The sequence below is a fragment of the Tetranychus urticae genome, chromosome 3 (genome assembly GCF_039701765.1).
Source record: "Tetranychus urticae isolate SD_2017Ah chromosome 3, NJAU_TeUrti_SD_1.0, whole genome shotgun sequence".
NCBI lineage: Eukaryota > Metazoa > Arthropoda > Arachnida > Trombidiformes > Tetranychidae > Tetranychus > Tetranychus urticae.
The window spans coordinates 2,635,111-2,757,006 of NC_142960.1; the positions used below are offsets into that span (position 1 = coordinate 2,635,111).

General features: G+C 31.8%; 12 protein-coding genes and 5 long non-coding RNA genes across 20 annotated transcripts; 10 read left to right on the plus strand and 7 right to left on the minus strand.

Annotated features, from left to right (window-relative positions):
* Window positions 1–18,744: 18,744 nt before the first annotated feature.
* beta-PheRS (phenylalanine--tRNA ligase beta subunit) lies at window positions 18,745–22,111 on the minus strand. Its single transcript, XM_015933496.3, has 12 exons — window positions 21,928–22,111; window positions 21,618–21,845; window positions 21,347–21,462; window positions 21,133–21,283; window positions 20,824–21,065; window positions 20,699–20,753; window positions 20,561–20,622; window positions 20,197–20,485; window positions 20,028–20,120; window positions 19,809–19,926; window positions 19,491–19,652; window positions 18,745–19,393 (listed from the first exon to the last, which is right to left on the minus strand). The coding sequence occupies exons 1-12, from the start codon at window positions 22,039–22,041 to the stop codon at window positions 19,236–19,238; spliced, it is 1,788 nt and encodes a 595-aa protein (XP_015788982.1). The 5' UTR covers window positions 22,042–22,111; the 3' UTR covers window positions 18,745–19,235.
* A 647-nt stretch (window positions 22,112–22,758) lies between these two features.
* LOC107365925 (uncharacterized) lies at window positions 22,759–24,802 on the minus strand. The gene is made up of 4 exons (XR_001569514.3): window positions 24,605–24,802; window positions 24,402–24,515; window positions 23,585–23,850; window positions 22,759–23,522 (listed from the first exon to the last, which is right to left on the minus strand). It is a non-coding gene; the product is annotated as an uncharacterized LOC107365925 (long non-coding RNA).
* Window positions 24,803–24,910: 108 nt separating this feature from the next.
* LOC107365894 (neural cell adhesion molecule 2-like) lies at window positions 24,911–53,911 on the plus strand. The gene is made up of 14 exons (XM_015933467.3): window positions 24,911–25,588; window positions 27,164–27,499; window positions 29,598–29,711; window positions 33,970–34,176; window positions 34,662–34,806; window positions 40,843–40,994; window positions 42,888–43,055; window positions 46,586–46,714; window positions 46,848–47,138; window positions 47,612–47,899; window positions 48,532–48,676; window positions 52,080–52,165; window positions 52,646–52,926; window positions 53,650–53,911. Exons 1-14 carry the CDS (start codon window positions 25,492–25,494, stop codon window positions 53,677–53,679), a joined length of 2,469 nt encoding a protein of 822 aa, XP_015788953.1. The 5' UTR covers window positions 24,911–25,491; the 3' UTR covers window positions 53,680–53,911.
* Window positions 53,912–53,954: 43 nt separating this feature from the next.
* Window positions 53,955–57,266, minus strand: LOC107365893 (cohesin subunit SA-1). Its single transcript, XM_015933465.3, has 4 exons — window positions 55,034–57,266; window positions 54,751–54,913; window positions 54,549–54,685; window positions 53,955–54,473 (listed from the first exon to the last, which is right to left on the minus strand). Exons 1-4 carry the CDS (start codon window positions 57,143–57,145, stop codon window positions 54,225–54,227), a joined length of 2,661 nt encoding a protein of 886 aa, XP_015788951.2. The 5' UTR covers window positions 57,146–57,266; the 3' UTR covers window positions 53,955–54,224.
* Window positions 57,267–57,667: 401 nt separating this feature from the next.
* Window positions 57,668–59,029, plus strand: eIF3h (eukaryotic translation initiation factor 3 subunit h). Its single transcript, XM_015933468.3, has 3 exons — window positions 57,668–57,733; window positions 57,827–57,895; window positions 57,973–59,029. The coding sequence occupies exon 3, from the start codon at window positions 57,982–57,984 to the stop codon at window positions 58,969–58,971; it is 990 nt and encodes a 329-aa protein (XP_015788954.1). The 5' UTR covers window positions 57,668–57,733; window positions 57,827–57,895; window positions 57,973–57,981; the 3' UTR covers window positions 58,972–59,029.
* A 254-nt stretch (window positions 59,030–59,283) lies between these two features.
* On the minus strand, window positions 59,284–62,224 carry Rtel1 (Regulator of telomere elongation helicase 1). The gene is made up of 2 exons (XM_025161636.2): window positions 61,971–62,224; window positions 59,284–61,678 (listed from the first exon to the last, which is right to left on the minus strand). Exons 1-2 carry the CDS (start codon window positions 62,070–62,072, stop codon window positions 59,393–59,395), a joined length of 2,388 nt encoding a protein of 795 aa, XP_025017404.2. The 5' UTR covers window positions 62,073–62,224; the 3' UTR covers window positions 59,284–59,392.
* A 370-nt stretch (window positions 62,225–62,594) lies between these two features.
* LOC107365728 (uncharacterized) lies at window positions 62,595–70,691 on the minus strand. Its single transcript, XM_025161581.2, has 5 exons — window positions 67,673–70,691; window positions 66,520–66,618; window positions 63,649–65,476; window positions 63,290–63,573; window positions 62,595–62,969 (listed from the first exon to the last, which is right to left on the minus strand). The coding sequence occupies exons 1-5, from the start codon at window positions 70,424–70,426 to the stop codon at window positions 62,928–62,930; spliced, it is 5,007 nt and encodes a 1,668-aa protein (XP_025017349.2). The 5' UTR covers window positions 70,427–70,691; the 3' UTR covers window positions 62,595–62,927.
* LOC112539235 (uncharacterized) lies at window positions 70,120–74,094 on the plus strand. Its single transcript, XR_003082903.2, has 5 exons — window positions 70,120–70,260; window positions 70,547–70,599; window positions 70,687–70,862; window positions 71,320–71,734; window positions 72,551–74,094. It is a non-coding gene; the product is annotated as an uncharacterized LOC112539235 (long non-coding RNA).
* A 5,080-nt stretch (window positions 74,095–79,174) lies between these two features.
* Window positions 79,175–81,141, minus strand: LOC107366006 (arf-GAP with dual PH domain-containing protein 1). The gene is made up of 6 exons (XM_015933585.3): window positions 80,999–81,141; window positions 80,634–80,859; window positions 80,382–80,571; window positions 80,000–80,161; window positions 79,701–79,919; window positions 79,175–79,636 (listed from the first exon to the last, which is right to left on the minus strand). The coding sequence occupies exons 1-6, from the start codon at window positions 81,078–81,080 to the stop codon at window positions 79,280–79,282; spliced, it is 1,236 nt and encodes a 411-aa protein (XP_015789071.1). The 5' UTR covers window positions 81,081–81,141; the 3' UTR covers window positions 79,175–79,279.
* LOC107366008 (uncharacterized) lies at window positions 81,096–83,273 on the plus strand. Of its 2 annotated transcripts, none has more exons than XR_016199951.1 (5): window positions 81,096–81,233; window positions 81,812–81,931; window positions 82,192–82,564; window positions 82,665–82,792; window positions 82,914–83,273. It is a non-coding gene; the product is annotated as an uncharacterized LOC107366008 (long non-coding RNA). The 2 variants fall into 2 exon arrangements; XR_016199950.1 differs by having other exon boundaries at window positions 82,192–82,550; window positions 82,615–82,771.
* A 2,161-nt stretch (window positions 83,274–85,434) lies between these two features.
* On the minus strand, window positions 85,435–86,986 carry LOC112539244 (uncharacterized). The gene is made up of 2 exons (XR_003082918.2): window positions 86,813–86,986; window positions 85,435–86,742 (listed from the first exon to the last, which is right to left on the minus strand). It is a non-coding gene; the product is annotated as an uncharacterized LOC112539244 (long non-coding RNA).
* A 97-nt stretch (window positions 86,987–87,083) lies between these two features.
* Window positions 87,084–87,937, plus strand: LOC149093165 (uncharacterized). The gene is made up of 2 exons (XR_016199747.1): window positions 87,084–87,212; window positions 87,342–87,937. It is a non-coding gene; the product is annotated as an uncharacterized LOC149093165 (long non-coding RNA).
* Window positions 87,938–88,353: 416 nt separating this feature from the next.
* On the plus strand, window positions 88,354–90,343 carry LOC107365748 (uncharacterized). The gene is made up of 3 exons (XM_015933303.3): window positions 88,354–88,967; window positions 89,024–89,176; window positions 89,362–90,343. Exons 1-3 carry the CDS (start codon window positions 88,490–88,492, stop codon window positions 89,499–89,501), a joined length of 771 nt encoding a protein of 256 aa, XP_015788789.1. The 5' UTR covers window positions 88,354–88,489; the 3' UTR covers window positions 89,502–90,343.
* Window positions 90,344–93,831: 3,488 nt separating this feature from the next.
* LOC107365780 (transmembrane protease serine 6-like) lies at window positions 93,832–94,952 on the plus strand. The gene is made up of 4 exons (XM_015933350.3): window positions 93,832–93,961; window positions 94,024–94,105; window positions 94,180–94,511; window positions 94,583–94,952. Exons 1-4 carry the CDS (start codon window positions 93,901–93,903, stop codon window positions 94,831–94,833), a joined length of 726 nt encoding a protein of 241 aa, XP_015788836.1. The 5' UTR covers window positions 93,832–93,900; the 3' UTR covers window positions 94,834–94,952.
* Window positions 94,953–95,500: 548 nt separating this feature from the next.
* Window positions 95,501–120,799, plus strand: LOC107365729 (uncharacterized). Of its 3 annotated transcripts, none has more exons than XM_015933601.3 (3): window positions 95,501–96,310; window positions 96,367–96,519; window positions 96,722–97,698. In XM_015933601.3, the coding sequence occupies exons 1-3, from the start codon at window positions 95,923–95,925 to the stop codon at window positions 97,678–97,680; spliced, it is 1,500 nt and encodes a 499-aa protein (XP_015789087.1). In that variant the 5' UTR covers window positions 95,501–95,922; the 3' UTR covers window positions 97,681–97,698. The 3 variants fall into 3 exon arrangements, with proteins under 3 accessions (XP_015789087.1, XP_089125158.1, XP_015788770.1); XM_089269032.1 differs by lacking the exon at window positions 96,722–97,698 and adding an exon at window positions 119,807–120,794 and having other exon boundaries at window positions 95,805–96,310; XM_015933284.3 differs by lacking the exons at window positions 95,501–96,310; window positions 96,367–96,519; window positions 96,722–97,698 and adding exons at window positions 119,084–119,534; window positions 119,591–119,743; window positions 119,807–120,799.
* Window positions 99,202–109,961, plus strand: LOC107366012 (uncharacterized). Its single transcript, XM_015933590.3, has 16 exons — window positions 99,202–99,357; window positions 99,434–99,513; window positions 99,572–99,722; window positions 99,901–100,037; window positions 100,096–100,189; window positions 100,261–100,418; window positions 100,706–100,840; window positions 100,898–101,143; window positions 101,878–101,988; window positions 102,206–102,277; window positions 102,351–102,510; window positions 102,593–102,772; window positions 102,837–102,957; window positions 103,028–103,242; window positions 108,734–109,249; window positions 109,316–109,961. Exons 1-16 carry the CDS (start codon window positions 99,273–99,275, stop codon window positions 109,813–109,815), a joined length of 2,961 nt encoding a protein of 986 aa, XP_015789076.1. The 5' UTR covers window positions 99,202–99,272; the 3' UTR covers window positions 109,816–109,961.
* On the plus strand, window positions 110,996–118,280 carry LOC107365947 (uncharacterized). Its single transcript, XM_025161579.2, has 16 exons — window positions 110,996–111,080; window positions 111,156–111,235; window positions 111,294–111,444; window positions 111,575–111,729; window positions 111,788–111,881; window positions 111,958–112,115; window positions 112,417–112,551; window positions 112,612–112,857; window positions 114,724–114,834; window positions 115,325–115,396; window positions 115,469–115,628; window positions 115,719–115,895; window positions 115,954–116,074; window positions 116,142–116,356; window positions 116,684–117,199; window positions 117,272–118,280. The coding sequence occupies exons 1-16, from the start codon at window positions 110,996–110,998 to the stop codon at window positions 117,769–117,771; spliced, it is 2,976 nt and encodes a 991-aa protein (XP_025017347.1). The 3' UTR covers window positions 117,772–118,280.
* Window positions 120,800–121,896: the final 1,097 nt, after the last annotated feature.

The following is a 121,896-nucleotide window of genomic DNA, read 5'->3' on the forward strand; positions in this document are numbered from 1 at the left end:
TGTAACACCTCCGGTTGGAAAGGGTCAAAGAATTCCTTCGAAAGATGATGCTTTTTTGAAACACCAATCAAAAATTAGCTTTACTATAACCAAAATTCCGTCTAATGAACCTTGTCTACTGAAAGCACAAATAACCCGTGTAAGGCGTCAAGATATATAAAATGTTTTGAAAACATACACAAAAAACTCGAAATGAAAACTATTCACTTAAATTATGCACCAAATTCAGGAAAATTAAAGAAGTACAAGAAATATATGAAGTGTATAAGAAATATTAGGATAGGAAAAAAATAATAAATACTGTTAAAAATCATAACCTTTATAAAACAAATTTATGTATCTTCAATAACAAATGTCCACGAGTGAAACAAATCACTGATTGGATCTGAATTATAAATTCAAAAGGCTCAATATGAGCAAATGTAAATATCATTCATGTTTGATGAAAAAATCTTATCAGACATTGAATTTAAAGTTAATTCAATTGATTCAATAGAGAAAAAATAATAAAATTAATTTTTACATTAAACAAAATTGTTTCTATTCATAAAGTCAATATGCTGACTCCAAGCATTGAGGACTGGTCATGCCCTGGAGCTCTTCAAACTCTTAAAAAATTCATGAGAATGAAGTTTTTGTAAAACAGATTTGATTCTTTCTCCGGGTTCGATTTAAAAGAAGTAAAGTTTATACAGCGGTATATGATGGCTTTTATCTATCGGATGATAAAGCTTTTTTCGTTTGCTTCTGCTGTGGCTTACACATACCAACAACCCCAGCAGATTTAAACAATGTTGACCTCCATTGCACTTTCAGTTTAAACTGCGCTTATCTAAAAAATGAAGAATTAGGACTTAAATTTGGTATGATGTCGCTTCTCGGTTCGCCTATTTTCGTGTACCAACAACCCCAGCAGATTTAAACAATGTTGACCTCCATTGCACTTTCAGTTTAAACTGCGCTTATCTAAAAAATGAAGAATTAGGACTTAAATTTATTATGATGTCTCGATTCGCCTATTTTCGTGTACCAAGAAGGATAGAGTGCAACTACCAGCAAACTTTAATTAAAATCTTTCGATTGAAGCGACAAATTACCAATACAATAGAGAAAAGTGTCACATCCAAATAAATAATTAATCCCTATAGACGTGTACCAACTATTTCAAATGAGAGAAAATAGAACTTTCTCTTTCCAGCATTCAAAATACACGATTTTGGAAGCAAATACATTTGTAGAATCCGGATTCTTTTACTGTGGATTTGGTTACATTTTTCAGTGTGCTTTCTGTGTATTATCTTTTGATACAAAGTTAAGATCAAATCCATCACTTATTCATAAACATCTTTATCCTGGTTGTCCATTTTCAACAGCGAGCAAGTATGAAAACGACAGGAACAATTGTGTTGTGGGTTTAGTTGAGCCGCGGATACTCTCCATGTAACCATTTGGTGACATGCGTTGCATGCAATGAAAGGTTAAAACAGAAAAACATGTTATTATGTCCTGTTTTTCGCTCAGCAATTGTAATGAGGATTGTTTGTATCACACCTTGGTATTTCTCTTTCATTTAGCTATCTCTTAAATTATTCAACTACTTACTTATCATTTATTTAATTTCTTCTTTATTCTAAATCTTTTTAACTTTATGCATGTTTAATGTTTTTTTTCTTTTCTTCTTTTTCAATCTTAATAGTAACAATGAGCAGGTATAATCTAAGAAGTCGAAGGCCGAAACAATTCACTAGAAGACGTGTTCCTTATTCAAAGGAACTCATATGGATGATGGAACATACACCATCCATCTGGATTGTTGTATGGTCAATCTAGAAGAACGTTCATCTCATGGTTGCAAAAGCTGCGCGAGTATCATCTCTTGGCGAATGGGCTTGCAGATTTGATAGTGGAGGTGAAAAACACACATAAGAACGATGAAAGAAAATACATTCATTAATTTACAAGAGTATTGGTCGTTGAGAATGATCTTTCTCGAATTTTATTTGTACTCTAAAGATTACAATTAATGAGAAGATTTATGTATTATTTTCTTTTCTCTTCTTTTACATCCTTTGATTCATAAATTATTATTCATTATCTAATTTTTTATATATTTCATTCGGTCGAAATGCGGTATGTATAAATAAGAATGATTTTATTATTCAATAAGCTTGCAAACAATGCAACAGACGAGCTTCCGCATTCCGAATGTGTTTATTTTAATTTTTGTAACTCTAACACTATGATATGATGTTCACATCAATGATAGATGGTTGAAGCGTTATGAATCCAAGTCAAGCTAAAATTTGAGACCAGCAAATTTTGGCATTGATGATTATTGTGCATTTAAAATACTGCAGCATCTGGACTTTGGATATTCCTCTTATCAATGAGAGTGAATAGTAGTAGTAATAAAGATACACAAGATACCCCACTTTTACTAGCCTCCAATCGATTTGTCATACATTAATCAATAGATTAAAAGCGTGATCGAGGATGAGTTAAGAACATGTCCCAAGGTATCAGACACTAATTCGGAGCGAACTGGTCGATCTTTAATTGGAACTAAATTAAACATACTGTAAAATCACTCTGATTTTCCATCCACTGTTGTTGAGTGGTGATATATCTGGTGACATTTTAGTGGTGAATCCTGAAGACTGTTTCACAATTCTAATACATATGTGTTTCTGATATCATCTAATTATTAGGTAAACCCAAAAGTTTCCGACCCTTTTACTGTAATTTTGTAACTTCCATAACAATTTTTGGTTACATATTTTTCAAACAATATAATTACCATCTGAATCAATAACCTTTTGCCATCTTTCGGGCAATTTTTCGAGACATTTACGATAGAATGTCAGTGGCTTTGAAACGATGAAATTATCGAGGTCATTTTTGAGTGCATCAAAACTATAGAATTTTTTTCCTAACTAATAACTATAGAAAATAATTATCCATTGAATGGAAAATATGGTAATCAGATGGGGCAAGATCTGGAGAGTAAGGAGGGTGCGGTAGTACATCCCATTGTAGGTCCATTAATTTTTTTGACCATTTTCGCGACATGTGGACGAGCGATGTCGTGTAGATATACGATCTTTTTTCTATTGATCAAACTTGGCCTCAAATCAAGAAGATTATTATGCACTTGTTGCAGTTGTCTACAGTACAGCTCAGCATTGACCGTTTGGCCTGGTTTCAGTAGTTCTTGATGGATTACACTGAAGCCAAACCACCAAATACAGAGAAGCGCCTTATTGCCATGGATCGATGGCTTCGGGACGGTAAAATCAGCTATTCTTTTATCAAACCATACCGTTTTTCGAGTCAAATTATCATATTGTATCCCCTTCTCATCACTGGTTACCAAAAACGATAGCAAATTTCCGATTTTGCAGCGCGTTAACAGTGAAAGTGCAATCAAAACTCTAACTTGTTTTTGATTATCAGTCAAATTATGAGTGATCCATTGAGGTATGCTTTAGCGACTTACCGATCGCATGGAGATGCCAACGAATGGTCTACTTTCCACATACAAACATCAGAGCAAGATCTTGACAAGTTAGACTCGGATTTTCATCGACCACTTTCTTAAGATCACTTTCTGAAATTTCCGATGGTTTTCCTGAGCGAGGTGCATCTTCAAGGCTTTTTTCGCCTGACTTGAACTTTCCGAACCAAAATTTCACTGTAGTCAGGCTCACTGTATTCTCGTCTAAAGATTGGTGCACTTTTTGATGACATTCACTCACCTTTGTTCCTAAATTGAACTCTTAAAGCAAGATTCCTCGAATAGCTCTATTTGGAACAGATATTGTTGCACAAATCAATCACAAACCGTGAATAATTTTGTAACATTGATTGGTACATTAGATTCCACATGAAATTAGCGATAAAATGATATACGATATCATTGATGTGCATTGCTAATTAACTTTAAATCATTAGTAATAAGACGCGCGTGAGAAATGGTCGGAAACTTTTGGGTTTACCTAATAAATAAAACCGACTTCTTTTTTGGCTTTCGATTCAAATATTACAGCATTTCTCGGTGAATTTCGTCGAGTTTTCACTACCTTTAGTCAAATTTTCATTAGATTTAGTCAACCCGGTAGAGGGCGAGTCCACTCTTGTTGGACTTACAATTTAAAAGCTTCTTTTTGAATTAGCAAAATTTTTTTCAATTTACACACAATTTAGAAGACAATTTCAATTACGAAAAAAATTATAAATAAATTTAACATGAGAAATCGAAAAGCAAAATTTGAACTTGCAATAATTTTTTAGGTAGAAAAGACATCTTAAATACGAAAATGAATTGAAACTGATTTTGCTAATTCAAAAATAAGCTTTTAAATTGTAAGTCCAACAAGAGAAAGGGTTTTGACTAATCCTTTTGCAAACTTGACTAAATCTTATGACAACTGACTAAAGCTAATGACAAAAAATCTTGAGTGGACTCGCCCTCTACCGGGTTGACTAAATCTAATGAAAATTTGACTAAAGGTAGTGAAAACTCGACGAAATGCACCGAGAAATGCTGTATTTTATAATATTTCAAATATTCATCTGTATCATCATCATGTGTGATAATCACATGAAATTCAATAAAATAAAACTTGCTTCACTTTTCTATCCGATCAGCCTAATAAGTGAAAAGAAAACCTCCGATTCTTCAACAATTTAATCGATATTATAATTCATCTATTCTAATATGATGTGTAATAATTCAGAAAATAATTCATTTCAAATTAGATATCAAGTAGTGCCACTATTTATCAGTCACTAAGAACTTTAAAAATTTGTTGTATTGGCTAGTAACCGATAGAATCTCGATTCAAGCAAATTTGATCTTTCACTCAATTTTACTGTGGTTTATTAACTATATAAAGTGTCTCTGCGTATTTAAAACATAAAGATTGACGTTTAACGCAATAAATAATTGAAATATCCCTCGAGCTTTCCCGTAGCAGGGCTTCCGCTAGGAATATTAGCCAAACAAAGAAAATGACTATTTTATGTAACGAGAGTTAGAAAATCCCCTCCCTCGCGCAATCACTGCCTAAAGATTTCTTAACCAAACCTGCCTTTAACTGCCTCAAATAGGTAGAAAAGGTTGTGTTATCTAAAAATTTCACACTACTTATAAGCAAAAATTGTTTCAGTGTGCTTTTTCGAATGTCTAATGATTATCTTGAGTGTTTTATGCAACGGGCATTTTCATTTCGACAAAATGAACCTTCATCTTCTTTTTAAAGACAGTCTCTTTAGTAAAAACCCTTCATTCTTCAGAAGTAATGCTATGCAAACTGTATAGAATGAGGGAAACATTATCGATTGAAGTGATTAAACCTTTTCTCGTTGGGATCAATATTGTTTCGAGTTGGAACAAAGAACAAGTCAGATAATTGTTAGTTATAACAATTGATTACTATTTTAGGATAGTTAAAGAGAGAGTAAGAAAAAAAGATATCTGTTTCAGTGTTAGGCAAAAGTTTACAATCAATTTAAATGATTCTATTTTGCATTAACAGTCGAAAATTTCATGACATCAATTAACTAGTAAAAGAAGTTGCTCGATTGATGCAATTGAATAGAATTCGATAATTTTCCTTAACATTCTAAATGTCTGGACGATCCAAATAAATGTCTTCAATAGATTTGAGGTTTAATCAAATTGCAAGCCAAGACTTCGAACTTTTTGACCGCAAAAAAGCAAATTTCCGACTAAATAACTGCAAGTATGCAGAACAATTTATCAGCAAAGCATGAAAAGTGAGTAAAATTTTCAAAATCAAATCATGAAAATAGTGTTAAAAAATGAACTTACAATTCATTTCATGCTTCAACTTTTTTCTTTCACATTTCATCTTCTCTTTTTTACTTGCAATCCAATGTGCAACTTTGTGCTCAATGAAAATTGAATAAAACAACATTTATCCGATTCAGCAAAAGTCTGATTTAATATTATTATTGTCAATCATTAAAAGGTTCATCATGAGCTTACATAAATCTTGTCCAACTTTGACTGGATGATGATATCAACATAAAATTAACTCAATTTCACTGTAATGAAGCAAAAATAATAGAATCATAATCATGTTCTTCTTTTCTTCTTTTTTCTCCCTTCAGTATCAAAGGTTTATGTGCTCAATGAAATGATTATAACCAATTTGAAATCACTGGTTACAACCAAAGAGTAATAATCATCAGAAGCAAATAATGAGATAAAGCAATTATTTAAACTTGTTTTCAGCTCTTTAATTGAGTTGATATGTTTTGCATTTTTACTTTTCTCTTTAACCAACTTCTTGTACTTTTTTGTTCACCAGTCAAAATACAAATTGTTATCTGCACATTTACACAGACACAGACAATGTTTAACGGATTCTCTTGGTAATACACGCTTCTTGTTGTTGATGATAATGATAATGATGATGATTTGGCAAACAAAAAGTGTTATCCTTTACCTTTTACCTCATTCTTAGTACCTTTAATCTCAGGTTTTCTGGTGCAAAAAGCAAGATGAAAAGAGGTGCAAAAGGAAAGAGAAAAAAAAAGTTTTCTCTCTTCACTTTATCAAATAATAATTGCAGGTGAACCTAATGAATTAACAGGAAAGTAAATAATAATACAACAATAAACATTATTCACAGTTTATTCACATTAATCTTTCATTATGCATTCAGCCTTGTACATTTGATTGGTTCACCTTTAAACTCTTGATGTACATTTTTTATATTCATTCAATATTCGGGTTAAACTTGAAGTTGCTCAATTGAAATTTAATTTGATTGTCAATCTCAAGGTGAAACTGGACAGAATAAGTTTCAAGGCTTGAGGCTATTGACCATATTTTTTTACATAAACAAAGATTGAATTTGTAATGATTCATAATGTTTGATTTTTCATGATGCAAGTCTTGGTGAAAGGTTGCATGTTGAGCCAAAGTGCAAATTTCAATTATCCAAAGAAAAGTTGAACAGCACAATTGAATGAGACAAATAAAATTCAAGCATTTTGTTCAACATTTCAATACATAAACATTTTTGTTTCTTTCTCTCTGTATAAATTTTCATATTCTTGTTGCTGTGCAAAGGTAAAATGTTTATCTTATTTGTTATAAATTATGAACATTTTTTCTGCTCTCTTCGTCAAATCCAATAATATTGTCAAACATGTGATAAACTTTTTCACTCAATGATAATATTTACTTTACATTTTGTTATTCACATCAAAAAGGCCACATAACAAGGTAAAAATGGCATTTCTTCAGACGTACTTTTTTTCTATTCCCTGTTCCAATATCAACAAATTTTTGATGAATCGAATCTGAATTTTTGAGTGAAAAGTTGGAAAAAATCATGCCTGAATTTATTCTCATCTTAAATGCTAAACAAACTCCCAGCTGCACTCCCTGTTTTATCCATAAAATTCGTTACATTTTCTAAACTTTAGTTTTCCCTTCCCAACCAACTTCAATTATCTCACGACTTCTTTTTTTAATTTTATAAAATTTTGAAATAGCACCGAAAAAAATTATTAATCTGAATTACAAAAACCAATAATAAAACTTACTTAATATTTCAATCATTATTCTCCACACTCAATCCACATAAACATCCTGCTTCAGTCCCAACTTCACTCCCTGTTTCAACATGAAACTCGTTGCAGTTTTGATTTTCACTAATAACTTAGTCCCATCTGACACTAACTCAGTATACCGTACATTCAACTTCCAGGTCAGCACTACCTTACTCCTAACTCACTCCAATCAGACTCCCTGAATCATGTTTTCTGATGCTCTTCAAGAAATTTTTCTTATGTTTTTCTTAATTCTGTAGTATTTTGAAACGAAATAAAACCTGTCAAGGATATCATGACAAAGGCTGAAAATAAAGTGAAAAGAAAGAAGAAAAATATGTTTTTTTGAATCAATCAAGTTACTGCCCATGATGTTTGTAGAGTTGGAAAAGAAGATGAAAGGATATTCTTGTTTCATTCTTGCTGTTGCTGACAAGAGATCACTTACTACAAAATGGTGGGAAATATATTTAAATAAACATTCTTGATGGATCAATCCCTGTTTAGTCAAAATATAACCTTTGACCTGATTTTTGAATAGCAAAAAGTAAATCAAAATAATTTTCTAATTGACCTTGAAAAAAGTTGAGATTCTCGACAGATAAAGACAATTGAAACAGATTTATCTCTTTTCTTTTTCCATGTGAATAACATTTTACTCCCTGCATTATAAATAAATAACTAAATACAAGTTGTTTTTTGTATTTTGTTTTGCTTTGTTATTCAAAAAAAGGCCTTACATTGTATAACATTTATTGTTGTGTTTTCTTTCTTTTCTCATCCAATTGTGTTGGATTGTGAATAAATATCAAACCATTAGTTACAAATGAAACATATTTTTCGCTCTAACAAATACAGAATGCTGATTGAAGATGAAGTTGAGATAAAAAAATCCTCTTTCCATGAAAATTTCTATCATTCTCTCCCTTTCCATCGGCAATTCCCTGTTCATCATCTTATCTGTTTAGATTCATTTTTCTTCCCATTTCATCAGACAAAAAGGCTACCTTTTTCAACTGACCAAAATGATGATAAAAAAAGAGAGGAACCAAAAGTTGACCATTCCACAGGGAATTGGAATAAAATTGTTTTTCCTTTTCAACTTTTGTTCCATCATTCTTTAACCATTCTCAAGGATTCAAGGAATAAACAGTGGGAAAAAAATATCAAAACTAAGGTGGTGACCAAATATCAAAATTGAACAAAAAGCCAGATAAAATTGTCTCTACCCTGAACAAAATGGAATAGGATAACAGGGAAGGAAAGAAAAGGTTTGCAAGAGAAAAGAGTTTCTTTGGCTAAAAACTTTTCTAATTTTTTTTTCAAAAATTCTTTCCTTCTCCCTGACTTTTACTTGAAATGTTATATTTCTCAATGGTATTCTCAACTAATATATTATATCGCATTCACCTTGGTTGAAATAAATCAATACTAGGTTAACAATATGATGAAATGTGTTGGCTAGAGAGAAAAAAGAAGAAGCGAATAAAGTGAAGAATCATTTTTTCCTCTCTTACGAACTTCTCCTTCAACATCTATTATCTTTTCCTTCTTTTCGACTCCTTTATCTTCTTCATCCGTCTCATCATTTTCATCATCATCCAATAAAACTCAGCTTTGGTAACTCTTGTTGTTTCTCACACAGATTTATCTGACTTGAAAAAAGAGATTCTATTCAGCTTTTTTGCTCCATGTTCAGGGAGAGAAGAGAAGAAAAAAAATTTTTCCCTTTATCTTACAAGTTTTTATGGTTTCCACAAAAATAAGGTTAATATTAGTATTCAGGTAAAGATCAGGTTTACCAATATTATATCAACCATTCAAAGTTATAAAATGGCAAACAGGAGAAGAAAAAGTTGATTCAAATTCTGATTGATATTTTTCTTCTCCTTTTTTTTGGGTTTTTCATGTTTTCCTTTCGCAGTGACTTGACACAAAATTTGATTCTTGCCGATAACTTTGCTTTTGCACTTTTCGATTCGCTTATTAAATTATTATTTAAACATGGAATGGTGCAAAAGAGTCTGATCCATTACGTGGCCTTTTCCTTGCCTTACATTATTTTAAACATGAAATGTATTTCAAGATAAATTACGAGACACTTAGCTGAATATCAATCATGGCAAGGTGTTTAGTTGAGAAAAAAGAAGAGGCGCAACAAAAATGGGAAAAAAGGAGAAAATTCTTGCTCATTTAAGATTCGTTTTGATAAATTATATTGGGTTTAGTTTTGATATTAAATTGCATGTTTTGTGGTTTCTTGTTGTTCCCTCTTCCTTCTTGTGCTTCATCTCGAGTTGTGCTTTGGGCTTGAATCGATAAAGTTGCCAAGTTGTGTGATAAGTTGACTCGAACTATCAGTTTACTCTTTTTTTTAGCCTACAGTGATTCTCATTTTGAATTTTGTTCTGACTTTTTTGTTCTCTCTTTCTCTCTCTTTCATTGATAATCTTGTTGAGGGAAACTTTTGGTTGAGAAGTTTTGTTCAGGTGAAAATTTTCTTTTCGTTGATCAATTGACCTTAATTTTTGGTTTACCTTTTACCTTGATTTGAGACAAAATAACCACTAATGTTTATGGCAACTGAGAAGGAAAAGAGTGACCATTTATATCGTTGATTAGTAAGCTTTAAGTAAAGTTGAGTGAATTTAGTTTGATGTGTTTTTGGGTTAAGATTTTTTTTTCTTCTTTTGGCTTTTCTTTTTCATTTTTGTTTTCTTACTTTTTCCTTTTTCTCATGTTTTTCCCATTTTTAAAAGGTTACCTTTTTACTCTTTCGGTCTTTTCCTTTCCTCCCTTGCTTCTGGTCCTTCTGTAATCATGGTTAAAGTCCGTAAGCTCAAGTATGATTACCAAGGATAAAATATGATGACCAAGTAAATACATTTATGGCAAATGGATGATAACATTGAGTTTATTTTACTGTAATGTTTAGCCAGTTGGAACTTTGGGCTTCACAATGTATTATAATAACTTGGAAACTGTGAATATCTTTTTTTTCGTTGCTTTCTCTTCTCATGGTAAAAAAAGGAGGGAAAAGTGAAACAGAATGATAATGTTAATGTTGTTGATGTTATTGTTGTTGTTGATGTTTATGTTGATGCTGATGATGATGATGATGATGGGAATGGTGAAAGAGCATAAGATATGAAAGACGTTCAAAGATGCGAATTGAAGATGAAAGTATTATAAATGATGGACATGATAAGAATTCGAAGAAAAGAAGAAAAATGTACAATCAAGAGAAAGGGGAAAATGATTTAGGGTAACAGATGGATTTTGGCTCTACTTTTTTCTCTCTTTCTTTCTCTCTCTTTCGCTTTTTTCTCAGGGAATAAGGAAAGGACAAGAAATAACGATATTGTTTGATTGATGTAAAATGATTGGCTTTCATTCTTGGCTTACAATTGATTTTTATTCATGTCAATAAATATAGGAAGAGAAAAAGAATGAAGCAAGAAAAAAGTTCAATATCAATGAGTAAAGAAGCAACCTCAATAAATGGGATGATATCAAGATGGATGTTAAATGATGTTGTAATGGTAATAGTGGGAAGCGTCATGAAACATTAAAGTCATTGGAATGATGATAATTTTTTGAGCCATCATTAAATAGCGAGCTTTAACGAGATGATCCATTCAACGTGACTTGAGGCCATTCCTTGGAAAGTATAACTTTTTCTTGATTATCTTCATCATCTTAAAAGGTATGTTTATTGTTGCTCAGCATTTAATCAACTCTGAACTTTTTTTTCCATTTGCAGAACAAAAAAAATGTTTTTAATTGAATTAAATTACATACAAAGCATGTTCTTATAAGCAATTAAATTACTTTGTTTGTTGCATTTTAATTAATGCTGGCTGATGGCTCAGTTGGTTAGAGCTGTAAACAATCTTGCAAAAGCGTGGCAGGTTCAAAACCAGTCAGTGGATGTTATTGACCGAGTCAATTAGGTTAGGTTGGGTTAGGTTAGGATTAGTTATTTGATTGGTAACAGGTGAAAGGTTCACTTTGAGTAAGGAAATGATTGTGTTATATTGGATACAAAAGTGTCGTTTGGTTGGGAATTAATTTGATATATGTGTAAGCATTCATCTGAATGAAGAGAGGAGAAAAAAATGTTAGTCAAGTGAAATCAATGACGAGCCAATGAAGCATCATTCATTCAAGTTGAATAAATGTTGATGACAATGATATTTAGAGATTCTTTGTTCCACTTGATGTGATTCAGTGGGTTTACAAGGAAAAAGTAAAAGCTAAAAGAAGAGAAAGTAAAAAAACAAGGTTACGATTCGTAGATCATTTATCCGAATCTACTGGTTTTCCCGAGTACAAAACTGATTTCGAGCTTTCATTTTCAATCAAATTGACCATCTTTTAGCTTCACTGGCAATTCCAATTGATTGAGATGAAACAACGCCAAAGATTAAGCAGTAATAGAAAAAAAGACTAAAGTCTTCTCCACCTTCCACCCCCTCACAGGATGCCACTAAACAAATAGCAATTTTCGTCCTCATCATTATCATCATAATCTGAACATTTTGTAAATACAAACATACCATCAACCAGGGAAAAGATGTAACCCTACCAAAGCAATCAAATGAAATATTTATCATTTAATAAATTGAGTTGCTTTGATGAAATCAAATAGACAATTGTTAGTAAGTTGAGTAAAAAAAGTGAATGAACGAAAAAAAAGAGAAATCGAGAGAAAAAACTTTCTTTTCCATCTTTCATTTAACCCAAACCAAGTCTAAATTAATTCACATTAATCTACTTTAACTTCCTAACAGTGTTGAACAAAACTGCTCATCTACCTAGAGACTTGAAGTTTCACTTAACTATTGAATGGCAAAAAAAAGGTAACAAAAAAGAGCATAAAACGAATGGAAAAATTTCAAGTAAAGAAAAAAAAGTCAACAGATTAAATAATATAATTAACAATATCGTGTGTATATTGGGTTACATGGTGATTGAATAATAGCAATTAATATTCAGAATATAATTAACACACAGAGAAAGGGCTGTAAAATGATTAGAACTGCGATTAAATTAAGATTATCACGAGAATGGAAAAAGTTGAATGGCTTTTAAACAAAAAAAAGGTATAATAGTTGAGAATAAATTATAATTATTATTGTCGTTGAAATTGCATTATTTGATAACATTGATTTTATTACACTCCAAGTGTATTCAAATTACCATTATTATAATCATTATCAGCATTATCATCATTAACATGAGAGAAGCAGAGAAAAGAGCAAAAATTCATTCCTTTACAGCAACAGTAAATTAAAGGTGGAAATTCATCTTTTTTTTCTTCTTCTTCTAACATTTTTCTTCTCAGGCATTATCATTATTTCAATTCATGATACAAAATATAATCTTTCCACCTTTTTTTATAAGAAACATTGAAAGTTGAACATGGAACACTGAATGCAACTTTTTGTTCTGTTGGTGAAAAAATGTTGATACGCCCAAGTTGAATGCGATTTTGAATAAATGCAATATTTATTGGAGTAAAAGAAGATGTAATTACATTTTTTTTTCTTCTTCTTCTTTACTCGAAATTTACTCACAGTTTTGGAATCGATATTTAAAGATGTTGATGAAAATTGAGAAGGAAATCATGATGGATAACAGGGAATTGGATAACGTGCAGTTTGACAAATGGCATGGAATGGAAAAATACATTTATCTGTAAAAAAATTTTCGATTCGCTCTTTCATCTTCTTCTGTGTTCAATTTTCACTTTACCTTGCTTGATGGATTCCAACGATTCTCATCCTTTTCATTATCATCTTATTACCTGCATGAGGTTTTTCCACTCGATCCATTGTGAATATTCATGATGTTCAAGTTATTAATGATTGGAATTTTTTCCTCTTCTTCTTCACCAACAAATTGTTAAATAATAGACGAGAGAAAAGAAAAATTGCCGATAAAATTCATTTGTCACGTTACAACAACTTGGACTAATTTGCATTTTCCATGAAAAATGAAACTTATCGCTTGACGCGCAATCAATAATCATTTCAACAGTTTCAGTTCTTAAGACACTTTTTGTTGGAAATTTCAATTTCTTGTAAGCTCTTGAAAAGTTTTTGTTCAAACCTCAAAAGATTTAAAGTTGAAAATATAAATTGATGAAGATTTGAGACTTTGGTCAGTTCGTTTTAAATCCAGTTTCCAACCAGAAAATGGACAGTTTAATTTTTACCTTTTATTCCCTTTTTTTGCTGGTTCAAACTCTTTCATTCTCGTTTCGTTGCTATTTTTACATCACTTTTGAAAATCCTTTTCAACATTTGATCAGATTAGTTTGAATCAATTTTTTCATTCTTGCTTTAATAGAAGCACTTTGAACCCTTTTATATGCAACTAATTTAGGGTAACAAGTGAAAAGTCTTTATTTTTGCTTTTCTCTTCTTCTATCATGTTATTCTTTGTGTATAATTCATTTTCTCTTGAACCTTTCCCATGACCTTAAGACAATTATTTGCTCATTGGTGGGGAATAGTAAAAGGTTGAGAAAGACAGAGAAAGATGATGATGATGATGATGATGTGAAAGTAAGAATCAAATATAAGAATGAAAAGATAACGATATCAACTGATGTTATCATTAACATTAGGACCTCATATCAAAGGCTAAATACAAAGACTTTTTTTTTCTCTTCTTTTCTCTTTTCTCTTTTCCCTTTGTTATATAACTCTTATCACTTTTGGCCCTAATTATTTGGAGCAATGCTTCTAAGTAACAATTGCTTTATTGCATTCCCAAAGCATCTTTGGAGGCAACATTCAGTGATAAACTCAGCATTGTCTTGTATTTACTTTCACTTACTTTTCCTTTTCTTGGATTCTTCTTGTTTATCTCTCTTCATGAGCTACTATTGATTTTGTCAACCCTATGCAAGCCCAATGTTAAGGTCATTTATTAAGACAAATGTGACAATCCAGAGTAGAGAAGGAAAAAGATGCAGAAAAAAAGGAGAAACAAAGGTTTTCTTGAGATTTAAATGTTTAACGAGTTTCATATGGAAATGGATAGCAAAATTGAATGCTGGCAAATGATTGATTCAGGCAGGAGAATGAAGAGATTGGTTGATTGAAAAGAGACGAAACTTAAACTTTAATCACCAATTTTTCAAGTTTACGACCAGACTCTTGAGTATCAGAATCATGACATTTCATTTTATGAAATTCTGCCTTTGAGATACTGGACTTGGTAAATGTTTTCCAAGGCTTGGATATAACTATCAGAACTGTGCTTCTTTATCCATCTTCTAGTAATCGACGAAAACTCGTATGCCATTGCTTTCTGTAACACGTAAAGTCTGTCGTCATGACATATCTTCATTTGAAGAATACATTTCACGTTCTGAAGCCATTTCCATCCATCCATACCTTGATTGAAGGTCGGTAATTTAATTTGAGTTGCAAGTTGATGGCCTTTTAAGGTGATCCAAAGGTTGACCAAGATGTTGCATCAAAACTCTTTGATGGATTACAAGGATTGGAAAAGATGATCAAAAGAAAAGATTAAAATTTCTTTTTCAACGATATTTTCATTCTTGCTAACTGATTGTTACGTGTGCCTTTGATTGGATTTGAATGGAGGGTTAAAGTTTGTTCAGAAATGAGAAGCAAGTGGAAAATGTATAATTTTGTGTTGTTTTGTTGAGAAGGAAATAAGACGAATGACCATCAATCATCACACTTATTTTGGTTTTGTAATATTATTGAATGAACATTACATGATAATGATGATGATGAAAAGAAGAAGAAAGGAAAGTAGAGAGAAAAGGAAAAGGAAAGAGAAACTCTTTTTTCTTGTTCTTCCTTTTCTTGCAACTCTTTTCTGCCTTCCCTGAAGAGAAATGCTAGAAACATTATTACTATTAATATTTGTATTTGACCAGTCAAAAGCAATTTACCAGATAATTTGATATAACCCAAAGTGAGATATTAAAAGCTATTCCAAGATGAATAATTTCTTCTTCTTCTTCTTCTTCTTACAATGAAATTTATAATAATGATGATGATAATGATGATAACAATAATAACATTGATAATCAGCACAAATAGCCGTAAGGAGAGTCACTTGTAACTAATCATTTCATCTTTTGTTTCAAAACAACTTGGATAACTTCAATTGAATGGTCCAAACAGATTTAATCCATCAATGTCCCAATTTCGAGTTTCGATTTTGTTCGTTTTTCTTTTTCCAAAATTGCAAATTCCTCGACATTCATCATTAATCTGAGTTTTCTATTTTCTCGATTCTAATGGTTTTCCAATCTTTTAAAGTTTATAAAAGTTCAGTTGCATCAGAATTTTCATCAATTTTCCAACTTCTTACATTTATCAAGCTTCATTGAAATTTGCATTTTCCATTGTCATTTCGAATTGAATTTTGAAGAAAATCTTCTGTAAATTTCAAGAATTTCGAACTTTTCATTTTCTAAAATTTCTTTTTTTCTTTTCAAAATTTCCAAGAATTCTATGCTTTTTCAGCCCTCATAAATCAATTACACAAATCACAATTTAGATTTTCACTTATAAGAGTTCTTTTCGTTTCCAGAAAACATTCATTTTTGAATTTTACATCGACTTTGCTGTTCTACTTTCCATCGGAGTTTATCTTTTCAAAAATTTCGAATTTCATTTCGAATAATTTTTCTGAAATTTTTTTCTCTTTTCTAATTTTCTCAGAATTACATGTTTTACTTAAATTTATAAATCAATTGCAATTACTCGAGACTTCTTTAGATTTGTGCATTGCTTTAGATCTTCGATTTTTTAGAAAACATTGAATTCTTAAATTTCGTCGAATTTGATTTTCTTGTTTTTTTATCTTTTCATTCAAAATTTACTGCAACTTCTGCAAGTTTGTTTCCTCTCAGAACTCATGATTGACCAAAGAGTTTCCAACTTTATTTGATGTTCGGATTCTGCACTATTTACACTTTTTTGCATGATTAATGTTGACCTGACAAGAATAGTTATCATTCATAAAGTAGATTCATCATCTGGTAATGCATGATAATCATCACATTTTTTTGAATAATTGATGATAATCATTATTGATTGTTCATTTTCATCCTCAACAATCATCACAAAAACTAAATATACTTTAAATGTAACGTTAAGTTGTAACATTTTCCTCGTCCAATTCCTTTCCTTTAATCAATAATTTACTCCAATGATAACTTGAGCAACTTCGTAATGACCGTTTTACAGCATGATTACATTACAAGACATTATTCAAGTGATGATTACATTTGTATTGTTAGTACAAAAAAATGCTTTGTTTTGGATCCAAAATTTAATTCATTTTCCCTGTTTACTTTGTTGATTCATTTCTCCTGAGAATCACACGCTTCCATTTACAATGAACCAGAATTGTATCAAAAGAAACTACAAAAAATGGTTAATCAATGAAATGATTGAGAAACGGCTCAATGTCGACTGTAAACGTCAACGGAGTTAATCTTGTAAATAACGTCAAGTTTTATTTAATGGTTAATAGCTTAATACAAAATACAGAATTTTTCAATTTTTTTGTCAAAATTTTTTTTCCTTTTTTTTCATTTCGTTTTTTCGTTTTTTTATTTATCTCTCAACTTTTTGTTTTACCTTTGCTTCTGAATTGAAAGGTTCAACTATTCATTGTATCTTCTGTAACAAGCATAACCAGTGAATCCTAGACAGGCAATAATTGCAAGCAAAGCAACTGTTATTAACAAAATAATTAGAGTTAAATTGATTGACTCTAGTTTACAGTATTCTTGCTTGCGATAATCTCGACATGAGTATTCCTTAAGCGGTAAAACAAGCTCTGTATACCTTTTAGCTTCTTTTTCCCAGCGAGGTTTACAGTCTCGCTTCTCGTTCCGTAACAGCCTTTCAACACAATTTCGCACCTCCAACTTTGAACAACAAGATGCCTTTTCATGGGACACTGAGACACTTGAGTTAAGCCAACGTCGGTATGCTTTAACGTAACAACCACATGCTTGTACATCCAAACTTTGGGCACATTTTAACCGTGAATTGCGAGTTATATTGGGACAATGAGGCACATCTCTATGTCCATTGGTTGAACCTAGGTTAAGATAATCACTAGCACGAAATCCGTTGTTGTTTCCGTTGTTTACTATTATTGAACTGGTTATTGCACTTGGTAGAAAGGTTAACAATCCAAAGATGAGCAAGTTACAAGCCATTTTGGTATAAAGTCTGTGTGTGGATGTGTTTATATGTTCAGAGTTTGTGGTCACTACTTTCATTTACTATGGTATTTGATTGGATTTATTGTACTGGACAGGATTGCACTCGGTTGGGTCGCAAAAATTCAATGGATCCATTTTTCAGGTTTCGGTAACAGCAACATAAACAACTCAACTTCAACTTTAACTTCAACATTAAACTGTCTAACAAATTGTCTTTACACTCATTTTCACTCAACTGAGATCATTTAGTTTCATGTGAAAGCTAAACGTTTAATGAAATCTCTTCGTTTAACCATCATGTAAAAACTAAGAAAAAGCAACACTTTTTGCTCAACTCTTATCATCACTGCGCGGTAACCAAAAGGTTGAGTAACCAACTCTTTTGAAAATTGATTGTCCATGAGCACCATCTATTAATGGAAGAAAGTGTTTTCCAGGTTTCATTTTTTCTCATCTTCTTCATCTTCTTCGTCTTCTTCTGTTTCTTCTTGCTCTTCATTTCTGAATCTAAAATGTTCCATGTTTTGTGTAGGAAAATATAACCGAAAGTTAATCTTCATGTGATTGAGTAACAAATTGAAAGTGATTTAATGGTTGCTTAAATTTATTGGAAAATTTGTTTGAAAATTTGTGCCAAAATATATTATCAAATTCTTGCTTCTATTCATTATGTTTTGCTTATGAGATCCATTAAAAGGTATTATTTTTAGCTTATTATTTTAGATGACAAAATGATCACTTTTTTTCACGATAAAGTGTACATCCATTTTTAAGGTTGCTTTATGTGATTGCTTTTTGGATTTAATGAAATCGCTTATACGTTTAGCTTTTCCTCTTGTCTCTGTGTTGAAGATATTGTCATTTATATTGATGAACAAAACTAATTTAAAGCAATAATATCAACTGTTCATCATCGAATGTGACAAGATTAAACTGGAAACTTTAATGGGCCTTGAATTAAGTTTTTCTTTTCTTACTCTTCTTTTCTCTTCTCTCAATCTCTCTTCAAGTTTATTAATGATTTGAAAAGTTATGAACCAATCTTATATATAAGGCATACAAGAAACCTTATACAGAGATATAAATAAATGTTTAAATTTATAATAATGGTTTATGTCTTTCCATTTTGTGTCCATTTAATGGAGAGCTGGACATGGATTTTTTTGGTGATCTAGAGATAAACTTTATTGTTGTTTATCTTGTTTTTAACTTCACAATTTTAATGCTTATTGTTATTGTTGCTGGAAACGTTCAATAAATAACAATCCACTTAATTTGGACAAGATTCGTCTTCTTCTTCTTCTTTCCATCCTTATTCCTTTTCCCACAGAAAATAAAAACAAAAGTACAGTTCTTGTGCAAGTTGACTTCGAGAAATGAAGTTGAATTGATTGGATTTTGGCGACTATTTTCATCTTTTCAAAAAGGTTTCCACATTAATTTCCAATGCTGCGCATGGTTGAACTAATTCGAAATTTGTAATAACTTGAGGATGTAATACACCCATGATTCCAATTGAGTTACCATTGTAGATGATGGAGGCACATCGACCAGGTAAAAATCGTTCATCTAAAGAAAAAGTAGAATTAATAAGAAAAGGTTGGTATTAATAATTGGAGGATGATCAAAGTTTAAACGGGCTTCTTCCTTTAGCTTGAGAACTTACCATTTGTTGATTCAATGAAATATCCTTTATTTGTACCTTCAGAATTATATTTTACTTCCATTACTTGCATGATTCGATCAAGCAATCCATGTATAACCTCAAATCCTGGAAATTTGTTATAATGAAGAGCTGCCAACATTCGTTGATTTCGTGAGCCAACATCTTAATACAGGTAAAAATAAGGGAAGAGGGTGAAATGGATAAATTGAAGAAAGACAAATTATATCATTAATTAAGAATTAAGGAGAAACATTTTGATGGAGAAAACAAGAGTAAATAGGAAAAAGTAGAAGATAGGTTTTCAGTTAATCTCTTTACCTTTAGTTGAATCTTTCAGGACAACATCGGAAATTTCAAAAAGCTTGAGAGGTAAAGGCATTTTCTTATTTGATTCAACGGTTTTCAGTAATCCTGGAATTAAAGATGTCCTAGCAACCTAAAGACAAATCAAAGTGAAATGCTGAACCAATTAGCAGCATAGATACAGGATAATGCACACAAGTATTCAGTTTAAATGGAATAAGAAAATAATCAAACCTGAAATTCAATAGTTTTGGGATTTGCAATGTGCACAGCTCTGGAAATTTCATTTTCAAGTCTCATTTTGTTAGCGATATCATCCTTTGAGCACTGTTGAATGGAAAATTTTCATTTTCAGATTTTACTTGGCATTCTTCATTTATGCAGTCAATATTGAATATCTTACCAAAGAGAATGTCAAAGCTTCAGTGTATCCACATCTTGATAATTCATATCTAAGTTGGTTAGATAATTTGTTGAGTGAAAACTGAGACCCAATAGTAACTACTTTTGGTAGCGTCTTGACAATATTGTTATATCCATAAGAGATAGCAACATCTTCAATGATATCACAAGCATGAAGGATGTCTTGACGAGTAGGTGGTATTTCAATGTTGATTAGGGAACCATCATCATCAGACGAACATTTAAGTTGCATTCTGTCCAATAATTTGCAAATCTCTTCCTTTGATAGCCTACATGGTAATGAAAAATAGATTTAATAGGCAAGTCAACCATTTCAGATAATTTACAAGAAAAGTTATCCTTACTTGGCTCCTAACATTCGACTAGCACGGTCATAGGGTAGTTTTTCGGACCGAGTGTTTAATTTCTGTAGATAGAAAATATTGTTAATGATTTACATTGAATCCGAAAGCCTTTTAAAAGCAAACGCAAATTTGACTTACTGGATAGGTTTTGGTCTCATTAGAAGCTTCATAAATAGTTTGTATTTTTTCAGCTCTGAAAATGGGGAAAAATAACACATTAAATACGTTGAGGTTAAAAAGGAGTTTGACTATAATTTCCTTACTGAAATTTTGGTGAGCAGTGTTCACTGAACATACAAATAATGGTGTCCAATACGATTGAAGCTTTGTTTTCATCCGTTGCGGTACATTCGATGAATATATTTTTGGTTGTCAATTTGATTTTACTGTGGTCACCATTAATTATTGGAGGCAATGAAAGTAGGGTTCCATTGGCGTCGTAAATTACTGGATATTTTGGTTCATCCCGAATGATTGAAAGATATGGTTTAAGATGGCTATTACCCTGAATAAAATGTAAAACAGAGATTAAATTTTTGAACGCTTCAGTAAATCTAGATATAAAAACATACGGAGTAATGTTCCATCAGCTCAGCAGCTGTAAACTCTTTAGTTTCATTGAGTGGAACAAATTTTATATCGTTAGGGGTTCTTGCATCATACAGAAATGGTCCTTTAATAGTATCCAAATCATGAGTTCCAATAGCTACCAAGGTTCGCTTTCTGTGAAAGGAAAATGATATGATGAGTGGGATAAAAGGAAAACATTTCGAATGAAAGACTTACCTACATAGATTTTGGTGTAACTTATCTTGCAAATCGATGAAGCTATCATAAAGGTCTTGGTTAAATGTTATGTTCCGTAAAATTGCACAAACAACATATGGTCGGACAGATTGAGTCTAATCAGAAGACAGAATTGAAAAAGGATACTAAAGTGTTATTGAGAAAGTCAACAATTTGTAATAAAACAGTCAAATTTAATTGCAAGTTGTTTTATAAACAAAAGGATTCGGATTGGTAATTGTACCTACAAACCCAAAATTAAATTGCTTACATTTTGAGTGACCAAAATCTTGTTTGTTGAATAATCAACAGGATCCACGGCAATAAATTTAGGTATGTCAACTTTCCCTTGAAATATCATCAATGCTCTAACCAAACCAGTTGTGCACAGCAAGTCATACCTATTAGCCGGTATATCAATCTTGTAAATAACATCAGTTGAACCTTCAGTAGTTTTTTTGTCTCCTTTTTCTTTTACTATTTGTTCCCTTTCAGAAGTCTGGAAAAATATCCAAATCAAGATGAGATAAATTAATACAATTCCTATTCAATATTCATATTAAAACAATAGTTGAACTCACCACTTCATCCAATTCGAGGCCATATTCAAAACATAGATCTTCAAACTCTTCTTGGCTGTACACCTTACCAAGTTCATTGTGTAAGTGATCCCGTTTAATATTTATGGTTGGCATGTTTGAATTTCAATTTGATTTAAATTAATAAAACAACAAGTTTAAATTGAATTCAGCTGCTAGTCAATTTTAGCCACATGTAAACATTGGATTTGGTGAAATCCGGTTTATGCAATATACAGCCATCTTTTGTACCAAAATACAACTATTTTTAACATTGAGTGTTTCCAATTCAAAGTGAATTAATTTATTAATTTCTCCTGATTTTCAGATAAACAAAGTACATTAGAAATGGATAAATTAGAATCAAAATCCAAATTGTTGAAGCAGAAACTGGAAACAACAGCAAAAAAAGCGGTCGAAAGAAAAAGAAACATCAAAGATTTGGAAAAATGTATAACATTGTTGGAAGCAGAAAGTAAAAGATTTGAAAATGATACTGTAAGGTTTCAACAAATATTCATACGTCGATGTCTTAGCATGTCGGTTCTGATTATAATTATATCCTTGGTTTCAGTATTGCTCATCCTATTTTAGGACAAACACAAGAATGCGTTTACTGTAATATTTGTTTAAAATGTTTTTAAAATGATGTACCAAGCTATGTTGAGTTGTAAAACCGACAGATGGCAGAAGATAATCGATCAAATAACTTTATTTTCAATATTTTTAATTTTATTTCAACCTTAACTTTATTTTACTCGTCCAAAGCCGTGTATTTTTGGCTTTAATTTAGGTCAATAATGGAATTATCGACATTAAATTGATGATCTCATATGTAGATAAATGTCATTTAATAATAGCTTTGATTGGTTGTTTTCATGCAGAGGTAAACTTTCAAATAAATTAGCTAATTTGTTTAATATCACTAGCAAGTTGGATTGTCGCGGGTCAGTGTATGTTTGTATGCGAATCACTCTAATTTACTAAATCGTTTTATCCTCGATATCTTTGCAAATCACTATTTTGCATGACCAGAAGTAAATGTTTGGGCGAGTGAAAAGAGACTTGCCCTTTCAATTGCAATAAAAAGGAGAATGATTCGAAAAAATTGGTCAATTGATGATCAACAAGTAGAGGACAGATCAAGTCGATGCATAACGAATTTTAAATCGCAGTGTTATATTAATATTATGAAAACAACTTTGATTCATTTGATGTTGTACAGTGAAACCGTAAATTAATCAAAACTTGTTATTTCAATTAAATTGCATTTAAGTTGATCCTTCTTTCTTGTTGGTGCTAATTAGTTGAAATGCTGAAAACAGCAAGTACAGCTTCAATTAGTTTACTGATGATATTTTTCATAGTGAGCCAAGTTGATTGCCATGATACAAAGAGTCGAAATCAACGGAATACACCCAACGATTACATGATAACACTTCGAGGTAGTTGCCAACAATATGGTCATGCTTGTCTTGGTGGTCATGGAAAACGATTTTCCAGTCCAATAGTCAATTCATTGGGTTTGTCATCATTGGAAACATTGAAACCCAGGGAAGAGAAGAATTGGCCAGCTGCATCACGATCGAGTTACAGTTCTGAAAGAGATTATTATTCACCATTATTTTCTGGATTGCAAATAAGCCGATCAAGATCATACCAAAATCCGACTTCTTCAGATGGTGGAAATAAAATACAGCCAGCAGTTCCTGCTCCAATGTCCTTTTAATTCAAAAGTTGTTACAAATCCCACCAATTCAAGTAACTAATCAGGTCAGGAGCCACAAACAAAATGGTCTATAGTCAGAAAGATTACTTGATATAGCGTCCAATTGATGTCACTGTCTACTTGATTCCTTGATGGTAACTCGATTGCTTTTTCCATCGATTTACGTTCCTCCACAACTCTTCTTATAAGAAACCATTCTAAAAAATAAACTCATCATTAGTGAATTTTGGATAAATTATTGATACTGTTAATGTTTGGCAAGAAAATAAAGCATAATGTTAATGTTGATCAGCGAAACTGTTTTTCATGAGCTTAATTTGTTATTCTTTAATTTAATGTTCAACTATTTATTAAATTAAAGTCAACATATTATTTTACATTTTAGTCTTCATCTTTTTTCCACCTTAAATTCTTGAATTTATGACAACCAAAAGAGAGTATAAAATGAGAAACAAAATGTTTAACAAAATTAAAAAAATAGTTTGTTATATTTAATGGATTCTCAGTCCTTTCAGTTATTTTCAGTGACTTATCAATCATAAATGAATTATCATTTGGGTAATGACTGGGTACATTACGAAGTTCAATATCGTTCAACAGTAAAAGAAAATTACAAGAGAGAAAAATTATTTCTCCGTTAATTGTTTCTAAAAGCAAAACTATCATACTTCCTATTTACTTAACTAATGACAACAAAGTATCATTTAGCCAAGAAGAAAAAAATGTAAAGGTAAACTCATCAACTTACCTCAACGTTAGGATTATAAAATCTACGGACCTTTAGCACACCTCCAAAGGAAACTGAATATCCATTTACAATCAAAAGTATCATTTACACATGGACTGAAGTATCAGTGAACATCTAAAAAAGAACAAGAAAATATAATAAATAATTAAACAGATGAAGACAAAAAAAAGAAGCAACAATACAAATCAAGATGAAAGACTTACCTTTAGCCAAATTTTTCCAACCAACAGATCAAATTAGCCACCGAGTTTTACCTTACCAGGATGATGCCAATCCACTTCCGTCGAATATTCAAAACCAAAAATACAAATCAATAGCATTAGTATTACAAAATATTAATAAAGATTAAACAGAAATTAAAATCAACAGAATTGCCAAAAAAAGCTATTCGCAGCAATTTAATTGTGTAACAGACAGATGGCGGTATAGTAAATCGGCGCTTGTTCAGTTGTTTTTTTTCTCTCTCTCTTCTCTCTTTCAATGTTAACCAGTGAAAGTATTAAATGTTTGTTGAATGAATTTGCTAATAACTTCGTGCATCTTTTTTTATACTAACCTCGATTGTGATTAAATTGCTGTTGATATTTCAATTAACTGTTTCCCAGTTAATCTATTTAACTACTTTATTATACTAAATTTAACGATCAACTTTAGTGATTCAATTTTGTTTCAATTTGAATGATTAAAGCCAACATTTTGGACACTTTATTTTCCTCTTTTACATTTTCGCTTTTATGATTATCCAACATAATGGACTAAAAATAGCCAATTAACTAACAAACCATCAACAGCTTTATACCTTTTGACCACCTTTACCATCTTTAATTGAAACAATTGTCAAAATTGGAATAATTTGCTTCTTCCAATGTAAAGTCCATTTTGTTGTCACTTCTTGATGAATTGTTATTCCATGGACTTAATGTGTATTTTTAATCACCACTTGGATTGTTATCATCACTATTGTGATCCCTTTTCACCAACTCAATTTACCATTTGTGCCAACCTTGTCTCGACAATTTTGTCTCAAAATTAATGCTAACTGTTACAAACTTGTAACCATTTTTCACTATTTTTTTGGTGCTCACGTGAAATGAAATTACAACTAATTGTTTGTGTAACTAATCTTTTCTATTTAATACAACCCTCAATTGCTAATAAACAATCGACTAAATCATCTCATCATCCAGGTAAAGTATCAATTCACTACTAAACTACTAACCAACAACTTAACAATATCAACACCTAATTGTGATCAAAACAGTGACATTCATCAGCCATTTCAATCGTCTAACAAGGTCTATTCTGACATACATTTCCTTATAATCTGTGAAAATCATCGCTAAAATAAATCAAAAAAGATTACAATCTATCACAATTAGCTTATTGTAAATCTTTTATTTTATAGCTTTTATTTTTTAAAGGTAAAATGTTTCTTGAAGGAAAAAGTTTTCACTGAAACTTGATAATTTGGATACAATTAGAAACAATTGACATTAAAACTCAACAATCGGCCTAAAAAATCTCTGAACAGTTGAATGAAAGTTGTATAAATTTCTAGTTGAAATGAAATCCAGATTGTTACCTCTTGTGATAGGAAGGTAAAATTGCGTGACTAACAGTGATTTAGGGTAAAAAAAGTTTAATCATTTGCAAAAGTATATCATGAAATGGGTAACATCCTCTTTGAAAATAGACATTAAAACCCAAACAACAACAATAATGATTAAACTGACCAAAACAAAACAAAAGGAATTTTGTGTCTTTTTAATCAATCAACATAAAAAACTATAATTTACTTCACCTTAATTTCCAATGAATTATTTCCATTACTGAACACAATAGATTTAATGGTTTCCTTTCCTTATGAAACAATCATTAAATTAATAACAAGAAAAAATACTTTTATTGTTTCCATTTGGAGAGAAAATTAAAGAATGTTAATTTGTCATTTGCAAATTAACATGTCTTGACCATTGAGCCTGGCCATTCCAACTAATCTGCAAATCTCTTTAACCTCATCTTTCATCATTTCCATCATCTCTCATTATCTTCCAAGGTGTGGCCAGGTTTCAATTTCATGTAAACTTGATATTTTCACTTTGACTGTTTCCACTGATTATCTGATTATCATCTCAATGTCACCGTAAATTGAATCATATGAATTACCTGCTCATCATAATCTTTCAATTCCCAGTTACCTCAGTTATTGATTTAAATTTATATTATTATTCAAATTAAACTGTTAATGAAAACACACAAGAAGCAGGAAAAAAAGTTTACCCTTCACCAGGTTAACCATCAATTATAAGCCAACCCAGAACCGCAATTAAAAGCATTAACAAGTGTTTAATGATTAATTGAAATTGATTGTTAAAGATTCAAATTGGATAATCTTATAAATCTTGATTATTGTCAAAATGGAAAGTCAAAGTTGATCAAAAATTTACCTTGCAGCCATTTCCAATCACTAAGTCTAATTCACTCATCATCTTCATTATAATCATTACTATTTTTACCATCTTAATGTAAATGTCTCATTGCCTAAAGTGAATTACAATTTACTTCAATTTTATTCCTTTGCTCTTCTAAGGTTAATTACTTCATTTGTTGATCATCATTAAGAATGAAATTAATGATTAATTTGATTGTACAATGAAACAAGAAATAATTGGTTACCAAGTTTACCTTTAACATTGAAAATGTTACTTCAATTTTTTAAACTTTTTTCTTCTTCTTTGCTTTTTCCTTGTTTAACCTTTTAGATGAATATTTTCATAAAGCTCTAGTTGGAAGTCGAACTCGATTAAATTGTAAAATAAGTGTTTCCACAAATGATTCAGTTCAACTGATTCTTTGGTGGCGACGTCGAGATGCAACCGGTCCACCATTTTATAAGATTGATGCTCGCAATCGTTCACTTTCCTCAGCCTCACACATCATTGACAACACCAACTATACTGGTCGAGTTGAATTTGACCTTAACCGATCACAGTTGATTATAAATCATGTTCGTGAAGAAGATGATGGCGACTATACTTGTCGAGTTGACTACAAGGCTCAACGAACACGTTACACTTATAACCATTTATACGTTCAAGGTAAGTCTTGATTTAGTGTCACTCGGGTAAAATTTTTTTACAATGAAAATGATGAGTAAACATTTAATTTCATTTTGAAACTGAAAAGCTCGAGACTTTGACTTTGGTTGAAATGATATGCAAATAAATTATCATTTCCAGCTCATTATTATCACTACTTTCAACTCCCAGTCCACACCTAACTAATAACAGCACAATTTGGATAACATTTTACCATTTAACTTACATTGAGTTGCTCTAATTTTCCAACAGAAATTAATTCTTGTTTGGTTAAACTCACATTCCAAATGAATTTTCTTGAACAACATTTCCCATAACAATCATCATTATAACAGAGTAAATGTGATTAAAGCTTCTTCCACCTTCTAATGTAACAAACTAAAGAATCATTTCGATTCATCTTTCGATTGATATTTCAATTCCAAGCATTAACTGAGAAAATTTCAAAAGGTAAAAAATTTCAACGAAAAAAGTTATCTTTTGTTGAACCAAAACTGATAATGAAAATTGAAAGATTTACAAAGAATCGAATTTGCAATAAAGAATTTTATTCAATCAGAATTTCCAATTTTCTGTAGATTTTTGCGCAAATGAGTTATTAATTTGTGAATAATTTGCTGCTAATTTCAAGTAAATTGCAAGAATCAAAATTGAATAATCACTGAATCCATGTTCATCATTTTGATTAGACTTTTACTTTCCTTACTAAACAACTTAACTTTCATTATGATGTTAACAACGTACAAGTTACTTTCAGATGAATTAATCTATCCATGGATTCTTATTCAGTTTCACCTCTCGATTCATGTTCAAATAACTGTTCAACAATAATCTCATCTATTTGCAAGCTTTTTTTCTCTCTTCATCTTTTTTCTTTCTCTTTTTTTCTTCTCCTTGTTTACCTAATATTTAAGATTTCCATTGATTTGATTGACGAGAGAGGAAAAAAAAGATTTCCCTAATATCATCATCACATTGGTTCACAAATTATATTTAGATTGGAAAGGAAAACAAAAAGCTCGACAAAGAAGAAAAAAAAAGTGTTATAAAACTCATGAATAGCATTGAGTAATTCAATGTGAATCAATCTGTGAATGGATTCAGTTTTCCTCTGAAAAGCTTGTCCAATATCACCAATGATTACCTTTTCATCTCTGCTAATTTACGAGCATTAACGATAAATCTTTTCAACTCAATCTTTCCAACAAAATGGAAAAAAAAACTTTCCTCAGATTTATCATGTAAATTTGGGTTGATGTCAACCTTGTTTCAATCCAGTTATTGTCATTTATAAATAATAATAATTACAGTCACGATAATAAGGAGTAAAAATAATGAAATAATACAAACTGACAAGCTAAACAAGTAATCTAAAAACAGTCAACATTAACATTCCAAGTTACTAAGCTACCAAGTTGACTATTTTCACCCTTTATCATATTTTCCATCATGATTAAAGAACCAACAGTTTGGACCAGTTTTCATGATCAACTATCAGAGTATCAGATAATCACAATTGCATGAAATCACGTTCAACGTTTATTATCATTTTCATCCTGGTCAATATCAAGTTCAACATTGAGAGGGAACAAAAGTTGAAATAAAAGTAAAAGAGGAAAAGTCCCAGAAAAAAATTCATGTAACTCTAATAATCTGGATTTATGAACACTCATGTTGTTGCCAATAAAATAGTTATGTTGCTGATGAATAAGGCTAATTGTAATGAGTTTTCACTATTGACTTATTTTACTGGTTTACCATTTGTACGTTTCACTTGTTTCCCAATCAAATTATTAGCTCTTTCATTTTTTATTAATATTGATATTATTTTTCATACTAATGAGTCAAAAGTCCAAGGTAAAAGAGAGGGAAAATGTTGAATCGCAATTTGATTCAATTTTTAATTTTCTATCTTTTACTTAATCATTTTTACTCTTTCGATGCATTAATTAATCCAATCAATCAAGTTGAAAGCGACAAGAATAATCAATATCAAGTGATTTATTGAACAGGCAAAGTCAAACAGCAAAGAATGAAAATCTCGAGTTTTAATATTAATCGACTTTATTCAATTGAACTATTTACTTTTTCTTTTCAGTGCCACCCAAAAAGTTGATGATCGAAGAAACGCATTCGGGTAAACTGTTGAATCGTCATGTTGGACCTTTCAATGAAAACTCGACTCTTCCCTTGTCTTGTAAAGCATTCAAAGGTGAGTCTTTTTGTTTCAAAATTTCAGGTTTAATGCGAAAATTTTGAGATTAAGTTTCCTTTTCGTTTGATTTGAATCATAATAAAATCTAATGTTTGGGAGAAAAATGTTGTTGGTGTTAGCATTCTTGAAATATTGAGGTTCGAAGTTTTAAGTCGAATGGTCAAAATCAAGAGAACTGTCGATAACTTGGAAAAAGTGTTCGAGCAACAATTTAAACCAAATATTTTTATCTGCGAAAAATGAGTTTCAGATCTCTAACTACTACGGTCACTCGAAGCGCCAGGTTTCAGCGAAAAGTCGAAGTGATCTTCTGAATTGAAAAAAAATAATCTCACAAAATAAGTGCATTTTCTGGTTGAAAATTATATCAGAAAAATTTGATGAGAAAATCTGGTCGCACAAGTGCACAAAAAGCGATCGAAGTTTCAACTTTGATTCGATTTTTTCGAAAACTGTTGATCAGAGAAATTTCTGTAGCACGAATGGACGCAGTTTTTATGTACCTACAATCCGACGAATTCTTAACTTGAAAGGAAAATTTACTTGTTCTTTTTCTTGATAAAAAGTGTAAATCATGAATGAAATTTAATTTCTGTTTCACTTGAGCAGGATAGAACTTTTAGATTGGAGAGAAAATTTCGTCATCCAAATGAAGCAAGTTGAAATACTGCTGAGCTGGGAGTGAAAATGCTCCCAGTGAGGTTATCATTCCATTCATTTTAGTCAACTTGTCTATTGTAAGGTTATTTGTCCTTTTTGTGCTGTTATCTTTTAAACAAAAAGGTTACTCCAAGTTTATTCTCAGTTGATTGGGAATGATAAAATTGGATAATCTTGTTGCTCACTTGATCATCATCTCATTGGAAAGCAGGTTCAGTAAATTAAAACGGTGACCACAGTTGATAACAATTAGAGCAACTTTCCCATTAACAGTGAATATGATTATTTCCCTAGAGTATTTACTTCGGGAAAAAACACCAATTAGCAGCTATTGTGTCAAATCCAATTTGCTTAACATTATTCAGTGATCAACATTCAATTCAATTTGGATTCAATTTTCTCACCATTTATTATCATTTTCCTTATTCCATTCATTCCTTTCATTGCTTTTCCAAGAAGAAGAAAAAAAACCCAAAACTCTATTAAAAGATGTGCTTCTTAACCCAATATTGAGACTTAATTTAATCACAGATTGATAATAATGTGTTTATTGTGTTATTATAATTATCATTTTTCTTTCATCGCTATTGATTCATTATTTCATCGTAATTACAATAATGCATAATTTACCTTTTCCCACATCCAATCGATCAACGGATCGAGTAAACAGATTATCAGAATGAATAGAATGAACAGAAAATTTCAAGTTTATCCAAAATGTGATGTTTAAATTACTTCCTCTGAAAATGCATTAAACATCAATTATCGCATTTCCGAGAGGCTTTTGTTTGCAACATCAATCATGAAAAGTCTTGAAACTGATTTGGTGAAATCTCTTGAAAAATCAAATCCAAAGCTCAAATAATGAAATTCTTATTCTCAATGTAAAAGAGAGAAAAATTTGCTCATCAAATGCAAGTCAAGAATGCAAAGTTGAATGTTTATTGTCATGCACATTCTCATGTACATCATCATGTTCAGTTGAAGATTGACCCAAAGTGCCAAAAGATTGTAAAGAAAAAGACTTTAACTTTTCCTTCCATTTGTGACCAGAAAATATGAATTTTCATTCCTTTCACTTTCAATATCTTTCCATGAGTTTCAAACATTATTACATTGCAGACACTTTTCCTTACCCTTCAATCTTGTTCCTTAAATGAAATTTTCCTCCCAATACACCTTAACCAGAACTGATAGCGAAAAATGTGATAAAAGAATAACCAATCACATTTTATGCCTGAAATTCAATCAGATAACCATATATTTTGTATCTTCCATTTTTTCTCTCCTCGTTTCACCATTTCAACCATTAACAGGGAATGAAAAATGATAATGAAATATTATTTTTCAACCGTTTCTTTCCTTTTCACTTTCATTTAATCAAACTTTTCATCGACTTTCTCCTTTGCTTTCATTTAATGAAAAAGAAACGTGAAAATTGTTCAATCATTGGACATTATTGTTCGTCATTCCCTGTTTCAGTTTACATGATTGCGGCATCATGCAATTACGATTATTGAAAATAATCAAAGTTTAGTGATTTGTTCATTTCTGTTTAACATTCAATTGTTGACTCTAATTGATACCAATCAATTTATATTGAAAATATAAGTTAGTTATTTTTACATAAATAAAAGTAAACCTCTTAAATGTCAAAATCAATTATTCGTCAAGTCAAAATATATCTTATCAAATAATCAAATTATCCAATTTATTTCTTATTATTTGTATTGTAATTTTGTTTTTTCTTGTTCTTTCTGCCTTTTTCTCCGTGGAATCTTTAGTTTCATGAGTTAAACCAATAATACAATTCAAAATGAAAATATCCTTTTCAGGATTATTGGTTTTCCTCATCAACAGCAAAAAATGAAACTCAACTTTGAGTAAATACAGAAAAGTGTAGCGAAAATGAAACGAATTGCAATTTAAAAGTTGATGTCGCCCAATAGACGAAACAAACTCAATCAATGTTCATGAAAATTCAATTGTGAACATAAAAAGGTTAATGAAGACAAACTCGATGAATCGGCATTTTTGTCAAAACTTTATTCTTGCATTTTCACATGAAATAGACTCGGAACAGTTGATAAAAATACTCATTGAATGAGCTAAAAATACAGTTTTGTAAGAAAAGATGAAACAAGATAATATCTAATAGAACTATCGGTTGTCCAGGAAATAATGAGGCTAGACGCCCCTGTATAATTAAGCGATTTGACGCTAACTGATATCAATATATATATTAGTTAAACTAATAATAGATCACTTTTAGTTTTATTATTGGCGCTAGTTACTTTAGAATTATCATGCAAAATAGTGATTACCGTGTTTTAGTTCGACATCTTTTTTCCGAAGGAAAATCTGACCATGAAATTTTCGAGTCTCTGAGGTCAAAATATGGTGAAAGTTCACCAGGTTACTCAACAATACAAACATGGATTAGACATATCAAATATTTTGGTGGTTTAGCTGAAAAAAGCCCTCCTCCCGGAAGACCAAGACAAGTGACGGCCGATGAAAATGTCCAACTGATACAAAAGGCCATTAATGAAAATAGAAAATTTACAGTTCGTGAATTATCTACAATGTTCAATATTAGTAAATCTTCAATCCAGAATATTTTATCTGTTCATCTTGGCCTTAAAAGAATCGATGCCCGCTGGGTCCCTAAAATTCTTAGTGAATACGATAAAAAGCGTAGGATTGAAAGCGCAACTGAATTCTTGCACAGATATGGAAAAAATTGGACGCATTATCGAAAGAGAATTATTACTGTCGATGAAACATGGATGAAATTTAAGCCTGATAGTGGACGTTACGCAAGTTCTGAGTGGTTGAAACCTGGGTCAAGTCGGCCTCAAAGAGTCAGCAATAAATTCATTGGACAAAAAGTTATGCTAACCGTTTTTTGGGACTCAAATGGAATATTATTGACCGATTATCTCAAAACTGGTGAAAAATTTAATTCTGAACATTATTTATCATTACTTGACCAATTAAGTGAAGTTCTAAAAGATCAAAGGCCAACAAATTCTAATCGAAAATTCCTTTTCTTACAAGATAATGCCCGTGTACACACCACGCAGCGCGTCAGAGAAAAAATCGATGAAATCGGTCTTGTATCGATAAATCACCCACCTTATAGCCCAGACATAAGTCCTTGTGACTATTTTCTATTCAGAAATCTGAAATTTGCCATGAGAAAATGTTCATGGGAGACGTTAGACGAGCTTAAATTAGCTATTGACGAATTTTTCTCATCTAAAGATGTGACCTGGTTTCAAAAGGGCATCGATGATTTAGTCCCTAGAATGCATAAAATTATTGATGCAGAGGGCGATTACTTTGATGAAAATTAAATTTCAAACCTTAAAACAATTCAGTTTCGTTCAGCCTCATTATTTCCTGGACAACCGATATTATTAGGATGAAAATGTCCGACAATTTACTTTCATGGTTCAGTTACTATTTTCTTGAATAATACTTTTCTTTATTGACTCAACTTCTTTGACGATATCTTCTGAGAATTGAAATTTAATCTCAAAATTTTTGACCGACAATTATAATCGTTAACATCTTGTGGTCACTCTTTTAGGTCAACCTAAACCTTATTTAGAATGGTATATTGATGATGTTCCTATTAAATCAAGTGATTCTCAATATGATCCAATGAAAGAGGAAACTTACACTCGGCTTGAACTCAATTTGGAACGGAAATACGATAAAAGTCAAATAAAATGTGTTGCCAATTTAAAAGACTTTCTCTCTGTTCTGGTAACCGAGATTACAATTCATCTTAATCGTAAGTAATTTTCAATATTTTCATCAACACTCGAAACTAGATTTGTTCATCTTTTAGTGAAAACTTTATTTTCAAAGTTATCAAGTGAAAGTAGCAAAAAGAGTCAATTTGAGAAGAAAAGTTTTTCCTTATTTGGATGAAATTTTTGTTGGAGAATGAGTTTTAAAAGGTAAAATGAAATGAGTTGAATAAACATTGAATCTTTAACGAAAATCTCATTTACCATTACATAATAACCGTATTCATTGAGATTATTCAACTCATGATTTAAAAATTTACTCCATTGAATAACAATGAACTTTACCTATTTTGCATTTCTCTTCCTTCTCTTGTTTTTGTACAACTTTTTTCTTCTGTTTCAATTCCTTTTTGTTTCAACTCCTTTTTTCACCTCTACTGTTTGCCCACTTGTACCCTTTTCTGTAAACTTTACCTCTTCACCGTCATGATATATTATGTTTACTTATTCAAATTTATTGAAACAGTTACACCTTTAAATACAACAATTCAATTCATCAAGTCAAATGTTGTTGCTGGAAACATTGAGATGATTTCATGTCATTCCTATGGTTCAAAACCTCCGGCCAATATAACTTGGTTCATTGGAGACTATGAGCTCAACAACAGTCGGTAAGTTTCAACCTTTCCACATTAAATTGCAGCTAATTGACGAATAAATTGTTTTAATTGTTTCAAATGAATGATTCTCAGTTTACTGAAAATGCTAAAGTAAACCATGAAACCAACACTTATTGATTTTTGTATAAAATTATCAAGCATTGCATTCAAAATGGTTAAAACTTACATTTCATCTTTTCTCAAGTCAAATGTGAGATTGTCAATGTTTAAGATTTGCTATTTTCATTCCACCATTGATTCCAAGTTTGATAAACATTACATTTCATGATTAACTCTACAAGTTGATGAACTACAAAAAATCTTTTTATGAGAATCTGAAACTCTTTATCAGTTTGAACTTTGACTGAATCATTGAATAGATGAAACTTGGTAGCAGTTGATGAGATCAACTTTCCAAGTAAACAAATCTTTTATGAAATTCAACCTTCAATGCACTTGACATTTCAGGTTGAACAATTTTCAACTCAATGAGAAAAGAAGCAAAAAAGTTACAGAATTTACCTTTTTTCATCTTACAAGACAAGAACTGAATCGATTAAGCAGTTAAATGTATTCATGGAGAGTCCATTTAATTGTCCACTTAAACCATCAATATTCATCAATCGATCGCAATGGCAAAAAAAAAGGAATCTGAATATTTTAATAACCATATTAGCATGACAAGAATGTAATCATTTCAATTTGCCTTTCCAATATTTACTCGATAATTGAATGTACAGTTGTACCTATTTGGCACCATAGTCACTTCATTAACTGTTGTTCCCTTTTGCAGTAAAAGTAATTATCACAGTAAACTTTGCTAACCAATCGATTGCAAGCTAATTAATTGATATTCATTCAATTGACTATTTTTCCACTCTTCTTCTCACATTTCTCTTGCAACAATTTATTAGCTTTTTTCCAGGTAATTATTATTCCATACCAATCAATCCCAATCCCAGGATATAATGGAAAATCTTTTATTAATATCGTCCCATTCCGAGTTGACAATATTCCCATCAAGTTTACATTCAGTGATGAATATCCCTTTTCCTAGAAACTTTCCGTTTGTATTTGCTTTCAGCTACAAATATCAATATTTCACCATCAATATATTCATTTTTTGGAAACCATTTTTTGGCAGAAAATAATTTCGAGCAAACGACTCATTAATTTTTCAAATGAATGACAAATATTTACCCTTTTAATTTCCACCTAAAATTGAATTCATTTTCTAATTCGTTTTCAATGTTTCTAAAAAGTAAATATAATATTCGAGAAGGAAAAACTTTCCAATGTTGGCCAAGTAATGCATCGAAGATACAAGTATTGATAAGTCTGTTTCTTTCCCTTGGAGTTAACATTACAATTGAGTTGAGTGACAGTCCAAATGGTCCGAGGAAAAATCATTCATTTCGACTCATTTGTTTGATCCTTGTGTACATTGGAGTGATGTTAAGAGTAACATTGAATCATAACCAATCGATGGTAACAATTGAGCTTGCAATTGAAATTCTTTTCTGAATGTTCATTGATTCCATTCGACTAATGAAGATGATGTCGAAGAGAATGAAAAAGGTGAAACCAAAAATCAATGCACCTTTCATTATTATCATTATCATTTTACGATTTTCCTTTTTTTCGCTTAATGGGGTTCCATGAAAAATGAGGCTCCTTGTTATGGTGGTTTTTTTAATGAGAACCCATTATCGCCTTGGAATACAAAAATATTATTATCATGACCAATCAAGGGAATGATAATAATAATTTTTAAACCTTTTTTTTCTTGTTTCCTTTTTTTTCTCTCTTCATCAATTTTCACTTCTTCACCTTATCATGTTTAATAGGAATAAAAATGAATCATTGAACAACATGAAAAATGTTGACAAGCCAAAGGATTCTCTTGATGATGATGTTGCTGATAATGATGATGATCATGTTGAGGATAATACCATGATTTCCTAATATAAATTGATAATGTTGCCCTGTTGCCCTCCAAACGGTGAAACGTATTTTAATGAATGATAATAAAACTTTTAAACATTTACTTTTCCATTATCAAACTTTTCTCTCAACCAAAATAGAGAATCAAATAAGCCAAATGAAAATGTTCAGCAATAGATTCAGTAAAATGTTTCTTTACAGAATGCTAAATGAACACGGTGAATATTAATATTGAGAATAACTTTTCTCTTCCAAGATATTTAATATCAAGATAAACATGAAATATTTAGTTATTATTAATATCATTAGTTTCTCCTTATCTAACAATTTGTGTCTCAACCAAATGAAAAATTTATATCTTTAACAATATTCATGGTTTTGATTGAGGTTTAACTTTCAAAGAATTCATTTTTGGACATTTTCTTCTTTTCCTCGAAATAATCTCAATTCTTGCCTAAATCCAATACTTGACAAAGTAAGGAATCATGGTTATAGAGAAATTAGTCTTTTTGTTTCATTTCTTTTCCACCCATTCAATGAATATCATTCCACTCAACTGGGAGTTTCTTTTTCATATTAATATGATTGCAACAAGTTTCGCCTTGTTTTTCATTAGAATATCTTATTAAGAGAAATCTGATTCGTTCGAAAATAGACTCTACTCAAGAATTTTGCATGTTTCGTTGGAGATAAGAATTAACCTGAATTCTATGATAATTAATATTTCTTTTTCCTCTTTTCTCGTATTTCATTTCTTAGCAAAAAACCAAGCTCAAGGGTAAAAGCAAAAAACGAGTCTCATTTGAAATGTAAATAACGATTTACCTTTTTTTTCTCGTTCGTTCAAAATTACCATCATAATTAGATTGTTATTTTGGGAAACTTTAGTTTTTAGACGTTCAATGATCATCTTTATGTGGTCAATTGGTCAAATGGTAAATGTTTATTTTGATAATTCTCATTATTGTTATAAGCGATATATTTTGATCAATACAAATCATTAATTTGAATTAGTTGAGTGATTAACTTTGTGCTTCATGATGCTTCCAGAGAGAGAGAGAGAAAGAGAGAGAGAGAGAGTAAAAAAAGATGAAAACAAATGTTCCACAAGATAAATGATTACATCAATTTAATAAGTAAAGTTGCAATCAAAATTGAATCACAAATTGACTTCTCTTTTTTATTGAGGCAATAAATAGTTGTGCGATTAAATGGAATGGACAGTCGAAAGTGCATTTAATTTCGTTGCCAATCATTTCAATATTTTCTTATTCCATTCAAAATTTATTCGTTTCACCATGATTACCATTTCAATAATACATGTAATCAAGAGAAAATCCAAGATAAAAGTCTCTTATTTAATTATAAAAGTCGAGCTTTTGGTTTATTTTCAGCTTCTTTTTGACTGATTGACTTTCAATTGAATTTTCTATTTTTTTTTGGTTTCTCCTCTTTACCTCTTTACTCCTTGTAATACAATGTCTTACCTGTCAGCAGATTTCTGCTCAATAAAAGTGCTTATTCAAGGTAATAATGTAAGCAAAAAAAGGAAAAAGAAAAGTTGGAAAAAACAAAGAGTTTCATTCCATTCTCAACTAATATTTTCAGTCAACTTGGAGTTTTCACTCCCAGTTATCACAAACTTTTCTCCTCCCATTCGATGCTTATAACATTCCCTACACATTCCCTCCTCCCAGCCAATCCTGCCAACATTATCAGCATCTTGCTCATCACAACAGAATTATCTTTCAACATTTCTTTGTTTTTTCCCTCTCGTTCTTTACACCATAAGGCCAATTTTATCCTTTCATGGTTGTTGATCATTTTATGATATCATAATTCAGTAAACAGTTAACATGAATTACAATCTGAACAGTTCTGAACATGAAAGTTAAAATTCTCATCCAGTTGCTCATTTTACATCCTACGTGATCCTTTGCCTTACCTTAAATGATCTTTCAATGAGATTTTCAACTTCTCATGAAGATCATGTTCATCATCATCTTTTCTTTTACATTCTATTCCAATTCTTTTGCATTCATCTCATTCTCATATTTTACCTTCCAAATTTTCTCATCTAATCCTGTTCGACAAATCTTTACTCTTAACTCACAACCAAAACACAAAATTCTGAAACAATTTCATCACATTTCTCATGTTTTTTTCAAAACTCTTTGCATTTCCTTTCAATATTAATGCCTTTAGTTGCAATCACAAATGATAATATTATTCAACATTCAACTTCTTTCGTCAAATTTATTCCAATAAGATTCATCTCACTGAGAGAAATGGAAAGTCAAACAATTATTACTGAACATTACTGAAAAATTCTGAGAGTTGCCAAGGTTATTCACTTGATATTACCTTTTAACAGCTTCATTTTGTCCTCTTCTTCGTCTGTTATCACAACAAAGTAAGAAAAAATTGGTGAAAAAGGAATGAAAAAAGTTCCTTTTATAAATATTCACTGTTATGAGTTTATATGTTCATTTGAAAGATCAATTTTTCATTTGAAACTTTATTCTATTTTTTTGTTCTCAATGTAGTTTTACAATGTTTTTTCAAGAGCAACATTGAGCTATAAGATGAAAGAATGAAAATTGTTTCTTTTTTTTGTTGACAAAATTTTCTTCTTCCTTTTCAGCTCAATTTTATGTTGAATAAAAGGCGAAATTGAGAAGCTGAAATGCGATAATGGAAACCATTGATTGTATCATTTACTGGTTTCCATATAAGCCAACAACAATGGTTGTAATACTGGCTCATTTTGATTCCCTGTTTATTTGAAAATTTTGTTTACAATGCGAAAGAAAAGAAAAGATACAAAATTTGATATCGACTATTAATATTGTTGTTACATGAATGTTTGGGTAATGATGATGATGATAATTTTGGTGCATGAAAATGTTCTCATTTTGTGACATTCATCTATTCAACTATAAATTAGCCTTAATTGTCTTCTCTGTTCATTGCTCATTCATCTTCAACCCATTATTTGCGTTGAGAATTTAATTTACGAATTTACAGAACAAGTGTCAAACAAGTTGCTGGAAATGTTTTATTTGCTCACTTCTCATCGCTTTTGTTTTATAACATTGTTAATGCAAATCATTCACAACTTGTTAAGCATTTCATCTTCATCATTATTAGCCTTTTCCAGGAATCCTTTTGTTCAACAAAAACATTCCTCAATATCGTTCAAGTTGGCGTTTAGTGTCTCTTCAATGCTCAATCATTACTTGCATTTGCATTATAATCGTCTAAATGTACTTCTAGATAAAAATAAGAAACAAACTTTCTTTTCTCTCGAAAAACTTCAATTGCTTTAAAGAAACATAAGCTTCGATAATTTTGTTGATCTTAAGTTTGAAAAACGTTTTGATTCGAGCGGACTAGATGAGAATTTTAAGAGAAAAATTAGTCTCAAACTCAATGATTGTTTCAAGTTATCCAATTTACACTTCGATGTTTAGCTCGAGATGGAAAAGAAATCAATCCTTATTAGAAGCAAATGTTTCGAGGAAACTTGTGTTTTACAATTGAATAGTTTAAAACAATTTAAGCTCATATTTTATGTTCAATTTTTGTCTTTGCGATTAGCTTTTACTCTGCAACACTTTTCTCAAAGTTTTTTATCCTCCATGACAAGACTATCGATTTGAGGGTAAAAACAAAGTCAAAAAAGTATCATTTACTTCACCTTCTTTGCACTCCTTTTCGTTCATGATAAAGCCCTGAAATGTTTCAGTTTCTCTGGTTCACTAAACTGATAATCAATCTCCATTTGAAACAATGAAGATGAAACAAAACATAAATAACTAAATACTTAAAAGTAACCCAAGAAGAAAAGGTGAAATTCGTTGGTAAACAAAGACAAAAAGAAACAAAATTTCGTTCCATTTAAGGGACAAAAGTGAAGCTAACTATCGCAACACAACAAGTTTATCACTTCATCATTGAACTACATTTCATCTTTTCTGTCAAAAGTACAAAACGTTGAGAAGCCGCAAAAGCTTCTTAAAGTAAACCATAAACTTGTCAACTGCAATTAGCTGTTTAATAAATGAAACTATTGAATAACTAATGATTCCAATTCATTTACAGATTAACAATCGATGAAACGAACTTATTTAGCACCAGTTTACTCAAATTCACTCCTAGTGTTAATCACAATGGTAAACATTTAATCTGTAAAGCAATTAACCCACATTTTCCTGATTACTCAAAGACGGATCAGATTCTTCTCAATGTTCATCGTGAGTATTTCATTGTTAACAGTTTCTAGTTTTGACCATTCCTTTTGTTCTAAATGCGCTAAAAATACATCGCTACTAGCAACTACAAATGAGAAACTTTCCACCATTCATTCATGACATTCAAGGCTGATTGATCTGATGAAAAGCAAAATGAATCATTCATTAGAAAATGAATTTATCACAGACGAAAGCAATAAACAAGAAGAAAAAACAATCGACAAACTTTTATATTTGTTTAGCTTTTATTTTGCTTCATCCACTTTCATTCCAATTCGATATTTTTTCTTGTTCTCGACCGATGCTTCACAACATTGGCATGATATACATTTTACCATGAAAACTACTGACAACTGAAACTTTACTCAACCAGAAAAAATTGTTTACTTTGATTTTTGGCTGGAAAAGGTTGGTTTTGCGAGCAACTAAATTGTCGCAATTAAGAGAGATTAAGCTGAATCCAAGCTATTGTTAAAAATCGCTTCTGTAAAATCTTCTTCCTATTCAATCGTTTCTTTACCTTTCAAAAATCAAAGGAAACATGTTTCTTCACGAAAAAAGGGAAAACTTGAAACTTTTATTTTCTTTTCATCAAGATAAATGGTTAATTTTGCTCCAACTTTAAACCCTTCAATAATTGACCCTCACAGAGCATCCAAGTAAAAGTCAAAAGCTATTTAATTGATACCTAAACTCGATATTTGGTTGATTATTAAAAACTTCATTCGAAACTTCACATTCTTTGAACCATCTTCCTTCCTTTTCGTCCTCATCATGTTCACTTTAATTCCATTCTGATCCCTTAATTATCTCTATTCCTGCAACAACCATTATGTATACCCGAACGAAATCTTAAATTTCTCTTTGCAATACTTTTCATAACTTAAATTTTCAACTCATTCAACTTGTTGCAACTTCGATGTTTGTTTCATCGATCAGTCTCAACTCAATTTATGCGTCTTCAAGCTGGTTGATCGATGCTGGCTTCAAGTTGATGAGACAAAAGAAGAGAAGCTTCGAACTGCAAGATTTTTTCTCTTCTTTTTCCCATTCTATTCATATTCTGATGGGTTTCAGTTAATTTCAAATTTAGATAATAATGATATTTCCATGCACCATTGAGATTACCTTTCAAATCAAATGTCACCATCAGATTATCATTGACACAACAATAATAATCAACTTTTTGACTTTTGTTTTTGTCCTTTTCTTCCCTTCCCTTCAAAATCAAACCTTTTGCTTCCTTTCATTCCATCATTTTCCTCCATGATACAGATGAACCTCGTGATTGCATTTTCCCAAAGTTCATTCTCTAGCTTTTCTCTTTTCCCCTCAAATTTTCAAATTTTCTCGCCATTTAAACACATCTTCATGCTCTTCATGATTCATTATTGATGACATGAAATGTTCATAAACACTCTACTTTTTATTCAACCTCAAAATCAAAAATGTAGTTATTCAACCAAACAAACTAATAATACATTTACTCCAAGAATCATATTAAGCCTTTTCCGTTGCTTTTGACGCAAAATTTTAATAAATTACTGTCAAACCTCCAATAATGTCACTTCGTGGGATTAGCGTTTTGGCTATTTTTACATAATTTCTAGGTGGAATAACCTTTTTACGAATTTTATTTAACAAAAAAAATTAATTTTTAATTTAATTTTGAGATTTTTGATGTTTAATTGGGCAATTCGTATAATATACCCAATTAAAACCATTATTGAAGTCCTGCAAAATTTATTTAATTAAAAAACTGAATTAAATTAAATTGTTTAATTTCGTTACCATGACTCTGTGACATTTTGAGAGTGTGACATTATCGGAGGTTTGACAGTACATCTTTTCTTTTTCTCTTCGTTTTTCCATGTTTTTTTCTCGTTGACACACCAGATAAGCCCAATGTTCACCTCATCATTTCTGGTCCAGATAATGAGAAAAATTACTTCATGGAAGGTGATTCTGTTCGAATGAATTGTAACACAAGTTTTTCCAATCCTGATGTAACATCATATCAATGGTATCATGAAACTTCAAGAATATATTCCGAGCCTCTCAAAGGTAACTTCCAACTCTTTTTCACCCTCAATACTCTTTCAGACAAACAAGAAAAAGAAAAGGAAAAGGAAATGAAAAGCTTGGAAAGTAAATTTCGAAATTAATTATCGTCAAAATGAAAAGTGCCTTAAGTAATGATGAACTCGAGAAAACTTTTCAAATGAAACATTCTGTAAATAAAACCAAGTTATTAGCTAAACAACTGGGTTGCTTGACACTCATCAACTTGCAATCGTAAAGGTTCAATCAATGAAACTGAGAAATGAATAAAAAAAGAAGAGAGAAAAAGTATCAATAGAAAAAGGAAGGAAAATGGTAAAGAGAAGAAGAAAAAGAGACTTGAAATAGCGAAGAAAAGTCGAGTTTTTCCAATGTCAACATTTCCTCATGTCTTTTGTTGAATAGCAAAATGGAAAGTAAAATTTTCTCCTTTTCTCCAAATTGATGATTCTACTCTTTTCTCTCTCCCTGAAAATTTTCATCATCAGAGTCTTCCTTTTCCTCTTTCCAACAACAATCATCTATCAGAATCAAACTCACTTTTCATTTCAATTTTTCTCCAACTTTTCAAATTCACCTTTACTTATCGTAACTTTACACTTTTGCCTCTAAAATTGTGCTCGTCTTGATCATTGTCATCCATTTTGTCCTTTTTCATCTTTTCCTTCTTCTCTCCATTAAATTTACTTTAGCAACATTTCCTTTCAACATTCATCTTTCCTCTGTTAAATATCAGATAACTTTTCACTCCCAGTCACTCCATGTGAACCTTAATCCCTTTAATCATTCACAGAACCCTTTCATTCTCAATATCACATTAGATGTTACATGATATAATAAAAAGTCTATCATGTTTATCATTATTATTATCATTTCTGTTAACCTTATTATTATGAATCGTGTTTTCGATGAACATTTCTTAAAAATATACAATCGAGAGAAAAGTTATTTTTCTAGAGAAGAGAAGAAAAAAACAATTTGTTTTTCGTCTCTTGTCTTTTCACCCTTTTCTGCTGTTCAGCTTGCCATATAATTCAAAAGTGACTCCCAGCAAAAAGGCCATTTAATTGAAATTAATGGCAATTGCAACGATTCCGTTTGTGGCTTATACGTTAGCTACTTTATCTCAGGTTTACAGGTTCAATCTTTCATTTTCAGTTCTTCATTGAACCTTAAAATTCTCATGATATTTTTCATTCCATTTTACCTTTCTTTTCTCTCTTTTTGCCACTTTTTCATTTCCATTCAATCGTACAATCTTTCAACTCAAAAACAAGAAGCAAACTCAACGATAAGTTATCATTTTATATTAAATAATAGTACAATGAGAAACAACGTAAAACTCATTTGTGACAGGAATACGTAACGATGTGTATTTAAGAAAATTTGGAAACTTTTCTCTTTCTCTTCTTTTACTTTAAAGTTTATCATCATTTTTCATCTTCTTATCATTCGCCTTTCGGTTGAATGAGAAAAACAGAAGAAACAAATGAAAGGTTAAATCATGAAGGAAACAGTTGATGTTGAACATTCATCAATATAAATTAACCATTTGAAATGACTTAATCAGAAAAGGTTAAAACTTGCATTTTTCATTTCATTTCAACTTTTGTCTTCAAACCAAATGATTACTCAGCCATTTTATTAATAACATGCTATTGATAAATGCCAAGCCATTCATCACAGTCTTCAGGGCGACAAAGAGAATGATATTCAGCTAATTTTCTGTAAAATTCAAAATTGAACGAACTTTGAAAATACGAGAAATCTTGAAACCTCTTCAGAGCATTTTAACACTTTTAGTAAACATTTTATCGTCATTACTCTTACAATTAGCTAATTTTCATTTAATATCAATGTTAACGATCGAGTTTCTTTCTTCATTTTTCATGTCGAGAGTTTTTCTGATAACATCAAATCTTGAAAATTGTTCTCATCATTACATGAACTTTCAACGATTATGATTTATTTGCTCATTCTTTCCTCTTCTTCCATCATCATCATCATCAGTTTTATTTACTTTTGTTTCTACTATTTTCGTAGCTTCTTTTTTTGACTTTTCAATTCTCAACTTTGAGATTACTTTTACTTCCAATTACCTGAGCAATAACTGAAGTAAATGATGAAGGTAGGAAAACAAGAAGAAAAAACAGTAAATCAATCGATAAATTGAACAGAAATCATAAGAAAGTTAATCAAATTGCAACAATAAATAGATTCTTTTGATTTGAAAAATTGTTGAAACTAATTAATGAAAATTGTTGGTCAAATTGTCGTCGCAATGGTTCAACTTTAAAACTTGAAAATGTCCAAATGCAAAATGAACAAATGGAGTAAATGGAGTAAATCGAGATTAGATGAAAAAAAGTTTGATTGAGACAAAGTGAAGGGAGAAACGAAGCGCAAGATGAAGAGAAATGAAAAAAATGAGTCTAAATGTTTCGATTGAAAATGACTTTTGGTTAATGATGAAGATTCAAATGATTGATGATCAAGTGATCATGATTGAAAGTTGGGTCACAAACAGTTTATGAAAAAAGTAAAAAGAGAACGAAGAAGAAGACAAAAAAAAATGTTTTTACTCAACAATCTTCATTGCCTGGTTTTAATATCAATGTTTACTTTTTCCCTGTTATTTGGTTCAACTTTATTCCAACTCGGGCTTGATCGATTCAACAAAGAATCTGTCCAATCATATTACTTAACCATACCATACTTATTATACTTACATGACCAAATATTTATTTATCATCATTTTTCTTGGTCTTTACTTCTTTCTCGCCTTTTTCACCTTGAATTGTTGAGAATATACAAGATGAACCTTTCGATAATCAAAAAGAAGAAGATGAAAAAATGTACATTTTCTTGTTTTCTTTTCGCCATTTTGTCAAACTTTTTCTTCTCCGTTTGTTCAATCTTTTTTTCTTCGTCTTTTTCGCCATCATTATTATCATCATCATTACCATCTTTTTTCATGTTGGACTCCAAGGAAAAGTTTAATAAACTTAATGCATCCCCGTTGTATCCAACAGAATCGCTTTCGTTTGCTTCTCTTGTCTAACTTTACCTTTTTCATCAACTATTCCTGCTTAGATATTCACATGAATCTGTAAACATCACACAATAGATTACCTATCAAGGTTGATGGAGTCTCTTCATAATATCAAATATTCATTCAAATAGCAACTTTGCAAAGAAAAGATTAAAATTGTTCAGCAAAATAGAAAACTTTTTACACCAATTTTGTCCACAATATTTTCCAAGTAATTCAAAAGTTACTTTGCTTGATTAGTTTCAGTTTGACAAAAACTCGAAAAAATTTATTCGGTCAAACAATTTGACTCTCAATCAGATTATCACAATGTTCAAGTTGGCAACATTTTATCCACTAAAGGCAAATTCAATCATTAATGGGCTTAATGTTATTGATAGTTTCGTCCATTTTCAAATGTTGAATTTTCGTTGAAGAAAATCGTTCCTACGAAATATTGAGAAACGAAATTTAAATGTTTTTTGTCTTGTTCTGTTCTCAGGAATCAATGTTGATGGTGAAATATTGTTACTCCATTCGGTTGGTAGAGAGCATATTGGTCGATATGTTTGTATTGTTAGTAATAATATTGGAGAAAGTAAATCAAATTTTGTTTCGCTTAATATTTTATGTAAGTACAACACATTGGAGAAACCATCAAAAACGATTTAAATTGTTTCATATGAATAATGCATTTGAATAATTGTACAATAATTTGCTTTTTGCTTCACTTGATCGGTTTGGTTCATTGGATTGTTCATCAGATGCTCCTCAATGTAGCAGTCAACAGAAAATTATCTATGCTTTTAGACCCAATGTTCCAATTCAGATAAAATGTCAAATTGATGCGAATCCACCTGAAGTGACCTTTTCATGGACTGAAAGTCAGAGTAACTCTTTACCGTCCGATATAGATTTTAATATATCGTCAAGTGGCCTTTCAAGTATTCTAACTTTTACTCCAATAACAACCAATGAAACTATATTTGCCTGTTCCGCCGTCAATTCAGTGGGTAAATCAAAAGATTCCTGTTTTATTACACTCAAGCCTGCAGGTGAGTAAACCCACAATTTAATTTAAATCTCAATCAACAGTAAAAACAGAAAATAATTTGAGCAAAGTTGGCCTCATTGAAATTATTGCTCATTGCTTCAATAGTTTCTTTCGTTTAATATCTGAACTCAGAGTTTTGAAACTGATTATTGTGCTTACTCTTAATTCATGGTTTTCTAGGTTTTATAACATTCAATGTTTCGATGTTCTTAATGAACTATTTCAATTCAAAACTAACAAATGCTAAGAATAATGAGATTTAAAAGATTGCAAAGTAACAATTTATTTGCACATTTTATTAATACATTAGAAAGTTTATTGAAAACAGTTTTTTAACTGATTTTGATAGAAAGTTTCGTTTTTGCGTTCATTTTGGATGTTGATTGAGAAAATGAAAAGTTTCGATTTTGAGTTTTCTGTCGATTGAGATTTGAAGAGTTCTTTTTGTTAACCATTGTACTGCTTATTATCCAGGACCTCCTGAAGCTCCTAGAAACTGTAACATTAGTCCACCTCCAAGCACAACGGACCTGTTGACTTGTATACCTGGATCAGATGGTGGAGTTGATCAAAACTTTGTCGTTCAAATTCATCCCTCTGACAACCTCGATCTTTTGATTGGTGAAAAGATTGCCAATGCAAATCCAGTTTTCCATCTTAAAGGCTTACAATCCAATCGAAGTTATCATATTGAAATTTATGCTGAAAATGAGCTGGGAAGAAGTCAATCTCTAATTATACCATTTACTACTCATGTTACAGGTTTGTTTTACTTTTCATTATTTGCATCTCCTACCCTCTACTCAATAACTTGATACCATTGAATCACCTTTCACTATTTAGCATTGAATACAATAACTTATCCACAAACCAAAACTCATCCCAACGGCTTCTTAAAACTCGTTTCATCTGCATTTCAACTTAAACTAGGAAGACACAGACGAAGTTAAATCACAGGCTAAACATTGATCATTTAAAGAGCCAATTGATCAACTTTGATTTACATTCAGTCAAACTTTCTATTCATGGATAATATTATTCATAGACAAGTCAGAATGTCTCTATTGAGCTTCAAGATGGAAAAGTGTTAAGATGAATGTGCATCACTTGATCCATAAAATGAGTTATAAATGTATCAACACCTGAAAAGTGATGAAAAAGAAGTTTTTTAGGCAAATTTTCCATTTTTTATTTCATGATAAATTGTCGCAATATCATTATCAATATTGAAATAATATAATCAACTTGCTTATGCATGCGTAATCCTATTAATGAGTTGATCTAAAGTGATTACAAATTGCTTTTGGGACAAAAAAGTGAATTTATTGAGAAAGTTTTTCGAGTGAAGAGAAAAAAATTCATTTTGCTTTTTAACTTCTTTTTTTACTCCACAGAATCAACTTCAATTATTCCCAGCAGTTCATCCAAAGTTAACCTCATGTCAATGGTTATTTATCCAGCAACAATAATTGTTGCCATCTTCATTACAATAGCACTTTTCATGATCAAAATTCACTTGAAAAGTAAAAGTTATAAACCGTAAGTTGAGAAACTTTTCATTTCTTTTCGTCATTTCCAACCTTCTTTACTATTGATCTTCCATCAAACTTAATCTCTCTCTCTCTCTCTGATTAAGAACACGAATTTCACTCTGAACCTTGAAATGGTCACCCTTTCCACACAACTCATTAGGGTTACCTTATTATCAGGTTAATCGTGTAAAAATGTTCAGATTAAGTTGAAGACTTTTCTTCGTCTTTTCCTTCTTCTTCTTCTTCTTCTTCTCTGTTGATTGGTAATTAAAAGTGATCAACACTGAGTCAATGATTAAGTGGGTGCAACTCAAGTAAAAGTTTCACTTGAATGTTTCATTGAATCAGTTGAACCATCAATTGATTGGGAAGCAAATAAAGACTTGCATGAAATAATATCTTGATAATAAAACGAATGAAGAGATTCATTTTAAGCTTTTAACATTTATCAATGAAACCAGATTCAACTGAATGTTTAAACAATCTCAATTGAGTTGAAAATATTTTTCCATTTTCAACATGCTATTGATTCGAATTTTTTTTCTTCTCCTTTCCTTTCCATTGAACTTTTCTTCAACTTAATCGATTCCAATTTTCTTGATTATCATTAACTTTTGCTTATTTAAAAGTTGGCAAAAAACTTTTACCAAAGTAAATCAAAAACCGATTAAATTGAGTCTCAATTTTTTCGCCTCCAACATTTGGATCAAGAAAAGTTTCACCAAAAAGAAGAAGAAAAATGTTTCCTTCATCATTATTTTTTGACCGGAACTGGTGACTATTGAAACGCAATTCCGCCAATAATGATGGATATTTGAAGCAATATCGGAACATTGAGTTGCTATTGAAATTGATATCTTTTGCTTATTTTCAATTCTCTTTTGTTTTCTGTCAATTGATTCATCTTTCATGATGAAAATGAAACCACAAATGAAAGGAGAAAAAACTTTTGTCTGCATTTAGTAGTTCAATATTACTTGTGAATCTGATTGAATCAATAAGATGATAATTTGTTGATGTATTTCAAACATGAAAGGATGTGAAGGAAGAATGAAACTATCCCTTCATTGATTGGAATCAACATGATGATAATTCATGTTATAGTTTATTCTCGTTGCGTTCCTTTCTTTTCTCAGTCAAACTCTTTCATCTGACAATAACAGGTCATCATGGTAGGAATTTATACAAATATTGTCAAAATTGTTAACAAAAAGAAAAGAAGAAAAACTTTTCTCTTCCTTCTAATGTAATGCGTTAATAAAGACAATGAAAATTGATATCGATTTTCATATCATGAATACCTTTTAAGGGTCAAAGTAAAGGTTAAAGAATCTGTCAAATGCATGGAAATGTTTCAATTAGCAGAAATGATTTGCATCCAAGTTTGAGATAATCCGTGAAATAGGAAAACATTTTTGTTTCATTCAACATTCATTCTGACCATTTCAGTGATAAGCTTGTTATCAAGTATCCAAATGAAAGCAAGAATAAAATGTCGGATAAAAAGTTAATCTCTGGAATCATCTAATCAAGTGCCATTTAATGCCACTTTAAGCGTATATAAATTAAAGCTTGTCTGATGATGACAAATCTGTAATTAATATTATAACATTATAATTGTCAATTGCAAATGGCAACTCTTATTGCTTTTTTGTAACTATTCATTACCACTTGATTTAAGCTTTGATTTTTAATTTTCACATCCAAGAATGAGACTCAGTTTTTTCCTGGAAAATTATATGGTTAGCAAGACATTCTGCAAAGAATTTTCAGTATCTTGAATCTGAGTTAGTCGCACCCAGTCGAGTGATACATGAACGCCGTTCAAATTTGCGCTGAAAATTACATTTATATGCAGCTTTGTACTTAAATGCTGAAATCAATCGATGTTATTCACCTTTCAATCATTCATCAAAATACTTTGGTTATTTTGTTTGCCTTTGTTTGAAACTGTATAATGAGTTTTTTGTCGGGAATATTGAATTAAATGATTAAATAATGTATTTAGATGGAGATTTAGCTAAATGATTATTGTCATTATGAATGATTATTGTAATACAGCAATGAGGTTGACAGTTTTTTCACTTTACCTGACTGGACAATTTAAAGGTAAAAAAGCTAGAGAAAGAAAAAGAACATAAAAAGCAATCTGAAAATTCCTTTGGGAAGTTTTGTTGATTGAATTGTTGAACAGTAGAAATGTATGCATTTATGGAAATCTGAGTACTTGAAGTTACATGAGGAAGACTGGCAAAAAAAAGAGAAGAGAGAGGAAAAGAAAGGAAATTTTTCGACTTTCATTTATGGAATTCATTTCAATATATAATTCAAGTCCATTATGGTTAACCTGTTCTTTCACCCAATTTCAATTTAACCTCACTTTTTTCAGTTTCCTCTTTCATTCTCAATCGCACATTTACTCTTTAACATGGTCATAATATTTAAACTCAACTCTTTTGTCCAACAACATTCAGTAGACGATTCGATAATATCTTCATTCTAATGATTTATCTGACTGTAAAGACTGCAAGAGCCATGAAAAGGTCAAAACTGTAATCAAACGAATCAACATTTTCCTCTTTTCACGATTATCATTTTCATAACTTAACCATTGATGGAAACATTTGACGAAAAAAATTTCTCCTTTTTATCAACAATTCACGTTTTGATGAGTGCAAAGTTTTGGCAGGAAAAAAGTTCATGTTAATGAAGAAGGAAAAAAGGATGAAATTATCGAGTATTAACACTCGGTGAAACTGAGAAGATATTTATTTATTTATTTTTACGATCATTTAAAATGTTGAATGTGAAAATTGTGTGAATCAGCGAATAACGCAAAACAAAATCTCATAACCATTTATAAACTGAAAGGCAGCAAACGTATAAATACATTTTATTGCGTTCATCTGCGTCTTTGAATATCCAAATTGAGGAGGAAAAGTGAAGAAGAAAAGAAGAAGATAAAGAATTGTAACACCGGTTATTATATCGAATTGAAAGTCTTTTAAGATAACCTGGTAATTGATGGTTAAGAAAGTTATCCTCATCGATTTATCCATTTATCACTCCCAATCATTCCCTTTCCTTCCCAGTTTTCCTGTTCCCTTTCATCCAACAGTTTATCTTTTGCATTGGAATAAATTTTCTGTTCCACTTTACCTTGAATAATTTTTTCTTCTTCTCTCGCCTTTCTTTTCCTCATTTCGTTGTTTATTGCTATTAGCTGTAGTTTCCCAATGTTAACCTTTGCCACATTTTATTGGCATTATGTTCACTTCGAGAGAAGTAAAAAAATCTTTTGCATTCTCCAACGTTTCCAACTTTCGTTCAAAGTAAACATTTATTTTTCATTCCTTTTCAATATTTCATCATTTGTCTTGTTCAATGTTTCTTCCCTGTATTCACATTAGATCTGAAGATGGTTCAAGTGAACGAGTTATCAATGGTAAAGCTAACGGTTTGGCCAATTTTGTGGAAAAAAATGTTCAAAAAGAAGGTAAATATTTTCTTCTTCCTCTTTACTCTGAACAGCTTTTCTTTTTGTTTTCTGTTTAATCATTCATTGAGCATTTCAAATTCATCTCAATCTTGATGAGTAACAATTCAAAATTTCATGGATTCATTGAACAATCAAATTGTTTGCTGTAAACAACAGTTTACCCTGAAATTTGCAAAGAAAAAACTTGGAGATCAAAAAAAAGTTTTCCATGTTGAGGGAAATGATGGAAAAAGTTCATTCAATTTATGAATTGTTCAAAAGTAAAAAGTATTCATAAGCAAGAGTAAAAACAAAATAATGTCTTTTCCATGAAAATTCAATAAGCTACACGAATAGTGAAATGATATTTTTGCCTAATCTAATTAGCTTTTGAATTCTGTTGAACAAATAAAAATGTAAATTTAAATAATTGAAAAGCAAACAAAATGGAAACCAAGAAAAGCCATTTTAACCCTTGACTTTGACCTTTTCTTGTAGCCTCTTTGAGATCGTTGGTTGAACACGGAAACACCAATAAACTCACCAATGGATCAACCTTGGTTGTTGGTGTTGACTCGCAGGGAAACGTTGTTACCCGTGAGATTGGGGACACTGTAGTGGTCACTGTTGGATCCGAGGTAAACTCGCATGATGAAGGGTCAACCTTGATTGGTTCATCAACCTACTTGATTAGTGATAAAAATGCTCGTAACATGGAAGTTTCAACGCAAGTTTCGTACTCGCCGTCAGCCACCAAGTTGTCCTCAATGGTTCAAGATGTAAGCAACTCATTGCAAACAGTGTTGCCTTAAAATACTGTAAACTCAACTAACTTTCAACTTGAATCTACTAATCACGTTAAAGCAAAAAAACATGAAAAAGTAACACCAACAACAACAATTTATGAAACCATGTTAATGATAACTGTCTATCTGATGTGATATCAAAAAGCCATGAAACTGGGGTTAACTTGAAACAAGCTTACATCAAATAATCCAACAATACTCTCAATATTACATGATTCAGTTTCAAGATTGTTTCATTTGGTTGTTTCTCAACAAGAGAAAACAAAAAATAACTTTTTACTCCAACTTGCACGTAATATTATTATTACCTTTATATGCATTCACATTGTTGTTCAAACTCTTGGTTTTACTTTGTTTTGTTTTCTTTCTTTTTACCTGTCAAATTGTTTTACCTTTTTTGTTCCTCTTTTCACCTTGATTCTGCTTCTCTTGAAACTCATATTCAACTTTTCCTCTTCAAACAAGAATCAACATTTCAGGTGAAAATAATTCATCCTTTCCCATCCTTAATCCAATGATGGGTTGAACAAAAATCTGTCATTTTTTGATTCAACTCATTTTTTCTTTGTTTTGTCTGGATATTGAATCTTTATTTGTCACATATTTTTTTTAATTTTGATTTTCGATTAATTCTTACTTTTATTTTTGCTTTTTTTGTGTTGCGATTTGTCTCGTTTTGCATTCAATGACATTTAGATTTCAAATTTTTATTCAACTCCGGTTTGACAGTCATCGAAGGCATATTTATGAGCATCAAGCATATCAACATTTGGTTCAATGTTCATTCATGTTTTGGATCACAGGAAAAAACTTTGTCTTCCTTTGGATTGTTTTTCAATTATCACAATTCATTTAATCATTTCTTCATATTCACATTGTGCCTATTGCAATTTAACTATTTTGTATTCTCATCATTCAACTGTTAAATTTTCTAAATCAAATCCTATTTTTATCTTTATTTTATAATGAACTTATTTATTAAAAACAATTTTAGAAACAAATTTTGAATAATTTTTAACAGTTTAATTTTTATCTTTACAACGCCATCTGTTGTAGATATGAAAAGCTATAACAAAGAACGAAATGTTACAAGATTTTCTCGTTACTTTCGGGGAAAATTTTACATTATACTGATTAAATGAATCGTAATTGACTAAATTCACAGCATTGAGATTATAAAATTTGATTAAATACAGAAATCTTCAAAGAAGCTGGGAATTTCTTGATGATGGAAAATGGAGGATGAATGAGGTTGAAAATAAACAAAGATTTTAAGTTGATAGAAAATCTAAATTAAATGAATATTTACACACTGTAGCTAATCTTTTAGCCAGCTCTTTCAGTGATAAAAAGTTTTCATCATCTTTATTTAGTGTCTCTGAATTTGCTTCAGCTTCGCTTAGAAGTTCTTTGTGTATTTGAATGAGAGCACTAGCCATGGTTCTGCCGCAAAGAATTTTGTCCTTTTCTCTTAATTTGATTACAGTCAATTTGAAGATATCTCCAAAGTTGTTGAAAAACTGGGATTCAAAAGACAATAAAAAAAATGTTTAGTATTTTTTCAAATGCTGACAAAGGAAAGATATGAAACTTACTGTGACATAATGACGGACTATGCAAATAACATAGTTGATTGGAATTATTCCATAAATGATCAATTTGCAAAAACCAGCCAAGACTTGTCTTTTAATATATAGATCTCTGACAGCTGAGTTGACTAAAGTAGTGTCACCTGAATTGATGAAAAATGTTTCAAGTTAAAAAAATTAAATGAAATACTCAATAAAAGGAACTTACTTTCATCCTGGTTGTCTTCTTTAAACACATTATCGTTCAAGAAATCTATCATTTTATCAATCAACGACTGTGTAGGACGAAAAACAAGAGATGGCAATGAAGGTTCGTCCGTTTTTAAGTGAGGGCCAAAAATTATGAGTAGATCACAAAGAGTTAAGTAAGCCTGAGAAAAAAATTCAGGAATAAAATGGTTAGATTGTCAATTGGAAGAGATTCTGTAAGACCTTCAGGAGTTCAACACATGTAATTCTTTTTTAATGGGAATGAATTAAAAAATACTCACTTCTCTAGCAATTTCCTCAGATGGATAAGATAATAGAATACGAAGTTCCGCAACAAAATCAGCGAGACGATTACGAATCTCACTATAATTTTCCTCGCTACCAACTTCAGAATTCGATTTAGAGTCGTGAAGACTCCAGATCAATGAATAATAACAAATATTAATAGAGTACTTTATGGCGTCTTCTGGAACATTATCAGCATTTTCAGAGCCAATTCCACGTATAAAATTTTCAAATACAATTTTCCAAATCTCATAAAGGTTCAAATCGAGACATGAAATTAAAGCAGCCAGCTTTTTAAGATTAATTACGACGTCTTCTCTTTCATCACGACCATCAGGATATGCCGTAAAAGAGCGAACAGCTTTCTTGTATTTTTGTAATACCAGGTTATCCAACAATAAACTTTTAGAGACCCATACATCTCTTTTGAAAGCGAAATCGTCGTCATAAAGATATTCATAGGCTTTCGCACAAGTCTCTAAGACTTCTGAATCAGAATGAATATCTATTAACTCATTTATCAATTTGAGTAAGGACTCAAGTTGCTCAAAATCTTGTGCATAGTGACTTAGATCAAAGTATTGAGGGATAGTCATTAAATTGGCAATTTTCTCGGTATCTGTCTTGTATTTGTCCAAAAGTAGAGGAAGAGTGACAATGAAATGTTTTGTAATGCTACTCTTAGTCTCAAAGAGTTGCTTTGATTCTTTATTGGATAGTTGCTTACGACTAGGAATTCGACCGACTGGACACTCTCCAGTAGCAGATTGTTTTATTGCGCAAACCATAATCTCTATTAAAACCGTTTCATGACGATCATCTAGGGCTTCCTCATCGGCACCAGGTTCCTCTAGCAGTAAATCGGTCATACATTCCCAATCTTTCATCATTGGGTGACTTTCAATTAAGCTATCAACCAAGTATGCACCATGTTCATGGATCTCACTCTCGATGAAAAATGTTATTAAATCGCGAATTAATGGAGTATGAACTGATCGTTTTTTACCTCTGCGAGAATATAATTCATCAGTAGCATTTTCATCAATTTTGAACAATTTTTCGTTCAGGAATTCTCCAGCAGCTTGAGCTACACCACGATTAGTTGCGTAGACCAATTCATAGACATGGATACAATCCTTATCTGTCAGAACATCGTTATTTTGTTTGAAAATACTGATGATCAATTTGATAGCTTGAGCAGCAACCTCTGGCTCTTTATCTGATGTCATAGCAATGATTCGCTCTTTGAATTTATGAGTGAATAACTCCATCTCATCAGCGATTTCTTCTGTTTCATATAAAGGCACCAAAGATTGCAAACTTTTGAGTCGAACATAGCCAACTTTGTCAAATAAAGTCCAACCAACATATTTGAGATAAGAATCATCGAGAAAATGGTTTGGAAACTTCGCCATCCAAATACCGATTTCGGTTACACATAATCCTCTTATTTCTGGAACTATGTCTCGATATCTGTGAACATATATTGATTTGAACAAGTAACCAAGCATCGTTTTGATGTCTTCCATATTCCCGTCGAGCTCTTGGCGCTTAGCAACAAGATTGTCAAGTCTTTCTCCTCTTACCTTTTCCTGTCGCACTTTATCAAGCTGACGTTGAGTATTATCAATGCTGACACTCAAAGTTAGAGCTATATCAACCAAAGCTGTCATTAGTTTCAAAGCAGCACATGTAGCAGTGTGTCGGAAAGCTCGGACTTGCGAATCAGAAAGAGTAATCAAAAATGAAATAATGCTCTCCATGAGATATTCATCATAAATGATACTGTATTGACATTGACGCATGAGATTACCGATGAAATCACAGAAGTGGACTTTAAACTTTTTCCACTGAGGTCCACTCATAACAAGTGGATAAGCACCACCAGCCGAATCATCAAACTGGTCCGTTAAATCTGTGACTATTTTAGCATTATCCATGGATCTCCTCATCTTAAGAGTGATTTTACCTTTGCATCCTGAACAGGCCACGAAAAATTGCAACAATTCAAGAGTTGCTGTCTCTCTATTGTTGCGGTAAGCTTCAATCCATTCATCGACTGTTTTATTGAAGAACGGTTTTAGCGTCTTTAAGTCACTAAGTTTCATTTTGATGACAAATAGAGAAACACAGAAAAATTTGAACTTCTTAGATCAGCAACAATTGAAAAAACACCAAGAAAATAAACAAAGAAAATATTGGAGAAAAAAGCGATGAAGATTAACTTTAATGAATCATTTTAATGAATCATTGCACAAGATTCGTGACTTACGCGGTAAAAATTTAAATTATCGATGTCGATAGTATCGAAACAAATATCGATGAATATTGTTGCAAGTATCGATGATAAACAAAGAGTAAGGAGGAAGAGAGAGCGATAGATGAACATAAACGACTATTTAATATGTATAACAATAGGTGGCGCAAAAGAAAGAGTCTCTTTCTTTTCTCTTTCTTTTTGGAAAGTACAATATTAATTGTTTAAAATACAATTTTTCAATAATTAAAAAGAAAGAGAAAAGAAAGAGACTCTTTCTTTTGCGCCACCTATTGTTATACATATTAAATAGTCGTTTATGTTCATCTATCGCAGTCTCTTCTACATTACTCTTTGATGATAAATCTCTTCACTTGAGAAATGAAAATTTCCTCTTTGAATCCATATTCTGTCTAATCTTGTTTTTAATTAGTTTCCGGTAAGTTTTTTATTTTATTTTCTTGTTTAACAGTTCTAATTGCTGCACCAACTTGAATTTTCATGTTTTAATTCATTCTCCTAATTTTTTTAGCATACTACAGCATCTGTTACAACACGTGGCAATTCTTTCTACTCTCTCTCTTTCTATACATTCATACCGGTAAGCAACATTGCTTTATTTTTGTATTGATTTGTCTTGATTTTGTTTGATTTATTTGTTCCTTATTTTTACTTCAGTTAATAATCATGGCTGGACCTTCTAGAAGTATACCAATCGGTAAAGTTAAAGTTACTGAAGGACCTATCGACTATGTGCAAATTGATGGACTTGTTATACTCAAGATTATTAAACATTGCCAAGAAGAAGGAGGTGCAACCGCTGAAATTCAAGGTGTATTGCTTGGTTTAATTATGGACAGGCGTTTAGAAGTTACCAATTGTTTCCCTTTCCCTAGACACATGGAGGAAGATGATATTGATGAAACTGAATATCAATATGTTATGATGAGACATTTAAGAAATGTCAATGTTGACCATCTTCATGTTGGTTGGTATCAAAGCAACCCTTATGGCAGTTGCCTTTCAAAAATTGAAACAGTTGATGCTCAGTTCATGTATCAAGCAGCCATTGAAGAATCAATTGTGCTATTTTATGATCCAGTGCGAACAGCAAAAGGTTTCCTTTCTTTAAAAGCTTATCGTCTTACAAATTTGGCTATCAAACTCTGTAAAGAAGGTGTCTTTTCAATTGATACTCTTAAGGAGAACAATATGTCATTCGATAAATTTTTCGAGGAAATTCCTGTCAAGATTCATAACTCCTACCTCGTGAAGGGACTTTTGTGTGAAATTGAGGATAAAATGGCCGAAGATGAAGGTAAACAATTCCTTGATATGGGCCGAGTTTCTATGCTGGAAAAGACTCTTCATCCATTAATGAAGTGTATTGATGATGTTGCTAAATGGACCAACTACCAACGAAACTTTGCTTTGAAGCAACAGCAAATTTCAAAAGAAAATGCTGCTCGTCAAGCTCGGGGTGAACCACCAATGTCTGAAGAAGAAATCAACAAGATAATCAAGGCTGTATTGCCTCTTCAAAGATTGGAAGCTCTTCTTAATTATTGTCAAACTCTCAATTATTGCCAGTTGAGTTCAACTGTTGCAAGTCAAAATATTGCTAAACTTTTCATGGCAAAAGGTTTAAGTGAACCCAACAAACCTGAACGGAACTAATTTAATTCTGCTCTTTAGGTATTAATTTTTGTGATTAATAAATTAATATTACACAAAATATGTTTCTGTTTTTTATGAATTATAGTAAAAGCTACTATGGCGATTAGAATGAAAAAAATATCAAGATTTTAGGGTTTTTTAGATTTATCTTTTAGATTAATATAAGATTCAATTTATCGCTTAAAGATGTCAATGAAGTGATTCCTCTGTCGGATTGCCGAGTACCGAAAGTAATTTAAGAATAAACAGTCGAGCTCTTACACTCTTGTTAGTAGGGAAGAATGAAGAAGTGATTAAAGTAGACAATCGAGATGCATTATTTAACAATTTAATATGATGAGTACAATTCTATCAAAAATCATTTAATACGTGAATTCTAATTCGGATAATGGATCAATAAAAAATAATACATATGGTACACTCAATTTAATGTGATTTCATCTTTGGACTTTGCCTCATGACGCTCAAAAAATCGGGTCACTGCATTAGATGCTTCGGAATAAGTTTTAGTTTTTACAAATGGCTGTGTCCATTTAGATAAGCCTGTTATGTGCTGTTCAAATCTTGTATCAATGAGGAGTACAACTCCGTAATCATCTTTATGTCTAACGATTCTGCCTATGGCTTGGTTAAGTGCGCGTTTCATTTGCAAAGTATACCAATCGTTTGCTGTTAGTTCAGGATTTCTCAATTCCGTCAAATATTGTTTCTTTACCAGAATGCGAGGTTCTTGAGTAGCTGGAAATGGTAGGCCAACCATGAGTACACCTCGACAATATTTATCTGCCATATCGAGACCTTCAGATAATTTACCTCGACAAACTCCCATGAAAATGGCACCTTTTGAATGTGGTTCGTCGATTTTTTGCTTAAATTGTTCTATGCAACTTGCAAATTCAACTTTGTCTCTTGGTTCTTCAAACAGAACCTTTGTTGATCTTAGCGTCGAATAAATTTTCCAGTCTTTGTCCTTTTCTCGCCACACTTTCAACATATTAGTCATAACAGCATAAGAAGCGAAAAATAACAGAACACCATCAGGGATGATTTTACAGAAATGTACAATACTTTGTCCCACAGCTCGAATGTGTTCTAAATTTTGCCGATTATCATAACAAGTATTAAAAGTGATGCCGTTGTATGATTGTTTGATGATATAAATGCAGATTTGAGTTTCGTCGATGATGTGCCTATTTTGGAGAGTTACTGGGAAAGGAGTTTCAAGTTCAATTTGAAAAGAATGTAATGGAGCCAATGTTCCACTTGTGATTATTAAACAGTGGGCTCCTTGCCGTATTAAGCCATTTAGTCCAATACTAGCACTAAGACACCACAAGAAAAGAGTCCAAGGTTTCTTTTGATCCAAAGGTGACTTATTATTGTTTACCATGTTCCAGCCTTTGAACCTTTTATTACTTTGTGAATAACCATTGACTTGTGAAAAACCATTAGCCGGTAAAAAACCATGAGTTTTCTTTTCGTTGTTCTCGTCGTTTTCCTTTTCTGTGAAAACACGATATTTTTTTATGAATTCTGCTTGAAATTCCAACCAAGACTTTTCATCGTTAAATCCGTCAGGGAATATAATTAATAAAAAATCATTAAACAATTGGAGGTGAGTAGCAAAGGAAGCAAAATTACTATGACCAGCCATTAAGCTGGTATTAATCACGTAGGCCATGATATTTTCGATAGCACTCATGAGTAATTTATGTTGACCAAAAGTAATTCCGACTCTCTCACACACATCGAAGACCCATTTTTGAATATGAACTTTTTTATCCTCCGTACCTTCTACAGCCTTTTCAATTTCCCCTTGTAGGGCAATTAAAGTGTCTTTTAACAAAGTTACTTCATCGAGACTTAGATCTGCTAATGCATCCAATGCTTCAGGACCAATGTTATCAACGTAATTAATATTCCGCATATGATGGGCAAGAGTTTTCAACTCCTTTATCAAAAATTCAATCGATTCAGATTTTAGTTGACCAGATACAGCATCTTCACAGATACGTTCGATGTTATGTCCTTCATCGAAAATGATCACATTACCCACTATTTCAATTCCAAGAGCTTTTCGAGATGATGGCTCTAATAGGTAGTTATAAGGCATAAAGATTACATCGGCCTTTTGTTTAACTACTCTAGTTGCATAATAAGGACAAACTTTATGCTTCATTCCTAACTTGACAAGGTCCTCGATGTCCAAGATGGGCGTTGAATTAAAATCATCGGATGTTGCAACTTTCCTTTCAAATTGAATATGATATTGACACTGTTTAGCTTTCACTTTAGCGCGACAAGCATGAGTTTTTGCGGTATTGCTTTCCAATCTCATAACTTCTTCATTTATACAAAGATTATCTCTGCCTCCCATCACTACAGCAGACATATGACGATAGTAAGATCGCTTCATTTCTTTACATGCTTGGGATAGTTGTGCATGAGTACGAGAAGAATAGAAGATTTTGGGAGAAGGATTTTCATTCAAGGGTCCTTTTTTTTCGTCTTTCTTTGAATCTTTAGCATATTCATCAGCTAATTCGAATGGGTCGCCAGATTCATCAAGATTTATCATTTTGGGCTTTGTATCCATTACTTTTAATAATGGAGATAATTTCATTTTTTCCAACCAGGATAGCGTAGAACAAAGAAGAGAAAGCGTTTTACCAGTGCCGGTAGGGCTTTCCAACAAGCCATTTTGTTTCTATCAAAGAAAAGCTTAATTAAAAAATGTATATTTGAATTAAGATTAACAACCAAAGAGAGAGCAAAATCTAATCAAGCGAAATATCATGAAATGCGAGGGAAAGAGATAAAGAGAAAATATGAAAAAGTGAAGCAACGGAATCGAAAATAGAATAGAGAAAACATCTGACAAAGGTAAATAAAAAAAAGCAAAATAAAAAGTGACACAACCGAAATTGAATCAGTAAAACACGGGAACCTATTATTTTGCACTGGAACAGTCATAATTAAAAATTAAATTAAATACAAACCTCTCTGAGACATTTAAGTACTTGACTCATGTAGGCTTTTTGTAAAGCATAAGGTTTGAATGGGAAAAAGACATCGTAACCGCCAATTTTTGTTGATTCCATTGATGCCGTAGTAATTGAAATGGAATTGTAACAATCAACACATAAGAAAATGAAACAATACAATTAATAAACACAAAAGGAAAAAAATAATTAACGGTAGAATTCTTGAATTAATATCTCGTTTCTTTAGTTTCTAGAGTTGCATCAGCAACAGCTATTTTCAAAAAGTTCTCTCAATTGCGCGAAAATCTGTTACGCATATCGATGTAATCGATGTGAATATCGATAATCGAAACTTAATAATTTCTAAGAAATTATTTCTCAAACAATTCAGTGTTTTTGTTTTTATTTATTGATCATTTCAGATGGATTAACGAAAAATCTTATTTTAATTTGTCATTATTTCAAAATTTTATTTAAATTCTCTTGACCAAGTGTCTTTACTCTAATTGGCATTGAACTTTAGCGTGAGAAAATTTCCCTCGGATAATTGTCAATAATTGTCAATCTAAACATAAAATTTAGTTCTGATGACGCGTACATTAAATATTTTTATAATCAAAACAATTAAAAGAGTGGATATTTGGATAAATAAGTTGTGTTTATTTACAATTTTTTTTATTCGTAGCGCTCAATCAATCATATTTTTACAGATGATGGAGAGCGAAATTTCAGTTTAAAAGAGTTAACAATGTATTTTGACAAGAGTCGATCGTCTTTACATTAATCTTGGATGTCAATTTGTAAAATACTGAACACACATGGTTGAAATGATCTACGTTTCGATCAGTATTCCTAAAATTTGAGGAACCATTTTCCTAAATCTTTTGGAATGATTGAAACTTTGTCAATTTCCAAATTGGTTTCACTTTAAATGGAATGAGTTATTGTTCATCAATTTCAAACCAAGCTAGTTCATCCTTTAGTAACTTCTTGAAGTCGCAATAAAGTATTATGCTGGAAAACAAAGGAAAAAAATATTCAAGATTAGTTAAGTTTTGATAAGCAGGAATGATTTCTCTCTTGAAATTCATTGTTAGTAATTGAACAAATGTATGCAATCAAATCAGCTTTCACTCTTAAGAGCATAATACACTAGTTTCACGGATAAGTTAATTTTTGATCAGCGCCGTCTACTATACTACCAATGGTATAGTTAAGCATCTTACTACTTATTGTAGAGGGCGCTGATCAAAAATTAACTTATCCGTGAAACTAGTGTACTCATAAGGTTACTTTAAAGCCATTTGTGTAAAAAATGTTCAACTATAACTCACCAATTGATCCGTAATTGAATCAACTTTAGGTTTACAACCTGATCCATCATTTTTAACAATAATTGGTGACAATTTATGAAGATTCTCCTTGTTTTCAATCCAAGGGTAATTGTCTTTAACCCAAATCAAAGGATCTTGCATTGGAGAGGAAGTTTCAACTGCCTCAGAAGAATAATTTTCAACAATTTGTTTAACATTAGGCACAATTGTATGATTCCAAGTATCTATGAACCATTCTTGAGATGCTTCAATATCCAAGGGACATGAAAAGAATACAGATGGTCCTAAATCAATGAGAAAAAAAGAGTTGAACAATTAAAACTATATTTGTGTTTGTTTTCAATAATCATACAACTTACCTAGATTGTGAGGAGTTAATGGTGACGAAAAGGCTTCAAGAAATAGGTTTAAGTGGTGAAATAATTGTTGAAACCAGTCAATAATCACAGAGAGAGAATTAAAATTATAAGAGGATCCATGGATTAAGGCATCAATCTCAGCATCAACAGCTTTTTTCCTTAAAACTCGAGATAACAAATTTTTACAAGGTTCACTTGATTGATTATAAATAACACTTCGGAAATTATGATATATTTGCAGATTCGTTGTGCAATTATTGACACCTCTCATTGTACATAAAAGTAAGGGAAGATCATTCGAGTGGATTCCATGAATAGGTTTCATCAATGAAGCAAAATTGGCCAAATTATGGATTCCTTTGAACACGATTGCTTTTGGTCGAGCAATCTCATCGCAATTTAATACATTGGAAATGAAACATTCAATCTCTTTATCACTATTTTCTCGAACTGAAATGCTTGCAATTCCGGTCGCGCAATCCATACAATACTCTTCGAGTAAAAATTGGCAACATTTCATGGCAATAAATGATTTACCACAATTGGGTGGACCACAAATGATTAAACGCCTCGATTCTTTCAAATGAGAAGTGATCTTTTCTAAAACTGATTTAGGCGTACAAGTATCCATAATCAGGTAATCCAGTTTTGAACGAAGGTAAAGGCTTATGTAGTTATTACGGGATAAAAAGTCGATTGGAGAAGGCAAGGATGTTAAAGGTGATGACGATCCTTTGTCTAGAGACAATTTACGCTCGAACCGTTCGCTTCCAAATGAGTATGAAATTAAACTGATTGAGCGCATTTCAAGTCTTTCAGCATCAATTTTACGTAAATATGAATCAAAAGCTCGTCGTATTATTTCATCAAGAATGTCCCAAGTAATTTGATTGTTGACTGTTAAAAGACCAATTCTTTTCATGCCCAATCTTATTGGTATTTTTCTTTCGATACCAAATCCAATTGCAGCTGAAGAACCATTTGATGAGGAAGAAGAGCATGAAGCTGGTGCACCATTAGGATTACCATTAACATTACAAGATAATGTTCCCTCAAAGCAACTTGTTAATGAACCAATTGACGATGTAATTGATTGTCGTCGAAGAAGGCATTGCAATCGGTGATTTTCACTCCTCAAAAGAGACATTTCTTTATTCATTTTACACATTCTATCATTGAGTGATTCAGTTTGAGATGCTGTTAAAAGGACTTCCAATCTAATATCATTCAATTGTTTCTCCTTTTCTCTCAATTGTTTCTTTAAATCTTCAATTAATTCACTTTCCTCCTTCACCATTGAATCTAAGGAGCCATTAACAGTTGTACCATTTGCAGTTGCTAAGTTTAATCCGATAAACGGGTCAGTCTTACCATTGCTGCAGTTATTTAATGTTAATGGGGTAGAGGGTAAAGAGGATGAATCGCCACCATTGTTTAATCGTATAGTTCCTTCAACGTCCGACATTGAGCCTCCTGATTTGTTTCTAGATCGATTCTTTTTGAATGCACGTTGAATTGAACCCTTAAACCATCCAGATGGACCAGAATCTCCTGAATTGATACCATCACGATCCCGTGAAGGAGATCGTGGTTCTTTATGAGATCGCTTTTTATTTTTATCACGTCGTGTCTCAATATCGGAATTTGAACCGTAACAAGACTGATTAGCTCCAGTTGATTCTCCATTGGCGCATTCTCGTCGAAGAACTTCAATTGTTGTCTTGAGTCTAGCAATTTCCCTATCTTTTTGATCAGTCGCCAGTGAACATTGATGTAGCCGTGAACGAAGAGTTTCCAAGCTTTTACCAAAAGTTTGAATCATATCATTCTGTAAATGAGAAAAAAATGCAATTAAATGATGACCAATGACAATTCAAATTTTACATTAATCAACGAATTAAATAGTTTAATGTATGAGTTTCTGAATTTCTAATTCACCCACTAATTTTCTTTTTGCTTTTGATTTTGTTTCCGTTCATTCTTTCAGCCTCCTTAAATGACTTCCAAAATTTCATCAAAATTGTCAACTTAAGAGACAGTAATTCAAGTGTTTATAAAAGGAAAGAAATAAGGAATCAGATTTTAAAGCTCATTCCAAGTTCCATGAAAGTAAAAGGAGATAAAATAGCTTCATTTACTGCACAACACAGAGATTTACACACTTAAATTGTCACTTTTCAGTACTCCTCAGAATCACTTTGACAAGCGTATAAAAAAGTGGAACAAGACTATTTGGCTTGACTAAAATCAGTGGGTGTCTAAAGTAAATATGGCCTAGGACGTAAAATTCAGAGTCGATTTCCAACTTGAACCCAGATATAAATGTGTTACGATGTATTTTAATCCTATTAGGTGAACAGGATTAGTTGACTTGGAAAAAAGCTTATCATTGTTAGCAGCCTACGCTAAAGAAACGAACAATAAATAATGTAAAAAAAAATAAACAAATGTTCATTTAACAATCATTCAGCATTCATTTGTTCATTTGTATATTTGTATATCTTTCAAGACACATTTAATCTCGATGTTTGACTTCGCATTACAGCTCCATTGAGGATTTACAGGATCATTTGAAAGGTGGATAAAGTGTGTTCCTGTGTGTGTGGTTATCAGGATTATTAAATGACACAAGAGCCTTCTGCGATACGATAAATTCAATCCACACAATCAATGACCTAAAATTTCTCGAAAACTGTCGAAAAGAGCAATTTTCTAATAGCTCTAATGAACTCAATTAGATTAACCACAATTTTGTGCAAAAATTTGATACATTCTCTTAATATATCTTATGTACCGACAGATCGACAAAATGAAACAGATGAAACAAGACTGAAGAAAAATAAGGAAGACAAAACTAAATGTTATACTTACACTATTCTTGAGCTGTTGATTCAAGGTTTCCACTTTATTGTTAGCTCGATTCAATTCCTCTCGAAGTTTTTTCATTTCTTGGTTATGTCTCTCTTCAGTCTTTAAATAAGTGAATTTGGTCCAAAAAGCAAGAAGAAAGAAAGGAAAGAACAAAAAAAGAAACCAAATTAGGTGGCGACGAAATAAGAAAGTAAATTAATCACTTTCAGAGTTTAAACACCAAGTTTACTCTTCGTTGTTGTGTTAATGGGTTTTTTCACTCTTCTGAACAAAAAATAGAATCTTCCTAACCATGCTTCACAGGTTATCCAAATTAATTTTCAATAGACTTTCACCGTCGATGACCAGCTAAGGTTTAATTATTGACACGATTGACGCACTTCAGGACATTCACACCCAAAAATTAGCTAAGAAATTATTAAACAAGTGAAAGGATGTCTTAAAGGTTTGGACTTTTTTTTATCGTTTTACCTTCTCTGTTAAATTCATCTTTTCAAAGTCATACCTAGAATAATGACTTTGAAAAGACGAACAATACTTGAGTGTTGTGCTGTAAAAAGTGCTATAAAAAGGTAACACTTGATCTTTTGTTTAAACAGAGAGATCTTCTGACAGTCACGGGTGTTGATTCTTTGACACTATTTAAGGTCTATTTGAGGTTTAAAGTTTTGACGAGAGATGTTTTCAAGAGTCCGTGTGTTGATGGTGTTACCTGATGCAAACAACATATCGAAGATGTTGATGTGAAGTTTGATACCTGTTCTAACATGAATAACATTCAAAGAAATTTCCTTTTTTTTCTCCTCTCAACAATGTTCAACTTTTTCTCTTTCTTTCCTCACCTTTTCTCTATTTTTAACAAAGGGTCGACAAACCGTGTCATCTTGTCAAGGAACACATACTATATAACATGTAAACATATACAGACTTCATTTAAACACAAAGCAGGAACTACGGTGATGGACTATTGAGATATACGCCAATGAATCAACAAAAACAATGTGAAAAACAACACCAACAGTAAGTTATTCAATCCATTAGAGAAAAGAGAAAGAGAGAAAGAAAGAGAGTAAAAAAGGGAAGAGCAAATTTGGTGATAATGATGATGAACCATAGGTCATTCCTCTGGGGGATCATTTGCACATTTACTTACCGCAGAAAATGATGAGGAACCAGAAAGTAGAGATATTGTTGATCCTCGAAATTCACCATTTTTGGATAATCTTTTAACTTGATTTGTTAAAGATGATTGTAGGATTAATGGAGGTGGTGGGGGAGCTAGTTGAAGGGTTGAAAGTGGCGGGGGTGTTGTGGATATTATATTGGATCCATTTGAGTTTAATTCCATAATAGATCCACAGCTGGTTAATCCATTGTTTTGTAATCTAAGATCAGTTTTTAAACTTAATTCGGCTTCACTTGGTAGGATACACTTGTTTCGACGGTTAACCTTGTTAATTAAATTTGCTGATGAAGACACGGTTGTGGTGGAATTGTTGTTAAAACTAGAATTAATCATGGAAAAGGTTGTACCGTTTTCATTTACTTTGTTTACTTGTTGGTCAGTGTTTAAACTTGCGTTAATTGTAGGTGACGATGGGATATTTGTCAATGATGGTTTAGACTTATCTATAACTGTTTGGTTAAATGGTGATTCAAAAGGAGATTCAATTGATTCTCGGCTAGGACTGGATCTTTCATCTTCCAAAACTGGAGACATGAAACCATTTGAATACGAGTGACTAGATTCCGTAATGTTTGAATTAAAGTTACCTGATGACAATGAGAGTGAACCTGATGATCGATTATTGCTATCACAACGAGTTGATGTACTAATAAGATCACAGCTACTGCTAATTGTACGAGTTGAAGAGTCTAGGAAAGATAATATATTACCAGATAAATCAATTGTTTTGATTTGTGGGTAAGCATCTTTATTATCAACTGATGGATTAGTTGGAGATGATGGTGATGATAAAGACAGTATTGACCTTGCTTTTACCGGTAAGCTTTCTTCCATCACTGATTTCAAAGTCGAAACTGTATTAGATGATGCCGCTGTTGATATTGATCTAATTGGCAACATTGGCTCTGAAGCCCTGTTAACGGAAGATAAGCCCAAGGGCAGTTGATGCATTAATGTTGGATGAAATGAGGTTGATGTTGTTGTCACTGTTGTTGTTACAGTTGTTGATGGAGTTGACGATGTTGCTATTATTGATGAAGACGATGAAGTTGTTGATGCAGATGATAAGGGAGTTGGGGAACTGATTGATGATGGCACCATTGCGTTAGAAGTGACATTTGAACTTGAAGAGGATTTTGATGCAACATTACGTCCAGCTAATCCGGTAGAACTGTAGTTATCTTGATCCATCTTGTCACCAGGACTATATTGATGATGTTGCTGTTTTGACTGTTGATGGTTATCCTCTTTTAAACCTGATCCTGGACGACTAGTTACACTGTCACCATTGCCAATTTGACCAATCGATCGACGAATCGGTGAAACTCTGGCAACATTTGGCTCTGATCGAGTTGGTGCAAGATGTGATTCAACATTAGTCACAACTCGTCGACGTCTTTGAACAGTATCAGTTCTATGGTCTTCACTTGTACTTGGATTTGGTCTTTCACCACGGTAACAGCTAGATAATCCTGTTTTGGGTATTCCTGATGATGAAAGTGGTCTTAGACTACTTTTGGTTCCTTTGGAAACAGTATTTGTACCGTTAACAGATGAAACTGTAGTAGATGAAGTTATTACTGGTGTTGAAGATTGTGAACTGGTTATGGTTGAGTTATCAAGGCACACTGAGTTTGGTCTAGACTTGGGTAAAGGAATGCTTTGACTGCTACCACCACCCACTCCCCCTCCTAGACCTTTACCAAAGTTGGACCGAATTAAACTCTTATTGCCAGTTATTTTCTTCTTCTCTGATCCCGAATCAGTTTCAGAGAGACTTGGCGTTGAATCACTTCGATTACAATTGAGTCCATTGGTCAGGTTTCCCGCTGTTAACCTGCCATTGTTATTACTACGAAGAGTACCTGAAGTAGAGGGTGAAGAGGAGGAGGATGGAGTCTTGGATCGACGGGGAGCTTCTCTGTCATCTTTAGATTCTCTCAAAGTTACAGATCGATGGTGACCCTGAATGGATCCTGATCGACCAACCGTTGCTAATCCATTATTGATCACTGAATGTTTAGTTATATGAGATCGGCTTACTGTTAGAGTAGATTTACCTGTTGACATAGAACCATTGGATGGTAAAACATTTGATGACATAGAGGATGCAGATCGAGGTGGCCTAATCCCTCTACTAGTTTCACTGTTATTACCATTACAAGTAGCACTTGTAGTGGTGCTATTTTGAACTGAACTAGTGACGCATGAAGATGCAGGAGATATCATTGTTGTCATTGACGATGAAGATGTTGGAGGCATTTGAGAAGAAGGCACGATTAAATGAGATGTAGTTGATTTACATTTAAACACTGTTGCCGGTGAAACTGACCTTAAACTAGACTCAGTTCCATTTGCTGTTGAACTGGTTACTTGATTAGATGACAATAATTTACTTGGAGGATTAAGAAATTTTTTTGGAGGAGCAATTGCTGGTGTTGATGAACAATTGGAAGACAGTGTTGGCTGGCAAGATGTTGAAGATATTCCATTGAGAACACATCCAGGTGATCCTTGGCTATTTGGACCAGGTATTTTAGACTCTCTCCGTTGAGGTAATCTTGATAGTGAACTTGGACTGTTAACAAGTGAGTTGACACTTCCGTTAAGAGACAGACCAATGGAGTGTATTGGTCTAGTTGATGTGATACCTGTTGTGGTTGTTGCTGTTGCTCCTGTTAAACCTGATGGACGGTGTTGATAAACTTTATCCATGGTCATTGTCACAATCAAGTTAACTTTTCATCATATAATTATCTTCTCTGTTCTCATTAACTTTCGTCGTTTCGCTTGGTTAAAGTTGATTTTCGTTTCGCACTTTCTTCGTTTACTTCCAATTAGATTCACTAAGGAAAAAAAAGGACAAGGAAAAAAAAACTTTTTTGAAAAAAAAGGTAACACTGATTTTAATCTTCGTATAATTCAAATTTTCTGATTAACAAGTCTTTTCTTTTTTCCTTTTCTTTACTTTCTTCATCCAGATTTGAATTGGAACGTTATAAAACATTGAAGATTATCATTGAAGATGAAGAGAGGTAAACATTGAAACGGTTATAACCGATATAACCAATAAGGCTCAACCTCATCTTGTAACTTCAACGGATCTTGTTGAACTAAGCAACTTTTTTGCTATTGCACTGCGCTGTACAATTCAAAAGTGAGTAAGATGATGATAATGATGATGAGAGGGAGATGAAGAGGAAGAGAAACAAAAAGAGAGGGAAACATGAGAGAAAAGAAAGAGTAGGTAAGGTGGAGTAAGAAGACATAAGAAAACTAAGATGAGACTTGAAAAAGTTGAGATGAGAGAGGAAAGTAAAAAGGAGTTTGAAGAGAGTAAGGTATTGATATTTCTCTTTCTTCGTCTTCATCCTCATGGAAAGATGAAAGATAAATGGAAGTTGGGTGCAAATAAACATAAATAGACAGAGGCAAATAATGAGACAGAGAGATAGAGACCGGCAAATCCATAGAGAGAGCAAACATGAAACGGTTGAAACTTTATTTACTAAAAATAAGTTGTTTTGTTTAATTTTTGTAACTTTCCCTCTATTTTTGTTTCTGTCAATTACAATCACATAATATTAACGATTAATCTTTTTCTCTTTGTTCAGTATTCACCTTTCATATTGGCCAGAATCATTTTTTGGTGTTACCTTGAATGTAATAAACTCAATGTTTGGAGGCAATGATATTGATACAACTGGATACAAATTGAAATAAGGGGAAACAATCAACCTAATCTGATAATGGACCTGAAAAGATGATTGAAGAAACAGACGATGATGAAGATGATCAATATAGAGTTAATGAGTTTCTAATTAAAAGGGTGTAATCCTGTTATGCTGACGACTAACAATATTGTAAGATTCAATTTGAAGGCACCAATCAACAGTTTAATTGATTAGTTTAATATGGTGACTGATGACCATAGCTGATGAATATGAATATGATTATGATGTTATCGATGTTAATGCCGTTTTGATGCAACTTTTCAGTTGATTCATTGCTTTTTCCTTATGATTAATGGTGAGTGCCTTTGAATATTATTATTAATTTGAATTGTTAACTGGACTAACCGGATATATACAGTCAATTTATAACCGATTTAGTTTCTTGTTTATCCCATGTTTTTGAGGGCGAGAGTGAAAACTTTATTTTTCATTTGAAATGCAACAAGCAAGCAAGAAAAAAAAGAGGTTACTCTCGTATTTATACAATGTTATCTGCAGTTTGGGATGAAAGCCTTCCATCAATCAATTAGTTAATCACTCAGCATTTTAGTCAACATTGAAAATACATTTGAAATAATATAAATTAATGCAAGTTTCAAGCAACTCAGTGATCAAACCAATTTCCAAGGCATAATGTCATTGATCCCTTCTGCCTATCGGTGACACTTAACCATTAATGACATTGTTGTGTTGTTAATTGCACAAGAATAGACACAATTAAATATGACACTATTTATTGATCAACAGAATGTTTTTAGAGAGAAAAAAACTGATGAAATTTACGATTATTAACCTTAATCAAAAGTCAAACATTGTTTCTATGCAATGGATGGGCTTTGATTGATGATTGAGGATGAGACAGAAAAGGATAAGTCAAGCTATTACAAAAATTACTAACGATCATGTTTAATCTCTTATTAAATATAAATATAAAATATAATGATCAAATTAAGAGTATCAGATCTTTTATCCAGGTCAATAGGTTTTTGTTGAAATGATTGAAATCGAAGTAAATTGGTCACTTTAAACGTTACTAGTTTCTCAATGTAAAAGCCTATTCAATATTAAAACATTTTTTAACGTATTTTTATCTTCTTTTTTATTTTTACAGATCACAATCATCATCAACATTATCTTATCTTCTCTGTCTTTTATCCATCATCTGTCTATTCTTGATCATCTTGTACCTTCTACCTGATCAAGTCACGACTGGTTTGACAGCAAACGTTAAAAACGTTTGTTTACGCGTACTTCTTTGTTAACTAAGTCAATAAGAGGACTGACAATGTACAAAAATTTGGATAAAAAGGCATTTGACCTGAGACGAGGAACCAAATAATGAACCGCTCTTTATATCTCCAATTAACCTCAGTCAAAAATGTTGCTAACAATGAGACGAGAGATGACAAGTTATTTTCATCATTCATCATCCAAAACGATTGAAACCTAACCTTTTAACATGCAGCTACATAAAGGATCGTGTTTATGACTTTAAATTTTTACAAATTTAATTGTCGACCATTTAAAGCTATTGTTATTGTACGGACAGAAACAATTTTTTAATAATTGCTTGTTACCCGACTGCATCCATTCAAGCCATCTCAACCATTAGAGTCAATGTAATACAAGGATTACAGTAATTTACAAGTTGTAATGAATAATTACAGAGACCATTACAAACAATTAGCTGTTGATATTGGCAAAAGAAAAGATGAGAAATGTTGTTGTTTATCATCGTTTTGGGGTTCCTGTCGATGGTTCAATGTTTCAAGTTGTTTGCCCTTCAACTGTTAATATACTGGCAATAAATAGCTTGTCCATTGATGGTTACAATTTAAGATCATCTTTTTTTTGTCGTTAGTACAGGATAACCTTTCCCTTGAAATCTTGCCTTTTAACGTTAATCTTTCCAATGGCTTCTTTTCACTTGCTGTATTTTTAGTGTCATTTAAGAAGCATTTTATTCCCGTTTTTTGAGTCTCTTCTGACCAGTTAATCCAGATTTTACAATTTTAGTCTTTTCCTCATCTCAATTTACTGTTAATTTTAACTTGATAATGTTAATTTGGTAAATAACTTAATTAGTTCTAATCATCTTCTGGAGTCTGCAAAATTTCAAGCCAAAAGTGAAAGTCTTCAAGTCCAGTTTGAGTGTCAGTTTTTTGCTTCTTCTTGCTAATATAATGATCATCAACATCATGTTTTCTCTCACTTCTTTGATTTTCCACTGAATTTTAACCAACTAATCAACAGCCATAGTCAATTAACTGATAACCAAATGGTTCTTTAGTTTAAACAATTGTTATTTTGTCTCATTTTAAACTTGTACTTGAATCTGTAATCCAACTCTATCCTACTCATTAACTGTCATTCCTCTTAGCAAATGATTGAAATAAGCAAATATGAACTGTATTTAATGTAATTATTCCCTGTCAATCAGTTTTAATCACCAATCAACAATGTAATCAGCATGCATACACACCCAATGTAACAGTTGAAACAATAAGAATGATGCCTTCATTATGAAGGTGAAAATGATTAGATCGCATAACAATTGGAGTAACACACAAAAAGGGGTTAAAATTGTTGATCTTCTTTAACTTATTTTCAACCAAAAATTGTTTGTTAATTAAAACGTCATCAACTGCCTCACAACACGTACAGTTTAAATTGTTGCATTTAACAGCGATCAAATAGAGATTATTATTTGGTTAATTTAACAGTGAAAGTGTGTGTGTGTGTCTGTAAGTGTATGTTAAACTACTTTTGCAGTTTTTGTGTTTTCACTTTTCCATTTTCACTTAATAATTGTTTAGCCTTGAAGGCTCAGTTTAAGTGTTTCAATTTTCTTACCTTTTTTGTATTTATTTAATCACTTCATCATATTAAACCAAAGGATTGAATTGAAAAGCGTGTTGAATAGTAATTAAATTAAATTGTACGTTTCAGGTATCAACAAAAGTGAGATAATTATTGTTATGGTGAACAAAACAACTGGCAACAGCAAGCAAAAATGTGGTTTACAAAGACACTTTGTAATATTAATTTTGGTTAGAAATTCAGTTAATTGAATCCTTTGAGCGGTTCCATTTTGATTAGTGATTATTCAAGTCAACCCTCAATTGTATTACAACTGAAAGATTAATTGAGTCAATCAAAACGGTGATGCAAAAAGCAAGAATAAAAAATCGTGAAACCAAAAGGTAAAGTTGAATAGCAAACTGAAAGCGTGATCAACTTTAATAAATTGTTTAATAAGATGAACATCTTATATTTTAATAGTCAACCATCACAGTTATCAAAAGGAAGAAGATGAGGAAGAAACAGAATAATAACAATAATTTAATTAGCATCATTTTTTAATCTGGTTTATCAAATTAACTGTAAAGTAGTCAGGTTGAAAAATTTAACAACATAATTTACTCTTTGGTAGCCAGTAATTGATAGCGCCATCTCTACGGCTAAACTATCTTCCAGCAGCATGGAAGCTTTGTTATTTATAATTTGTTGTGCATGTTCATCTTTATTAAAATATTATAATGTTCAAATTAATAGATTAATGGGTTAAAATTTACTTTATTCAGTGTTTATTACAGTTGATAAATATTTGTATTGTTTACTGTTTCTGAAGAGCTATTAGCTATTGCCTGGATTGACCAATTCAAAAACTGGGTTTGTTTACCTCTATTGATGTGTTATCGGCCCATTGAGCTTGGCTCAGTGACTCTTGATGCCTATTGATTATTGAATGAGTATCAATCATTTTGGCAATTTATTGTATCTTCACTTGATATTTTCATCAACATAATCAACAACCAATTGAATACTTAACTTCCTAATCATCACATTAACTGGACCAGCAAATATTAAAAGCAAAATTTTCCGTTCGATTCAATACAGATTGAATTGGGATTTTTCAAGGTTTATTTGACTAACCTGAACTTAATGAATAGCTGATAAAATATGTTCCAAGGAGCAAATAATTGATGATGGTTAACAAATGGATAGCAACTGTATCATTAATGGGTTAAATATTAATACATTTAATAAATGGATTCAATCCTTTCAAATATTTGCACAACAATAACCAAATATTAGTTATCAATTGATACCTACAGCCTATTGTATTATTTCAATCTACGTCAACTTACAGAACCAAAAACCATGGATCGTATTTTAATATCAGCCAATGAGTTCAATTGAAAAATCAAAAGTTTCAAGTTCTTCCTCACTAACCAGTTGACAACAAGACAATTAACCTTGTGATTTAATCTGCTCAAACAAATGGAAATGATTGAAATGTTTACATGAGATTTAATCAGAGTATCATTGACTTGCAAAGACAAACCAAAGATCAAATTTCATTCAATCCATCACTGGCTAAACACACTAATCAATTGTAAACCAACAAAAAGTGCAATTTCAACACGTACATTAAGCCCATAATGACCAAGCAATAATGAGTAGCAGTGAAAATTATTGTGAATCACGATGAACTCAACTAAAGGTAACCTTAACAGGTTACTAAAATGACAATAACTGTATGAGCTAAAAATCACAAGTAATTTTGTTTACTTGCAGTAAATTAGATTTTTTTATTTAGCTAAACACATCATGGTCAACCTGCTGAACAAAATGACCTGTCATGATTTGATTTTGATTACAAATTAGGTGCATAATCTACAGGCTCATATCTCAATTCGTGATTATCATGTTTCAGGTCATATTGCAAGAAAATAAATAAGTTAAAATCAGCTGCCAATTGATAACAACTCGAAAGGAAACATGAATATGAGTAAGCATAATGTTTCCGGGTTTGATTTTATGCTGGTGACTTTCGGTCTTTGGTCCATGAAAAGCTAAGAAAAAACCTTAAGATTTCAATTATTTCCCTGTGTTTTGCCATTTTCATCACCAAAATTGAATACAACTTTCATCAGTGTTTGGATTCTGCCTTGTAATGTTTCTGTTTGCAGCAAAATTAGGTTTGTATCATTAATTTTATGAATTGAACCCTACAATTGCTTGTTATTAACTAATACTTTCATTTTTCTCAATAGGATTAACCAGAATTTCACACCAAAGAAAGTCAACTCGCTTCAGGCAATCGTATTACAACCTTTGAGCATCTTTATTTTTTCTAGTTTCACGAAAGGAACAATTTGTGAATATTTCATCAAAATTTCAAAGGATAACATTTTAGTTTCTGAATGAAGGATAAAAGGTTGTCCAATTTAAATGAAAAACCAAATTGGAAAGAAACATTTGAAATACAAAACATCTAATTGAGTTAACAGAAGAGCTGTTTTACCTGTGGAAATGTTGAATATTTTATATTTCAAAAACATTACAGAAACAATAATCTAAAAATGAAAAGGTTTACATAATATCATTGAATTGTTCAAGTGAATATAAGAGCAAGAAAAATAGCAACAGTTGTTGCAAGGTTGAAAAGTGAATGGGTTTAGTTGATGACTTTTCTGTTGAGATGAGGTAAGATGTTTGGGTTTATTGGTGAAGTTGTAATGAAAAATTGCCTTTAGTCAATTACAATGGTAACTTATTGGGTGTATCATTTGAACAATCTGTTAATTGTAAATTCAGTCAATGTTTCTCAAGGTAAACATAAAAACTATTATCATAAATTATTACCATTGATGCTGTTAAACCAGTGAAATGATTGTGAATGCGATTTCAGTTCAACTTGACCGTGAACATGATTAATGATTAATATCTATGGATAAGGTAAATAAACAAATTTAACCAGACTTGAAGTATAAACATGAAATTGTGTACATCCACTGATCATCACACTAAATCATGATAAAACTAAATCAACAATGGCGTTCCAATGGCCAAATAAACAATCTTAAATCAACAAGACTTGGACAACAGACTTGTGCTTTCAATTAATTAACTTACCTTTAATCATCCTTTTCATTTTAATCGAAACAACAATCAAATGTAGCTGAAGTTAATCGTTTTTTAGGTTAATATTCAATTCAACATCAATTGAGCAAAAAAATGAATCTTTATCAATTTCTGGTTTAGGTCAAGGTTTTCATATTTGAAAAAATTGTAACTCTTACTTCATTTAACACAATAATCATCATGTAAATGAATAAACATGAGAATGGATTAAATTATAACAAATAGAGGTTACTCTTGGTGATTATCATTAGCTCAATAGCTATTCAAATTAGCTAAAAAAGTGTTGAGATTGTTTTATATTTTCATGTGTTTTGTTGAGTTTTTGTATGTTACTGTATTTCAAGAAAACAATTGCTATTAAAATTTCACAGTTAATTGATTCTCAATGAATGGTTAACCATAATTTTCATAAGAAAAGGTAAAAAAGGTTTCAACCAACATTAAACCAACTCAATAAGCCAAGTCTTTGAAGTTTACTTTCTGTAAAATGTTGAAAACAAAAACAAGAACTGGCCATGCTTAATGATATAACCAGCCATTAAGATTGTTTAAGGTAAAGGTAAATACAATAAGTCAATTTGAAATGCCCATGTAACCAAAATTGAATAAAAGTATTGATATGATGGTTAAAGTTTGCGGATTATTCCCTTTTTTCCCATTCACTTGGTTGGGAAAAGGATCAAAGAATCTGCTTTTTTCACGATGAAAATTGAAAATTCTGAATGGTTCATTGGCTTCAGAATTTTTACACATTTCATTTTTACTCTTCTTCTTCTTGTTTCTTCTTCTTCTTCTTCCTCTTGGATCAGCATTAATAGACAATATGACATAAATAAATGATGTTTATGCCAACAAAAAACGGTTGATAGTAACATAATATCAACAATCTGGCAACAAGACTGGGTTGATGAAACCAGGAATCGGAAACGGTGAGATTCATGGATAGGAAGATGGATTTGGTTCCTTTACTGTTTTGGCAACAACTTGACACCTTGGTTAAGATATTAATAGTAGTTCAAGGAAAATAATTAAAAAGAATAGCAATAATTGTTGTTGTTCAAGTGAAAACAGTGAAAAAAATGTGAATCAAGTCAATCGTTTGGGAACAATTGGTTTGTGTTGAACAACTCTTTTGAAATCTCAAAATTTAAACAGTGATCAGCTTTGAATCTGTACTTAAACTTACTGTAAAATTTAACTTATTACTTGGTTGAAGATGATAACAATTGATGGTTAGATTTTTGTATTTAAAAAAAGAGTTAAGGTTAAATTGTTTACTCGTAAGATGGCCATTTTGAATGATGGATAAGGTTAGGATGTAATTGAGGAAAATATTTTGTTTAACATCAATCCTTCTTATTAGGATTTAGGTTGAGATGATTAAATCAGATTAGTCAAATTTGGAAAGACTAGGTTGATTGTTTTCAATGATTGTTAACATGAAAAGATTGTTTTTGAAACAATTGGAAAGACAAGCCAAATTCATTGTGAGTTTCAATGGGGTTTGGGTTAAAGGTTTGTTGAACCAAGAGTCTTCAGTGCAACCATTTTTTAATCATTAAGCAATGTTTGATTTTAAATGGTTGTTCCAAATGTCTAGTTAAATCTAAATCGGATTTAGAGATTATATCCGTCCAACTGTGGATATTGATTGTTGACCATGTTTGATTGAGGTTAATGAACACTCAATTTGATCATTTCTGGTGTGTTATTGGGGCGAGTTTGAATGAAGAGTAGCATCAACAAACAAATTTTGCTGTTTTTTTTGTATTTTAAATGAAAAGGAATAAAAAGAGGAAATAAATTCAAAGAGGAAACGGGTTTTTGTTATTTTTTTAGTTGACAATAATTTTGATTTTTTAATGAATTGATGATTTGAAATGATGATTATTTAGGTAGGTTTAGTTGATCAACCAAACGATAAAAAATTTTTACCCTTTCTTAATGTTCCAGTGAAACTTGAACCACTATTGCGATGGCTTCCCGTGCTGCTTCGTGATTTCGTGTAAGAGAGTGAATTTCTTAAACTATATCTCAGGTAAACTTGACAATCTTGAGAGGATTCGGGTGTTTCAAGAACAGATGATATAACAGATATCCATTGTTTCCTCTCTTCTTCCGTTTCTGCACTGAAAAGCCAAGTTCTTTCTGGTGTTTTCATTATAAATCCATACATGTGTTGCTTCAATGGAGCTGGAATGCCTGATGATATTGCAAATTGTTTTCCTTTTTCACCTAAATATATTTCACCTTTAGGAAAGGGATCCTAAATAAATACAGTTTGAATAAATAGTAAACCGAACAAAAGCGTTTTTTATCAATTAACTTACCAATGGATCTTCTAAATACATTAATTTACGATAATCTAGTGTAAACCAGCGTTTCTTGTAAGAGTCTCCGATTTTTGGACCAGTCTTCCAAAGATAACCTTCTTTGAGAAAGTCTCGAGTCAAATGAGGTAATAATTCAATTGGCGGGCAACTTGGATAAGCTATTTGAAGATGTTGATATTTAGCAGCTCTAATTGCCATGTACCAGTCAATAATTTCCTAATCAGTAAAATCAAATAGACTCCAAATGAAATGAATTGATTTGAATGAATAGACATAAAGTTGACTATTTTACTTACCTTTCCGTCATCAGCGTATACGTAAATACTTCTTGTGTAACCATCTTTAAGATAAGTTAATTGGAGAGCATTTGGACTTTTGATTGTTTTAATCTTTGCCGGATCACAGAAGGTTGCATTTAAATCAGGAATGTTAATCACTGCTTTAGGTGTTTTGCTGCTCTGTTAAAAGTAACAACAAACAAACAAACAGAAAAAAAACTAATAAGTTCAGTGTAAAATGTAAAGCTAATCAATCAAAGCCACCAATAGGTTATTCTATTGAAATGATTACAAAGGTAAGAAATTGAGTTTTCTTGCTTTGAATTACCGACCCGTTTGACAGTTGATTGTTTTTGCTAATAGTTTCAATTATTTATGAAAATGGAGTAATTTTACTTACACTTTTTACATAATATTTGATTGTCTGATCAACTTCAGATAATACAAATTTTCTTCTCTCAAGTTTCTTGTCCTTTTTACCTTTCTTCATCAAAAATCCCTCCATATAACCACGACTGTAAACAGTGTCAACCTGATGCATAAACTCTTTACGTTCATATTTAGCGCGAATCCACTGTTCCCGGAGTACACTGAAAATGAATGAAAAAGGTGTTATTCGTCGATGAATGAACAGTTAAAGATTATTAATTACTTTGGATCATCACGGTTAGGTCGACGGTAATAGGGAGGTACATGTTTCTCATAGTGTTCCTTGGCTAACTCATTGCCATACTGTTCCATAAAGGTTAACAATTCTTGGTCCCAATTGTCATAATCAAATGATTTTACAAACGAAATGTGTGATCCTAATCCACGATGAATACGAGCACATTCTGAGCACAAAAAAACACCAATTGTAACAGAAGCCCAATCAGGATCTAGTTATCAAGAGAAATGTAAAAAACCAAAACAAAGAACCAAAAGATATAAAGGGTTAGATAATATCAAAGAGTACAAGTATTACTTAATCCATTAGATATCTGATCCGGGTCAAAGCAGATGGACTTTAATACGCACTTGGATGATTACAATCAGCACATAAATTGTTGTATGGACGTTTAGCCAACTCTTTTAAACGATTTCTGTTTACTTCACTCATAATTACAATTTAAAAAGTGAATTTGATTCTTCAAATCAACACCATTAAGGTCCACAATTTTCACTGATCAGTTTCAACAGTACAATGTATCAAGATATTTTGTTTGGTAACCAAAGCTGGTGAAAAAGCCATGGTAAGAGTAAAAACAAAAGTGTAAGTTGAAAGGAAGTTTACAAAATTAATTAATTTCTGTTTTTTTTTCATTGAAATATCAATGTAATATTATCTTCATTGTAGTATCGTCAATGGTTAACCAATCTTCATCTTCAATCATCATCCTCTCTGTTATATTACCTCTATCTTTACATTTCATCCATTTCCCGTTGAAGAAATATTTCCTTTTTACCAGTTTTCCTCAGGATACACATTTTTTCTAAATTTTTAGTGACTTGATGTGACAAATTGTGATCAAATTGACGTTTGATCTAATTTTATTTAACCTAAAATAGCCCTAAATTCAAGTCAACCATTGATGTTGAAAATTTCCACCAATAATAGTGTTTCTCATCCAAGATTATGATGCTGTTGCAGTGTTGATGGTGATGTTTAATATTTAACTGATTGGCCAAATTACCATTATTTATTCAAGTCAGCGTTAAAAACACTAGTAAAATCAGTTATCATTATACATCAATGGAAGATGAAAATTGTTTATAAAATGGACCAAACATTAAGGTTAAACTCTATCTTCTTTTTTCTCCCTCATCTCATCTTTTCTTTGCATCTTATAGGTAGTTTCTCTTACATTTCGTCTTCGTCTTCGCCATAAATTACCTGCAGCTTTTACTTTTCATGGTAAATAGACTATTTAATAACCAGGTTAACACACAAAAGCAAAGAAAACATAAAAAGTAAGTTAACAAAACAACAAAACTAACCAATCGATTTTTTTCTTTTAGTTGGCATCTTATTCAAAAGATGTGCATTCAGCTCATCAAATCAATTAAAACCAATGCTAAAATGCAACAACATATTCATCACCGACACAATCAAATGACTATAATCTTAGAAAAGATAAATTGTATTACTTACAAATTGCATGTTAGACTATGAAAAATGAATAACCTTGCTGTGCACTTTCTAACAATTTTTGTTTTCATTTTGTTTTTAGATTACCAACATATCATAATTTATTGGCAGGATTATCTGATTAAATGCGAGACAAACGGAAATTCAATTTGGATTCCGGAAACATTGGAACTCAATTTAGCAAGTAGACTAAGCCCGAGGCCACTCAATTAACATAAGATTGACCTTAACAGTTAAGTAATTGAAGGAGAAGGAGCCAAAAAAAGAGAAAGCCCAAAAAATGGACGGAGAAATATGATGATGGTAAAAAACGATGATGATGATAATGATGATCAAAATGAACCAAGCCAAGCCCATGGATAGAGTAACTTAAATCTCCTTTGGAAAACGTTCACAGCATGAGATAAAGAGATGAAGAAAAGGACAAGAAAAACAAAAATGGTAGAAAACGAAATGTGAGAAGAAAGTAAAAATTGTTTAACATAATTTGGTTACCTTGTTGTAGCTTTCTTCATTCTTATGGTCTACCTTTTTGGTGCTAATTTAATGCCTTAGGATTCAGAAATGACTAAGGTAAAAGGTTAACGGGCCTTTAAATTGTACCCAAAATGTAGACAAAGTCAACCCCAGTGAGCAAAGATGTTAATCACCTAAAGTTTGAGGTAGGCAAAAATGAAATACAGGTAAAAAAAACTATGTAATTTCAACCTTCTTCATCTTAAAGCATCTCCTTTTGATTGATAATCTAACTTTCTTTTTCCTTCTTCTTTTATTATTTATAAATTGTTAACATTTTCTGGGAAGTCAATTGTTGCTGCTATTAACGATACCAATTTGGGTTTGAATTGATGGCAGTTTAACGCGCTTACTGGAAATGAGCGATTGCTGTTTACATCCCATTTTTAAGAAGTCTTACATTGCTGTTTAAAGGAGCATTTTGATCACAAACAATTACAACAAACATTTCAATGTTAACATTATTCATGATGTTTCATTCATTTTGCAGCTCAACTTATCAAGAGTTATCATGATTTCTTTCAGAATTATGTTGTCAGACTTTTTATATTTTCAACAAAAATATAAATAGTTACAATGAAACTGTGTAATCAATGAGAAGCTTAGCAAAGATTTGAAATCGTCTTATAAATGAATAATTAGATTTTACGTTTAATATTTTTGATCATTTGAAGGTAACCATTATACTATTAATTATGTAACAAATAGTATAATGAATAATGAACATTTACATTTATCAAAACCAATCTGTAAATTGATTGACAGAGTGATTGGAATCAATTGTTTTAAATTTAATCACAAGTTAGGCTTAAAAGTTAATTGAAAAAAAGATGAAAATTCATTGATGATCAAAAAGCTAATCTTGATCTTTCCAATTATTAATGAACCTTCACTACAAGCAACATTATTTGCTTGAGACAAACTTTACAATTAACCTTGAGATTATGATTACAATTAGACAGTTGATTGTATATATTGATGTATAAATAATTAAAAAAACTGTTCAGCGGTAATTGTTTAAATGTTGAGTTATTTTAATGGTTTTAACGGTTGCTGCTCAACAGGTTCAAGTGCAATTAAAAGCTCACATTGACCATCTTTAATTATCTGAAATTGATTGTATTAGGTTTCCCGGAAAGTTTTTACGCTCTTGGCGCGTTTCCATTTCAAACAATTAATTAATTTAGTAAAATTCATTCAATTGTTTTGATTTTTTCTAAAATTTTTAATCAATACTTTTGCTTTGATTTGTACCTAATTTTATTATCAAAAACATTGATTAACATATCTAAATTTTGACTCAATTAAATGGTCATTTTTTCAAATTTTTGATCTTCAATTTGAATTGTCGATTGCATATAATCAACAATTCAGAATTAAGAAAAATTAACACTGATCGAATTCTTAAATTGAATTAAAAACTTGATAAAAATTTGAAAATTCTAATCATTACCATTATTTAATTATTCTGTCATATAACTGACTAAATTGTCTTTTTTGACAATTTTTTTATTAGATTTTTCCATAGGATTTTTCATTAAAATCCCGAAAAAGCTAAAAATTTCCTTTCTATGGAGATTTAATGTTAAATGAAATTTTAATTATCATGGAATAATTAAATAATGGTAATGCTTAGAATTTTCAAATTTTTATCAAGTTTTTAATGGAATTCAAGCTTCCGATCAATGTTGATTTTTCTTAATTCTGAATTGTTGATCATATGCAATCAACAATTCAAATTGAAGATCAAAAATTTGAAAAAATGACCATTTAATTGAATCAAAATTTAGGTATGTTAATCAATGATTTTGATAATAAAATTAGGTGCAAATTAAAGAAAAAATATTGATTTAGAATTTTAGAGAAAATCAAAACAATTGAATAAAATTCACTAAATTAATTAATTGTTAGAAATGAAAACGCTCCAGACAGTAAAAACTTTCCGGCAAACCTGATATCATTCAACAATGAAACTATAATTTAGACTAACTTTTCCCATAATGCTGTATTGATGTTAATCTCAAATTGTCAGGTTAATCTTTAAACTCAACAAAACTCAGGCCTAACCTACTGTTTTAAGATTTATTGAGTTGAGTTCAATTTGATTTTAAATTGTAGGGATTCATGTCCAACATATTTAGTTATGTTTATCGGAAATGATCGTGATCATGAATTTGGTGCTTACTGGATTAAAACAATGATGGATGTGTTAACATTATTAGGATAGTTTCAATGGCAACTCGCATCTTGCTTTTTGATTGATTATTGTCAACTTGATCAATGATCAATCAATTTACTTGACACTGAAAAATGGTTACTTTATCCAGGTAATTAATATAAATAACTATTGTTAACCAGCATCAAGACCATTAGTGCTGTAAGAAAGGTTAGATAAGCCATCAACATGGGTAATACCAATGAATGGACAACACTGAAAACATGAAAACATTCAATGTCCATTGATTTTAATTTGTACCAAAAAAACTGAAAACGGTAAAATTGAAAAATGGTCGTTTGTGGTGAAAGTTTGAGATGAACAGTTGAAAACCATTAACAATGGTTGGCTTTTGATTTTGGGTTTAACATTGGTTTCCATTAAAATTTACAGTTCAAGATGAAGATTAGGATGGGAGTAAAGATGGAAAGCTTTATCTCTTATCTTTCTATTTTTGTCCTTTATTTTCCTTCCTTTTTCCCTGTCTATTTATGTTCTTTCTCCTTGTTCATCTCATTATCAACATTTTTGGGTTCCTATGGCTAGGAGTTTATATCATGATTTTTTTTCAACGAATTTTTATGCTTCAAAGACTGCCTGAGTCAACATTTTTTTATTTCTGCTAACTTAGTGAGCATCAAAAAACATTATTTTCTTAACAATTTCACTTTTTAGTTTTGTTTTGCTCTTGCAATAATAACAAGTGATTCTCAGTCATCAGATGAAAATGAATTTTCTTGAAGAAAGAAAGAAAAAAAAACAATATTTCCGTCTCAAGATGTAATCCATATGAGCACAGAATAACAATAGACAGATACACTTATTATCATAATCATAATGAACACAAGTTTATAATTACAATAACAATGGTTGAAATGAGCAGCAACTTTCAAGGATCAATATGGTAATAAATGTAATTGTAGAGAGTAACTGATACTTGAATTAACTTGATCACACTTTTTTTGAGCCGAGAAAAATTGATTAAGTGAAAATTGGCTTTTCAAATGTGTATCTCAATTGACTTACCATTGACAAAGCCAATTTGAACTGGTTAATATTGACCAATAAAATAATCAAGTTTGCCCATTGATTCAATAATTTTCCTCATCCAGCACAGGGAAAAGGTTGTGGAGGCTCAACCACAGGAGTTGACCATTAAAATAGAGTGATGTTTAGAGAAGTTAACATGATAAGATGAAAGGACTACAATTTGATTGGTGAAGGAGAACCTCGAAAATCCGACAAGATTATAAATATTAAACCAGAGTTTGTTTTCTTGTTGATTTAAAACGTATTAATGTTTACAAATTGGTCCATTTGTTTATCGAGGAAACCAACTAAACGCCGACGTATCAAACAATTATAGCTACATCTTTGGAGGCATCAATTTAATCATAAGACTGGACCATAGTATCATCATTAGTAAATAAATAGCTTTTCATGTAAAAGGTTACTTTATCCAATCATCAATCCCTTTTAATGTATCCAGTCTCTTGTCCGGGCCAATGTTTACATTTTATTAAATAAAATAAGCCTTGGCCTTTATGTAGCAGGGTGAAAATGATACTTGAAAATTAATCTGTTCATATCATCAGGACAGAAGAGTGAATCTTTGGTAACATTAATTAGCTTTAAAGTTTCCTTCTATCGCGTTGGTTGACTGTCCTTTGTTAGGAAAGATGATGGTTTTTCAAGCAACAGCTTCTTCTTGATGGCTTGCTGGAGTATAAAGATTGGGCGGTAAAATGTACATCCAATGTGTATTGGGTGAAAGTAAACTGATTCATAATGTATAATGCACAAAAAATAGAGATGATGATGGTGATGATGACCAGAGAGGAAGATAGAGTTGCTTGAGAGGTTGCCAATTTTGGGATAACTCGCCCTTCAATGATGAGGTAACTTACAGAGACAGGAGAGAGATTTTATAAATGTAGATTTTTTGGTTAAGAGGAAGAAGAAGATTACTAACATAAGATGAAATTGTGTAGACAAGATGGATGAGATGCGTAACTTTGAGATTTATTGTTGGACACTTATAACCATTTTCAATCCTGTCTTTAAATAAAAATAATGATCATGATGAAAAAATCATTATCATCATAACTTTCATCCTCCTTAATGTTGCACCAGCTAAGCCATTTCTTTAACCGAGATATTATGCTTTTTTAAAAATTCAACAAAAGAAGCATAACTTATTGTAATATCTTGACAGCCCCTTAACTTGTAATCATCTGATTAAATTATTCGATGTCCAAGTTTCACTTTGTTTTCAATTATTAATCAGCAATGTTTCTAATTAAATATTAATTGTTTTGCTTTTCTACCGTAACTGTTGACAGTTCTAAGTACCTGATTGACATTAATTCCTGGTAAGTTTTTACTCCATTCAACTGTTGAATTTATCCTTTTATGCGTCAATCTGAATATGTGCATCATGGTTTGAGTCTAATATTTTTAATAGCTAAAGGTTAATCACTGTTTGTCTTTCTCCAATTCAGGCAATAATTCAAATGGATGCCTATTGAGATTGCACCTTTTCCTGGAAATTTTGGTTCATTTGTATCCAGCTATGGTCAAAATGTACAAATCCTTCAACATCCAGTATTATCTTAAAAGTTGATTGGTAGCTCTCTTTGCTTTGTGTTGGAACTCGGAGAGAGATTAAATTAAATCATTTCATCAAATGGAGACAATAGGCTTTAATTCTTATCAGCTTTTCTTATAATATATTTATCATTATCGATTCCCAATGCAGTTTGCTGCCTTCGCTGATCAACCAAAGAATCTTTAATCAATGTTATTTTCAACACAATTTTTTTTCATCATCATGACCTCTTTTTCCCTGACTCTCCAATTTTGTAAGTCAATATCCTGAAAACCCTTCAAGGTCAAGGTTTCCCTTTTCATCAATTACTTCATGGAGTTGATCAAATCCAAATTGGGTTGATTGTAGACCAGTCATACTATAGCCAATACTCCTTTCATTTATCCAATTGCAAAAGTTGGTTTATTGTCTGATGAAAAGTTTATTTCATTAAATGATGCTCCCAATTGATAGCTTAAAGGCTATTTTGTGGGTATATTTTATATCCAATTCATCAATAATCTTTCTCATTTGTTCAGTCTTCATCAATGATAATTAAATCTAGTCATGAGTTAAGCTGGATTTCATGTTCCCATGAAACGATAAATGTATTCCTGGCAAAATCATTGCTAATTTAATGAGAATATTGTCTGATATCCTTTCTCGTCAGAAAATTCATTCTAATCAAACTTTAAACCCTTTTCCATCAAAGTCAAATCATCAAACGATGCGATTTATGAGATAAAACAAAAAATAGTTACAATGTATTGTAAGTGCAGATCAAAACTTTACAGCGAGATTTGTCAAGATTTACTTGCAATTCATGAGAATTTTTTATTCTCTCCAACTTAGCGGGAGATATTTCCTTTACCTTATAATGATAATGATGATGAAGAAGATAATGTTGATGATGATGATACAATCTTTATGCAAATTAACTGAAATGGTAAAGTTGAATTTCCCTTTTAGGATAAAAAACCTTTCAGTCTTTCAAGATGCAAATAGGATGACATAATCAAATTGTATTACACATAGTAAATTATCTTCGAATATTGACTGACCATGTATGTAACCGTAACCACTTGGTTAAGTACCTATCAAAATTACCTAAAACTTCGAGTTTTTATTGTAGTTTCAAGTGAAATATTGAAAATGGGTAAAATGAAAGAGTTGATTGCAATTGCTAAAGATTCTCATTTGGAGTTTTTTAACTTAGTTTTCGTCTTTGGTTTAACAATCCAATCAACTGTTGTAACTCAAATGATTGAAGACAAAATTTGTCTCAACCAATATGGCTTTAGATTGGCCGATTGTGCTGATGAACATTCAGATGCCAAGATCGCAGTTCTTAGAGAAGCTTCAACCATTTCTAGTTATCGATCAATACTGAGCGGTTTACCAGCCATAGTGACAACTCTTTTCGTTGGACCATGGATCAACAATTATCCAAACCATTTAAAGTTAATCATTGTAATGCCTGCCATAAGTTCAATACTGCAAGTCATGTTTCTCACTGGAAATGCCATCTTTTTTTCATTGGGTAAATAAATCATTTATAAACTTTTTTATTATTGATATATTGAATTGAACCTTTAGATCCAAAAACAGTTTTAATTGTTGACTTGATTCCATGGATTTTTGGTACTATTAAAGGTTGCTTTATGGCTCTTCAAACTTACATTGTTTTAACAACTCAACCTGATAAACAGATCCTCAAGTTTTCAATGTGTGATGTTGCTTCTTACATTGGTAAGTCAATACAGTCAATTTCCCTGGTAAAGATGAAAGTCATATTCAAATAAGCTAGTAAATAAAATTCACCAGAATTACTCGTTTTCTCATAAAAGTGATCATTTATTTAGTTTAAGCATTGATCGTCCTTCAGTTCATTGTTTTATATTTTTTTCAATCTTACTTATTTGTAACACAATTAGGTGGTATTGCTGGTCAATATACTGGTGGAGCCATTTTCGCACAAAAACCTTGGTTTAAGAATCAAGTCTCTAACTATCTCGGAGTCTTTATTGTCTCATTGATATTCAAAATATCTGCTGTGATTATATTCATTATATAATAACTGCTCCTTCGGTTTACAAATTGAATGAGAAACAAGCAGCTAAGGATCCAAATCATGTTAATCATGGACTACCTTTCAGGAGACATAAGTCTGAAGAGGAAAAGCAGAGTCCCGTTAAAGAGTTTGTTTCAAAAGTATTTTCCTTCTCGGCTATTTGCAAATTATTTCAAACGTTGACTAAACCTCGAGAATCAGGGAAGCGTGGAGTACTTTTATTTTTGGTCGGTATTGCAGTTGTTCGGAGTGTAGAGTATCCATTTATAAGAAGCAACTTTTATCTATTTGCTCAACGTGCATATGGATGGTCAAATTATGAATACTCAAAATACAGTGCAATTAATGATTCCATTCCAGCGCTCATGCAGCTTATTGGACCTCGAATATTTATTCAGCTCCTTGGCATGTCAGATATTTCACTTGGTATACTTGCCTGTGTTTCTCATGCTGGTGAGATGATAATACGAGGAATTTGGTTAACAACTGTAGCCTTTTTCATATCAACTGTCACTGGTTGTACTTATACTCTGATCGATGCTGTAACAAACTCTCTTTTGGGCAAAATTGTTGAGCGCGATGAGATTGGAGGCACTTTTAGTTTGATATCTGTGATTAGTTCAGCAATTGCTTTATTTAGTGATTGGTCATTAACGCAGATCTTTAATGCAACACTTCATAGTGATCCTGGTTTTTGTTTTCAATTGTTTGCTGGTATAACGATAATTCCAATTTCTGTTTTCTTGTGGATTAATTACAAAAGATCACATCTAATCGAAGCAAAATCAAATGAGACAAATAAAGATGTAAATAGTCCAAACAAATAAAATTAGTTTGGTAGTGAATATCACATGCAATCAATCAATGCATCAATTCATGATTTAAGTGCCATAAACTTCCAACTACACAATGTTGGTCTGATTTCGGTTAATAGACCGATCAAACTGTTCAGAGAAGCAAAAAGCATGTCAGATAATCCTAGCACACTCATTTGATGTTATTATTATATGAAGTTAGGCATATGATCTTGACTCTAAGTTTTCAAGTTTCAGACGAAGAAGCGAAGAGGTAAAACACGCGAAGATCATAAAAGAAAGTTAAACATGGATTACGCCGCCCGAAGAATAGTGAAAATAAGCTATTCCCAGTGCGGTGCATTATCTCAATGGTGACTGTACTTACGAAGAAACACACTGCATTCACCATCAAATTGTATTACACACAGTAAATTATCTTCGACTATTGACTGACTTACAATAGTGAAATATTTGTATTAAATAGCAACTCCAATTCAGACTAAATCAACGCTTGTAAAATACCCAAGATTAAACCATTAATCTTTGTAAAATACAAAGCGTACTCATTGTGTTATCACCCAATTACGGGAATTCAGGATACCGATCTCCCTACACTCGATATTATCGAGTCGATAAGAGACCAATTTGCGCGGAGGCTTTATTTGTATCCAAGCAAACAATCGCCATCTGCTGTATGTAATTTCAACCAAGAAACCAGAAAACTTGAGCCAGTTTCAACTGCAAACTAAAAGGTCCTAAAGAAAAATGAGGGAAAATGAATGTGTATGAAATAAGTTTTTTAGCAAAATTGATTGCCTAGCCGATAAATATTATTTCCAATTTCCATTAAACATTAAAGACTCCATTTTTTGACCATTCATCAACCGTTTCCATCGTACATTTTTCACCAGTCCAGAATGACTAGACTTTTGTCCAAATTTTAATTGCGTGAAGCTTTTAACTTGTATTTAGCGAGTGTTTTGTTTCTATTTTATCTTTTTTATAAGGCTTCAATATACAAGTTTCTGTGTACATTGTGTAAAACGAGCATTTTGACTAAAGGCAAAGAAAGCTCTTCGCAAGAACTGACCTTTTCCTTGTGCACTCGTGTTGCTGACGCTTCTGTCTGGGTCGATTGGATAAGTAAATATTAAAAGCACTAAACAGTTACATATAAAAGAACGGATTAACAATTTTAGCTCAACACACGTCTGACTGATTATTCATTTTAACCTTGTTTTTCAACCGGCAAGATTTCATGTAAAAACATATTCAGAATATGCCGCATATTATTCCTCTTTATGCTGGGTAATGTTTCAATTAGTACTAAAATTATTAAAAGTATACCAAAGATATATGATTCTTTTATAGCTAAAATCAATCGGAAACAGATGATTCTTAATACGTGTCCATGTGTTTGCTATGGTAAAACAATGTAAGGGAATTCCCTTCATTCTTAATTTCAATTTTGATTGACAAATTTTCATAACAACTTGTTTTTCGTATTGACCTTTTCGGATCACTCAGCAAATTGCATCGCATTCATATCAATCATATTCAAATGTAAACAAAACAATGAATTTTTGCGAAAAAGGTTTGCATTTAGTTTCGTAAATTTTTCGCCTAAGTCTTTACTTTTTACTCAAAAGACAAATTTTACATTAAATCCATCAACCTGGGTAACACAAAAGTTTCCCCTTCACTCTTTATTATTGAATACGAAATCTGCATTTGTCCTCTAACCTCTTTCAACACTTTATCTCAGTTCTAGTAAATTCAATGTACCTTTGAATGAAAAAGGTCCAGTTTCTAGTTTCAATGCTAGCTAGATGGAAATGATTAAACAAATGAAATACCATGTTGAATTGTCTAATTGATAATTCAATCAGTCCAACTTAGTACCGGTAGAATTGACGGTCAAAGAGTTTGAAAGCGGTTTGCAATGTCTGATGGGTAATTTGAAAAACTGAAACTTCTAATTGATTTAAAAAAGTGAAAATAAAAGAAAGAGATTCTAATACAACTGAATTTTTCAATCAAATCCTTATTAATCAGCATCAAAGTCATAACTCAGCTACATCCCGAAAAAATAGAGAATCTCTTAATAGAATTCAAATATCTGATAAATTTATGAAAAAAGCGGCTGGGTAAAAATGGAGAATCCGTATTCCATAATATTGAGTGAAGAAGAATCTTTTTTGTTGCCTAGATTGATGGATTTTAAGTAAAATTTGTCTTTTGAGTAAAAAGTAAAGAGTTGCGCGAAGGTAGGTTCATTGTTAAAGTCTGTCATGTTAATGAGCGAATCAGCGAGGACGTGAATTTTGCACCGAAGATATCACTCATAGCTTTTTACAACTGAAGTTGTCAATCAAATCATTATTGATTCACTTCCAGTAATTGTTCCTAAACAGTTAAGCCATTTGAAGGCTTTGCAATATGACAATCATAAGTAAATCGGATAACTTTAAACAAGATCAATTAACTAACTCTAGTTGATTCCAAACTTTCTCTGAAAAAATAAAGTTGAACAAAACTAACAAACAGATTGAACTTGAAGGCTACCGTAACAATGAAGTTATCATTACTGCAAACGATATGTACCCCGAAAAAGTGGCCTTTGTCAATTTGACAATAAACTTAATTTTTTGAAAGGAGACATCAAAAGTTCAGGAAAGTTTCGCATTCTGTTTAAAGTTAAACTCGATAGAAGCTAAACTTTATTAGAATGATATTTCTTAATTGCTTCTATTGAATGGCGAGAGCGATCTTCTTCAGAACGCTTGGATTGCATATTATAACTTTAGGTTGCTCAACTTTGAACGATCGATATTGGATAAGATTCGCGTCAAACAGATTATTCTTAATTAGTGCCCATGTATTTTCTGTGTAAAGACAATTTAAGGGAATTTCCTTCATTCTTTATTCACTATTATAAACCATTTCAGTTGCAAAGGTCAATCTTGCATCTTTATACCTTTTTGGTCAAAACTGGCTCAAATAAGTCACAATTACTGATTGAATATTTTTACAAAATACGGATAAAATACTTATATTTGAACCACCTTAAATTGTTTTAGCGTGCGAGCACATTATTACCTGATAATCATTTAAGCAACTGCCAACTATCGAAAGCTTCATTAAACTTGTAGTCCAACACAAAACTAAATGAAAATCTTTTTTTTAAAAAATTCATTGTCTTGTTCAATTTGAAGATGACGATGATGCTGGTAATGATGAGATTGACAGTTGCATGGTGAAAACATTCATCTGAATTTGATTTGCTACATTTCTTTTGATAGCATTTGATTCATGCATTTTGCAAACTTCCAATCAACGAAGTCAGTTAGAAAAACCCTTTATACTGAAACTTTCATCAAAATATGTCAATCTTAATTAAAATTAAAGAATGAAGGGAATTCCCTGACATTGTTTTTTTTGCGTCCCAACCACATAGACACTAATTAAGAATCATCTGTTTCCGATTGATTTTAGTATAAAAGAATCAACTACCAACGAATCTTAATCATTCTAACAAAAGCTAAAGTATCATCAACAATTCGACTGCAAGTCTCAATAAAAATCCCAATCCCTCAACTGTTACAATGAGTTTAACTTTGTTTGCTTCCATCTTCGCCCTTTTAATCAATCAGTCCTTTGCATGTGGTAAGTCAGTGAAACAATTAAGCTACTGATAACATTGAAAATTAACTCATGGTTTTGTTTAGACTGTGGTCAGCCTATTGGTTACGCACCTCCTGAAGAATCGGAGGGCAAGTTGACTCGATTCCCTTGGTATGTGGTTGTTGAGTAAGTATGACAATATTTTACTCATTTCTACTTTTTTACCTTAATTTTACCGTGATTTTTTCCCTTTAATTCAGAAATAAAAATTTAAAACCTTGTGGTGCTGCATTGATTGATGATCAACATGCTGCTATTGCTGCTCATTGCCTTTCTGGCTCAAATGCAGCATCGCTCAGAGCTCGTTTGAACGATAACTCAACAAAATCAGTCTCCTCCTTTTGGATTGATGAGCGATATAACACCAAGACTGGCGCCTATGATTTTGCTGTATTGACTTTGGATTCACCAGTTGACTCGCAATTCAAACCAATTTGTTTACGAGACTCAGATAAAATGCCTATGCCTGCAGTCCACATGATAAGTCCTTCATCTGGTAAAAATAAGGAAGACTACCTTTACACCAATCAAGGTGAGCTGATTGTAAATACAATTTCTGTTGCTTCATTTTTAACAATTGTTGATTAATCCGATTCCATCTAGATTCCAAGTGTCCTGTTCCTGCTACCAAAACTCATTTATGTATTATGAATCCTACTAAAGTTGATACATGCCCTGAAGGACCATACATGCGAGGTGAAGCAAATGCAAGATACTACCTTGCTGGAGTTACTTCTCGTTGTTTCTCTGCTGGAAAGCCAGATCTATTCACTGATGCTAGTTTATACATTAAAAAGATGCGAGAATTGGCTCCAAAAGGTTGCTGGAAAGACACATGGGACTGGAGCCGATAATATTAGTCTCATCGAAATCAGTTCTCGCGAAATTATGAGTAACATAAGTTACTAAACTTGAAAAATGGAAAAAGTTGTTTTTTTGAATAAATAATTGCATATCTCAATCTTCATTTTTACTTTACTGTCTTATCTTCTGATCTCATTCAATGTTGATCGTTCAAAGTTAAGCGAAGTAACGGCTATAATATATGATTCAAAAGAAAAATGAAGCAAATTACGTTTCTCATTCAATATGAGCAATTAAGAAATATCATTCTAATATAGTTCAGCTTCTAGCAAGTTTGTGGATGTCCATTGAAAAAACGTTTGACTTTAGGTCGCGATTGTCACCGAACGCTCAACCTTAAGCACAGTTTTCCATGATACACACCCATTTTCATTAATCAAGGTATTTAGCGAGCGTTTGTTTCTTGTAAGTTTTCAATAACCGAGTGCCTATGTACATTGTGTGAAACGAGCGTAAATTTTATTAAAAGAAAAATCTGACCTTTTCCTTGTTCACTCGTGTTTCTGGCGCTTCTGTCTGGGTCCATTGGGTAATTGAGTATTAAAAGCATTAAACAGTTACATATTAATAGAACGGATTAACAATTTTAGCTCAACACGCATCTGACTGATTATTCATTTTAACCTTGTTTTTCAACCTCTCTTTATCCTTTACAAGTAATTGTGGATTATTTAGAGCCAATTTATCTTGAAATTTAGTTTCGCAGCCGAGTTGAAAGTTATTGTACTTATTAGCGATCTGCATGATGAGCGGAATCACTCCTGAGAAATTAATTACGAGAATTATTGATTCTTTAGCTTTGCTATTGGTAAGATTTGAGTGATAGTGAAGATGGGTTAGTTGTGGCATAAAGTTGTACAAACAAAATGAAATCAAAAGTATTAGTGAACATACAAAGATTTATTTATCAATAATCTTCTTGATTTGATTTGAATCTGATCAAAAGATGGCAATTAGGGTTTATCCATAAAGATTTATTGTCAATTATTAAAGAGTGAATATTATCCATTCGGTTAAGTTACTGTCAAAATTACCTAAAACTTCGAGTTTTTATTGTAGTTTCAAGTGAAATATTGAAAATGGGTAAAATGAAAGAGTTGTTTGCAATTGCTAAAGATTCTCATTTGGAGTTTTTTAACTTAGTTTTCGTCTTTGGTTTAACAATCCAATCAACTGTTGTAACTCAAATGATTGAAGACAAAATTTGTCTCAACCAATATGGCTTTAGATTGGCCGATTGTGCTGATGAACATTCAGATGCCAAGATCGCAGTTCTTAGAGAAGCTTCAACCATTTCTAGTTATCGATCAATACTGAGCGGTTTACCAGCCATAGTGACAACTCTTTTCGTTGGACCATGGATCAACAATTATCCAAACCATTTAAAGTTAATCATTGTAATGCCTGCCATAAGTTCAATACTGCAAGTCATGTTTCTCACTGGAAATGCCATCTTTTTTTCATTGGGTAAATAAATCATTTGTAAACTTGGTTATTCTTAATATATTGATTTGAACCTTTAGATCCAAAAGCAGTTTTGATTGTTGACTTGATTCCATGGATTTTTGGAACTATTAAAGGTTGCTTTATGGCTCTTTCAACTTATATCGTTTTAACAACTCCACCTGATAAACGGATCCTCAAGTTTTCAATGTGTGATGTTGCTGCTTTTATTGGTAAGTCAATAAAGTCAATTTACCTGGTAAAGATGCAAGTCAAGATCAAATGGGCCGATGCATAAAATCCATCAGAATTGTTCATTTTTTCATAAAAATGATGCATTTAGTTTAAGCATTGATAGACTTGATAAGTTTTGATCTTCCGTCAATTCACCATTTTAATGCTTTTTTCACTCTGACTTATTTGCAACACAATTAGGTGCTATAGCTGGTCAATATACTGGTGGAGCCATTTTCGCACAAAAACCTTGGTTTAAGAACCAAGTCTCCAACTATCTCGGAGTCTTTATTGTCTCATTGATATTCAAAATATCTGCTGTGATTATATTCATTATAACTGCTCCTTCAGTTTACAAATTGAATGAGAAACAAGCAGCTAAGGATCCGAATCATGTTAATCATGGACTACCTTTCAAGAAACACAAGTCTGAAGAGGAAAAGAAGAGTCCAGTTAAAGAGTTTGTTTCAAAAGTATTTTCATTCTCGGCTATTTGCAAGTTATTTCAAACGTTGACTAAACCTCGAGAGTCGGGGAAGCGTGGAGTACTTTTACTTTTGGTCGGTATTGCAGTTGCGCGAAGTGTAGAGCATTCATTCATAAGAAGCAACCTTTATCAATTTGCTCAACGTGCATATGGATGGTCAAATTATGAATACTCAAAATACAGTGCAATTAATGATTCCATTCCAGCGCTCATGCAATTGATTGGACCCCGAATAAGCATTCAGCTCCTTGGCATGTCAGATATTTCACTTGGTATACTTGCCTGTGTTTCTCATGCTGGTGAGATGATAATACGAGGAATTTGGTTAACAACTGAAGCCTTTTTCATATCAACTGTAACTGGTTGTACTTATACGCTAATCGATGCTGTAACAAACTCTCTTTTGGGTAAAATTGTTGAGCGCGATGAGATTGGAGGCACTTTTAGTTTGATATCCGTGATCAGTGCAACAATTGCTTTATTCAGTGATTGGTCCTTAACGAAGGTCTTCAATGCTACACTTCATAGTGATCCGGGTTTTTGTTTTCATTTGTTTGCGGCTGTGCCAATAGTTCCAATTTCAGTTTTCTTGTGGATTAAATACAAAAGATCACATTCAATCGAAGCAAAATCTAATGAGATAAATAAAGATGTAGATGTTTCAAACAAATAAATTGAGTTTAGTAATGAATATCGCATGCAATCAATCAATGTACAACCAATGCATTAATTCATGATGTAAGTGCCATAAACTTTCAACTACGCAGTGTTGTCAAGGGTCAGGCAAGTCGATTTCAGCTCCATTAACAGTTGATCGAATGATAAAGAATAACCTTGTTCAAATTTTATTGAATGATTTATCAAGAGCGTAATCTCATAAAATCTAGAGATTAAACAATTCAAAAGCTTGAAATTTTAGAGGTTTTTGATATAATCCTAACTCAGGATTCCTGTAACTATGTTTTCAAGTTTCAGAGGCGAAGTTCAAACACGTTATTATACAAATATTCAAATTAATACAACTCGACTAAGGTAGTGGAAATAAAAATTTAGACAAAAATTGTTTTGCTGATTATTCAGCAACCAGATTACTTAAAGAATTTATTTTTGTGAATTTTAGTTGATTGAATACTCATAATATACCCCAAGTAGCTACTTTTGCTATTCACATTCTATCTCATGAAAAAAATCGAAGAAAGTAATCTTTGACAAACTTTTCATTTTTTGAAATTTAACATTATTTTCAATGTAATTTTTCGCTAACTCCTTGTTTAATTTTCAAACTTTTGCCTTTTTTGGCCTTTTTATGATTCAAAGTGATTGAATCTTTTTCGTACATTTTAATTACAGTAGACTGTGGTCAGACGATTGATTAATTTGTATTGGAAAGATCAGAACGCTTGTTGACTGAATTTCCTTGGTATGTGGTTGTTGCAAGTCACCTGGGACCCATGGGACTTCATGTGATAATATAAGTTTCATCGAAATCAATTCTGTCGAAACTATTAGTAACATAAGTTACTTAATCTGAAAAAAATGTTTCTCTTTCAATAAAGTATTGCATCTCTAATTTCATTTCTACACTACTGTTATATCTCTAACTAAAAATCGTACTAATCTGTTTTAAAGAAAAAGAAAAGTTCAATTTATCAAGGAGAGTACATTTCTGGTTGATTATCAAAAGTTACATCAGAAAAATGAGTTTCATGAAAAATTCTACTTCCATATTTGTGAAAAAACGATCGGCGTTTCAACTTTGAACTCGATTTCATCGAAAATTATTGATGAGAGAAATTTTTAAATCACACAAATGGACTCAGTTTTTATTTACTCATAAACTAACAGAGTCCAAAAAAATTAACTTTCACGTGTTTTTGTTGATTTGCATCAATTTGCATAAATGTGACAATTGTGTATTTTTAGTAACAACCTTAAAAAACGTATCTTATCACTTTACATCCTGCACAATTCAAGTACAAAAATTAAAAACTTGTAAATTGGATCAAATTGTAATGTTTGTAATATCAGTAAATATGAGGGCAGCTTCACAATAAACAGTCTGAGTAATTATAATATTTGTTGTGTAAATATAATTTGATAAAAAAGTAATCTAACAAATAATCTCAGGCGTTTATCGTTATTTTGAAATGATTTCAATCAATTTAAAAGACGATTACAATTTAAATTCGCATCATTTTGAAACGAACAATATCATAAGTAAATTGAATTTGTTACAGTTTATTGCTATTGTTAATCAAGTCCAAAATGTCATCTTCACTGCAAAATGAAAGAAACAAAATGCTGTTTGTATTTACAGTTGTAGTCATTTTAATTTCAACAATTGAAACAGGTAAGAGATCGATATTCATAAGTTGACTGAAAATGTTACCTCAATTTATTTCTAATTCAACTTCTAAATAACATAGGAAGTGCTACAGATTTGGTGGTTTTACCGTTAAGTATACCTAGTAAGAGCGCTAACATTAACGCTACTCTAACTGATATCGTAAGTTGAACAACCAAACAATTTTCACTATTTTAACTCTTAATACTTTGCGTCGCAGAATGCCGGCACTAAATATTTCATTCAAGAATCGATATCAGCTTCGCGTTCACCCATCAAAGGGAAAATTGTCATCTCAAGTGAAAAGGACTCCTTCAACATCTATTATGATACTGATTCTAGCTTCAAGAAGGAACGTTTGGTTATCCATGGTAAGAGTTTAACGATAAGAATTGTTGAAATTAAAAATTGTAACTTTTGATGATATGTTTCGATTCATGAAAGAATTGTTTCTGATTGCACTTTTTTAAAAAATAAGATTATATTCACTCATTATATTCTATGGGATTATCTTCATAATATTAATTCGCCCTTATTCATTATCTAAAGGTACAAATTGTATACCATTTACTTTCGAGAATAATTGGGATCAAACTTTACCTGGAATCAAAAGACCAGTAACTAATCTAGTACTTTTAATGGGACCTTCAATTTTATATCGACTTGATCATTCCTTAATTGTTTGGGTAAGTGTTTCAACAACATTATGAGAATGTTTAATCAAATTCATTTGTTGGACAACAGACATCAGTTGCAGATAAAAGCATAAGAGGAACCATGATGAAGGGGGCGAAAACGGAAATAAATGGAAGATTGAATATCACTTATTATTACAAAAGTGAGTAGAAAACTAATTGATAAGATGAACCAAGTTCAACTACTCTCATCCTTTTTATTTGCAAAAACTAGAGCATTTTGATGACGATTATGGAATTAAACATCCAAGTCGAATTGAATTCAGTGGTTATGATCCTTATTCAAGTTCACCGATTTACGACGAGAATCTTATTCTTGATATTTACCTTCAAAATGAGAACGATTATGATCAACTTGCTAATGAAGTTCATGTAAGTATTTCACTTTGTTTCTATTATTCAGATAATTTTAAATTTCACAATCGTCACAATCAAATGCAATCAGGTAAAAATATCAGAATTTTTCGATAAAATATTTTGTGAGATCAAGTTCAAAGCGTTCAAGAATTGAATATCGCTCAATGAGAATTGAATTTTTTTCTTTGCTTTGCGTTGTTTTGCATTATCTTATAATCACCTTTACAATACCGTTACAATACACTTTAAGATTTTCAAGATTTTCTCGTTTATATAATACATTTTCATTGACTGTTGATTAGCCTTTACCTGGCATTGGATGCCCACATTTCTTGTCCACAGCTGGGCCTTCAATCCCTAAATTGGAATCCGATTATGTACATTATACTATGTACGAGTACATTAAAGGTTCAACTACTTCTCGAACATTCAGTGAGGTTAGTTTGTTTGGTCAAGTATTTCATATTTTAAACTCATCGCAATTTAATTTACAGATTCATGCATCACAAGCGCACAACTTATTGCGAATAAAATCAACTCTTCTTGGCATAACAACTGAAGCTATTTATGATTATAACCTCGGAGTTTCTTACCTCTTTCAAGATGGTGGATCCTGCTACATGTTATCTACAGGAAAAAATTCACCTGGAATCAACTCTTTTGGTGGCTTCTATTTAAGTAGTCTTTTAATCATTGATGATATTCTTGATCGCTTTCTTTATCTTGGAAAACTCAATTTAGTAAGAAAATAATTTAATTATTTCTAACAAAAATATGACACATTTGTAGCTTTATTGATGGATTTTATTGATAATCTATTTTGCTTTAGAGGAGTTTAAGGATTTATTTTTCGTCTTTTTTTCATTACTAATCAATTGGAGAGTGGTGTCATCTACTATCAATTAGTCAATTTAGTAAGATAAAGCACAGCTGATACGAATATAATATTAATGAAACCTTCAATATGAAAAAGGAAATATGCACTGATTCATCAGCTAAAAAATTGTATATTGATTGGAATTTTAATTTTATTTATCAATTCCAATATCAAAAACATGAACAGCTTTGAATTCAGTTGGCTAGTCACAAGGAAATTTTTTCGTTTCATTCACAATAATCACTCTCCAGGTTCATTTCAATTCTCTCTCTCAATCTTTTTTACGCTTCTGTTTGTACGCTTAGCTAACAAGTATGTTTTAGTCTTACACTTAAATTTTGAAAGCTTTGAATTCCGTCGTGAAATTTTTAACATTAATGCAGATAAAATTTCAGTTTATGCATTAGGAATGTTAGATATAGCTGTTAATAATAAATCGTTGCCATCAAATAGTTTTCTTGGTACATTTACATTTGAAAGAGATTACTGTTACCACGAATGTTATTGTAACAATCGTATTGGATAATACTTGGACTGTAAGGTTAAATGTAAAGTCAACAATAACTGTTCTGAAATACTTCTTTGAAATATTCCCAGGAACACCGATCTGGATATCCCGTACATGCATGGGAATCAACGAGATTCAATGTTAATATCAATGGGAAGAAGGTCGACAAAGCTGTCATCACTCAATATTTCGCTGCATCGGTAAGTTTCTCATAGTTTGATTCAGTCGATGCAAGTATCGACTGACTTCGGTGTCTAATAATTGCACATAAATTAAAACAAATGTAAATGCAGTGAAAATAGTGAAAATTAGGCTATTCTAAGATAACATAACAGAAACATATGATTTTCTAGTGTAACATATTTTTTTATTTCCTATTCAATTTGTGCTGGAATATTCAATCGAAATGGCTTTTAGGAGGACAGTGAAACATTTTCTGGCTATACACTTGTCAGTACCAAAATTTACATCTATAAATTGCAGTCATCGGTAAGTATTCATTTAAATGATTATGATTCAGATGGGATTAATGTTTCTTTACATAATTTTGTTTTTTTGCTAGAAAAAAACTTATTCTTTGACGGATGAAATTACAAGAGATTACATCAACTTTGAAAAGGCTGGATTAGAAGGTGAACTTCATGATGAATTTACATTAAAAGACTGTAAATACTTGTCTAGTAATAAAACATTAACCCTTGCCTTCCAATTTGAATGTCAAGGTATGTATTAGGAACGGTTGATAGACAACAATTTAATTTCTCTTAAGCATTTGTAACTGATATTTTTCCTTTTCATTTGCAGGTGACTCTTGTACCGGACTCTTGGAAAAACATGCTTACGACTTGAAACGAGAGTTAGTCAATTATGTTATTTTACGTTCAGCAACAATTAGTCCACTTCGAATCGATAACGTTCAATATAATTTCAATGACGAACAACTTGAAATAGAAGTGACATTCCTGGATTTACCTAATTGGCAATGTAATCATTATTTTACATTTTACATCCATACAACTTAATTCAATTGTTAAACCTTTTTTTTCAGATGTTTTTGATTCTAAAAATATGTCTGTTAGTGCCGGTACATTTAAAAAGATGCAAAAGGTGGAAGCAAACACTGAATATGAATGTCTGGACAAATTAGCAAAAATCCTGGATGATATCAAGTATAAAACGGAACCTGGCCATTTCGATTAAATTGAAAACTAAAAATTCTGTTTTTCTTTTCTCATTCAGTCTAGTAATTTATAGACCATCAGATTCTTCCTGTGGATACTTGAGATATGTTGAAGATCTCGTGGAAGACTCAGAAATTGGACAAACATGCAGCGTCTATCACTTTCCTTTAAATAATTTACGTCGCATTGACCAAGAGATACCACTTGATCAGCTTCACAATACTTTGATGGAACATTTAGGATGGAGTATATCTTATTATGTAGGAAATTCTTGTAAGTAGATTGTAGAGTTCGTTTTCGAAAGTAAATTTTATTCAAATGAAAAGAGTAAGAAAAACTTGTTTCTACAATAGAAGGATTGCCAACTGGCTTAAAGTAAAACAAAAGTTCCTTTTTAAAGACCTTTGAGTCCTCGTTGTGGAGCGTTAAGGGTTATTCGGATGGATTAGTGAGGTATTCTGGCTGAGATTTACTTTTACTTAAAATGAGTACTTAAAATGAGATCTCAATGTGAGCGCTCTCAATGAGCTCTCATATTGAGCTCTCAGGTTGAGCTTTCAGATTGAGCGCTCATAATGAGCCCTCAGGTTGAGATTTAGCTTAGATTGCTCCATTTGGGATTTAAACGAGAAAAATAAGGCTCGGAACAGTTCATCTCCCCCTACTCATCCAAGTCACGACTCCGTTCGTGATACAGTGAGATGTTCGATATATGAGCAATTTGTTCCTTTCCATTGTTGTCTACATAGGTCAGCGTTTTAGGATTATCTCCATACTTTTTAATTTTCGTAACCAAAAAAGGTCCTTTCATATTTCGCTTCTTTCCATTAATTCCGTATTTAACGAGAATCTTATCTCCTTCTGAGATTTCAAACTTTCCTTGTTTTCTCTTGTCGTTATGCTGCCTAATCTTTACCATTTCATCTTCATTCTTTGGTTTCTCCGGTGCGATATCTTCAAGTCTTAATCCAAAATTTTCATCAGCAGGCAACAATGGGCTTTTGCCATACAGTTTATACCAAGGTGTGCAGCCAATTACTGAATGATAACTTCGGTTAGAATAAGCAGTAGCAGATGCCAATAGCGTCTTCCAATCGACTCCACTGTCTTTGTAGATACCAATAAAAGTTTTAATGTCACGCATTTTTCTTTCAACAAGTCCATTTGCGGCCGGATGATATGGTGCACTATTTCTAAGAGAAATATTTCTCAGTTGAGCCCAGTTCTTCATCTCTTTTGAAGTAAATGCCGTTCCATTGTCTGAGACAATAACTTTAACTTGGTCGATTCTGCTAAATGAATTCAGAAAATTAATTACAGCGAGGGAAGACTCTTTCATAGCCTTACCAACCACGATACGAGTCGCCTCATCAACTAAAAGCAAGAATGATTTGGTACTTTTGTTAAGTTCTGACTTCTTCTCAAGCTCTCCAAAGTCAATGTGGATAGTATGGAAGGGAATTTTTGAATGGTTAGGTAGGAATGGAGGGTCAAATTTGGGTTTGGGTTTTTTCATTTGGCAAAGGTGGCAAGTTTTTATGTATTCAACAATATCTCGTTTCATACCTGGCCAATGAAAACGCATTTTTATCTTGTGATATGTTCGCCAATATCCTCCATGACCTCCAGATAGTCTATCATCATGATATGCCCTCAGAATTTGTAAAATTTGGGATCTTTCTGAGCCTTCAATCTTTTTAATACCTGAGCACTCATTTTGAGAACTATTTTTGAGATCTCTATTTGAGCTCTCATTTTGAGATCTATTTATGAGATCTTCATCTGAGCTCTCATTTTGAGATCTATTTATGAGATCTCTATTTGAGCTCTCATTTTGAGATCTTGTCCGAATTGATGATAAGTAGGTGGAAAGAAACACATGAGCTGGCTGATCTAGACAAAGTCGTGATAATGCATCGGCATCAGAGTGTAGTCTGCCTGGTCGATGGTCAATTTTAATCTCATAAGACATTAAAAATAATTGCCATCGTGCCAATCTTCCTTTTGGTTCCTTCAAGTCCATGAGATAAGCAAGAGCTGCATGGTCAGTATGAACAACAAAAGGACGACCTTCTAAAAATGACCTAAAATATTTTATGGCTTTGATCACAGCAAGCGCTTCTTTCTCAGTTATTGAATAGTTAACTTCTTGTTTTGAAAATGTATATGATTGGAAACCTATCACTCGCAGCTGTTGATTTTTCGGTTTCTTAATATCTCTTTGATACAGCACTGAGCCAGAACCAAACCCACTCGCATCAGTACATAACTCGAATGGAAGTTCAGAGTCAGGTAGATTGAGTACTGGATTTGAAGTTATCAAAATTTTTAATTTGTCAAAAGATTCTTGGCATTCATTACTCCAAACAAAAGGTGCATCTTTTCTTTTCAGTCTGTCTAAGGGTCTAGCAATGGATGCATAATCTTTAATGAAACTACGGAAATGTCCTGTTAAACCTGTAAACTGTCGAAGGGAGTGTAAATCATGAGGTGGTTTCATGTTACGGACTTTTTCAATAGATTCAGCTTTTGTAGTCTTGGAATTACCATCTATTATTCTACCAAGAAATTTCACAGAGGGTTTGTTAAATTCAGACTTTTCAAGATTAATCACCATTTTTGCTTCATTCAATTTCGATAACACTGAGAGTGTAAGAGCTTTACATTCTTCTTCCGATCTAGCTCCTATGCATATGTCATCTATATATACACATACTTTTCCAGTTTCCAATAGTTCTGATAATAATTTGTTCATATGTCTTTGGAATAGAGATGGACTATTTTTCCAACCAAACGGAAGGCGAGTCCACTCATAGTGTCCAAAAGGAGTGACAAATGCTGTAAACTTTCTAGTTTGAGGAGATAAAGGCAGTTGCCAAAATCCATCTTTAAGATCGATTTTTGAAAAGAACTGACAGCCTCCGAACAAACTAATTATATCATCAATAATTGGAAAAGGGAAAGGGTCTAACTCAGTTTGTTTGTTAACCTCTCGGTAATCAATACAAAATCTGAGATCTCCATTTTCTTTAGGGGCTAAAGTTACTGGTGAAGCAAAATTAGAATTTGAATGAGTAATGATTTTCTTTTCTAGCAATTCTTTTATTTTCTGTCTTGCAAATGATAGTTTATGAGGAGACATTGGGTATGGCTTACGCCGAACAATGGAGTGATCATCTTTTAGTTTGAAGTCAACAAAATTGTTCGAATCAGGTAAGGTCAAAGCACAAAGCCTAGGAAAAGCACGTTTGATTTCTTCTTTGGTCAATACGATTTCTAATAGTTCTCTTTTTGAGATCTCATCTTGAGTGCTCATTCTGAGTGCTCGTTCTGAGGTCTCACTTTGAGAACTCAAATTGAGCACTCGATTTGATCGCTCATTTTCAGAACTTAATAAGGCATCACTTATTGGTTTCTGGCAAAGACTAACACCTAGAAGCTTCAGGTCTGAGTAACCTAAGATAATTGGAAATGGAAGTGAGTCAAGTAGCAAAAGTTCTAGCTTTGCTAACTTTCCTTTAAATTTAACTTCAAGCTTACAGACTTTATCTACTGTGAAAGTATCTCCATTCATTTGCTTGATGAGCTGCTGTTTTTCTAAAACTGTCCACTTATTCTCACGAACAATATTAGATCTAATAAAGCTTTTATCTGATCCTGAATCTAACACACATGCATAAGATTTTCCTTGTATCTCTATGGAGGTTTTTGGCTCTAAATCACTTGATAGTGCGTTGAATAGGGAATATGCTGGTTTGGGTATGAGCTCTCGATCTGAGCGCTCATTTTGAGTACTGAAATTGAGATCTCTGTTTGAGTTCTCATTTTGGGATCTAATTATGAGATCTCGATTTGAGCTCTCATTTGGAGTGCTCAGCTCGTTGTTAACTTTCTCCATGTTCTCATCTAATGCGATGAATCCATCTGAAGATTTATTATACTTATGGCTTTGATTGGGAAGCTTGACTTGGGTTTTACTATTCTGACTGAAAGTATTCTTGCTAATAGTTGAATGAGACTTACTCTGAGTTGGTGGTTTAATGGTTTCCAAGGCATCTCTCAGTTCTTGTTTAGTTGTAAGTTGACGAGTGGATAGTTGATTTTGAATGGTATCAGGTAATCCTAGAAGTACCAATGTAACAAAGTTGAAATCGTCTATCTCAGGAAAGGCCAATTGAATAAGACGTTGCTTGTCATAATAGTAGTCGAATATATCACCACTTCTATATTCCCATTTTAATGCCAAACTAGCACAACTAACACGGTTATGACCGAAGGAACGGAGAAATGAACTTTTCCATAATTCCCAATCTTCACTGACGTTGTCTCTGATCATACTGTTGAACCACTTTAGAGCGTTGCCTTCAAGATTAGACTTGAGACCGTTGATTTTAGCTTTATCTTCACGCCAGTTGTTATGTTCACACATCTTCTCGTAAGTGCACATCCATGTTTTAGCGTCTTCGGTTTTCCCATCAAACTTTGAGATCTCCATACGATGAATCTTTTGGTTTGCTAGAGGTCGAAGTGACTCTTGAAAACACTTAAGAGTATTCGCAAACATCTCTTGTTGAGCTTTAATCATTTCACTCACAGCTTGTAAAACAACTGAATCTTGTGACCCATTAGATGGTGGCACTGAAGTAGCACTCATTGCTTCAATTTCACTTTCATCGGAAAGGACACAACCAAAGTCATTTTTTAAATAAGGAGTAGACTCCTCTGCTGATAATTGCACGACAAGGGTGCGATGACGAGTAAAATTTTCGAGAGCCGACCCTACGGAGGGCTTCGAAAGTAAAACACTATGTGAGCTGGTATCGCGATACTGATTATCGACGATTGTCCATTCATTTTCATCAAACAATTTATACTTTGTAAGATGAATAGATTGATTTTCACTTTTCTCAAAATAGAAACGAAACTTGTTGGCCATCCTGTCGACTGCGCCAAGATTGTAGAGTTCGTTTTCGAAAGTAAATTTTATTCAAATGAAAAGAGTAAGAAAAACTTGTTTCTACAATAGAAGGATTGCCAACTGGCTTAAAGTAAAACAAAAGTTCCTTTTTAAAGACCTTTGAGTCCTCGTTGTGGAGCGTTAAGGGTTATTCGGATGGATTAGTGAGGTATTCTGGCTGAGATTTACTTTTACTTAAAATGAGTACTTAAAATGAGATCTCAATGTGAGCGCTCTCAATGAGCTCTCATATTGAGCTCTCAGGTTGAGCTTTCAGATTGAGCGCTCATAATGAGCCCTCAGGTTGAGATTTAGCTTAGATTGCTCCATTTGGGATTTAAACGAGAAAAATAAGGCTCGGAACAGTTCAACTTCCCAGTCTCTGACTATAATGACATAATTCCACTTTTGAGTGCTTATAACTTGAATGAATGAAACCGTTGAAAAATTCCAATTACAGTCAAACCTCTCAAAAGTTGCATAGAAAGAGACAAAAGAAAGAGAAACATCAAAGAAAGAGACGAGTCTCCTCCTTTTTTAAGAGATTTTTGGTGGCGCCATCTGCGAACGATTGGCCCGTTACTGCAACTTTTGAGAGGTTTGACTGTACAATAGCATTCGAAAATGTAAAAAAATTTGATTATTGACTTCGTGGAAAGTCATCTGATTGTGAAGTTTGAGGAACATAACACTAGTTTTAATTATATTGGGAGGTTAGACAGTGCAAATATTTCACACAGCCGTACACACTCTGAATATTATTATTAAAAATATAAAACATTTCTTGTTTAAACTTTTTCTTTGCAGATCAACCTATTAAAATTAATGATATTATCGACAAAACGAAAAACCAAGATACCTCGAATGTGGGCTTCCAATCCAGAATAAAAGCTTATTCAAAATTAAAAGGCAATGATCAAGTTACAGTTATTGTACCAGATGCGAAAACTTTGGCCGACTGTTATCGAACCTGTCATAATTCAGAGCAATTACAATGCAACATTTTCTCATTCTGTGAAAATGGTGACTGTAGAGTCAGCAGCTTATTGACTGAAGACTTTCAGAATGAATCGCAGGTTGAACAAGACAAATCATGCTCTGTTCACGCTTTGAATGTTCTTAATGATTACTCAGAAGTAGCTCATAGGAAATTTAAAACTCAGACTTCAATAGCAGTTCACAAAAGTATTTATTCATGTGCAGAATCTTGTCATGCTTCACCTGATTGTTTCTCCTTCCAATGGTGTGATTATCAATGTAGTTTTGGTGGTGTTTATACAGATGCAGCTACTGAATATGATGGTGAATGCAGCGTATATATTCGTAAGTATTCTTTAAAATAAGTAACAAGTTTTTTTCACTAATTAATTTATTCATTAATTTGCTTAGCCAAAGTATCTGAAAAGTACCAGAAAACGGGCAACAAAATCGTTTCAGATGTGATTTACACTGAAATGAATTTAAATTTTGAACAGTGTGCATCATTATGTCATGGATGGTCCGATGGTGACACTGGATGTAAATCATTTAATTATTGCCCTAAAAGTAAAACAGAAAGTTCTTGTTCATTAACTCAATTTTCAGTTAAAAGTTCAAATACTAAGACCACTGAAGGAGGAGTTTGTTCAAATTACGAGTTGAAGGTGGAGTCAAATGGAATAAAAAGCAAAGAATCCAGTTTGACTGATTTAACCAAAGGAACAAGTGGATCAGGTGCTTTTGGAATAATTATGCTCTTCTTGTTTGTCGGTGCTTTATTGGGATTCGCTGCACCATTTGTTTACAAAAAAGTAAAACAAATGCGTAATGCTTCAGAAGTCAACCAAAGTTTCACTTGGACGAGACAAGTAGATGCACAAGCTGGAAATATCGATGGAACCTCATTTTGAGATTGCAGGACCTGAAATTAACCATAGATGTAAATTTCAGTGTAAACCTTATCGCTGCTTTTCATAATAGCAGTAAACTGTATTCAATTTTTGTTTTGCTTGCTTCGGCCTAATTTTATCTTCTTATTAAAATTCATCAAATTATATCTTTTGTACTGATGAAGATTGATGACTGATGAGAGTTCATATTCAATATAATGATCTAGAAGGAATCAATTTGCTGACAAATAAATCAACATAGAAAAAGATTCAATCTACTAAAATATTTCTATCGCATAGGCACATGAAATTTTCCTCATTTGATCAATAGATTCCAAGAAATATAACTTTCTAAACTAGTCAATCTATCATACATTGAAGTTTAACTGTTTCATGGTCAAGATCGTGAAAGGCCTCTTAATATTTGGCCTCTCACTAGCATTTGAAGCTGCATAAATGAATACATAATGTTATGTTATCATTGAAGATTGTTTTAAAATGAAGATTTCTATTTGAACACAATTGCTTCTATTTTTCATTAGGTGACTGGGTTCATCATGACTCAAATGTACTGATGGAAAGTTATTAAATTGAGTTAAATTATTAATTAGTAAAGAATTAAATTGGAGAAAGAATGATTGTAAGTAATGCTATTCTCGAAATACATTTATAAAGTTTTAAAACCTATGGCTAAAATCAAGTGAACTGTTGTTAAATTGTTGAAAGTATTATATTTAATCTATGATGTGAACCAACAATTTTTCTGAACAAATAATAAATTTCATCTCGCTAACTCTTACGGCCATAGAAAGCGATCAGTTTAACTATAAATCGAACTAATCTGTTTTACAATTTGACAATTTTTAGTAACAACCTTAAAAAATCAACCTTAATCTTATCATTTTACATCCTGCACAATTTAAGTACAAATCAAATATTTGCAATTCCAATCAAAATGTAATGTTTGTAATATGAGGTTAGAGTCGCAATAAACGATCTTATTTGAGCTGTTATTTATTGAAACATGATTTGATAGCAAGTAATCGAACGAATAATCTTAGGCGTTTATTCTTATTGTGAAATGATTTTCAATGAATTTAAAAACCGATTACAATTTACATTCGCATCATTTTCAAACGTTCAATAACAAAATTAAATTGAAATTGTTACAGTTGATTGTGTTTGTTTATTAATTCTCAACATGTCATCTTCACTGCAAAATGAAAGAAACAAAATGCTATTTATATTATCAATTGTAGTCATCTTATTTTCAACAATTAAAACAGGTAAGAAAAAGATATTCATTAATTTAATGTAATATAAACTCACTGAATTTCTAATTCAACTTTTAACGAGCATAGGAAGTGCTACAGATTTGGTGGTTTTACCGTTAAGTATACCTAGTAAGAGCGCTAACATTAACGCTACTCTAACTGATATCGTAAGTTGAACAACCAAACAATTTTCACTATTTTAACTCTTAATGCTATGTGTCTCAGAATGCAGGGACTAAATATTTCATTCAAGAATCAATATCAGCTTCTGGTTCAAACATTAGAGGCAAGATTGTGATCTCTGGTGAAAAGGATTCCTACAAAATCTATTATCATGATACTAATACTCGTAACGACGTACGCTTGGTTATTCATGGTAAGAGTTTAACATTAAGAATTAATAAAACTAAAGAAAAATAAACAATTTTCTGAAATATGGTTGGATTCGTGAGAAATTAAAATCAAGTTATCTTAATATCAATTTTTACTTATTTCATGATCTAAAGGTACAAATTGTATATCATTCTATTACAAGAACATTAATCTTAACAAGAATGATTGGGATCAAACTTTACCTGGAATCGTCAAACCTGTAACTAATCTGGTACTCTTAATGGGACCTTCAATTTTATACCGACTTAGTCATTCCTCAATTGTTTGGGTAAGTAAGTCAACAACATTATGAGAATGTTTAATCAAATTCATCTGTTGAACAACAGAAAACAGTTGAAGATAAAAACATAAGAGGAACCATGATGAAGGGCGCGACAACTGACATAAATGGAAGATTGAAAATCACTTATTATTACAAAAGTAAGTAGGAATTGATTGATAAGTTAAATGATTGACCAAATTCAACCATTTCCATCCTTTTCTTCTACAAAAATAGAGCATTTCGATGATGATTTTGGAATAAAATATCCAAGTCGAATTGAATTCAGTGGTTATGATCCAGCTTCAAGTTCACTCCTCAACAAGGAGAATCTTAATCTTGAAATTTACCTTCAAAATGAGAACGATTATGATGAACTTGCGAATGAAATTCATGTAAGTATTTTACTTTGCTTTCATTCACATTAATTGTTTTTAATTTGCAATAGAGAAGATCACAATCACAAGACAATCAGGCACAAAACATCACAATATGGTGATAAAATATTTTGTGAGATCAAATCAATCAAGAATTCAATTTATCATTGTATGCATCTATTGTCATATATTCATTATCAATATTAATTGAATTTTTACACTTTCTCTGTCGTTTTTTATTACTTAATAAGCGCCTTTACAATAATCGTAAAATTTTCAAGATTTTCATGTTTCTGTATTTTCATTGACTGTTGATCAGCCCTTACCTGGAATTGGATGCCCATTTTACCTGGCCCCGAATTGGCCTGATTTCCCTATATTGAAAGTTAGTTATGTACATTACACTATGTACGAGTACATAAAAGGTTCAACTGCTACTCGAACATTCAGTGAGGTTAGTTTATTTGGTCAACTATTATTTCACATTTTAAACTCATTTTCATTTCATTTCCAGATTCATGCATCAAGAAAGCACAAATTATTACGAATAAAATCATCTCTTCTTGGCATAACAACTGAAGCTATTTATGATTATAACCTCGGAGTTTCTTACCTCTTTGAGGAGGGTGGATCCTGTAGCATGTTTCCTACAGATAAAAATTCACCTGGAATCAATCCTAATGGTTACTACAATTTAGCTAGTCTTTTGCTCGTTGATGACGATATGTTTACTTTTGAATATCTTGGAAAACTCAATTTAGTAAGTGTTTAACAAAAATATGACACATTTTGAAGCTTTATTGATGGATTTTATTGATGGATTTTATTGATAATCTATTGATTTTCGGGGAGTTTTATGATTTAATTTTCCGTCTTTTATTTCATTATTAACAAATTGGAGAGTGGTGTCATCTGCTATCAATTAGTCAATTTAGTGAGATAAAGCACAGCTGATACGAATGTTAATGAAACCTTCAATGTAAACAAGAACCATTTTCAAGGTTGGTACTAAAAGTACACAATTGACACAATTTACACAATATACACAAAAATACACAAAATTACACAAATTTACACAAAATCACACAACAGTGAAAATTAATATAAAAATTACACACAATGATTTAGATTGGTTAAAATAATTGATTTTCGGTAAGGCATAGGTACTTTTAGCCTCACTTCTCTTCTAATTTACATTTATCTCGAAGAAACTGTACCAATGTGGAAATAGCTTATTCTCACTATTTGTAGAGCAGTCAATTTCATGATTTTCAATATTTCTTTCTCAATGTTTTTTTAAACTGATTTTCAGAGTTTTTGGCTTGAAATTTCACGAAAGAAAATTGAATTAAACTAATTGATAATTAAAGAAATCGAATCGAAATTCGACTGAATTCAAAAGTAAATATAGCTACCCCATAATAGAGGCCATTATGGTCGTGCAATTTTGATCAAAATACTCCGGGAATCAGTTTAGAGTGAAAATCTGGGTAAAACTAGTTCTATTAAGAAATATTGAAAATCATGAAATTGACTGCTCTACAAATAGTGAGAATAAGCTATTTCCACATTGGTACAGTTTCTTCGAGATAAATGTAAATTAGAAGAGAAGTGAGGCTAAAAGTACCTATGCCTTACCGAAAATCAATTATTTTAACCAATCTAAATCATTGTGTGTAATTTTTATATTAATTTTCACTGTTGTGTGATTTTGTGTAAATTTGTGCAATTTTGTGTATTTTTGTGTATATTGTGTAAATTGTGTCAATTGTGTACTTTTAGTACCAACCCCATTTTCAAGGCATCTTTTGTTTAGACTCCGAAGTCAGCCGTTTTTTCAACGACTGACTGACTGGACGTTTAATCGACTGGCAGTCGACTCGAGTCGACTCCATCGACTCATCAATCAATCGACTCAAGTCGACTCAAGTCGACTCAAGTCGACTCAGAGTAAGACTCAACACTAGTAAAAAGATAAAGTTTGAGTGTCAAAGGTTGATGGAATTACAATACAGTAGGGTCTCTCTTAGTCTAACGCTTTTAACTAAAAAAGTAAGAGACTAAGAGACTAAAGAAAGCGTTAGACTAAGAGAGACCTCACTGTAAATAATTTAAGTAAAATAAAAACAGCATGGAGAGCATGTGGTTGGTGTTTATTTGTTGAAAATGCGACAAAAAAATCGACTGAGTTGACCCCAGCTAGAGTCGACTCAGCCGACTCAGCTGAAAAAAATTTCAACTTCGACTCGCAGGAGCCCGAGTCGACTGCTTGGCTGACTCGATCGGCTGACTTCGGAGTCTACTTTTGTTAGACTTTATTTTATTGTATTGTTTCAAATATTTTTCAAAAAATTTCAACTCTTCAGCAAATAAGTGTGTTTTAATCTTTAAATTAAACTGAATTCCATTTTCACATTAATGCACATGAAAATTTCTTAGACTGTTAGGTATAGCTCTCAATAATGAACCGCTGCTATCGATGTACACGAATAGTTTCTTGGTGCAGTTATATTTGAAAGAGATTAATGTTGCCACAAAATTAAAATTCAGCAATCGTCTTGGATAACAGTTGGACTAAGGTTTGATGTTGACAATAACTGATCTGAAAATTTTGTGATATTCCTAGGAACATCGATCTGGATTTCCAGTAGATGCATGGGAATTAATCGGATATGATATTAAAATCAATGGGAAAAAGGTCGACAAAGCTGTCATCACTCAATATTTTGTTGAATCGGTAAGTTTATCACTATTTTTAATTACCTTAAACTATTAGTATAATAGCAAATTTAATTACAAAACACTACAGTTTTCCCCAGAGTTTTTTGCTTTTTTGTTACACTGCCATCTAGGTGAACTACAAGGGGAAACCACGAATTTTACAGTTTAAACAATTAAACTCTTTAATTGACATCCCCTCTTAGCCTCTTTGCTCCCTTTGAGGAGTCCTCTCCCTATAGGGGAAGTCATTAAGTTTTTTAATTGTTTAAACTGTAAAATTCGTGGTTTCCCCTTGTAGTTCACCTAGATGGCAGTGTAACAAAAAAGCAAAAAACTCTGGGGAAAACTGTAGTAATAAGATAAACAAATGCAATGTAGTGAAAATAGTGAAAATAAGGCTATTCTAAGATATAAGAACATAACTTCAACATATGATTTTCTTGTGTAACTTAATTTTTATTTCCTATTCAATTTGTGCTGGAATATTCAATCAAAATGGCTTTTAGCATGACAGTGAAATATTTTCTGGCTTTACACTTGTCAGTACCACAATTGCCATCTATAAATTGGATTCATCGGTAAGTTTTTATTTAAATGATTATTATCTGCGAAATATTAATTTTTCTTTGCATATTTTTGTCCTTTTCTAGAAAAAAACTTATACTTTGACGGATGAAATTACAAGAGATTACATAAACTTTGAAAAGGAGGGATTAGAAGGTGAACTCCATGATGAATTTACATTAAAAGATTGTAAATACTTGTCTAGTAATAAAACATTAACCCTTGCCTTCCAATTTGAATGTCAAGGTATGTACTAGGAACGGTTGATAAAATAACAATGTACCTGGTAATTGCTCTTAAGCATTTGTAACTTATATTTTTCCTTTTCATTTGCAGGCGACTCTTGTACCGGACTCTTGGAAAAACATGCTTACGAAGTAAAAAAAGATTTAATCAATGATGCTATTTTAAATTTGGCAATTAGTCCACTTCGAATCGATACCGTTGAATATAATTTCAATGGCGCACATCTTGAAGTAGAAGTGACATTCTTGGATAAACCTAATTTCCAATGTAATTATCACCCAACATTTTACATTTATACAATTGTTGAACTTTGTTTCTTTTCCAGATGTTTTAAATCCTAAAACGGTGTCTGTCAGTGCAGATACATTAAGAAAGTCGCAAAAGATCAAAGCTGACACGGAAAATGAATGTCTGGACAAATTATCAAAATACCAAGAAAAAATCAGGTATGTATCTCGAAACCTACACATTTTGATTAAACTGGAAACTAATATTTCTTTTTGCATAATTCAGTGTAGTAATTTATAAATCATCAGATTCTTCTTGTGGATATTTGAAAGATTTTGATGATCTTAAGGAAGATACAAAAGCCGGAGAACCTTGCAGCATCTATCACTTTCCTTTAAATAATTTTGCTCGCATTGGCCAAGAATTGCCACTTGATCAAATTCACAATACTTTTAACAAAGATTTAAAATTGAGTATGAATTATATTGTAGGAAAATCTTGTAAGTACTTCCCAGCCTCTAAAAATACTGAAATATTTCCACTTTTAAATGGTTATAACTTTTTAATTAAACAGTTGAAAATCCCAATTACAGTACCATTTGACAAAGTCAACAGTACAAGTACTGATTTCGTGAAAAGTCATCTGATTATGAAATTTGAGGAGTGCAACCGCTAGCTAAAACACATCATTATTTTCTCAATTAAATAGTACTAGTTATCGATTCTGTTGCGTGGTCAGCAAGTGGAAATATTTTATTTTCATTTCACATAAACTTAAATACTCTAAATATAACTAAAAATTTCTTTTTTAAACTTTTTCTTTGTAGGGCAGTCTATTGAAATTAATGATATTATCGACAAAACGGAACATAAAATTGCTTCAGTTGATGCCTTTCAATCCAACATTAGAGTTTATGCAAAACTAAAAAGCAATGATCGAGTTACAGTTATTGTACCAGATGCGAAAACTTTGGCCGACTGTTATCGAACATGTCATAATTCAGAGCAACTTAAATGCAATACTTTCTCATTCTGTTCTAATGGTGACTGTAGAGTCAGCAGCTTATTGACTGATGACTCGTTTAATGAATCGCACGTTGAACAAGACAAATCATGCTCTATTCACGCTTTGAATGTTCTCAATGATTACTCAGAAGTACCTTTTAGGAAATTCAAAACACAGACTTCAATCGCCGTCGCCAAAAGTGTTGATTCATGTGCAGAATCTTGTCATGCTTCACCTGATTGTTTCTCCTTCCAATGGTGTGACTTTCAATGTAGTTTTGGTGGTTTTTATACAGATGCAGCCACTGAATATGATGGAGAATGCAGTGTATATCTTCGTGAGTATTCTTCAAAATGAATTACAAGTTTCTGTTTTATCTGATTAATTTCTCATTTATTACTTAACTTAGCCAAAGTATCTGAAAAGTACCAAAAAACGGGCAACAAAATCGTCTCAGATGTGCTTTACACTGAAATGAATTTAAATTTCGAACAATGTGCCTCGTTGTGTCATGGATGGTCAGATGGTGACACTGGATGTAAATCATTTAATTACTGTCCTAAAAGTAAAACAGAAAGTTCTTGTTCATTAACTCAATTTACAGTTAAAAGTACAAATACTAAAACCACTGAAGGTGGCGATTGTTCAAATTACGAGTTGAAAGTGAAATCAAATGGAAAGAAAAGCAAAGAATCCAGTTCGCTTGAAGTAACGAATGGAACAAGTGGATCGGGTGCCTTTGGAATAATTATGCTGTTCTTGTTTGTTGGTGGTTTATTGGGATTCGCTGCACCATTTGGTTACACAAAAGTTAAACAAATGCGTAGTGCTTCAGAAGCCAATGAAAGTTTCACTTGGACGAGACAATCAGATGCACAAGCTGGAAATATCGATGGAACCTCATTTTGAGATTGCAGGACCTGAAATTAAACATAGAATCTCCGTGTAAACCTTATCACTGCTTTTTAGAAGGTCAATTTTGATTTTTTGTTTTGTTTGTTAATTTTATCTCAATTATGAAAGCAATTAAAAATTTATTAAATTTATATCTTTTGTACTGATGAACATTTAGATGCCAATATCGCAGTTCTTAGAGAAGCTTCAACCATTTCTAGTTATCGATCAATACTGAGTGGTTTACCAGCCATAGTGACAACTCTCTTCGTTGCACATTGGTCCAAACCATACAAAGTTGATCATTGTAATACATGTCATGGTTCATTACGATAAGCCATGTTTCTATCTTGAATGCTTGATTGCTTAAGCAGTATCACAGATGTGATTACAGCAATTGATTGATGGCTTTTAACACAAAAACTACAATTAAAATACGAATTTAACGAATTATTATCGATAAACATTATTTATGTTTGATTACATTGAAAGTAGCGAAATGAAAGACCTTAATATTTATTCAATTTATCCGAGGACAATTATTAAATTTCATTCAAATGATTTCATATTCAATAGATTGATTCAAAGGGAATCAATCTAATCGCTGATTGATCGACATAAAAAGATTGAATCTATTGCAATAGCTATTGCTATCGCATAGTCAAATGAAATTTTCTTCATCTGGTCAGTAGATTCCAAGAAATGTAACTTTCTAAACTACTTACAAGTTTTTAGTCAATAAACAGTGAGCTTCACTGTTCCAGGGTCAAGATCATGAAAGCCTATTGTGTTTTTTGGCCTCGTACTGGCATTTGGAGGTCAGTTTATGAACCTCTGAAGACACTGGTATAAATGAACACATAAGGAGCAAAGGTTAACCGTTAGATTTGAAACAGAGAAGCCAAAACGATCTTGACTACAATCAGTAGTTTCAAATATTATGCCCTTTGATTTGATCGCAGAAAAATCGACTTTCAAAAGTTTACATATGTCGTCGATGCACCCAGTATCTATCAATAGTAAAGCCAATTTATCTTTGCATTGAAACTTAGTTTCCTTCAAGAGTTGAATTTTCTTGTACTGGGATTTGTGACAGAGAAAAGCAAAAAAAGTTAATATGAAAAATTTTGATTGTAAGATTCTCAGTGCAGCTGGATTATTAGATGCATTAATGAGCATTAACAGATTCCATAGTAATGATTCTAGATAACCTTAAGAATTGGATTGAATTCTGATAAACATAAATGATGATAAATAGCGATTTCTCCATAAATAAGTTTCCAATTGTTAATAGGCTACAATTGAATAAATACTTTCTATCAGTGTAACTAATTGTCAATACTATAAATAATTGCGACTTTAAGTTTTAACTGAAAGGTTTACATTTAAAATGGGTAAAATTAATAAGTTGATTGAAATAATTAAAGGTTCTTATTTGGAGTGCTTCTATTTGATTTTCGTTTTCGGTTCGTCGATGCAATTAACTGTTGTAACTCAAATGATTGAAGACAAAATTTGTCTCAACCAGTATGGCTTTAGATTGGCCGATTGTGCTGATGAACATTCAGATGCCAAGATCGCAGTTCTTAGAGAAGCTTCAACCATTTCTAGTTATCGATCAATACTGAGCGGTTTACCAGCAATAGTGACAACCCTCTTTGTTGGCCCATGGATCAACAATTATCCAAACCATTTAAAGCTAATAATCATAATACCTGCCATAAGTTCAATACTTCAAGTCATGTTTCTCACTGGAAATGCCATCTTTTTTTCATTGGGTTAGTAAACCAGTTTAAAGCTTGATCATTATTAAAATGTTCATTTTAACCTTTAGATCCCAAAATAGTTTTAATCACTGACTTGATTCCATGGATTTTTGGTACTGTCAAGATTTGTTTCATGGCTATTCAAACTTACATTGTCTTAACAACTCCACCAGATAAACGAGTCATTAAACTTTCAATGTGTGAAGTCGCTACTTTTATTGGTGAGTTTACACGAATATTTACAATTTTGATTTGATTCAAGCTTTAAATTTGCAATGAATTAGGTTTGGTTGCTGGTCAATATACTGGTGGAGCCATTTTCGCACAAAAACCTTGGTTCAAGAACCAAGTCTCTAACTATCTCGGAGTCTTTATTGTCTCATTGATATTCAAAATATCTGCTGTAGTCATCTTCATTATAACAGCACCTTCAGTTTACAAATTGAATGAGAAACAAGCAGCTAAGGATCCGGATCATGTTAATCATGGACAACCTTTCAAGAGACACAAGTCTGAAGAGGAAAAGAAGAGTCCAGTTAAAGAGTTTGTTTCAAAAGTATTTTCATTCTCGGCTATTCGCAAGTTATTTCAAACACTAACTAAACCTCGAGAATCAGGGAAGCGTGGAGTACTTTTACTTTTGGTTGGCATTTCGATTGCTCGAAGTGTAGAGTCATCATTCACAAGAAGTAACATTTATCAATTTGCACAACGTGCATATGGATGGTCAAATTATGAATACTCAAAATACAGTGCAATTAATGATTCGATTCCAGCTTTTATGCAGCTTTTTGGACCTCGAATATTTATTCAGCTTCTTGGGATGTCAGATATTTCACTTGGAATCTTTGCCTTGGTTTCTCATTTCGTTGCTCTGATTATCCAAGGTAGCTTTTTAAAAACTGAAGGATTTTTCTTGTCTACTGTAACTGGCTGTGTCTTCACACTAATCGATCCTGTGGCAAACGCTCTTTTGGGTAAAATTGTTGAGCGCGATGAAATTGGTGGCACGCTAAGCTTGATTTCTGTAATTAGTGCAATTATTGCTCTATTCAGTGATTGGTCATTAACGAAGATCTTTAATGCTACCCTTCACAGTTATCCTGGTTTTTGTTTTCATCTTTTTTCAGCTGTGCTTACAATTCAAATTTCAGTATTTTTGTGGATTAAATACAAAAGATCAAATTTGTTCGATACAAAAGCAAATGAAAAAAATAAAAATGTAACTGATTCTTAAATATGGAATGACGATAAAAACGAATAAAGTCTATTGCATCTAAAATACATGAAAGATAAATAAACAAATAAATCTTCAACTAATGAACAAATTGAATCATATAATTTTTAGCGAGTCGCATTAACAGGCAACCAACATTTAGACATCAATGTAAAACGGAAAGGACTGAACATCTCGTAGTATTATCAGTAATAAGTATTCTGATGATATACAGTGTATTGTTGGCAATGTAACTTCTAGAAAATCTGTTTCCAACTGTCTTACTTCAATATTTTCCTTCAGAAATTGACAACTTTTCTTGTAGTTATTTAGTGAATCTTTAAGTGCATGAATTTTCTCACCAAAACATACGGCTGATTACAAACGATTAACTTTAATCCGATAATTCATTGGGAGTCAGAGATTTAATAGCATTGCCTTTGTTTGATTGTCATAGGCTTATCATAATCCATTGTATTCAGATGATGAACATTGTGAGTTACATAACCAGCTATGATCCGACTAGATATTCTGACCTTTTCTTTGAATTCAGTCTTATTTATGCCCGAATCGAGTCCGGTCTATACCAAATATTAACCATACTTGTCCTCTATCAGGCCATGTTTTCATTTACACATATTACAGCCCAATAAGAAAAAAATATATCGCTATCAATTGAATTTATTTCAAAGGATTTTGCCACAATGACTCTGTTCTCGTTAGTTCAATTAACCATTAAATTAAAAAGATTCAGTTTTTAGTTTCAATGCTATCTAGAGATCGAAATTATTAAGCAAAGGTGGTAAGATATCATCGCCAAAAGAATTACTAATTGATAATTCAAATGAATCGAATGTATAATGAAATCCCTAACATTTTCTCATAAGAATGATGTAAAAATTTAGTTCAAGCTTTTATTGTCTTTCAATTCACCATTCTTATGCCTTTTTCACTTCTATTTTGTATATCCAATATTCATTCAACTTCTTGTCATGTCAGATGTTTCACTTGGTATACTTGCCTGTATTTCTCATGCTGGTGAAATGGTAATACGAGGAATTTGATTAACAACTCAAGCCTTTGTTATCAACTGTAACTGGTTGCATTTATACTCTAATCAGCTTATATCTGCTGTAACAAACAATCTTTTGGGTAAAA

Bases quoted from the DNA above. Each gene is read 5' to 3' on its own strand.
- beta-PheRS (XM_015933496.3), bottom strand. From the start codon at position 22,041: ATGCCAACCATAAATATTAAACGGGATCACTTACACAATGAACTTGGT. The intron at 21,463-21,617 runs GTAAGCAATTTA...TCTTCTGATTAG, and splicing joins AGATTTTGGTCACTCAAAAT to ACTCAATCTGTCCGACCATA. The intron at 20,486-20,560 runs GTAAGGATAACT...ATTACCATGTAG, and splicing joins AGTCGAATGTTAGGAGCCAA to GCTATCAAAGGAAGAGATTT.
- LOC107365894 (XM_015933467.3), top strand. From the start codon at position 25,492: ATGAAATTACAACTAATTGTTTGTGTAACTAATCTTTTCTATTTAATA. The intron at 40,995-42,887 runs GTGAGTATTTCA...TTGACACACCAG, and splicing joins GATTCTTCTCAATGTTCATC to ATAAGCCCAATGTTCACCTC. The intron at 47,139-47,611 runs GTGAGTAAACCC...CTTATTATCCAG, and splicing joins TATTACACTCAAGCCTGCAG to GACCTCCTGAAGCTCCTAGA.
- LOC107365893 (XM_015933465.3), bottom strand. From the start codon at position 57,145: ATGAAACTTAGTGACTTAAAGACGCTAAAACCGTTCTTCAATAAAACA. The intron at 54,686-54,750 runs GTAAGTTCCTTT...TCATCAATTCAG, and splicing joins AGAAGACAACCAGGATGAAA to GTGACACTACTTTAGTCAAC. The intron at 54,474-54,548 runs GTAAGTTTCATA...TTTGAATCCCAG, and splicing joins TAGTCCGTCATTATGTCACA to TTTTTCAACAACTTTGGAGA.
- eIF3h (XM_015933468.3), top strand. From the start codon at position 57,982: ATGGCTGGACCTTCTAGAAGTATACCAATCGGTAAAGTTAAAGTTACT.
- Rtel1 (XM_025161636.2), bottom strand. From the start codon at position 62,072: ATGGAATCAACAAAAATTGGCGGTTACGATGTCTTTTTCCCATTCAAA. The intron at 61,679-61,970 runs GTTTGTATTTAA...TTTCTTTGATAG, and splicing joins TACTTAAATGTCTCAGAGAG to AAACAAAATGGCTTGTTGGA.
- LOC107365728 (XM_025161581.2), bottom strand. From the start codon at position 70,426: ATGACCATGGATAAAGTTTATCAACACCGTCCATCAGGTTTAACAGGA. The intron at 66,619-67,672 runs GTAAGTAAATGT...ACTTATTTAAAG, and splicing joins GTTCCTCATCATTTTCTGCG to ACTGAAGAGAGACATAACCA. The intron at 62,970-63,289 runs GTGAGTTATAGT...TTTGTTTTCCAG, and splicing joins ATTCAATTACGGATCAATTG to CATAATACTTTATTGCGACT.
- LOC107366006 (XM_015933585.3), bottom strand. From the start codon at position 81,080: ATGAGTGAAGTAAACAGAAATCGTTTAAAAGAGTTGGCTAAACGTCCA. The intron at 80,572-80,633 runs GTAATTAATAAT...ATTCATTTTCAG, and splicing joins CCTAACCGTGATGATCCAAA to TGTACTCCGGGAACAGTGGA. The intron at 79,637-79,700 runs GTAAGTTAATTG...GTATTTATTTAG, and splicing joins TGTATTTAGAAGATCCATTG to GATCCCTTTCCTAAAGGTGA.
- LOC107365748 (XM_015933303.3), top strand. From the start codon at position 88,490: ATGTATGTAACCGTAACCACTTGGTTAAGTACCTATCAAAATTACCTA. The intron at 88,968-89,023 runs GTAAATAAATCA...TTGAACCTTTAG, and splicing joins TGCCATCTTTTTTTCATTGG to ATCCAAAAACAGTTTTAATT. The intron at 89,177-89,361 runs GTAAGTCAATAC...TAACACAATTAG, and splicing joins TGATGTTGCTTCTTACATTG to GTGGTATTGCTGGTCAATAT.
- LOC107365780 (XM_015933350.3), top strand. From the start codon at position 93,901: ATGAGTTTAACTTTGTTTGCTTCCATCTTCGCCCTTTTAATCAATCAG. The intron at 93,962-94,023 runs GTAAGTCAGTGA...GGTTTTGTTTAG, and splicing joins CAATCAGTCCTTTGCATGTG to ACTGTGGTCAGCCTATTGGT. The intron at 94,106-94,179 runs GTAAGTATGACA...CCTTTAATTCAG, and splicing joins CCTTGGTATGTGGTTGTTGA to AAATAAAAATTTAAAACCTT.
- LOC107365729 (XM_015933601.3), top strand. From the start codon at position 95,923: ATGGGTAAAATGAAAGAGTTGTTTGCAATTGCTAAAGATTCTCATTTG. The intron at 96,311-96,366 runs GTAAATAAATCA...TTGAACCTTTAG, and splicing joins TGCCATCTTTTTTTCATTGG to ATCCAAAAGCAGTTTTGATT. The intron at 96,520-96,721 runs GTAAGTCAATAA...CAACACAATTAG, and splicing joins TGATGTTGCTGCTTTTATTG to GTGCTATAGCTGGTCAATAT.
- LOC107366012 (XM_015933590.3), top strand. From the start codon at position 99,273: ATGTCATCTTCACTGCAAAATGAAAGAAACAAAATGCTGTTTGTATTT. The intron at 99,723-99,900 runs GTAAGAGTTTAA...CATTATCTAAAG, and splicing joins GGAACGTTTGGTTATCCATG to GTACAAATTGTATACCATTT. The intron at 102,511-102,592 runs GTATGTATTAGG...TTTCATTTGCAG, and splicing joins CTTCCAATTTGAATGTCAAG to GTGACTCTTGTACCGGACTC.
- LOC107365947 (XM_025161579.2), top strand. From the start codon at position 110,996: ATGTCATCTTCACTGCAAAATGAAAGAAACAAAATGCTATTTATATTA. The intron at 111,445-111,574 runs GTAAGAGTTTAA...CATGATCTAAAG, and splicing joins CGTACGCTTGGTTATTCATG to GTACAAATTGTATATCATTC. The intron at 117,200-117,271 runs GTGAGTATTCTT...TACTTAACTTAG, and splicing joins AGAATGCAGTGTATATCTTC to CCAAAGTATCTGAAAAGTAC.